The sequence below is a fragment of the Buteo buteo genome, chromosome 21, assembly GCF_964188355.1.
Source record: "Buteo buteo chromosome 21, bButBut1.hap1.1, whole genome shotgun sequence".
Lineage (NCBI taxonomy): Eukaryota > Metazoa > Chordata > Aves > Accipitriformes > Accipitridae > Buteo > Buteo buteo.
This window is the reverse complement of record NC_134191.1, coordinates 8,135,376-8,275,543: the sequence shown is the minus strand read 5'-3', so window position 1 is coordinate 8,275,543 and position 140,168 is coordinate 8,135,376. Positions and strand designations below refer to the sequence as shown.

Here is a 140,168-nt window from a genome sequence, read left to right as displayed (position 1 = left end):
CAGCCCTCCGTCCCCCCTGCCTCCAACATATTCCTGTGTGCTCTCAATATACACACAGCTTGTTAGCAGCTCCGCAGGGTTCCCGGGAGCAGTGAATGAACAGAAACCCGGATTGTATGATCATAACAACCGGCTCAGTTTCTTCTGCCTTCTAAGCTCCCCTCCCTAAGCACGGGAGGAGTGGCTCCTGAGGGAAGGCCATGAATTTTTTATTTCCCTGACCAGAGGGTGATTTTGCCCGGTCAAAGCTATATACATTGTTCCTCGTTACTAAGGCAACAGGTACCTTACAAATGCTGATAATACATAAACTCATACAACTCTGCAGTTTGCTCTTTCTTTCCAGTGCAGCTTAATAACCCGTGTGGATGCTGCTAGCCGCCTCTCTCCCGCTGGGCTAAATGAGCACTTCAGGAAGTATTATCTCCTTTCCAGCGCGGACTCCGTGGTGCCCACACAAAGACGAGGCACTGAACTGGGGAGCTGGGCCACTATCAAAAGGCAGAGGGGTTTCAGAAAGCTCCAGGGAGGAGTGGGAACGGCCGTGGGAGCACCGCACAAATCTGCCGCAGCACCGCTGCCTTCATAAAAACGGTAAAGGATCCTTAACGCTCGCCGTCCGGAGGGAGCGCGTCGCTTTTACGGTCCCGTAAATGAAACCCTGGAGCACAAACTCTTTCGCTCCAAGTTGTGCCCCCCGTCATCAGCATCGAGAACTAACTGGATTAAGGGCTGTTTGTTAAAGTCCGCCTCGCTTCCCCTCTCATATACCAGCCTCTTTGATACACATGCCCGGTTGTTAAGTGAACACGCCAGGTCCCCACCGCTCTTGCGGTGAGAGCAGGGTTAAAATGCTTCGCTGGTCTCCTTAATCCCTCTCACATGATTTAGACAACACCAGTGGGGGAGAAGGACCTGCAGGTTTTGCCTCCATGGCTCCCCTCTCTTCAGAAGTCAGGGAGAAGAGATGAATTCAGTGTTGCACTTGGGCTGGATGCTGCGGGAGCCGTCAAAAAGTCACAGAAACTGCGAACACCAAGTGCACCCAACAGGTACCGGGGGCTGCATCTGCAGAGCTCACGAGCTTGAGACCTGCTCCTGCCCTAGCCTCAAAGCTTGTTTTTTTCCACTACTCGGCACCATTTAAATCTTGAAACAGAAAAGGCAAAGAGAAATTTAAAATACAGGTTTCTGCTCCTGTCCAGAGCTGCTGCAGCATTAGTTCAGGGATGGGAAGATGACGGCTGTGCAATAGCAGAAGGAAAAGCCACCAGGAAAGAGGATCAATTGCACACTACTGTGCTGGATGCGCTCCTCCCTCAGTGTGCCTGGTACACCGATGATCTACTTGCAGAATTTCATTTTCAAGAGCAACTGTTCTTTTAGAGAAACTGAGTAAGTGGCCTTATTTCTGGGGACCGGAGATGCAATAGGCTAATAGGAGCTCAGAAGAAAAAAAGGCAACCCAGAAACCAAAGCAGCTCAAAACTTAACAACTGATCTTCACTTTTTTTTTCCTTTTCCTGTTTTGGGGGTTTGTTTGGTTTTTTGGAAGAAAAATCATAGGGGCATATATTTCAACTTTTTATGCTTGCTACCAGTCAGCCCCTTTGTCCCGATGATCTAACAAGAACACAAATAACTTAAATAATGTATGTTTAACTTCCTTCCAAAAGCAAAACACAGGATGGGTAGTGCGCTCTCTCTCAAAGAGCTTTACAAGCACAAAACTAAGACAGTTTTACAGACCCCATTCTTGTGCTGGATGGCTTGCTGCTGCTGCAAGACAAGGGTCTTTTATTGAAATCCCAGCAGAAAAGTAAACATTTGAAATAAAGCTAAACAAGAGTTTAGTTGTTGAGGAAAAGACAGTCATCTGTCAGCATTTGGCAAACAAGCTCTTCTTAAGAGTAGCCTTCTGCAGCGCCAGACTGGGACTCCAGCACTTGGATTTAACCACTGTAGTCTGAATCCCTTCTATCTAATGAGAGGGCTCCCCGTTGTATCAAATTTGCGTCACTGTTGGCTGCTGGAAGCATTATTCATTTTCCAAATAGATCTTAGGAAAACAAACCTGGGTTCCAAGTCTCAGGAACACCGAAATACGCTACTGGAAGAGATTTCGCCAAGAGAAAACAGTGTGAGATCACCACCTCCCATTGAAAACCATTAGCAAACGGTGCCTGTCCTCTCATTGTGAATTCACTACCTTCCCATTTTATGTCCCCAGACCTTGCCTGCACTATCCTCTAAGCCAAGCCAACCTTTCAGGGGACACATGGAAACGTATGGAACAAACGGGTGGGCTGCCGGGCTCATTGGGTAGTGGTCAGTGACTTGATGCTCAACTGGTGGCTGATCATCAGTGGAGCTCCTCACAGCTTGATACTGGGGCTCACTGTGTTTAGCCACATTAACCTAGCCAACGGGATGGAGTGCACCTTCAGCATGTTCACATAAGATACTAAATTGGTGGGAATGGCTGATGTGCCAGAGGGCAGGGCTCTGTTCAGCTACATCTTGACTGGCACGTGAAATCAACTGACAGAAACCTCAAGAAATTCAACTTCATGAAATTCATGAAGTTCAGTGCAAACTCCTGCACCTGAAGCAATAATCCCCATGTGTGCTGCAGATGATCTAAATAGAAAGCAGCTTTGCAGAAAAGGAGGTGGGGACTAGGTGGACAGGAATTGAGTGTGAGCCAGCAGTGCACCAAAGAAGGTCAACCACCTACCACACTCAACTCGCAAGAACATAGCCAGCAGGTCAGGAGAAGCGATTATTACCCTGTATTTCCATAGCAAGGCTACCTCTGAAGTCCTGCAGTCACGAAAGACATGAATATGCCGTAGCCAAGGCCGACAAGGGCTGGAGCACAGATGACTAAGAATGGTATTTGTTCAGCCTGGAAAAGAACGCTGAGGATAGGTGCAACTAATTGCTTTCTCCAGCTACCTCATGGGTGGCTATGATGAAGACAAAAGGCAGATGGTCTTGCTTTGTGCAGGGCTTGGTCTAGAGGACCTGCAATTTTTCTTTCCAACATCAATTGTTACATGATTCTATGAAACCATTCCAGTGAGAATTGTTTGCAGAACACGACATTTGAAGTAATTGACTCCTGGAGAATATGTAAAGCTCGGTTTCACCATAAACTCAAAGAAAAAAAAAGAAAAAAAGGTCACAGAGCTGCTTCTCATCTACCAAGTCCTTCCCTTTCCTCTGGGTGACTTGCCAACCCAAACACCTGTTTCATATGGGTAGAATGCAACAAATAGCTGACCCATATCTGTAATTAATCTTGAGGGCGTTTTGATTTTTGAGAGGATTAATGCACCCAACATCCTTAATAAAAAACAAGCCAAAACAATCCAACCCTTCTTGAAATCAAGCAAAACGTAAAGCAGATGGGTAGACAACAGTTGCAAAACAAACAAATATTCCATGGTTCAGCTCAACTTCAAATAAGTTCAGCACTGAAAACCTGAGTAAGCAAAGATAGCGTGTTACCTTTGGCAATTTGCATAGCTTCAGCTCTGCAGTATCATTTCTGATCTATGCAGTCTGCTAATCAAAAGTGACTATTCAGATTCTAATCAAAATAAACCTCCAAATTATTTCAGATGTAAACCGTGGTTGAGACTGAAACGTCAAGTATGTGAAAAAGTTCTTTGTCTGTATACCATAGTTCAGTCAACCTCATGCCAACAGATTATGCTTCAGTATTTAGTTACGTGGACCATGTGAAAACTAATAGGAGAGAAGTCCCATTTCCCACTCTACTTTACCAGAATGACAGTGTTTGACCTCAGCAAGAGCAAGGCACAATCCAACATGCCCAGGAAATAGCAAGACCAGGACATTCTTATAATCACATTTTTTCTTCACAAAGCATTTCTCATAAACAACAAAAAAGTCTTAGAGCAGCCAAAATTTGCAACATACAGTGCCTTACTGTCTCTCAGCATGAACCTCCCTCCTCCTCAAGATATACTTTTGACTCACTTGTTCTAAATTTCTTAGTTTAGAAATCATTTATCAAGAAATAATTATTTTCTTCCCCTTCAGATTTTCAGGTGTTACACAGTTTCTCAAACAGACAAACAAGAGTGATAGCATGTCTTAATAGGACAGAAGTTCTCTGGGAACTCCATTGCTGGAATATATGGAAGAGGAGGGGGAGGGAGGGGAGAAAGAGAGCACGAGCACTTTATGCCCTGGATGAGACTGGGATCATTGTACAGACCCTTTACACCACGATTCCTGGAGGTGTTGACAGGCACAGATGATTTTGCCTGGAATGGAGGATGTGGGAGGGAAGGATTAGTTACAGCCCATGTCAGTGCATCTGACCTGCTTCGGATTGAAAAACCTCTTCTGTGGTTGCTATTGGGGTGGGTTCAGGGGAAATCCCCGTTGCCAGATATTCAATTTATCCTTTTTCTCATGCTTTTCCATATCTACCAGCAACATAATGTCTAGCCCACGCAGATGCAGAAGGCGGCAAGTTCCTCTCCACTGTGCCCCAGCCAACATGAGGCCATCTACAGAATTTCTCAAACATTTATCATGTTGCAATTTTTTTAAGTATTTTGGTACCAGCCTCTGGCAGACACAGCTTAAGTTTCAGCTTATTAATCAAACTCCTCCACACCCCATCAACACTGATCTTGGCACATAGCTACTTTTGTCTCAGGGACTCCTTGAACTCTGTCCTGAGCCTACAAAAATTCCCTTATCCCCCAAACCTCAGCAGATGGACAGGGTTATGGTCCTGGTGAGGGGTACTGAGAGTACATCCTCTGAGGAGGAGCGGGCACTGAGAGCTCTTAATTGGTACTATTACTACACTAGAAAGTATGTTAATAGTAGGACAAAGCCTAAACCATGCAACATGAGTAACACTGAAAATGTAAGGATGAGAGATGTCTTAAATGAGTAAGATTTCCCCCCCCCCCCCCCCCCGGCTCATGGTGATGTCTGCAATGGAAAATGAGAAGCAGGGGGAGAAAGTACAGCTTTCCTTTCTCTCTATAGAAGTCAGGATGACTTTCTACAACAAAATATTTCCAACAGTTTCACTATCCCTCAGAGGTCTCTCCAGCTGACTGAAAACTCAGTTTGGAAGAGGAACTGGAAGTATGCTGGCTGCAACAACACGTATTTCACTCCTAACACTGGGTCAGAATGCCCAAGGCCAGAGAGGAGAGTGCTGAAGCCCCATCTGTCCATCCCAACCGCCCCTGGTTTTTCCCCTGGTTGTATTTGCTGCTGCAAGACACTGTTAGACCATTGCATGTAATCAGACCCATTGTACACATCCACACGAATAACAGTTCCTTTGATCTTCAAAGAGTTTTACTTCTTTGATTATGAGTTTATCAGTAGCACATAATCAGGCTGCAGATACACACAGTTTAGTCTTAACCCATTTTAACTGCAGGTACACAGCCAGCAAGTGTCCTTTACGCCGTCTCCAAGTATCTATTGGGATAAACTGCCTTAGCATTTCCAGGAGACAGTTTTTCTTGGCAGGTGTAACTGAGTGAGTTTCTCAAGATATCAAAAGCCATCACAGGTAATAAACTATCTGCACAGGGACTTTTCCTTCAAGATGAACTTTCAAGTACTCCATATCCCATGTCAATCCCAAGAGCAATGTATTAAACATAACAGCATCTTTGCACGTGGTTTGACTGTCTGGCCATGTCTAAGGCAAAGAAGTGTCAGGAAAAAAACCTACAATGCACCAGTAAAATTTAGAATTAGGGATAGGGAAGGATGTTTATGTCTTTTCACTCACATCAAGTTGAAAACAGAAAGGCAGACACACTAACCCGGAAATTTTGCCTCACAGGCAGGTACAGCCCATAAACGAAAAGAAATGCAGTATCTGCAAAGAAAAAGTTGAAAAGTACTGCAGAAGTAATTAATTACTTTGCATCAGTATTTGGTAGTTAATTTGGTTTCTGACCCATATGGAAATGCTGACAGGGCAGCCCAGAACACCTGCTGCCGTTTAGGCAAAAAGCATCAAAACAAGGGCAAAAAAACCCAGTTGGCTATTTTGTGTTTGCAAGCCTACAGCTAATGCTGTGAAATCTGATTGATTTTAATAGCAATCTGCTCAGCTCTTCATTTGTTAGAAATCTGTTAGAGGTGGATGTGATGAAGTTGTGTTATCCAAGTGTGGGGGGGGGAAGAAGGACTTGCTAAGCAGGCTCCTCTGGCCGTGCCCTGCAGTCTGCTCCCCTTCCTGCTCCCTCCATCTCATCATTGCTTTCTCCAGCTTTCTGCTGCTAGTCCAGGCTCATGAGCTCTTTCCGTTTCTTCCCTGTGGGCAGCATCAAACCAAATACAAGGATACTGTCAGAAAATAGGCTTTTCAAAAATATTCAGAATCAGAAAAAACAGGTCAGTTTTTGGTTTGTTTTTTTTTTTTAAGAATAAAAATCCTTTCCGTAGCAGCCAAGAGGGGACCAGATTTTTCAGAAGAGTTCAACATGCTGTTTACCATACCCAAATGTCTCAAAAACCCCTGGTCCTCATTACAGCATTGAACACCTGGAACTGGCCACGCTTGGTTTTGGATGTCTGCTCTTAAACACAACAATAGCTTGTGCTGTTGTGGGTAATTCAGTTTTGGAAGCAGAAGCCTTGATTTATATGAACTCCACGCTAATGGAGAATTACTTCCAGTTTGTTACAGATTTCAGCACTGAAATTAGGTGGGTTTATTGCCAAATTTGGGCCCAATGCGATTCCAATCGAACGAGTTTTTGAAGAGCTCCAGTCCTTTTTATAATGCTGCAGCATGGCTTGCAAACCAGCTTTTACATGTTTGGGGTTACCCAGAACTACAAATTGTTGTTTTATCAGATGCAGCTGACTGAAAAATGAAAAAACACTCCCTCTTTCCTCCCACTCCAAAAGCATTTAGAATGCAACGTTTCCGGGAACCTGGCTGGGTGGAGGGAGTTGGCAGAGTGGATTGTACTGTATAAAATACGGAGGGACAGATGTTCAGCTGATCACTTTAACAGATACAACGGTGACACGAGGATGACAGCTCTATTAGATTTCAAGAGGTGATGTGTCACTTGTGCAGTAGGCTACTCCACATCTTCATAAAAAGCACTTTTTATGGGGTGAGACAAGAAAGATCCAGATAAAAGCGACGGAAGAATGCTAGTCAGCCATAATCATGAACTCGATTAAAGATTTGCTGGAAATCACATTACATAGGAGCTCAGATCTGCAGATCAGCTCTGTGGCATTCCCAGTTGGCAGCAGAGCCTTTCTCCTTGCTCCCTGGTGCATCCTCTCGCCTGGCACTTGCACCCAGAGGTAGACGGTACTCTTTTCAGAGGTAGAGGACTGCCCATTGCCCAGAGCATTGCTACATGACGGACATTTAGAGAAGACCCAGGCTTGAACTAGTAATATCACAACAGCATGGTATCGCTAGTGACAAAACCCAGGCTGGAAGTCCATATGAACCACGAGGCAGGAGCAGCCTCGTCTCCAATGGCATCCGCTCCTCCATGCTATTAGTTTTAGCTACCCCAGTCTTTGCTCTTTGCCTGTGACCTTCTTCCACTTCAGCTTGTATTTCCTTTTTAAATGTCTTTTTCAGCTCTTGAATCCCAGGTGTTTCTCTTTCTTCAGCTGACACTCAGGCTGTGCATCAGGCAACCATCAGAACTTGGCAAAGGTTTGCTGGGTCAGTAGAGGAAGACCCTCGGATCCAGATTTTTGCTATTAGAGTTGTCAGTCATACAAGTCCTTGGAGACTGCAAGAGCATGAAAATTAAATCTACAGATTGAATTATCCTGCTTTTTTTTTTCCCGTCCCTTAAGTGCATGTGTGACATTGTCATCTTGTCATTTTTATCAGTTAGTGACCGTCCTCAACAAAATAGTGAATAAAACCATAAAATTTCTTGTTCCTGCTGCAAGCTGAATACCAAGTATGAACTCCCCAAATTACAACAACTTACTCTGCTTCATCTGTCACGTTGTTATACAGAATGTTTTTGTAGCATTTGTAACCAAAGCAGTTTTGGTTTTTTGTTTGTTTGGGTTTTTTTAATATATAGAAAAAGATAGGGGTTTTTTTCCCACCAGGACAAAACAAGGAAAATTACCAATTTCAGACTCCAGTGATACTATGTTGAGATTCCTAAAAAACTAGACCAGCAACTCAGAGCACACAAGGAGGATTACACCACAGGCAATAAAGTACAAAATGATGCCCTGATATCAACAAGTGGGACTACCTGAAAACATCTGCACCCTGCCTGGCAATCAGTTAAGTTGGAGGAGAAGGTAAAATTAATATAGTGACTCTGAGCTGTAGATCTCAGTCCTTGGCCCATCACACTTGGTGATTAGGAAGCAAAACACCCACAAGAGCCCCTGGAAATCCAGGGCAGAGAGTATACAGTAGACAGCTATGGAAAAAGCGATGCTGTTCATTTTAAAGGCAAAGTTCATTTCTACCAAAAAGTCTAGCCAACTAAGATAAACCTAAATCCATGAAAACTTTTGCTTCACATTCATGAGTATTCTTTAGCAACCTCCTTTTTGCTAGCATTAATGTAGCACTCTATTAAAACAGGCAGAGAATCTTACACAATTTTGGGGGGGGGGGGGGGGGGGAAGACAAAGCAGATAATCACCTGCATGCGAGAGCTACACAAACACATCATGTGGACCCAGAAGTTATGCTGAGAATGACTACAGAAGAGTACAGGCAGAGTTTCACTACCTCTGCTGTAGACATTCATGGCCTGAACAGAAATAAGAAACTGGTGCTATTTTAAATGACTAATCTACAGCCTGGGGTTGCAGGTATGATGAGTAAGTTGCTTACATGATTTTTGGTTGTCTGATTTAAGACTTCTTAAAGGACCTAAGCAGCTGGAGCCCTCCACTCTTGCTGGAAAATCTGCTTCAAGCTGGGCAGTCTTAAATAGTGTAAATAACTCAGAGACACTAACTGAGAAAAAAGTTGATGCGTTACAAGGCTAGGTTTCCTGGGAAACTCTAATAGCAAAGGACAGGATTTTGGAGGGTGAAGTCAGAAAAATCAGCGAGCTGAGGACTACTGTGGTGTTCTTAGGTTGTCTGTCTTCTGTTAAAAGTCAAAGCATGTTCAGTTTGTCTGGTTAAAAATCAACATGAAGAGGGTCTTCACAACTCAGAGCAGCAGATCTGAGCACCCTACATAGGGACACCAGTGGCCAAGAAACACCTCATTAAAAATGTAACAGGTTTCATCTTATTTTCACTGGCTGGCACTTTCACCAGTCTCAAGAAGTAGGACAAACATCTTATGCTGATAAATCACTACATCAAATCAGGCCCAACAGCAAATGCTGTTGTCTCTCTAGAGCTAAGCAATCAATCCAGCATTCTGTGTCAGTAGTAAGTATTCATGAAAAATTGAAAAGGAAATATTTGAAGGAGTTGGGTCTGAGAAGCAAGGTAAGCAGTTCCGCAAGACATTTGCTGTACAACCTCATCCAGTAGAAGCCAACTTCTCCAATACACAGCAGGGCTTAGGACTCATCTCCACACCGAAAGCACCCCTGAATGTGGATTTACCAAGGAAAACGATATATGTAGCTCCCCCAGATGCAACTCTCTAACCACCTTGTGAGTTGAACCAGCTCTCAGCCTCTCCCCTCCTTTCCAGCGTTTGTGGAGCCTTGCTACTGAAAAGTCAAAGCTTTCCAGCAGGCAATGCAGATTTAAGTGTGCCCCATCTATTCTGAAGAAATAACAACTTTAACCCATCATAAAACCTGGTGATAGATCTGTTCTGGCAGGTAGGAGACATCCAGCTCTGCAGCATGGTCACACCTACTCCCTATTGGGGGCCTGGGACAAGTAGAGAGCCGACAGAGGTACCTCAGTTGAGTTTCCCACTTTTGACCCTCTGTGATCAGAAATTTGTTTCCAGGTTTCTAAAGCTTAGACCAGCACACAGTATCAACGCTAATGAAGCGGTAAAGATTTCTGCATACCAACTAAGTCGCTAAACAGTTCTATTCTGCCTCCTGGCACATGTCCAACACTCACATTCATTTGTTTAAATTGTGACCTTTATATAAGAGTTGTACAACTGCAAGGTTGTATTTTACTTGCAGTTTTGTACACTGCCCCACTGGTGCTGGTTTCCTGAAGAATCCAAGAGTGTAAGTATAGGAAATGCCGTCCAAAACGTCAAGGTCATTTTAGTGGTAAGTTTCTTTTCCAGGCTGCATTGCAGGAGAAAGGTAGTCCCATGGGGAAAAAAAAAACCCCAAACATATGTATTCAGTAAATTCTTGATGTGTTTCATGAAAAAGCTTGGCCAGGATACAGCTATGGCTAATAGCCCAAAGTAAAGCTAGTGGGAAAAAGTTTCCCATACGCAAACTAAACAGTTTAAAAGTTGAACTTAAAGCCTTCTCATGAATAGATGTCCAAACCACATTAATTATTTCATGCACCAAGTAGCTAGACAAAGAACTAAGAAAAAAAGTTAGGCTGAAAATCCTGAAAACTCCCCAAACCTCTGTATTAAAATTATAACATTATAAAGGTACCTCACCACTTTCATACTGAGATCCACAGAGCCTGGGGCATCAGCAATAAGGTATGGAAAGGGATGTGTACCTACGCTGTCTGCGTGCTGCTATTCCGAAAAAACCCTTCTCCACCATGCAATAAATGACACTGGAAAAGCTTTGTGGAGATATTTTGGGAGATCATGGAAGCAGCCCCATATACCACCTTTTCCTCAAGGGCAAGATGATTGCTGAGCAAAAGACCTTGCTTGCTGCAGACATTGATAAAAAGTACAGCAAAGCTAGAGATATTAAAAATAAAATATTTTCTTCCTTACAAAGGTCTCACAAAATCCTCAAACACGCCCAAAAACCTCCCAAAGCCCAAATACCTGTCATTTGAAATGAGCCAGAGGAAGAGTTTATGTTCTTCCTATATTGGGTGTCAGTTCAGCCAGGGAGTCTGGCTCCCTGAAGGATTGGAGCAGGAATCCCCCATACTCCCAACAAGGAGCAGTGGCACCATTTTGAATGAAAATGTTTCGGTTGTTAATGAAATGTTACTGTGCTCATAGGAAACAGAAACTTGAGCAAAACAAAAGAATAAACTTTCACTAGAACAGCCCAGTTTTTTATTAAGGAAGCTATTTAAATTGGGCTTTTTACCAGCCACAGCGGAGCATCATTTCTGCCTGTATTCTACTTGTACTTTGACCCTACTTCCATAAGGGAAAAAACCAAACCAAAACACCCCAAACCCATCCAAAGTCTTCTCCTCACAGGACATCTTTGCCATAGCTTTATATCTCAAGGACAGTTTTCTGTGACAAAAGAAGGGAGAACAGCTATACTCATTTAGAGCAAATGAGATTTGGCCCTCAGACATTCAGAAATCACAAACACACAGCAGATGCAATTTAGTCTCACAGCAGAAATAAATATTCAACTTACTACAGGAATGTCCCAATGGACAACTTTTCTAGAAATAAATTTCAACCCGAATTCATTTAGTTTTGCAACAGATGCTTTGAATTTGAGTCTGCTTGTTCTCAAAAGCATGAGACAACAGCTGACCATAAGCCATATTTTCCTATCACCCCCATTCGCATATCAATTTATAAGCTGCTGAATGAAGTTAAGAATAGAATCGATGTCATGTTTAGGATTTACAAACCATTTGGAAGAGTTCAGCCTGCCCTGACTGTATTTTGTTCTCGTCACTAAGACACATTCATTAACTACCGTTAAAGAATCCCTGAGCAGTTTCTAGGGATCGTAACACAGCTATTAAAAGCCTTTTGGATCCAAACAGTAGTTATTCGACACCAATCTATCTTTCCAACTCTTGACAGGCACCACATAGGCAGACATCAAAAAGAGCTGAATATTTGATGACATTTTTACCGAACAATCTGCAAGCAGCAGAAAGGTTACATACCTCCAGCGTCTGTGCAGGGTTTAACTTGGGGGGCACAAGCTGGAGGTGCCTCTGATGCACCACCACGAGATTATCATTCAGTATCTTTAATTATTCCCTGCAGTATTTGAAACACGAACAAATCTAAAGCTTCTCAAATGAACATTGTTATCTTGGGCAGAAAACAATGTGGGAGTTAATATGCATGTAGAATACAATTTTAAAACTCCCTATTTTCCCTGTTTCTGTGAAAGGGTCCAAATGAAAATAGCACTGTTCTCTGCTCCGAGTTATCTGTCAAAGGGAAATGTTTCTGTGAATGCCACCAGCTGCTTTATATCCTAATTAGGGGATTGGTTTGTTATTGGTACTTGCAGAAAAATGTATTTTACTGATAACTGCAGAGTAAATATTTATGCCTATTAGTTACAGCTAAAGAGAAATAGTTCAGAAACAGCTTTAATCAGTTGTTACTCTACCTGCTAATAGTGTAACTACTTGAAGTATCCTGAATATTAAATAGAAAGTCAATGATGAGCGCAAGTGAGTCTTCATACATGCTCTCTCCCCAAAGACAAAAAGATCCTAGCCTAGCTTTTATTGTGCCTTGTGATTTATTTTTTTTTTTTAATCACAAATGGCTTGAAATAAAAACGCTTTTGGTGAAAACTGGATGGCTGCTGTCTATAGTATCTTGTGTGCTTTTATTCTACCCTGCAAAAAGTTTGCTTCAGTTTTGCTGCTCTGCAAGGATAGTTTGTTAGTAAATGTCTCTGCTAGGAATTTCACACAAACAACATGTTTTAAGCAAATATTGGAGCATACTATTGAGAGACAATGTTTACATTTACAAAATATGTTCTTGAAACCAAAGTCCAGATGCCACAGCCACTTATCCAAGGTTAACTTTATGTGCGCGAGAGATTTCACAGACCTCAGGACTGCTGTGGTGCTTGAATAAAGTGACTCACATGCGACCCTTCAGAAAACAATAGCAGCATGAACTTACAGTTGTTTATATCCGAGAAAAACACTTGCTTACACCCTTAGTTTTAAGCACGTATTTAGGCCTTAATAAAGTATGTTTAAATTCTTAACTGCTCGGGAGTGAAATCTGATTCAGAGACCCCACAAGATAAGGAAAATGTAACGAGAAATGATTCACTCATAATTGGAAAGTTGTTAAACTAGCGACACACAAAATTGCTGAGTAAAACCATGGCCTGTTGAACTTATATTATTTCCTCATAAAAAAAAAACAGAAGGCAAAATTCAACCAAAATCTAGTGACATATAGGGGTTATTCAAAGCATGAGTGAAAATACATACTTGGAAGATTTCTGAAAGTAGAAGTTGTGTGTGGGGAGAAATAAGAAATCTTTAAAGTAGCTCTGAAGATTTTCTGTAGAGTAATTATTTTTCCCCCTCTGCAGATATTCACACACTGAGGACACGTTTCTCTCAGCCCCACCAGCTCCACTTTTTGATTGACTAAAAATACAGAGAAATAAAGAAAATGAATGGGAATGAGTTTTGTTTAAGAATGATAACTTGCTCTTACTGTTCCCTGTCAACCACAGTACAGCTCAGCCCGATAAGCCTGCAAACCAAAATGGTCACAGAACACAACATGCCTTAGAAACAATTCTTGAGCCAATACTTGCAGACTGAGATCACTTCAGTACCTATGTTCTGGTAAAGCTTCTGCAATTACATTACTCATTATACAGCGGTGCCCATGTAGTGCACATGTTTAAGTACCCTAAAGGATCAATACTGTTGGAAAAACAGCTTATACTCACCAGCCGTGCATTTGTGAACACAAAAACTTAACATAAGGATGAACTATTCTGTGCTGGAGATGATGCTAATATGATGCATTCAAAAACATCCCTTTGTGAGCCCCCCCAAAAGATGTATGCTGTTTTGAGAGCTGTAGGATATGCTCTAATGCTGGCAAACACACAGAGGCAGATTTCCCATTGATGCCAATGATGGCAGTGGAAATTGGATTTGAGTAGGAAATGGCAAAACTGAGTAGGAATCTGGTCTCAAAATTCCTGTCCAGGAAAAGCACCTTGGTAGCCAATTAACTTGCGATTGCACCATGTGCTTGAACCAAGGATAAATCTTGCAGGTCTGATCAGAGAGCTGATTGAGCCTGAGTAACTAATCAGAAAAGATATGCTGTCCAGAGAGTCATCCCACAGACCTGACTCTGAGAACAAATAGAAGACCTGCTTGGGAGTCCCATACCTTCAAAAATAAAGAATTATTTTTAGCCAAAACAATTACATTGCCATTGGGAGCTTCCTTGGATGGAGTCTGAGGGCTGTGGCAACCCCAGCTGGGGCAAGGCTGAGCACTGGCAGGACAAGATACCGCTCTGACAAGGTGTTATGGGAACCACCAAAGCAGCTGGTTCAGCTTGGACCACTTCTGTACCTACACCAAGTCAGACAACTACTGTGCAATAGAAACATCTGCATTCAGGTAGCGCAGGCAAAAGCAATGAACCTGCGTGCCCCATTAAGCCACTGCTGGGAGTTTGTCCCAAGGCAAACTGGTTGGCAGTGGACACGCTTGAAGGCTGTGCTGGCTCCTGGGGTGGTGAACACAAATCCTCTGAACAGATTTCCATTTTTTTCCATGTGTTATGACTACCTGAAATCCTACTATTATTTTCACCCATCCCAAATCCTACATGTCTGCAAAGAGCATGACACTGGTGAGTGAAGATGTGATTGCTTTGCTCTGCTGGAAAAACAACTAAGCAGTTTTAACAACAACAACAACAGAAGTGCAGCCTCCTGACTGCCATTGAATAACAATCACCACCCAAAGCTTTTTCCGAGTATATTCCCATCCCCACAAGTCAAAATCAGGGCTTTCAAATAACACCTCAGGGCAAGCCTTTGTTTTTCTTGGAAGCTTTCACTCAGAAACCTAGACTAATAGATTTGGGCCATGAAACAGTCCAAGCTTTTGGATTCTGGGAGGAAAAGATTTCCAACCAACTCTCAGTGAACAGATATCTACTGTCTGTCATCACTTCCCTGCTCTGTGAAGCAATGGGAGAGGATTATCCTTTTTATTTTCCCAAAGAACCTGGTTGTGCTAGGTATCAGAAGATATCAGACAAGTTTGTGCCAGGTATCTCCAGCCCCACGTGTGGACGATCTCACCCTTTCTTTACAGATAAGGAGCGTGCTGTGCACGAGGCCGTGGCACAGCCACAAGACGAATTCCCTCTCCTCCAAGCTCCTCTCCGTGCCTCCTGACTCTCCCCTTCCACTGCTGTGTTCCCTTCCCCAGTGCACTACAGCGGCAGTGCTGAATGCCAACACTGACCCCCCCCACCCCGGTCTGATGGCTACTTCAGTACTAAACCTCCAACTGAGGTTTTCAGGTTGCCAAATTAATTTGGTTCCACAGAGTGCTTTGGGGATGCCGAATGCATTAAGCAGGGACGGTACACGGTCACGTAACACTGGTATTCTGCACTGCCAGTGAGCCATCTTTCACAAGAATTATTCATCTATTTGTCCTATCCGTAAGAAATGCATGACAAATGTTTCCTATTCTAATTTGAGTCAGTTTTCATTAAACCCTTTGTTTCTACCATCTGAAGCAGCAAGCTTTGAAGAGGGTATTGTAAATTAAGAACAGTTTACCTTCACTCCTCACAGAAAAAACTGCTGACTTCATTTAAAAAAAATTTTTTAAAAATTAAGTCAGAAAATGATGCTATTAAAGAGTTCCGTATCATTGTAATTTGAAGTCATTTTCTAAATGGATCAAGAAAGCATAACAGACAAGTGGCTGAATAATACCTCAGATGACTGTCTAAACAAGAAATATTTTTCTCATTTTCATCTGTGTGATGCATACACAGACAATGGTAATGATAGCAAGGAAATAATTTCTTTAATTACTGTGTGATAGAGTATAATAGAATAAAATGGCTATTGTTGGCTGGGATTAGGATCAGATGGATGCCTCAGAAGGAAACCCCCGAGATGTGGCTGGACAAACACCAGGCACAAATACATGCAGAAATTCCATGAAGCACTTTATTAGTGGGGCCATTCATTGAATGGCAGCTGATAAGGTTTTCAATAACATGGACACTGCTAGTTGTATAATGCTCTGTAATCTAAACATAATTAAAAGTGTTAACAATTTTGTAGCCTTTATCTGAACACATTTTTCCCACATGCTTTAGGTGACCGGGTCATAATCCAAAGACAAGCAGCTCTCTTGTTTTATACTATTAGTCTAGCGAGTGGCAATTTTTTTCCTGTGCACAAAGGTCATTGTACCCCAGGCAACGTCTCTTGTCGGTATCTTCCACAAATCCAGGATGCACCAAAACAAACACAGATGGATTACATGTTGTCTATTAACTCAGCATTTCTCTTCCTTTCCTCAGATGCCAAAAAATAATTAAAGAGCATTTGTGTGAGAGTGGTGGTAATGCATTCATATAATTTGGCAATTATCTTGTCAGCTACCTTTATTAGATTCTCAGTACTGTAAATTGCTTTAAAGTATGTGCTATATGGCTCTACTATGCTTACTGCATCAGCTTCTGCAATTGCCAGCTCAGAGATAAGTTTTAACGGTAAATGAGTTTTGGTGATGTTCAGGCTGTATTTATATTAAAGCTTTCTATTTTTTCTGTTTAAAGTCAAGGAGGTAAATCTTTCCTGGGAGGCTCAGTGGGATTTTTTGGCTTTGTTTTTTCAAAATGAACTCAGTTCCCTTCTAGACACATATGCAAATAAAGCAGTTTTGAAAGATGCACAGTGTCCTAAAAGGTCCCCTTTAAGCATCAATAGGCACGACAGATTTTTCAGTGGATTTTAAAATCTAGCCAAAAGAATATCACCTCAAATCGGGGGAGTAGGAAAGGAGGTGTAGATGTCTGACTCTGTGAGGGCCCAACTTAAGAGAAGCCTTCAACTCAAACCAGAAAGCAGGGGTAGAAGACCTGCGCCATCGGCAGGGAGGGGTAGAGGGACACCAAAGCCAGGATCCCCCACCTTGGTAAAATGCCAAAACTGGAGACGCACAGGAGTAGAAAAGTAAGATTTTTGTCAAGAACAGCATTATTTAATACATCAGAACTAACTGATGGACTACAATGTAATTATGATCTTAATGTACCCCCAAATACCTTTTTTCTTTCTTTTTTTTTTTTCCTCCTTCTCTAACCCAGTGAACGTGAAAAGTTATAATAACAGCTTACAAAGTGCTCGACTGGCTCTGTTTCTCTCGTGCTAGCTACATATTTTAAGGAAAGATTTATCTGTCTCCAGTTTCCAATACTTACCGACACACTGAGATAGACCATAACAACAGCAAAGCCAAACTCGTGCTGTCATGCTGAGAGGCATACAGTGCATATGAGCCATTAAAGCCTACTTCAGTGCTACTTGGAGCACTGACGGATACTTGGAGGGTAATTACTAGCTCACTTTAATTTGCAAAAATTTCTCATGAGCCAGGATAATTGAATGCACAATAAAACTATCTGAATTGTTTGAACACTACATTCATACTGTAATGTGCACCTAACATGCAGGTGCTTTTTAGGGTGTATATTCCCCTACCTTCTTCCTAACATCTAGAAACATGCAAGATTTTTCTGCTCTGTAGCTTTTTTTGGTTTTGTTTTTTTAGTTATAGGTGAGACCAAACATCCCCATGGAAAAGCTTCCTTCCTGGATTACATACAACCACATAGTCTGGATGCAAGAAAAACACAGATGTGTGAAGGGTAAGAGAAGATTCTGGGAAGTGCCCATAAAGCCAGGCAATTTCAAATGTACTGGTGAGTGCCTTTTCCATCACAACACAAAGCATGCATGTGGGCACATTATGCTTGATTTCACAATGAGGCACAATTACAGCACTCAATTTGCAAGGCTTGATTTCACAACGCTGGCAAAATCATACATAGCAGAGGCTAACACCCTCCTCGCTCAACCGTGTCTCCATCAGCTCTCTGCCTGCGTGAAGTTAGAGACGCAAGGACCGCTTCGGAGTCTGGCTGAGGCAACTTTGCACTTGGAATAACGTGCCTGAGCACAGGACCTTGAGTCTCCAGCAAACCTGGATGCTGGAGTGGGTGCTTGGGTCCCTGACATCAGGCGGTGACAACCGCTGACCAGACTGGATGGGGCACACAGGCAACATACAGACACTTGGGATCACCAAACACATGGGAAAGTGTTATATTATCCCTGTCTAGTGCAAAGTGGTAAAGGCAGCAGAAATTCCAGTCACGATCACCAGTGCAGTGGGAAGCCAGAGCTGAAAGTCCCTGAAGTTGGGCATATCTGAGTATGACTCTTGGAGGAGTAGACCAGCTGTGAGGGTAACGGGGCTAAATTGGATGCCAGATCTCTCCAAAATTCAACTTGTGGATTTAAATATAGTCCCTTCTCTAAATATTATGGCCATCAGAGAAACTTAAGATGGGAAAATTCATGGCAGAAAGACATTGAAGTTACGTAAACATACAGACAACCTATTTTCAAAGTTTGTCGCTAAATAAGGTTGAAAACAAAGTTAACAAGAGTTCATTTCAGATATGAAGAAACAGCATTGTTTGAATATTTAATGGATATTCATGGAAATTTTGTAACAATACCACAGAGTTTCTCAATTTACAAACTATGTGATATAAAATTTTTTTTAGATGGGCTAAATTATCTTTATGTGAATTTTACTACTGACTTCTATGGATTGCCTGTATCTGGAAGATTTAAATAGGAAAAAAAGAACAAACTATTTTCAAATTGGACAAAGGGTTTCCTTTCTTCCCCTTCCCTCTCCCTTTGTCAAATGTTTGTCTGTCTTCCCCTTCACCTTTCTCCATTGGAAATGAAACACACCCCTGCAGAGACAGTCTCCCAGTTAGAATATTCGCTTGAAATTTAGGAACTTTTGCTTTGAATTCCTGCCCTATTCCAGGATGAGTGACATTAAAGTGACTTACAAGTAAGATGCCCAGGAGTCTAAAGTCTGCTTTCATAAATGGCTTAGGAACACAAACTGTAAAAAGCTTTTTGTTATCTAAAAATGGCAACACATACCTGGTGTTTCTGCTGTCCTGGATACTTTAAAAACAACTCACTAGGACCACAGCAAATTTAGATAGATAAACATCTATTTAGATAGCTAAACGTACCAAAGTACTTGGGTACCTTGCCATCACAGCAGGATCTGACAACCTTAACCCAGGTATTTATTCTGTATTTAAACAATACCATGTAATTTTCCAGGGCCTGCATCCCAGTATCTCCACCTCCAGGTGAGTGTCCTAACCAGTACGCTCCAGGCTCCAAACGGTTTGGGAACATGCAACGGGAACCCGAGCCTGCTGTGGGCAGGAGGGAACTGTTCAGTGTGGACCCATCAACCAGAGAGAGGACCTCCCCAGTCCCAGTGGGTTTAAGAGGACCTGGCTCAAGGTTCCCTTCTCTGCCAACTTCACAGAGAAATCCAGCCATAGATTATTTTCCCTACAGCGTTTTGACCAGCCAAAAATATAGATAGAATCATTCTTGTACTGCATTGAGTGTTGCTAATCCCAGAGGCACTGCTTCCTCTGTTTGTAAGGGGAGGAAATTTTGTAAGCAAAACAGTTCAGCTTTTTCCTTGGCATTACTTGTTTGTGTAAGCAACCCTCATTTAGCATTGCAGAGTCAATCCCTTATTTGATGCTCCAACAATATCAGATATTTCACAACTAGAACTGATCTCTGCCAGCTTGCTCCCAGATTTTTATTGAGTTCAAACTTGAGCCATATTGCGTCTAATCCTTGAAGTGTCATTAGTAGTTATGAGTCTATTAATACAGCACTTAAGCCATTGCATTCTGGCTACAACCTAGCAGATCCCCTCACAAGGTCGATGCCACTTACACTAGCTAAACAAATTGGCCAAAATACCCTGCCTCGGAATAAATTGTACCCTAGCATGACTGTCCTCTGTCCTGCTGAGATAGTTCAGGTGGTAAACTTTGTCTTAGCGATACCACTGCTTAGAAATAGGATTAAGGGGAAAGAAACCACAATTGCAGAGCCTCTGCTAGAGGTCAGCTCACACATGCTTCCCTGTATGCATCTGGCAGCCTCAGAGAGGCAAAGACGTAATCACAGCGGTATGCAATCTGTATGGTAAGTTCAGACTAGATACAATTACAGCATCAGGAAGCAAATAATCAGCACTCATTTGCAAAAAGCTGCATTAGGAGGGGACAGTCCTATACCTCCCCAATGATTTATAAGCTACAATTCTAATTACCTCTTTGAAATAGCACAGAGGATGGCCTCTCACCAAATGCGCATACAACGCCCAGACATCACTTCTACCCTCTTCTCAGAAGACAAAAAAAACCCCAAACAAATGAAGTTCATTATTTCATTCTAGCAACAAAGATCTTGCACAGAGGGAAAATGATTCACATTAAATAATTTCCAAGTGGTGAGTGGTTCTAGAGGTAATAGCCCTGCCTTTGAACCCGAGGGGAAAAAAACCTAGGATCCTGTCCAGACAAAAATATCTGCCTCAGTGCCAAAGGCGTCTCAAGGTAGGCATGACTAGCAGCTCCTTGTCCAGATAGTTGAAGCCTTTGAAGATGAAGGCATTAGCCGAGGTCTGACCTGGAGTTGTACCACTTTCAACTCTTTATTTATGTTTGTACATGAAGAATAGATGAACAGTAGCCAGGAGACTGAAGAAGAGGAGGCGGCAGAATCGGTTAAAATGTACTCAGAAAATTGCCAAAGAGAACAAAACAAGGTAGTGAAGTACAGATGGGGCAGAGGTGACGGTCAAGATGAGCTACATGGTGCAAAACCCGGGCAGCGGAAGCAAAGCCGACTGTACACCACCCGTGCATAACGCGGCTCCCCAGGCGGAGAGGATCTGTACACCGCGAGCTGATCCTGCCACGTACATGGCACCCCCCTAAAATTCCCCTTTCCCTTGAAGGAAAGGAGGGGACTGGAGCAGAGCCAGCCAAGAGGCCGGCCGGCTTCTTCTGGCCGTTGCGCTCCAGCTAGCAGCTTCAGCGCTCCACAGCGCCGGAGGGCGGCTTGCCCTAGGGCCAGCGACTGCCTTCACCAAACAATTTTACTCCCCAATTTATTCAAGATATTCCAATGGAGAATGTTTCATTGCCATATTCCCAAGAGAAACAGCGAAATACCAACAGTTGTCAAATATCGGACTCAACAGTTGAGAGTATGTTGCAGGACATCCCTTGGTCTTATGATGCATTTTCATTGGGTTTGTGTTATTCATCCTCACTTAAGATAATAGCAAGGAAGGAAATCATACCCAAGATCTCTGTTTTAAAACAAACTTTTACTACCACTACTTCCCCGCATCCCTGTCTGACTTGGGAGCAAACAGACATTGCTTCCCCAAGCCACCCACTGTGTGTTCCAGTATCATAACAAGAACTTTTCTTTCAGGCAGTGAAACAATGTGGGAGCTGGAACTAGTTGAGCAAAAAAAGGGGGGAAAGAAAAGGCTCAGCTGCAAGTCACTTCACATCCTCATCCTGAGGGCTTGCTGGACTTCTGCATGTTTAAATTCAGACCCACCTTTATTAGATAGAGTTAAGAAAGGATATGGCCCCTGCCTGAGGGACCAGCTTCCCTCTTCTGCCACCTCCCAGGTCAGCCACTTAACAGCCAAAATCCGATATCCTGACATGCCACAAGAATCAGCTGCATCATAAGATCTACACGAACGTCCCCAGAATTCATGCAGTGTCAGTGCAAGAAAAGGGACTGACATAAGGATCCTAGTGTTGGATCAAGGCATAACGTAGCAATCATATTCCAAGCAACATATGGTGAGAAATTCTTCTTTCCAAGAAACAGAGATGAGAAGGAGATGGTAATGAATGGGTGGAATGAGCCATGGATAAGAAATAAGGTTGGCAATACTTAATTCTAGTCTAAAAGGACACAAAATAGGAGATATTTCTCTGTTCTGCAATATTTCAGAGGCATTTAAGCGGAACAAGCTGGTGGGAAGGATATCTACCAGGCCTTTGCCGGGGAATAGATCTGGTGTCATCTGAAGACCAGGGGACAGAGCTAACACCAAGGCACAAATAAAGACTGTGACATGTACAGTACCAAAAGCAGAGCTACTGCCCATGGCAGACAGTGAGGATGGAACAGCATGTTTTGTGAGTCCCTGTGTACCAAATCCATAGCGGAGAACCAAACTTGGCTTCTGGCTAGGCATGTTTGATAAAAAGGGGGAGTTTTCCTTAAACAGAGACCCGGAATTTTTTCAGCACAGAGAAAAGTGTAACCTTCATCACTCACAAATTTGGCGCAGCACCATCTCTAGATGGACGAAGAATCAAAATGAAGGGAAACAACATGGAAAAAAGAAGATGGATCTCCACAGCACACTGAAAAGAAGAAAACCCCTCACAAGTGCCAGAATGGGAAGTCTCAGTCCTGAGCCCACACCAAAAGCCACAAACAAATATTTCTGTCCAGAACCCTTTTTTTTCCAGGCACAGAACATCTTCCCCCATTCTCTGCAGCAGCAGTTTCCCCATCCCAGCTGTTCCAGCTGCTTCAGCATGGTTGCTCGTTAGGCAGTGGGAAGGCTGAGCTGACACAGCAAGCAGAGGCTGCATTTTCAGCACGGTTCACCCGAACACAGCACCCTCTTGCAGAGGTGATGGTGTGTACACAGACTCTGTACCCTCACTTCTTTTGCTAGCCATGAATCAGGGGGCAATATGGCATCCCTTGGTTTTAATTAAAACAAAAGTTCAAGCAAAACCCAGGAAGATGTCGGGAAAGGCTCAAAACAGCAAAGCTATTAGCAAATGCAACTGAATTAGTACTTGTTTCCTCAAAGACCACACAATAAGGTTCTTGGAGGATTTTTTTTTTTTTTTTAATAAAAACTGCTTCACTTATGTCACTCATGCTGATTCAGAGCCCACGGCCAGTGACTTCAGCTAGTGACGGGTTGCGATGCACATTAACAGAAACTTCTATTCCTAACTTGCCTGAAGTTATATCATTTTCTACAGACACACCATCAAATATGTCCTGCTTATGGGCAGCTTCATAGATGGCTGTTTGGGAGTAGTCTCAAAAAAACCCCATCCCTGACACCTTTCTTTGACAGAGCATTGTAGGGTGCAGAAAGCAGATTCCTCCCAGGCTCTGAATCAGAGCCCTCCTCTCCATCTGCTGACTGTACTCGGAGCAGGAGGAGACCCCCGTTAGCTGTGCCATCTCTGGTCCTTGTAGGTCAGATGTCACCCACATGCCAAAAAATACCTTGTCTTCAACAGGACAAAAAATGACCAGTAAAAGCAGGGCGACTGCTCTAGCTCTGGTGTCCTGCCTGCCTTTCTGTCCCTAGTAGCCTGGGAAACTAGCCTGAAGTTAGATAGAAGAATTCATAGTTCTCCACAGATATTTCATCTTGCTTGTGTGTGTGCAGGAGTCAAGCTTTGGAAGCTCACTGCAAGGCACTGTAAATACTACTCAGGGGTGCTATTGAATAAAGTCATATAAAAATGCACAGAGCTTACAGCTTACAGCTGGACTGCAGCTTGTTTCTCCTAGCCCTTGCAAATCAGAAACAAACCCCCTGTGCAATTAGAAAGAAAGAAAAAAAATAAAATCTCAGAGATTTATACTGGCACCCGGAGGCTTGTGGACATAGTTCAAGAATATGAAAAATTATGTGCAAAATTCACATGGGGGCATAAGGGACTTCAACTTAACCATAAAAAATGTCCATGCAATTCCACAACTGCAATGTATACAGAGCGAGCAGGATGAAGGGGACCTTCTGGGGCAGGGAAATGAAAGAGGCCACCAGGACTGAGGAGAAGGGTGGGTGGGGATTGGCTTCAGGAAGCATCTAAAATTAATTCAGCTGATGAGAGAGGAATCTTCAGCACTTTCCTTTGTCTGCTTATCCATCTTGCCTCTCCTCAGCTATGCAGGGACACTCAGCAAAATCACTCCAAGTTCACAGTGGATGAGTTAAGACTACATCAGACCTCTGGGCAGACACCTTTATCCAGAGCTGAAGCTGTCTTACTGTAACTACAAGGCAGTGAAGCCTAATACCCTTTTAAATTCACACTTTAATTACCCTGGATTACGTCGCCTGAATGCCCTCATGCAGGCAAACCTTTAGACTTGTAGACAGATCCACCAGATGTGAGGATTTTCACAGTAACCATCACTCTCACAGGGCTTTGTGGCACAGGAAAGGCATTCCCCCCCCACACACACTTCAACATAATCACAGGCAAAGAAGAAGAGTATCTCATTGCCAGCATCCAAAAGGAGGTGAGCCACTTATTCACTATTCTCTGCCTTGCTGGGAAGTCACAGAAAACCCCTGAACTTGTCCCTCGTCAGTGATCTGCTCGGCAGGAAGGCTGCTCGCTGTCTGGGAACTATTGAATTCAGTAATCAGGTCCCAAGGCAGCTGCCAGCCTGGCCTGGGCAAGGGATAAATAAGGTAAAATAAGCTCAAAGCAAGAATCCATGACTGCATGACATTTCCAGACTGACCGCTAATGTATGCGTCTCCAAAAAGGTGCAAATGAGTGAATGGCCCATTCGTTGCTACATTTTAAGTGCTCCTGCCTTTGAAGACAAGTACTAGCTGGAGACAGTGGACTGCATTATCTATTGCTTATTTAAGATGGATGTTACAAAAGACTTTTGGAAATTCTTTTCTTTCAAACAGGAAAAATATGTTTTTGATATAAAGCAACTCTTCCAAACCAAAATTTTACCCTGGACAGAGCTAATTCAAGTGCTTTCCGGCCATGAATTCACAGTGGGAGAGAGAAAACTGTTGAGTGTAAAACTGCAAGCACTATTTAGCTGGGATCTCTTTAGATAGCTAAGAAGTGAGTCATAGAGACAACACCACTAAGCTGGTCATTCATCAAAACCAATCTGGCCACAGACACCACAAGTCCTGTTATCTCACTGCCAGACACTACATTTTCCCATATCAGTCTGCCTTGCAGCCTGGTCTCCTCACAGTCTCACAGTCTTCATCGTTTTGGTCTTCTATGAATTTCTTTCCTTCTTGCAAACATTTTCACTTTATCCACCAGGTAACAAGGAGAGGAGAATCCTCAGACAGACCACATCCACATTTGTTAAAACTAACTTGCTGGCTCTTGGAAAAGCAAAGTAATGTTTCCCCAGCTATCTTCAGGGGGTAAAGAAAAGAATAATCTGCATAGAAGCATTGACCATTTTAATTTTACTGACTTTCCTCCCCATCCATGGAAAAAAAGTTCTCAGAGAAGTAAGGCATTTTTAACCAGGTCTCTTTTCTGCAAGAGACAGAACAGCAAACAAATTTCAGGGAGAGAAAACCTCCCTAAATTCAAAATAGTAAACAGATATTTGTCCCTAGATGAGAAACACATAGGGTCTGTATTAGCCACATTACTTAGTGCATGATTAGCGAGCTGTTCAATATTACAGCAATGAGACAACTGCAATAGCATATGCAGAACCACCAAGAAAGAAGATTTTTCCTAATACAGACGTAAATTATACAAGTAGCTCTCGAAAGAGGGCTCTCTGCACCTCTGTGGAGCATCCTGGAGTTTTAGACGGTCAGTGACATGTGGGCAAGCCATTATTTGCTTGCACAGTGCAAAATCAGACATCCTGAACAGCAGCTCTTTGTTTCTTCCTTTTCTGACTTGGGAACCAAATTTGCAGTTGCTTCTTGTATACAGCAAAGCCAGAGTTACTCTGTGCACAGATCAGACAATGAGTCATCCAAGATGGCTCAACATGCACATCTCCGAATTACCCCGCAACGCACCACGTCTTTCTTTGCAAGAGGGTCTGGGTAAGCAGAAGACAATAGGCTGCTTGCATTCAAGCCTCTCGCTTGGAATGATTTCCACCCAGAACAGCTTCCAAATATTGCTTTTGCTGACTGCAAGGGAAATGAAATAACCCCCAAAACATTTGTACCAGTGTTCCTGCTTGGTCTGTTTCAAGTATGTGAGCAACGGTAACACCAATACGCCATCTTCAGCTGGGGAAAGTGGATATGGGTCCAGTGACCAGCCCTGCGCTTAAACCAGCTTACACCCACTGACCCCCAGATTCAATGTATTTTCCATCACATTACAGCAACTGATACAACTTCCGTTCCCCTCTATAGTGTCTGTGCATATCTGATTAATTCTTCTTTTTCGCAGGAAGTCCAGCAGCCATAGACTACCATTTTATTAGGTAGAGTATATCCAGATGATTCCAATAAAGCACTTTAAAAAAAAAAAAAAGGACTAGTTTCCTGGTATTACAATAAAAAAAAAAAAATCTACTCAGAATAATTTCGGATGATAAATCTGCTGCCATTCACCAACATTTGTATAGCTGATTAGAAACAGTGCATTGTCACAAGCATGTCCCCTCCGACTCCCCACTGGGAACACTCCCAGCAGTACAGATATGAAACATCCCCCCCCACAAAGATACTAATATTGGTGATAAATTGGTAACATTTAACAGCTATTGTGCTACATTTCTTGACAGATTGCACATATCTTTTTATACACATTTTTGTAATATTTAGGTCCAAATACATTGGGCATTCTCCTACCATCCTGAACTTTTTATTTAAACTATCAAGTCTGAAGAAATTGGAACAATCCACTCTCAACATCAAAACCATCAAAAGCTAAAGGAGTGCATTGACAACACGGCAGTAGCATTACGGATGCACTCAACGGAATCCAACTACATCCATTATATTTAACAACTTTTTCTTGCATGGGTCTAACACTGGATTTTCATCATGCAGCACGCTAGCAACTCATTGCAGCAGTACACAGGAAAGCACACAGGCAATGGAGAGAAGAGCACAAGAAAAAATAAAAATCACCTGCGAGCATTACGATTGCATTTGAAATGAGTTTGTTCCAGCCAGACTTTTCCACCAGTTTACTGCATCAGTGCTTGCGGTAAGAATTTTAAGCTTGTCAGCTCAAGCATTGCCCCTAGAAGTCCTTCAGAGGATGGAGCACTGTGGCTCTCACGGTACAAGATACTGCTCCCAAAGCCACCCAGGATTCAAAAGGGGAATTAAATGAACACCACAAAGGTGGGACACACATTTTCGTGGGAGGACTGTGCAAACACACGCAATCATTTTGCAGCAAGAGGAAAGCCAAACTGTGCTGGCCCTTAAAGGAATGGGTTTGGTTTGGGGTTTTTTTTGTTTTGCGTTTTTTTTGGTGGTTTTTCGTGCATTTTACTGAATATAGACATACACAATTTCTCTTATTTCTCATGCAACGCTGCCCTACAAATCTCCATGTGTAGTTTCCTACTTCAACCCCTTTACAATACAGCCGACTTCTGTAACACTGCGCATTCAAATCCCAGACCTGAAATATGAATCTAGCTGATGAGAACCGGTTGATTTAAACTCCACGTTAAGACTGAGCGTACAACATGTGGAGTCAGGAGTCTGTGATTAAGTCCAAATATCCTTTAAAATAATTTTTGCAAAAGTTTATTTGTATGACAAGAGGAAGACATCCTCCCTGCTCACAGATACTCCAAGAACAGAAAGCATAATAAATTGTGAAATAGGAGTATCTGTCTAGCTAATAAAATAATGGTTAAATTCACGGACAAACAAGTGACATATGTTAGCTCTCTTTATCCAAAAATCTGTAACTCTTTAAAGAGCGCCCAGATATCGCAGCTTATTGCATGCAGGCAGACTGCAATAAATGCTTCTCTTTCTGGGTGGGTGCCTGGCCCCAAATCTTACTTTAACATCAATAACCACAGCTAAAAATCAGAATCCCAGTACAGCACCAATTTTCTGTCATCTCTTGGAAAGCACTGCTTTAATTAAAGAATGGAGTTAGATCGTTGTGTTTGTGTAGGTTGCTGCTCCAGGCCATCCCCGTAGCGTTGGATGTTTGTGGTCTACTCAACTTCCTGCTGTTCCGTCACTTCTTGCTTGGTGCCTGCCATGAGATATGTAGACTACAACATCTGTGCATGTAACATCAAAGATTTACTTTAGTTTACATTCTGGTGAGATGAAGTAAATGCAAGTTGTTTGGGTCTTTTTTAAATTTATTTTTCCTCCTCTTCTTTTTGCTCTTTAGAAAAAGCCATGCCACTGATGGGTCTCAGTTCAGTGCCAGATTAGCATAACAAAGCGTGTTGGTTGTCTACAAAGGTTGTTGCATGTTCTCCCCATGGGAGGAAAGAAAAAAATAGCAAAAAAAATTTTCAGATGCTCAGGTGTAGGGGGTCTTTCCAGGAAAAGATAATCTATTCAAACTCAGAAATGAAAGCTAGCCTAGCAGTAGTGCTTTTCTTATTCCTCCTTCTACTTTCATAACTACAGATGACACAAGTTTACTGGGGCAACAAATTTATTTAGATAAATGTCTGCATTAAGGAAGAGGAACCTCATTGCAACACCTACGGAATGAGACAATCACTTATGAAATGTTTTAGAGACAGAAATCTGGCCTGGCAGGTAGTCTCAGATTTAAACTGCTGTATTCATCGTCCTGCCCTTAATTAGGCACTGAAATATTTTGATGAATCTGTATGCAACTCCCACTGCTTTAATGCCACACTGTTAGAATGAAGACAGTAGTATTTCTCTACCTTATGCATTAGGAGAATAACTATATCAAAGCCACAGATGCTCAGATATTGTGGTGACAGGAGACACGATGGCACCAGCAAGCTCTACGTGGCGCAGTATCTGTCCTCTATTTTTGCAAGCCCAACAAGAAGCTCATATTAAAGCTACCTGTTTTCAGTCTCTCTCCAGAAGTTCTTACCAGTACAAGGCTCTTTGGGATATCAATTATCAGTGGAGGGACCAGGAGAAAAAAGGCTTTAACACACGACCTACGTGCAGTGGTTCAGAGGAGCAGGAAAACTTCTGCTTCACGCAGAGGAAATGCGGAGCCGCTCCTGGTGCTCCCAGTCCATCCCACAGAACAAGCAGTGTGAATCCTGCCGGCAGCCATTCACAGGTACAGACGCTCCCAAATGCATCGTTAACTTCTACCCTCTGGAAAGCGTGCCTGGATTAAGAGAGTTCTGCATTTCTCCCTTCATCCATAGCCACGTATACATAGCAAAAATGTTGGTATTGGGTCAGTGGGTTTAAGGGCAACTTCTGGCTATTTTCATCTTACCGGGTCCTATAAATAAATTGCAATCGCTCAGCTGCGTAAGACCCATATCCATTTGGGCAAAGCACTTGTGGCTTTTTTTTTTTAATGAAACAATGACCCTAATGTCTAGTTTCTGCTCTTTGAGAGAAATTTACATTTTTTCAATGTAAATTCTGTACTTCTTCCTCATGTGTGTGTGTATATATATATATCCATGCATTTATTTCTATGTCCAATTATAACCATATTGTCTCTGAAACTCTCTTTTGAAACTTATAGCAGGAAAAAGCCAGATTCAATGGAGAATATTGACAGTTTTTTCTTACTGGCCTGGATATCTGCCCAAACAAAGAGCTGGTTAAAGACAAAATACAAAGAACCCTTTTGTGAGGGGCTAAGTTCACCTGGGAGAAGTATTAATGAAGTCCCACAGGGGTGGGGACTCAAACTCGCCTACTTTCAATGATAAAAAGAAGCCAGGCTGCGAACACCAAGTACCCTGCCTTCCTCACCCCTTTCTCTTTAAACTGAGAGAAGGAGTGCTAACGTAATTGAGAATTAGGGACCTTTCTGCCATTAATCTATAGGGTCTGTGAAGAAAGAAGCTAGATTTTCAGATGGCACGCCAGCTGCTGCATGGCAACTGAGAGTCTAAAACAAAGTTTATAAGTAGGTCAATACCACAGGGCTGTTAACCCTGACTGAAATACCTTTAAAGAAATCAATACCATAAGCAATAATTACATGTGATAGCAATACAAATGGCTGAACTCGGAATATGTATGTTCTAGTGAGTATTAAGCCATTTGATCAATTTTCTTGCTACTGCAGAAGACAAGGAACAAGAGCATTGCTCTACCAGGAGATTAACGTCCATTCTAGTCAAATACCATCCCTGGCATTACTGTGTAAATTATAACACTCCTAATTGATAATTATTTGCCAGCTGTGCTGGGGAACATTTTTCTCTGACCTCATATGTTCGATCGTTAGTTTATAGCCTAAAGTTGAAATATTCAATTATCTTTATTTGGTTTTGTTCATTTTTTACTTTTCTTTGACTCCTACTGAGCTCTTTACCTTAACTGTTAGATCAAAGCATGCTCCTGACTTGAATTGTGCATTATGGAATATATATTTAATTTCAGCGCTTTTCACACATCGAAAAACAAGACAGTAGATCGCTCCTTGTTTGTGCACTCTCAAGAAAGCTTAAAAGGGTGATGCACCTGAACAAGGGGCAGTGAAGACGAACAACGTGTCCCCTCCAGGGCCAGGCAGGTGAGGGAGCAGAAGAGCAGCCCGGGGAAGAGCATCAGCCAAGGGATGGGACACGTCTGTCCACCTTTGCCGATGCCACAGCCTTGGCGAGCCAGGCTTTCGGCTGCTTGCCTGTCTCTAGGAAGAAGCGATCACTTCAAAAGAGAAGAAAAGGGCTACCCCCACCCACACCATTGCCACCCCAGTAATTGCAGGAGAGGTGAACCCGAGGAGGCAGGCTAATAACTTCTTCCTTAGGACTAAGGAATTGTGCAGTGCCTGAACTACTGAAAAACTTTGAACTAGCTTCACCTGCTCGTGGGACAACTGTGCTGCCCGCCGCAGTATGAACGCAGCCCTGCTTTCCTCAAGAGTCCCCTTTCCAAGGGCTTTTTGTGTCCCCTCTTTTGCAGCGCAAGTTCTGCTGCTGCTTTAGCGGGAGCATCAAAACCTCTCCCTGCGGTGCTTTTCCTGTGCAAAGCACAAAGAAATCCACACAAGCTGTGGGGATTCAGCTGCTTTTGCAGCGGTCACAACTTTAACGAGAAGGGCATATTTCCAGATCATCTCATCTAGTTTGAAGTCCACCTCTTCAAACTGCCCCACAAATCTCCTTCTCCACTGCACGCTCACTTCCAGTAACACAGTACCTCATCACAGCTTGCTGAGGAGGGCTATGAAACAGCCCTGGGTTTGTGAATCATGGCTACTGCAAAAGTTACACACGTATACATCTCTGCTGAGTACAGGCTACTGAAACAACTGCACACCTCTCTCTCTTGTGAAGGCTAAAAATCACAACTGAATGTTATTAAAAGCACATATTTTGAATGAATAATTCAAAGCTAGAAACAATTAAGACGGGCTGCCAAAGCAGAAAGATTTATGGCATTCAGGAAACCACTATTTTGCAGGAGACTTTCTTCAGACTTGCATGAAAAAAAAAAAAGTAAAATGGTTTTGAAGAGCCAATTTCCTTTTCCCCTTTCAAACTTCCCCAACATACACACACTGCCTAGGTTTTCTATTACTTTATTTCCAAAAAAAACTTAGAAATGCTGAGAGCATACCAGCTTTTGACATTGATGCTCTGTCATTTCAAGTAATACTCATCATTCAATAGAAATACTACAACAATAAGCTTGTAATATGCTTTTAAGCAGGGGTCTCATAGAACAAGCACTGTAAAGGCATTTAGGCTGGACTTTAAAAAGTGAAAATTTCATAGCTGGTCAAATGCTTTTGCTCTGTGTAGCTTAGTTCTTTTTGATTGTAGAACTAAATCAAAATGAGTCTGGCTAGTGTTCTTAGATAAATTATTCTGTCATTTGAAAAACAAGTCTCTGTAGACATAATTGAAGGTTACTACTTTCTGAAACTTGATAGAGGGTGTAAGGACTCCATTCTAGCTACACTTAACAGGCAGTCTGTTATGGTAAGTCAATATAACATTAAACAGGATATATTATACTGCTTTTGTTATGAAAAGCCTATAGCAAAAGAACAGAAACACACTTTTGCAGGAAGTATAACCCAAGAATTTCTGCAAAGACTCCTTAGAAGAACAAAACAGGGCAGAGTCTTCCAATTCCATCAACATTTTAGGTTAAAATACATACACAAATTCATTACCTGCAATAGAACACACATATGCAGACCTTCTGTCTTCACGTAAGAAAGGGCATAAGGTAGCCTAGGTGCTGAGCATTCTCCTGGGAACACAGGAGTACCTCTTTCACCCCAGCCTCACGTACCACAGGCCACCTTCCAAACAAAAGAAGCCACCCCAACCATCGGCTAGTTTCCTTAATCTCTCCTCTCAGAGGAAACAGCTGGACTCATGCTAATCACAGAATGAAAGCACCTTGATCTTCCTTTCAATCTGAACCGATCCCACTTGCTCTGTTAGAGCTGGTTTGCAAACGGCCACCGAGGGGCTACAGGTGGGCAGCATTGCCTCCTGCCTGCTGGCCATGCTACACCCTCCTCATCACACCTGCAAGCATGACCTCAAGAGAAATCATGAGCAGGGGGAGTGTCATTTTGAGCTGTAAGCCTGTTGAGTCAGCCTATATGTGTATATATATATATACATATATAAAAAAAATAAAAAAAATAAAAGGTCTGAATCCAGCGTGACTGTAAGCAACTGCTTCAGCCTGTGCATATTCTGCCAGGTACAAAAGCACAGCAGTAAACTCAAGCACATGTTGGAGTCACTTTGGCTGAAATGTTTAAATGACTCATGGAATAGTAATCACCTCACCTGCCAGACATAATACTATTTTATAATTCTTACAAAACATACCTGTGTACATATGCATACATATATAAAAATATAAACTGACCCCCTTTCTGGCCAGATTGGAGACATGTGAGTAAGAAGCTCTAAACATCCCAAGTTTAATAGGCATCTTGCTTATACTATGTAACAAGATTTGCCTCATGACCTCTTTATTAAAATTTCAGTGCATAACTGTTAAAATAATAAAGCTTAGCTTTTTTGGTTTAACCCGAAGACTGATGGATATTCTCCCAACTGTTGCTGAAAGATTTTATTTTATTAGGTCACATTACAGAACTGTTTTCCTGAAGAATGAAATAAATTCATCTCCTTGGTGATAGCATGCTTGACTGACATGATGCACTCACCAACATCTTGTAGACAGCTGTGAACATTTGCAGTGGTGCCAATTAATCTACGATAGCATCAATGGAGACAGAGAAACAAAGAAGCCACCACAAAAAGCTCTATTGAATAACATAATAAATGAGTGATGCAGGTGTTCTGTGACTTGGTTTAATTTTTTCAACCTTGTAGAAAGGTAACGCTTGAGTCCACAGTAGTCAAGGTGCATCCAAGTCATTCCCTCTTTGCTGCCTCCTCTCAAATGGCAATGCACGGCCTGCACTGTGAGTTTTACTCACGAGTATAAAGCTTGTGCATATAAATACTCGCTTTTTCAAGGTATGGCTGGATGTTTTCTAAAATGGCCTTCAATGCTCTGACTTTGATATTTTCAGGATTTTTTTGTGGCATCAGAAAAGGTACCATTTAAAATAACCACTAGAAACAGCTGCAATGTCCAATGAACACAATGGCAAAAGTCAAAATGATGAGCCTAAAACTCACTGAATTTAATGGAATGTAAGCATGTGCTAGTTGCTTTGCTGAATGGGGGGCCCTTGCAGTCTTAGCTTAATGAGTTGCTTTGTAAGCTCTTAGCTAAATGGAGCTTGGAATCTTTAATGACCAATCTGTGTAAACAGCAGCTACTAAATAACATTTTAATGCCCTGATGATCTTTTAATTCAATAGACAAATGATGAGGCAATTTTAGCTAGCATCATAGCGTTAATGCAGCAGGGAATGCACACTGGAAAGAGCAAACAGAGTAAGTAAGCAAGGATACAAAGGATGAGCAGTATCTGGTACAACTCGGATGCTCAGCTCTGCTTCCCAGACGCGAGATATCCAACACTTGTCCCAGTTCAGAATGTACCTATTTTAGCAGAATAGCGGTAAGGTGGTACTCTAATCATGATGTATACTGGGCCAGCGTTTTAGAGCCATGTTTCCGCTAATGTTAAAGGATACAACGTGATTAAAGCACAGTATTGAAAAACCATCTTGGCACGCTCACAGTGAAAATTGAGATGTGAAGTCCCAGCCTGGTAATATCACAGCTGTCTCAGGAAGGGCTGTGCAAATGAGGAGTAATGGAGCAAGGTCGTTGTGATTGGTACAGTCAGTTACAACTTGCACTCCCTCTGCCACAAAGATTGGGTTAGATGTCAGTCAAGTAGTGAAATAAACTCTTTATGAAAAAGATGTGGTTGAAGGCATGATGAAAGCAAGGCTATATACTTACAACACATTGCAATGTCTTTAAAGAAGTGCCGACCATTTGCCTGGAAGTGCGCGAGCCAAGAGTACACCTAAGGTCTACATTTAATCTGCTTATGTGCTTACAGCGACTGCATGTGTAATATAGCAGACTGCAGGTGCAAGCGCTCCGTGAACCCACGCTTCTGAAACTTGGCCACGGCTCTTTTCTCTTTAAATGACATTACCACTGGATCCTACTAAAGATGCCAACTGCCTATAGGGTCACTCAGTTTGGATCAGGCACGTAAAAACTTTTCCCATATGTGTCGAGCTCTCCCCAAAGCTCTCCTGTTACCCACTATGCACTGAAGCCTTTCCGTTCAGGCTGCTCCTTTCCTTCCTCCCAGCCCTGTACCTTCACTACTTGCCTCTTTTTCCCCCTCCCCAAACTCTTTGTTCCCTATCAGACTCCTTGGTGCCTGGCAGTGCTCTTTCATGGGGTGATGCCGCACTTGGCAGGCTCGGCAGGTCTGGCGTTTTCTCTTCTGGGGCTTGACCAAGTGCTGCTTCCAAGCCTCATGGTGTCTAGGGCTTCTCTGAATAAGCTGTATCTCAAAATACATCACCAATTTCCTTGGGCTGAGGGCAATTCATGAACTTGGGAGGTCCAAAGACAATGTCCGCTTTCTTACTCAGATGGAGCTCAGGAGAGAGGTGAAGTCGCTGGTGGGTTTGTATAGGCACTTTCAGATACGCAAAGGGGTTGTGTTCAGTCCTGTCTGAACCCTGGGATGGAGTCAGTTCCCATTTCCTTTCTCATCAGGTTCTTCCTTTCTCAGGGAACACATGTGCAGTTTTCCTAAAAAAAATCCATGAGTCATATCTATAACTTTTCTCACCTGGAAATGAAGCTGCAGCCCATGCCATGCTTTTGTAGGTCTCTACCACAAAGACATCAGTTTTTGGATTGGCTGACAACTGAGACAGGTTGTACCATCACACCGGGGATAAAAACTGTTGCTTACTTATTGGAGGGCAGGTGCAGAACTGTTTTTTTTCTCCAGTTGCATTTGGAGGCAGCATGAGAGAAAAGGGGGCTGTTCAAAAGTGTAGATGTCATGACTCAGTCTGAAGCAGGCAGGAACAAAGGGACCTGAAGAGATGCATTTCATATTCCTCAGAATTGGCAGGCTCTTCTTGAGTGGCTGTTGAAGCAACCTGGCTGAGCAGAATATGTGGGATGTGTCTGCACCTTCAATGGACCTGCGGGAGATACCTGGATCCCGGAGGGAGGCTAGGAGACACAGAGGCGGCCGGGGCGAGGGCAAGTACATGACGGAATCGGAGCAGAATTAATCTTTGAATTGTCAGTGCGGTAGTCTGTGTTACACACAGCAGCTCCCTGCTTTGATCCATTTTGATTTGTTATTGGCTTAATACCCTAAGATATTTTATGTATCTTTCAGCCTCTCTTCATTTGAGGCTGATTTATACCATCTATCCCAAGAATTAAAGCAGGAAACCAAAGGACAGTTCTGAATCTGTGGAAAATTTATCTTCAGGCTTTTGGGCACAGCTCTTCCCTGCTCATCTTTCAGAAAGCCAGCTCCCCCGAACTGGCCAGTGACGCTGCTCCTGTCTGGCTCAGGGTGCGCAAGAGCTGGCCTGTCGCAAAGCGCTGATAGTGGTGAGAAACTTCTTTTCAGTGTTCAGCTAAGTGGTTCCTCCACTTAGATAAGCAGTTCTTTACTTTTCCTGGAGGTTTTTTCTTTCCTTTATGTGGCTGCTGATCCAGTCTATGTTGGTTTTTATGGGTGCATTAATGCCTCTTCTTTGAAGGTTTGCCAGTTCATTATATAACGGCTCCATCAAGACTAAACAAAATTCTCCCTGAATCCATCCACCTTTGCAGAATAAGGCCTGGCAAAGCCTTGTGCCCCAGATAAGGTGTAGAGGGACAGTCGTTCTGCGCTTAAGCTGAGCGTATTGCAGCGTTGCGCTGCAGCCACGTCCGTGCCTCCACCTGCACTGCTGGAGGTGACGCTCCTCTGTGCCAGCATCTTCCATAAAGCCCAAGCGGTAACTTCGCCTGTTCTGGAGGTTTCTTATCACCAGCCTGTGTTTCCCCACTGCCCTCAGACTGGTTTTATTATATTTCTGCAGCCTGATTTTTTTCTGCTTATCAGATGACAGTCCAGCTGGCAGGGAAGACGTTGTTGATTCAATAATGTAAGTGTGAATGCGGCCGAATGGTTGGCAGTCCTCTCCTGCCTCATGGATGTATTGAGTCTGGCTGGATCCGACAAATTCACACAGCAAGCCTCTCCCTTTGCCCTGTTTTCTTCTTCTTCTTTTAGTTCTTGCAGTCACTGAACCTTTGGAACAAGGCAAAGCTCCTCTCCTCACCCTTTGCAGCATAGCTCAGAGATGGAACATTTTTCCACGGCTTCTCCACAGGACTTACTGTGGCCCAGGATGCTCACGCCTCCAGACAGCTTCTGTCTGCCATTTGCTTCCTCTGTTTGACTCATGTTTTTCCTTTCTTGGGATCTCTCTCTGCTTATCTCCCAGGCTGCTGGCTCTCAGGAGTCATTTCTCCAGGGTTAGAGCTGCTTGTCTCGCCACTGGCTCCTGTAAGATGGAGCCCCACACTTCATAAATAACCTGATCTGTAATTAGCAAGATTTTCTGTCTCCAGACTTGCAGTTCTAGTTCTGCACACTCCAGTGAATCTCTCCTCATTTCTTCTTCGCTGGAGCTGAAAACATCACTCACCTCCTCTTTGAGATTGATGTTCTTGTGTGATCCCTGGGCAGCAGATCCAGAAAATGGGGCTCTCCTCCTGAAAATAACAGCTTGCTCACCTTGTCCTTATCTCCTCGCTATGAGATAGAAAGAAGATGTTGTTTCATCTTTATCTCCCCCAACCCCGTTGCCAGTTCTGAATGTGGACTTGCCTCTTACTACAAAGTTTGTGTAAGGCTTTTTATCCAGTTGTCCTGGGAGGCTGAATCCCTTCAGGCTGCTCCTCTTTCCTTCCCATCCTGCCTTTTCCATTTTCCAGCCCTCCAGATGCTGCTTTGTGTTCCGACAATTGCATTTCTCTCTGTGTGTGGAGGGCTTCAGGACTGTTAACCTAAACCAGCCCTTCACAAAGGAAACCACCTACTGGTTTGCTTCAACCACCATTCAGCACCCAGCCGGGCCAGCCACGGGCTGAATCCTGCAACCAAGGTCTCCCCACCACCTTCCCTGCAGATTTGTTGCCCCCTCATAATTTGTAAGCACAAGGTGAATGATACCATAGTCACGCAAAGGCTTCGGAGAGCTGTGCTGTCCAAAGCAGTGTGCAGAATTGCATAGAAGAAGCATCGTTTCACCGATAGTCTCCAACTCTGATGGGCAACGTCAACAACTTTCTCTGATTTTTTTTTTTTTTTCCTCTGCCATATTAATCCACATGTGTACAAATGTGTTATTACTTACATCCTGGCCTCTGGAAAGATTTGCTTCCTAAAGCTATTCAGTCTGCCAAAAATCCTTCCCAAATTTAAGTGCTGCTGCTTAAATTGTTTTGTTATTCTTCAAATGCTACTTATGACAGCATAGGATAGACGAAAATTATGCTCTATGTTCAAATTATTTTATAAAACCCTCAGTAAAACATCACTTGGATGTTTTTAAAACTGCTGACAGATTCCATGAGAACAGCTGTTTATAAACAAATTCGCCACCAGAAGAGCGATGACTGGGGGCTACCACATCATGTGCCCTCTGTGAATCCTGATACTGTCAGGAAAGGTGACTTCAAACATTAAATTTCAGATTTAAACAGCACCTAAGCATTAGAAATGTTCAAAATCCAAACTAAACTTGGATGAGGACTTTGCAGGTGCCTCTTCCAGCCTCCAGAGATGAAGAAGGCATCTGTGGATTTAGACAAATATTTCCATCTGACCTCTCCAGCCTATCTATCTCAGGGGTCCACAACACCAGAATACCACCCCTGTAAGGGTGGCCCTGGGTCTGTGACTTGTGTCTGTACAGAAACCAGCACAGCAGAAGGGGAACCCTTCCAGCACGTGGCAGAGTTATAAATACACTTAAAATACAAAAAAAACATGCCAAAAGGACTTAAGCTCCTTTTACCTGGCCATAGCCACACATAACCAGTATGCACAAGCAGAACCAATTACTGGCAATGGTGGTAGGCCAATGCCACAACTTTATTTTGTCAGAGGCTGTCTGGTCTGCTGATTGCAATACAGAGAACTGGGAGCTTTCCAGGGCTTTGCATGTAACAGAATTATCAAAAGGCAGACAAGCACTGAAAGGGAAATACTCAAGGAGACTGGCCAAACCAAAGGCAAAATTAGCAGCTGTCTCTTTCACTGCCATCAGTAGCTGAACTGAAGATTTAATTAGGGGATGCTTTAAATATTTTCAAACAAATATAGCAATACTTCACATATCTTCATTTCACAAATATATACAAGATTTATGAACTACAGCAATATTTTTATGGCTCTGTAAATATCTTCAGTCAGAAATCTTAGGGTATAACCAGAAATTAGTATATTAGGTCAATGTGCACCAACAAGGATGGTAGAGAAGGTCAACTTACTATAAAGGACTAAAGATTTTTTTGTGCAAAACCCTGAGGTCTTTCCATTCCTACTGAAACCCATGGCAGCTAGGGATGCGGGACCTGGCCTTACATACATATGATAGGGATACTGAGCATCACAGCTCCCTCTGCAGCATCTCCCCAAGTCCAAGTGTCTCCTGGGAACAGAAGCAGAAGCAGCAGGCTCCCTTGCTCCACCGAGGTGGGTTCATCTCTGATGTTACAGTAGCTAGTCAGAGAAAAAGCACACTTTTATTTTTAATGGCTGTACATGGCCAGGGATTTTTTATTTTGGAACTTGGTTCTCATTTTCCAGAAAGCCATATGGTTTTTTTTGCACTCTAAGCAGCTTTATTTAATATGGAAAGTAGAATATCTTTTAAAACAGAAACCAGCTGCGTAGTTTATGGGTATCATCATATGGCTCTGCTTTTTGTTTCCTTACTTAACTGGAGTTTGGGGTTTCCAAGTTGCCAAGCTGCTAACACTAGTAAATGGAGTTTATTAGAGACAGTGTTTGTTGAACAATAACATTTTATATAGTCTGTCACTGTCTAGTACCTTAGATGAGTTACACATTTCTGTTCTCTATTTTTGCCCTGATTTTTTTGGCACTTTAGATCCCATTTTCAGCTGTGGACACCAAAGAGCAAAATCAAAGACATGATCTTGTGCTTGCTTATGCCTAAAATCTGCAAAACTGTTCCTGACCAAAGTCACAGAATCAGGCCTGCAAGGGTTAACCCCGCAGTGCTTTTGACTGAGCTTAGCCAGCAGGAAGGGATCTGATGGCAGATGAAATACCTCCCCAGGAGACCTCTTCCAGGAGAGAGGCCCCTTTACCCAGTTGTAAAAGATAACGTGTCCATCAAAAGGCTGTCCTACAACGGTAATGGAGACTGGGGTGGGTGCGAAGACCGGGAGGGGTGCCGACCCTCCTGCAGTGATGCTCTCCCCTCCCAAAGGCCCTGCTCAGCCTCTCCCTGGAGCTTTGGAGCATCGCAGCATGAGGAACAAACAAGGCTTGCAGTCTAGGATGCCTCTAGAAGTTGCTCTCAGAGGGCTGCTTGCATTTGGCTCCTACGGGCATCAAATTCAAACCCAGCTGGACGGCCAGAAGAGAGCACAGCTTCTGCTTGGCCCTTCAGTGGTTAAACCGCACGTGTGAAGCACAGGCGTGACTCAAAGCAATTGAAATGTTAGAGGGCAGATGAAGCGAGGGTCTTTCATAGCAGCGCAGTTCCCCATTTCTTCTTTGTGCTCTGCAAATATCGTGAGTCAGCTCTGGTAGATATCTTTATCTTGCTATCTGTTGCTCTTCTTCCTCTAATCACAAAAGATTCATGCACTGCCAACTTTAAACAGCAGGCTTGCTTTTAATAGCACGTTAGTAACTTCAGATGTCATTAGTGTGCCCTTTCACCAGGATTCCCCTAGGTATTGGAGGAACTAAGCTTTTAAACAAACGCTCAGCGGGCGCAGCATACGGCTGGCATGCAGAACAGGGGTTACATCGAGTTCCTTCCCGGCTCAGGAATTATGGCTTCTTTGACTACTGCTAACTCAGCTCTGAAGAAGGTGATTTATCTTCATGGTTCATAAAAATACTTCTTGAGAAATTTCCCTTTTCCTCTTGCCCTTTGGAATAACCAGATTGCAGCATGTCTCGGATTTAAAAACAAATATGGCCTGGAAAATAATATCTTTGGATTTCCCCCACTCATATCTTCTACTATGCACAATGGCTTCACTCCCAGCTTTAAATTAGATGAGTGCTATGTTAGCAATATACTTCACATACAGACTGAGAGCAAGGCACAAATAATTCCAGCAAATGGGCTCAGTAGATGTTTGTTTGCCAAGTATTAGCTGTTGCTAGAAGGTAATTTTGATTCCCAGTTTTAAGAGGCCCTTGCCAATAGAAAAGGTTTTGGTGCTTTATTTTCTTCAAATTATCTTTAAAAATTAGAAAAATTGCTTGCACCGTGAGGAACTTGTGAAATTTGTTAATGTTTATCAAATTTTTCAGGGTATGCATTTCAGTGTAACAATGATGCACAACTCCTGTGCAGTGAGCAGTGTCCCTCGTCTAAAGGAGCTCTTAAACTATATCTTTGTGCGGGAGGGTAGAGTGTGTCCCTGGGCGCTCTATTGCCTTTGTATACAGCTATTTTGTAGTTGTTCCTTAAATAAATGCAGTACACATGTACAGGATTCATGGCTGAGGAATCCACAACTCGGCACTCTAGGGACACAGAACAGAAGAATTGCATCTGTCCCAAAGTTACGACAGGTTTGGGTATTTTGGTTTTTGTTTGTTTGGGTTTTTTTTTCTTTTTGAAAAGGTCAGAATAAGGTTCTGATCCTTCCAAAAAAACCTATATGCCTAACACAATATTGTGAATGGTCCAACAAAGTCAATAAAGACAGTAACCATCCAAAATTGGAACATATGAATGCACTTTTGCAAGTCTGAGGAATGAGGAAAAGCAAACGTATCCCCTTGGGTTTTAGCAATCAGATAGCACACGTATTAATAACGTGCAATACCCAGCGCAGTACGTGGAAAGCCATAAAAATGTGAACCATTGGAGACGGGTTCCTATATACAGAATTCCCTTGCTCTCAGAGGTATATCCATTGATATCTGCACACAAATCAACCGTAACAATAAGAATTTGTCTGGCGCAAGCTTCCAGCAGCTAATGGATAACACAGACCAAAAATGCTTCTCTTGCCTTTTGTTAACTCCGGAATGCTGTTCGTCACTGGAGACATCCACAGCAGAAACATACCCTGGGGCTAAACTGGGAGGGTAGCTAGAGCTAACCCATCTTTGTCTACAAAAACCTCCTAGCCACATAAATGTGTTTTACAGATGTCCAGTGGTAATTTACTCAGCCCAGAAGAATACACTTAATAGCGCGGAGAGGGGTGCTGGGTTTAATGCACAGCCAGGGAGCTGCTTGTCACCACCACCTGCAGCTAGAGCAGACACTGGAGAGCATTTTACAGCCAAGGGGCCTCATCCCCTCTTGCTGGCACGAGGTGGTTCCAGCTCCACCTTCCCCGTGGAGCCCAGCGTTGGCCAGCACGAAGGACTGATCCTGTCTTTGGGGTCGGGATGCAAGCGCTGCTGCAGGAGCTGCGGCCCCTCGCGTTCTGCTTCTGGAGCAAATGGGGCCTGGGAATATCATGCTTTAAGCAAAGAATATGGCAAAAATTTAGCTAGAACTCCACCAGGAACTAGGGAAAGAGAAACTTGCTGCCCTGTGTGCCTGTCTCACGGTGCAGCTCTAGCTGACAGACAAGTTTGAGCCTTGCTCTTCTTCCAGCACAGGCATTTGTGTCCTGCCAGAATCTGGCACTCAGCTTGGAAAGGGAAATTACTAGTCCTTTCCTGAAAGTCAATTACTGCTGGTTCAATCCCAGATAAACTGGAGAAGGCCTGCCAAGAGGCCGTGAGTATGTTCAAGGCCAATTTCTACAGGTGTCCATGCAGTTACACCCGACTCCGAGTTGCCACACCGTATACAGAGTCGAGGAACACGTGCACCAGCTAGAGGCAGTAAAAAAGCAGCATTAAGGAAGCTATTAAATTCACGTCCATTTCCTAAAAACATGGAGTGCAATTTGTGAAAATATCCTTGATATCAGTCGGAGCAAAAGAGGTGCTTCAGATACATGCTGAGAAGTTGGATGAGTGTCTTAACTTCCTTCCCCCCAGCTTCTGGAGCGATTTGCAACATCCTTCCAGCAAAGGATCCAGAGTCATTTGGAGGGGGAAAAAAGACTCACTGGAAGATTAAAAAAATCACTGAGCTTGCCAAAGCTAACAAATGGACTCCAAGCTCAGCTACTCCTCACTGGAAGGAAAGATCAGACTTCTGGTTAGCAGGAGGGTTGGTACCAGTTCGTGCAGGACCTTATGACAGCAAAAAGCAAAAAGGTCCCAGGTTCTGCTTAATAAAGGAATTGACTTACAAACCCACCCTTCGCCAGCTGAGCCAAAGTCCACGGGCCTCTGCAGGAAGGCGATACTAACAAACAATAATTTAGAAAGGAAAAAGGAACAGTTCAATGGGGAAAACTTGCTCTGCCAGGGCACGACCCTGCTTCTCGCCCACGGAGAGGTCTGCCATTGTCCCCAGTGGGGCAGGTCCCTTGCTCACAGTCCCAGGGTGACACACCAATGATCGTAACCTTAACGGCTCGTAAGAATATCCCAGCATTGGCAACTCGTATTTCCTCTGCCTGTGCCTATTCAAAGCATTGCTGAGTGAGGTTTTCCACCCTTAGGTTCTCTTGCATTGTCCCTGAAGAATATGCTCAAAATTAGTAGCTGCTTTTCAGCCTGAAGATTTTTTTCTGCATCCCCAGTCTAATGCTCTGCACTTTTGTCTCCATATTAATCATTCCGTTATCAAACTGTGCAGCAATTAAATGGGAGATTTCCAGTGTCTGGGCTTTCTCTTGGTGAACTGTATTTGCAATAATACTTCCCTTTCTATTTTCCATGCTAATAACATTAAGCCTAATTTTAAACAATATGGCTTTTAATATAGTACATGTTTCTTTTTGATACAAAGGTGATACATGTAATGCAACCCGGTCACTGTTAGTCTTTCACAACAGGCAGGCATTTAGGATCAACTGATTTTCTTAAAAAAAATAAACATCAAGAGAATGAACAAAATATATCAGGGATTTTTCTATTTAGCTTTTTGGATATACAGCCTTGAAGGTCATGTTTAAACCCAAGATGAATCCAACCATGAAGATTAAAAATTGCATGTTGACAAAGACAAGCTGAAGTTTTTAGGCAAGCATGACCACTTTAAGAAGCTTGAAGTTAAGGGCAGAACAGCAATAAAGTGGCATGTTAACAACACTGTTCTGATAACACTGCAGGAATCATTAGTTTATAATAGAGTTTATTCCAACCTTATTTGAAAAGGTTCAGTGACAGAATACCTATAGCTATGCATTTCTGAAGAGCTGCAGGAGTTTCTCCAAGAAACTTATCTACAAGTGAGTTTCCCCTGTTTAGCTGTTACCAGGCTAAATAAATTTATCTGGTGTACTGTGCATGGAACAGAGGCTGAGGTGAATGAGGGTATTCGAGCAATCAGAGGGTTTCTGTCCGGATGCATCTCTCAATTAGCTACAAACCTCAATGCACTGCAGTTGGTAGCTGTAGGTGATGGAAAGCTTGAGCAGTCTAGCAGGAAACTGCTGTATTGCTTTACAGGATGATACCGTGAAAGAACCATTAAAGTCTGAGAGACAATATTAGAATATTTGTTTGAACATCTTTCATCAAAGTTGGTGTTTATACTGCTGCTAAGCCTGTTAGAGTATTGTATTTAGAAGAGGCTGGGACTCTGCCAGTGAAACATCTATGCTGCAAGATGTCAGCTCATCAAAAGACTTTGTGAAAATGTATTGATGCTGATGAGACTTTCATCAGGAAAGGTTTCTCAGCTCCCGGCCAGTATTCCTCAACAAAGGCCGAGAGAGACTCACTGCAGAGTAAGAGATTGCCTACTTCTCGGGCAGCTCGTCAGGAACGTGGGAGAATCAAATTCAAGAGCCTGCACCGTGACTCAGAGCAAGCTGCACCTCCCAAAGCCCACGCAACTGGCCCTGCCCTCGTGCTCGCTATTATTCCTGAATAGGCCTCTTTCAATCTTTTTTCTGCAGAACTTTTTGGAAGGCCTTGAGTTTGTGTTGATGCAGAACAGAAAAATCTCTGAAATCTAGAAGATCTTTGGGCACGGGAAGCCTGTTTCTCTCCCAACTCTTCATATCGGTTTCTTTTACCTGAAGGCGTTGATTCAACAAGAATTGGAAATACCAGAGGAAAAGACTGCAAAGAACATCATTGCTGAACCCTCTTCTTCACAATTCACTTGAGAACACCATTCAGTGCCAGTATCCCAACTAGATCAAAGCATTGGAGCTACTGCTCTGCTCTCAGCTGTGTGGTTACCCACCATTAATATCAGATTAGTTTGTCTTCCAGTTTAGTCTAAAGGAATGACTCAAAATTGCTCAGAAAATGCTGCTTCTTGCCTTCAGTCCCCTCATTAGCACTGGACCTGTCAGTCTGCACATTTGCAGCCCCTGACTTGGTACACTTTCAGTAGCTAATAGCTTGGCGCAGGGACCCGATGAGCCTCCTTCTGTATCTTGGCAACAACAGCTATAAACATTTCAGACATGCCTGGCTTCTTCTCCGTGGAGCAGGGCATGACCAGGCGTTGCAGACATAGAAAGAGACAGGCGTGGGGGAGGCAGGAGAGGGCTTGTTGCATGTCAATGGAGGGGAAAAAACCCTTTGTAATTCACTAAAAATCTCTTTGGAAGGCTACGTTCAGATTCAGATGATTTCCCTTGGCACAAAACCTGTCATTTCTCACCAGTTGAAGAGATCATGGAAGGATAAAGTGTTACAGGAAGTGGAATCAGATGCAAGCAACGTTGCCATCTTTCACTTGATTTTCCACTTGAAGTTCAACAATAAAATAACAGCGTTTGCAGGAAATGTACCTTCCCAGCTGCAGTGTCTGCACGTATGTGATGCCTAGACCTGTAAAGGCATCTCAGGCTTGTGGATTTTGATGGGAGCTGAAGCAGTACAGAGCCTCCACGGCTTTGCCCCAGCTTTAAAAAAGGCCATGGTTGTTTTACAAAGCTCAGCCCTAGGACAAAAAAATAGACTGACTTTGTTAATTGTTTTTCCCTCGGCAAGATGCTCTCAAGTGGATTCTGAGCTCTAGAAGGGTTTATCCAATTTCAGAGGATCTTTCAGCTCAAGTCCTTGGCTACATTCATGCTTCAATGGCACGTGCAATTGCAGCACTCGCAAACATGATTGATTGAGCTTTCCGCGAGCTCACTCCCACGTGGAGAGGCTGTCTCAGTGTTAGAACAGGTATTAGCACAGATACTCAAACCGTGTGCTTACCACCTAAATCTGGTGCTTCATGGCCATTTGGATGCTATTTCAGGATGATATTTTTGGCTCCATGCCACTGTACTTGCTCCAGCTCAATTCCTTATCCCCCGCCCCAACTTTTAGATCTACTGAGATTTACTCCAGCATGGCTCTCGGGCCAGAGGGATGGCAGCATCAAACCCACCTCGGTGGTACACAGCCCCCTTCCCTCCTCTCACCCCATGCCTGCTTCCAACTCACTGTCCATCGCGGTCCCATATGATGGGGAGGGAATCACATGCTTTGTGCCTTCTGCGAGGAATGATTTATGCGGATGGGTAAAAACCAGCCTCAGTTGAGACCAGAGGTGCCTGATGTCTAACCAGAGCATGGGCAGAGCACCCGCAGCTACGTCCATCCGTGGAGCATTTCACAGCAAGGGCCAATCCAAGCAACTTGTGACCACTGTGCTGATGGATAGGACCCTGCTTTGCACAGCTCACCTTACACACAGGCATGAAAGCTCCCTTATTCTGCAAGTTTTTGTTTCTATAAATGCCACGAGAGCATTTTTGTTCCACAATGCGAAGCCCAGTGCTTCTCCTCTAGAAGCCACAAAAACTTCCTTGGTAACTCCCTGTGTCTCTACATCAATTTTATTGCATTCCTCCTGGCATGGGGAAGGAATGAAAATGGGTGATGGTAAGATATCTGCATGTTTTCTCCTCGCTGCTTTTGCTGACTCAGAAATTTGAGAACAACAAGCAGCAGCAGACAGCATAACCTAACCTTATCATGCTGGAATCCAATTGTGTGGCTTGCACGGAGCATTTCCAAGGCAGGCGATCGCTCTTACTGTTTATGTTGCATCACAGAAAACAGCTGGAAAAACTGTAAACTCCTTAATTTTGCTAACTGTATAGAAAGTTAATTGTTCCACTCGAGAACATTATACAACAGTGGCACAGACTTTCTTTTTTTAAGCTTCCAAAAAAAAAAGAGAGGGGGGAAAAAACCCTCTTTTTTGTTGAGGCTGCTGCAAAGGTTCAGACTTGTTTAAAAAAAAAAAAAAAAAAAAGAAACCCTGATGACTGCCAACTTTAATTGCCAAAAATGTGCTTTCAGTTATTAAAGTCCTAATGAGGTAAGTAGGGGAAAGGACAGTTTCTTATTTCTTGCTCATGACAAAGAGAGAGAGAGGAAGAAAAGCAACGAATGGACTAGCTGGTGCTGTGGGGTGCAGATAATGTAATGACCTACTGGTCAAAGCTTTAGAGCCACCAGTACTGGAGTACGAGCCTTGCCATTTTTTTGCTGAGGAAATAAATTTACTTGCTAATAACAGTAGCGAGATATTACCCAGTCTCCAGAGAGAGCAGAGCACATACAGAAATGCTTTCCTGAGGCCGCTGAGTGCCTCCTGAGGTGCTAGGAGAAACTGGAGCGTGGAGGGTGGAAAGCAATGAAAATGCAGGTGAGGGACAGCCACATTTTCTCATTTCCTGGCCACAGTCTATTCCCAGCAGTTCCAATGAAATATGCTACCTCCTCTCCTGTGTGACTAACACAGCCACAACTCAAATCAAAAGGCACCTGGACTACACAGCAAATCCTAAATCTTTACCCAGCCAAGGCATTCCTATGGGGGAATAGGATGGAGCCCTCCCCTCAGCATTTACAGTACTTGTGTAACATCTCAGGAGTAGGGGTGAGAAACTCTGCTGCAGGTTTTTGTGTGGGAATGACATGGCTTTGGAGACCCTGTTGATTTTTAAGAGTCAACAAGGGCCGAGGGGTTTTGGAGAGGTGGGAGCAGAGGTGGCTCTGGAAGAAGTGGAGATAAGAGGGCAGAAAGGAGCGGGGCTACTTCGTTTTTTGTTAGAAGCCACGCTAGATGGAAAATACAGCAAATATCACATTGTGCATTAACTCCAACAGCAGGGAGACTGCTCTGGCCTCATTAGCTGTTGCAGATTTGTACACTACAAGTCTGACCTTCTGCTTGAGGTATTTTTGCCCCTCTGGGTGGCCCAACCAGTGGACACACATCTGCTGAGCCAGGAGGCAAGGAGAGCCCTCGCTACAGACGCACCCTCCTTTCACCAACACATGAACACTTCAAGCAGCTTTTTAAGTGGCATGTTATTGGCTCTGGTTATGCATGGAGAGAGAAAGGCCAAGTTATAGTCCCCCCAACCTCTGCTGTCTAACCATCCACTTCCTTGCTTAGCCAGGCTGCACTTACTTTGTCCATGTCCAGCAAACAGCAGCTTAGTATTTTGTTTCAAGGCCATTCCTAGAATTAGGAAGTGAAACTGGCCCAGGCTATTCAAACATCTTTTTACTATGACTCAAATAAATGCTTTAAAAAACAGAGTTTTCTAGGGTGGCTTCAGGTTTGGTTACTTATTCCTACTTTTGCTTTGGCATTCGCTAGCGTTCGTGGGAGTATGCGTGTGTCTGAGCTCACATGCTGATCTTTGCTTGGGGATTCGTCCCCATAAAATGGGGCAGAAGGACTGATTTCCCATATGTTTTGTAGCAGGCAAGACGAAGAGTTGCTAACGACAGAGCAGACAGTCTCCAGAGTCGGCGCGGGGTCTGAGCCCAGCAGCACCTGGAAGCAGACCCATAATGGGAGGAAAAGGAGAAGATGGGCAGCAGGTCCTTCCCACCCCGGGCAGCCTCTCATATTCCTGCCCATAGGGGATACAGTGGAAGGGGCAGAGGAAATGCTGACAAGAGAATAAGCAGTTAGATATAAATTAACCCTGGAACTAGCTCAAGTCCCATACTGTTCATAATTACCTATCATTTCCCCGGTCCAAACATTCACTCCTCTGAAAAACCCTAATCCATTACCTGCCATGTACTGCCCCTTTCTAATTTCCTCATCTGCGCTGCAATGCTTTGCTAAGCTTTGATGTTCTGGCAAGACCAGGGAGGCTCTGAAATTTGGGATTAGCAAACATCCGCAGGCACGATGTAGGCTCTCCAGCATTAGCACATGTTCCGGCATCTGAATCTAATAACGGCATGCCAAAATTTGCAAAAGGCAGCAAGGTGATTCCTCGCTCTTTCGGGTGCCAAAGCCTGGGCCGGGAGAGCTGTTTGAAGCCAGGGCAGGCTGGAAACACATGTCATGTCAGCTACAGCTGCTCTGCTAAAGGGAGGTTACATACCCTGCTGTCCAGGCATCTCTGTCCTAAGGACAGTCAGCCCGGTTAATACAGAAATTCATTCTGGGGAGAAAGACATTAACCCTTGAGCAATGCTGCCCCAAAGAGGCATCATTCTGGGTGTGTGTCTGCATGCCTTTTTTTTTTTTTTTTGGTAATTCTTGCAACATGATGGGCTTTAAAACTCAGCTGCTCCCCCTGATGTGTTTGCAATCCTGTCTGTTGATTCCTAGGTGTACATGCAGTAATTACAGCAGGAGTTGAGTCCTGTTTGCATAAATCTGGTTTGAACAACAGTATCAAAGACATGAAAACACACAAATCACACAAATCCTTTAACCAAAGAGTTCAGCATCCCTTGCATTAAAGGAAAATCCTTGAGGTCCAGAGTAAGAATTATAAACTTGACTATTTCTCTCTGAGCAGAGAAGGTGCCTTTGCTGAGCTCTGGGCTGACACTGAATGTATGTTGCCTCAGACTGGAGAAATGTCTGTTTATAAGGTTCAGATGGAGGGGGTGTAAGCAGCTCTCCAATTTTGGGACAAACAGCTGCAAACAAAACACAAGAAAAACCAGTTTTGTTTTGGTTTTGACTAATTTGTATTTGCTGAGAGCATGGGGTTTGTTCCTGTTGTTGCAGCTGTAAATTTCAAGGCGGCTGCAAGGTAAAAACTGAAATTGTACAAGCAATTAGCCCATGGTAATGTCTAATCACTGTTGGCATCTAAAAAAACATGAAACAGCAGGGATGTTTAACTTTGAAAACCAACTACTGCACAGATGCAGGAACTATGTTTGTTGAGGAAGTTTTCCTTGGCATATTGATGTGAATTTTAAAAATTGGGTCAAAACACGGCGACAATAAAGACCACAGAACTGTAGAAAGTAGTATTATGGTTCATCACATCAACATTTGAGTGTAATTCCTAGGAAACTTATTCACACAGATCAAATGGTTTCTAAGGGCCAGTCTCCACCAGATCAGTTAGAAAGTGATTATTTTCATCTGCCCTTAGGATGCCTCAAGTTCATGCTCTTAGCCATGAAGATTGCAGGTGCGATCCTGCATCCTTTGCACAGGCTCTGTGTGTGAGCAGGGGCCACCCCAGCCAAAAAAAGGTCACAGCGCAGCCCAGTCCAGCAATCTGCACCAAACTAAGCAGCACACAAAAGCCTCGAGGGGGTGTGTGTGCCAAAACCTACAGCGAGAAGCTGAAATGCATTAAAAATAAGAGTCATGTCTGCAGTTGGGGTTCAGCTTGCTGGGGAGGTGCTGGGACCCCCCCGCAGCCAGGGAGCTGGAGCCTCTCCTGACTGCCCAGCTCTGACCCGCAGGGTAGGGCAAAACACCGATTCATTTTCACGCATTTGGTGCTTCGTAACTGATGTGTAATCTCCTATCGAGCGGCGGGGTTGGTGCCGACCTCACCACATGAAAGAGCTCTCCCTGATGTATGATGCTGCTGCTATTGTTTTTCCTTGCAAAATTACGGCTGTGGTATATTGCTGTCTCCAGAAATGTGTCTCTTGGAGAGATGTGTTCTGGGATCCAGAGGTACAGCAGTTGATTCCACATTTCTCAAAATTAGCTCTTAGCTTGACTGCTGGAAAATATTGGAAGAACTCAGGATTTTCTAACTACAGACCCAGACAGTCATGCATTAGTATTCGGGGGGTGCATAACACACAAGCATACATGTAGAGCACAAGGGACATCTGTGTCACCATGGCAGTGGCACAAGAACCAACTTTAAGAGAGGGACCTGTCAGTCCTTTCCACTTCTGATCCAACCCAATGCCAGCACTGGTCTGTGTCAGAGCATGTCACCTTGTGTGGCATGCTAAATCCATTCTAGCCCCCCCCCCCCCCCTTATTTTTTTAAAAAAGAAAATCCTGTATTGATTTAAATCAGTGTAGGTTAATCAAATCAGTGGGGGTATAACAAAGTGTGCCTGCACCAACTGCTAGCCCTATATTTTAAGATAAAGCAAGAAAAGGATGGCACAGAGACAACTGGCTAAAATTGTATTAGGAAATAGAAGAGGAGTTAAATACAGTCCGCAAACCTCCTAGCCTCTTACTGTTTGCCCTGAGCGGTGTCAGTAGAAAGGCACAGTAATGCATGTCCAGAAGCGACGAGTACAGCCACCCTTGGTCTGAGAGGGTGAAAGCAAACCATCTGCACGAAGGACAGCCAGCACATACCCATGCTGACAGTGGGGAAACAATCAGTACAACTCAAAGTTTACCTCCTTCCTCTTCCTCCTTATGAGGGACCACGAGGGTTCCTACCTACCTGCCAGACTCCCTGCAGAACACCTACAAAGAGAGGACTACACGACAGCATCTCCGCAGCCCACGCCGCCTCCAAGGAGCCTCCTCAACCAGCAAACAGCAAAGGCTGAGTATCAGTGCTTTTAAAGAGCTTTGCATGGTCAGCTCATCCTCCTAATGCCCCACCACAGGTGGGTAAGCTGCAGGCGGCTCCCCTGCAGTAATGCTCATTAAGTGCTGGAGGACATCTTTTGGGCAGGTGAAACACCTCAGTAATGGGGTTCAGCTTGGATTAGTATCTGTAGGGAGTGGTCTAGACTAGTCTTTTCTAGTGAACGAACAAGGTAACATCCCAGTGCCGCTCCAGGATCCTGAGGGGGACATGTTTCCAAACGTGCCTTTGGAGACCTTCCAGCTCCATCAGACGCAAGAGATGGATGGGGCGAGGAGCTGCCCTGTCCCTTCTGCGCCCCAGGTGAGCAGGGTTGGCCACGTGCGCTCTTCCCAGCCTCTGCAGCAGGTGCAGGTGGATATTGGTTTGCAAATCCACTCGTGCACCAAATAAATGCATGTCCCAGGAGAAAAGTATGGACGTGTGTAAAACGTTCCCAGGTGGGAACTGGCCTGCGGCTGGGACATGAGCTGCTCTCAGAGCAAACAAGCAGTCAAGCAAGTGGATGGGTAAGATCCATCCACAGTCACTAGCGGTCTGGGGAAAATAAAAAGTGCCTGGGTTGTCACAGATTGCTTCTTCATAATCAGTATGGGTCATTTCTTGAGCTTATTACAAAATTTAATTAAAATAGTTTGAAACCTTTTTTTTTTTTTCCATTTTACGGCTTTCATTTCTGCCTTCTGGGATTTTTTTGGCTCAGTCTTTTTTTCTGTTTTGGTTATTTTAATCATGTATTTCTGTCCTTCTCCATCAACTATCATAATTTTTTATGATTCAGTAAAGCTGAAAGTGGGCTTCCACCCATATAAGTTAAGCCTTTGTTAGCAAAATAGAACTGGAAAAGCATCTTGCAAAACATTGTATAAAGGGCCACTGTGTATATAGTATTGACTTTCTTAAATCCATAGCTGGGCACTTTTTCAAGGCCGAGAAAAAGAGATGCAGACTTAAGTACTTTTAACATAATCCTCCAACATCACGTAAATCACAGAAGAAAAAGCTAGCTCCCACAAACACCAGCCTGAAAATGTACGTAGGTAAATCTGGTGGTTCTACAAATCTGATGAGGTTTTGCTGAGCAAGGCAGATATGCAGGTTCAAGGTTGGCTGAGCATCAGTATTATGTTCCAGTCTACCTCTACTGTCATATATTTAATCTCCAGTAATTAAACTTCTAAATGAATCCATTTCACAAAAGCCACAGTGCATAGAGTGAATCGGTGAGTAAATTTTCGTAACCTCAGAACCAACCCCAGATCGGGGTGGAGCTGCTCTCCGTGCCTATGGAGCAGATAGAGATGCAACTGTCAAAATAAAGACAAAATTAAAAGAAAAAATGCAAAGAACTCCTTTGGCTCAATGTTTTCAAGTTCTGTCCTGTTACTAAAAAATATTTTCTAAACACACAGCATATTGTTTTGCTGCAGCCCCCGATTACGAAAAAAAAAAATATGAGGAAGCTGATTAGAAACTTCTGATTAGAGGTAAAAAATATCAATGATAATATCTGGATGCAAACGGAGAATTCGCAGCATGGTAGAAACGGAGAGAGCAGTCTGTCACCTGGCTTGCTGGCTTTGGTGAGATAAAATGAGTTTTACCATCGCCAGATCCAACACAGAGAGCTAGCAGCAGGGACTGGACGTCCTGCACCTCCAGAGGGATGCCACGGCAAAAAGGGGTTTGCGTGGTCCCAAGATGCATTGCTGGGAGGGCACAGCCTTTCCTGGGTATGCAGGAGTGGGGAGGACAGTGCTGCAACACCACGGACAATACTGGTGGTTGATTTCTGAAGGACATAGAGAGGCAGGAGGTGTTTTACTGGAGAGGAGGGCACAGTGACCTGAGCACTAGGGAAACGCTTGCTCGGCATGCACTTACTGAGCTTGTTCTTTTGAAGGAGATTTAGAACTGCTTGGACTATAGGGCAGAAGAAACTTTGGGGTGAAAATATCAGGCACGTAAAGGCTATTTAATAATGAGGGAAGACAGCAAGAATGACTGGGTAGGGACTGAAGCCAGACAAATTCAGATGAGAAATAAGGCATTGCATTTTCAGAGTGAGGAGGATTAACCTTTGAAACGAACTACCCAATGAAGTGATGGATCATCTGTCTCCTGGTATCTTTAAATCCAGACTGGATGCCTTCCTGGAAGACATGTGCAAGCCAAATACAAGTTTCTTGTTTCACACAGGGATGGATGGGTGAGGTTAAACAGCCTGAGGTGCGAGGGGGGTACTATGGATGATCTAACAGTCCCCTCTAGTCTTTAAACTCTGAATGTGTGACTCAATGAAACATAATAGAACACGGAAATGTCCCAAGGTCTCTGGACTACTGCTTGTTACAGGTCGTTTTGAATCGTCCCATGCCCAAGAGGCAGTCCCACTGACAGCCCGGCACTGCCTGCGTAAGAAGCTGCTGTGCCACATGGACAAGCATGACTCCATCTGGGCATAAATGATCATAAAATGACTCGATTTCCTTCTCTGCAGGACAGAAAGAGTTAGTGCATCGCATCACTCATCACAACTACGAGCCAATGGGTCCTCAGCTTCCACTGCTGCCAGACTCAGAAATACACAGAGCAGAACATTAATAAGCTTTTCAGTGTTTTAAACACATTACTTTAAAAGAGAAAAGTTTCTTTCCCCTTTCCCTTATAGAGCATGTCCTGGACCGATCAGACACCTGTGCCCCCCGCAGATAGCCCTCCCTCCTACATAGGTGCTAACTCTCTTTGGCCCTCCCTATTAAAAAGAAAATTCATCCAGATCAAAACTGGTAAGAACTTCCAGTAAATTCAAGCAAAATTTAATCTTCAGTAGAAGAATAACAGAAGACAGTAGGAAAAATCCTAAAAGTCCCACCAACTTTATGAAGCCCAACCCATGCATGCTCCAAAGGGCTGACCCATCTCCAGTGAGGCTGGCAGTGTGCCCAAAAAGTCAGACCTCTAGGTTGGCTCTGGAGCAGAAAGGGTAGTACTTCCATCAGTGATGCAGAACAACAAACCCGAAAATTTTCCCTCAAATGTCCAGAAAATCAGCAACACGTGGCAAGCAAGGCCACATAGTGCTAGCCCTCTATGTTTCACTTCAATTTTTATCCATTCCATGTGTTGCTTTCTTGCCATTTAGAAACTTAGTTCTCATTTATCAGCGTTTTCACATTTCACTTCTGGACACTGCTATCCATACATTATCCATCCTTTTTATCTTGCTGTTTGAACTGTGTTCTGTAGCTCTGGTTCAGTTTTACCATTCATTCATCAGCATGAAGTTAAACAATTCCTAAACAACTTGGGTAGCTGGCAAGCAGTGAGGAAGCAAGATCCATTTCTGCCCAGAGGGAAGAAAGGTTTTATACAATAGCATGGGCTTTGTTTTGCATCTCATGGGTGATGCTATTGATGTGAAGGTTATATCACATTATGTGCCAAACCACTTGAGCTAGTTTCAGATTGCAGTTCCCCTTGGGGTATTTCCACTCAATATATAAGATAACCAGATCTGCTCTCTGTCCACTGCTAGCCTGGACCGTGCTTAGTCAGCTCCCCAAATCTTGGCAAGCTGAAGCGAGAAAGTGGAGCTGCACTCTTCCCTAGTTATTACCATTTTATCAATGATCACTCCTCTTAATACTATGGAGCACATGACAGAACAATGAGCAAATTGCGTGTTTTCCTGCGGTGAGCAGAAAGCAGTTAAGTGACTGTAAAACATAGTGCCCCATACGTGTCAATATATTCTGCTTGCATCTGCAGAATGGTAGTACTTTGTTTTGGCTTTAATTCATGACCACAAAACTGCTGATTATATTGCTGCAAAGAAATGGACTTTGGGTTCATGACAGAGATGTAGTTCTGCTTCCCAAACATCAGGAACATCAGGATTCAGGGATCTGACCTGGGTCATGTTTTATCATTTTGTTTTTAGCATTATCTCAGCATTTCCCACTACTAGGAAATACAGTACAAATAACAGTGATCTTAGCGTTGCTTTGTAGACCTTGATGTTCCCCCTCACCAAGATTTATTTTATATTGTAATTGTTATTTTGCTTATAACCTGTATTTCATGATCTGGCCTCCCAGTTTTCTTGCATTGTGCTAACATGAAATATCAAAGAGAGCTTTTTGCAGAACTTAATACCTAGTGGAAGGACTACTGCTGGGCAACTTGGACTGAGCCATAACACCAGAAACCAAGTGTGGGAAGAGGCCAGTCTGCTAAGAGCCGCTCCATGGGCACGTCCGAGGAGTCACAGCTCAGAAAGCAGGATGTGTGATCTGGCATGGGGATGCTGTCCAGACCTCGTGCTTCCGAGGAGATGGGAACGGGTCTGCGGGGAGGAGTTTAGGATTTTGTTGTTTTAACCCTCTCAAGCTGTTTAAAAACAACATTTCCTGTGCTTAAAACATATCTCTGCTATTCCAGTGTCCCATGGTTTTTTATCATATTTTTTTCTTTTTCTGGGTTAATGAGCTCTCACAAAATGACTGGAGGCATGCAACTACTCTAGCATGAAGTTTGGAGTTTAAGGAACCGGACCTTGGGGCCCTTCTGCCCAGAAAAAATGCCAGATACAGGATTTTGCTCTGAAGGGTACCCAGGGGATCCAGAGATGGTTACAGGATCAGTAATCAGACTGGGTTTCTCCAGCACAAGGTGCTGGAGAGGCTGAGCACTGCTGGAGACAGCCAGCTTTTCAGATGGGGATCTTGTCGCAGGGTATTAATGTCAAACAAATGTCACGTGCACTAGGGCAACAGAGTCCGTGAAGATTTTATTCTAGCACCCTGAGTCTGGAAATTTAGGAGGTGAGAAGGAAAATGCCTTAAATTTTGAGGCTATTACTAAAAGGCTGAATCAAAATTCCCCGTAAAGAGCCTGAAAGCACTGAGAAATCCATCACCTGAACTCTATGGGCTGGGCTTATTAATGGTCAAAATCAAAACTGTCCTTTTCATTTAAAAAGTACGCACGCAGTACTCATCTCAGTGCAGGAGGCTCAGGTTCAAGTCCTTTTCTGCTCATTACAGGTTTTTTTTTGCCTCCCTCCTGCTGAACTGCTTAATTTGTATAAACAGCGAAGCATTCACCAGATTAGAGCTCCTGCCACTATAATCTGGTCATCAGGATGACAGCCGGGAGATGGAAACCCTCTTGCAGGTCTCCAAACCAGGTGTGACCAGTAAAGTGTCACAGCTCTGGGCGCCCATGCCCTGCGTCACCCCTCTGCCACTCACTCTGCCTTTCTAAGCCAAAACTCCATCCCCAGGAACCTCTTCCCATCACAGCGTTACTGAATCTGGCACGTTTCCGTCGGTCAGTGTTGCTCAGTGAAGCGCTGGTACCGGGGGATGTTTCTCACCAGCTTTAGTCAAAACGAGCAGAAAAGGGATCGTAATTTCATCCCGTTTTATGTGCAAGTTCAAAGGCGTCTTGGACTTAGAATGTCTGCTAAAAGTAGATGTGTCCAACATTTGTTAGTAGTTAGACTGTGCTGCTTATCAGAAAATGCAAAAAATAGGCTTATTCTGTTTTCTTGCCTAATCTAATATATTTCTATTGTTTATTTTGATTTTAGAAAAGAAACAATGGAGGAAAGTTCACCAACTGAAACGTCTGCCAATGTTTTCACAGAAATATTTGCCACTGGAGGTCAGCTCCACATTTCCAACAGTAATTTAATAACCCAAATCTATCATATTGGAAATCCCCCTGGACTCTTAACAAACTAGAGAGACATTCATAGGTCATTTTAAAACCATCAGCATACACTTTGAAGATGACTCCAGAACCCCCTCTGTGCTATATGTTCTTGTTGGACAAATTGTCCCTGAATCTATTTATTTTTTTTGTATATATATATATATATATATATTTTGCAGCATTGTGAGAAAACATTGGTTTATCTAGCTAAAAGTGCCTAGCTGTAGTCACACAACTGCATGATGTTTTGCAGACCATAGCAATACTGATTGAGAAAACAAAGGAATAAACTGGAAGCTACCAAAGAAAGATTTCTTTACTCAAAATTGTTTAGTATAACTATACAATTTAATACCACTCAAAAATCAAAACAGATGCTATCAATGATTTAACTCAGTCCCACTGCTCAGCCTGCCTGAAATGATGATCTGTGCATTTCTTGAACGTCTTGCATCTTCCAATGCATACATTTTTCTTTTCTTTCAAATGAGAAAAGGAAACTTCACCCAGGTATTCTCAAAAAACTGACATAAACTTTAGACAAAACCCTCTTCAAGTCAATGTAGGCTGGATTCATCAACCTACAGATTTCACTGGCCAGGAGGCAGGCAGAAACTGAGTGGGTACACAGAGTCCTCCCTGGAAATGCTCAAGGCCAAGTGTTTTTTTTGGCCAGTCCAGGCTCCCTCGGCTCCTGGCAAAGTGGGGCCAAGGCTGGGACTGGGCACAGTGCGATGCCCTCCGCTGTCGGTGCCACCGCCTGCCCTGCTGCTGTGGAGCAGCACCGCTGGCTGGGCACTCAGGGCAGCTTCACCTTACAACCTGCTTCAGCAAAACCACGCTCAACCCACGCAGCGGTGGAGATTGGAGGTTTCAGGTCAGGCTGGAAGTGCTGCATCAACTGAGTACTGCAACTGATGCGTGCTGCACAGGGAGCAAAGCAGGGCTTTGGGCAATCGAGGCGCATCCTTCCTTCCAGGCATCGGCTGCATGCCTGAAGGCACAAGCAATCTGTCTGGGACAATAGAAAGAGCAAATTCAAGCAAGCAGATGAATCATATCTTTTTAAGCAGGACTCAGTGTTTGCTTTGTGATCGGGTTTTCGGCAAACAGCCCTACGCCGTGGGACTTTTCCTTTCCTGCTGGCTGGGCAGACTGTCCCCAGCTTGCTGAGCAGCACAGGGCAGCAGAACTTCCACCTCCATCCTTGATGCTGCAGTGGAGAGACCAGGGCTGCAGGCCAGCTCTTACTGAGTGACCTGGAAAGAGCACAAGTGAGGAAAACCCTGACCTAACCCTTTTTGTTGTTCAACCAGAGTATCCGGGCAGGAGTCAGCTGCTGTCCATCCTCCCTCCTACCTGCAGCATGAGTAAGAGTCACAGTTAATTTTCTTGCCTGTTCTTAGAGCAACACACACGCTCATGCACATCTAATATATATTCCTCCTAGATCAGAGGAGGCTAACGTTTTATTCTTGCTTTAAGAAACGAGTATTAAGAAAGTTCTAAAAAAGCTGCTTGCAGTCCTCCGGCTATACGCAGCTGATTTGGGAGGAGATGCCTGCAGACTCTGGCTGGAATAACACTAACAAAACAAGAGGCCAGGAATCCTTCAGCTGCCTCTGGAAACGTGTCCTGCAGTCAGAGGAAAACCCACCACCTTCAGATGCTCCCCGATGGGTGCAGGGTGGTCTGTTCCTCCCACGCCAGGAGAGCTGGGCAAGCTCTACCACGTCTACCCTGTCATCCAGGCAAAGTTGTCTTTGCTGCTTTGCTTCTCAGTGAGGCGAGGACAAGGCGAGTTTCTCCGGGGGAAGAATGGAAAGTGTTTGTGTCCCTGGATAGTCTCTGGAAGCGCGTGGGTGTTTCTGCATGCTTTGAGGGCCTGGCTCCACAAAATACTTAGGCACATGTGTAACCAGAAGTGACGTCCAACAGAGTCCTGCAGAGACAGACACTTCCAGCCTTTCAGCTCCGGCAGGAGCCAAACAGTTTTCTACAGATTTTCAATTTTTTTTTTGTTTTTGTTCAAGTCACTAAAATAGCCTTCACTCTGACAAGTGCCTGCCCATGTAGCAGCTGCATTAAACTCGCGCTGAAGTATAGCAGGTCCTACCCCTCACGAGGAGAAATACCCATAATACAAGGTAAGAGATCTTGCACTGCTGAATACTACCTGGTTATTAATGTGAAAAACAGAATTAATTCAATGCCAAAAAGTTGTGACAAAGTTTGAGCAAAAGCAACACCAATTATAGGGACCGTCTCACAGCACAGCTATTACAGCAATTCCACTTTACATTCCTTGGCCAGAACAGCTTATTGAATAATTAAATAGCCAGATGACACACAATCAGATTAAAAAGCCTTGAATGTGAATGAATATCAGTTTCCCAATTCTGAAAGGAATTTAATCATGGAAACTTCCACCTACTGTCCAGTTTACTGTATTCTGGAGAAAGCTGAAAAGCAGTGATATCCATGAGATCATCTTCATGGTGCTTTTTCCAGTACAGAAGGAAACCTGAGCTATTGCTTCGCAGAGGAACTTGGTTACAGGACACAGCTCCTGAAGATTTGGGAGGAGAAACAACCTCTTCTCATCTCCATGTAAAGTAGCTTTTTCTGACTGGGATTCACATGTCATTAAAACAGACACATCATTAAACCAGACACTTCATTAAAATTGGAAACACATTTAAAACTGAGAGTGTGGGATAACTTACTAGAACTATACAGAGAAGAAATCAATGATGATTGTAGTAAAAGAAATATTTTTTCACCTCATGGTATCCAATATGCATTGCATTGTAAACAGTGCTTTGTGTTATATAAAGACACTGTATTGCTCAGCATATAAACCATTTAATTGCAATAGTAACTCACATTTCAGCTGCATAGCTTGACATGTATTTTTTCTGAATGTGTCAAATAGACAAGACACCAACTAGTCTTGGTGTATTTAGAAGAATGTGCTTAAACCACACGTCAAAGTAAACAGGAAAGCTAAACTATGGGTTCAGGGGGTGGTTTTGTCTGGTTTTTTGTTTGTTTCTTTAAGCATCCCGATGTTTGCTTGGAGCCCTAATACATATTAAAATGAAAGTATATGAAAAAGTGTTAATGATTCATCTATAGAATGAACTTACCCACCATCTGAAAAGATGCTGGAAATTTTGAAGAGTGTCAAAGTGTGACTTTGCTCACATACATTTTCCTTCTCCTGTTTTTAAATCCAGACTGTGACAGATTTAATTAGACAAGTTTTAAGATAAAACTACAAAAGATCCTCCATTTGGTACTGAAAGCCATCGTACAGAGGAGCTGTGCAGAGGCAGCTTGTGATCTGCAGTAACTCAAACTTTGTGTCAAGTGGGCTCCATGCAGATGGACAGTCAATACAAAATATGGAGGCACTCCACTTCCCAGCCAAGAAAAAAAATCACTATCTGCAAAATCGCAGAACCAGCTAAACTGACACTTTCCTTGCTAAATTTGCATTTTCTACATGTAGAAGACCATTCACTTTATTCACTCAACTATATCACATCTGATAAACGTACTTTTCCATCACACCTTCTGAGACTTCTTTAAAGAACCTACAGAATTAAAGCCCAAACCCAGGAATTGTAGAGGCAGTGTGAGGGAGATGGTGGGAAGAGGATCACCCCCTTACAGCAGCCCAGGCTTGTGCCAGATTAGTGACTGCATTACCATGGCCTGATGTAAACAGAAAAGAAATTTCCTGTCTTGGATTACATGGCAGGGGATGGGGGATTTGACGTGTAAATGAGGGGAGGATAAAAGGGTAAAGGCCCTAAGTACACACAACAGCCAGTCTGAGAGTAATGAGTCCAAGTTAGAAATGTTCCTGGAGACCCACACTTCCGACGAATTGCTTTAAAAAGACTGATTTGCATAATTGTTGTAAGTACACCCTGGGATTGCCCTATGAAACAGAAATATCTTGTCTTCCAGCTATTCCAGGGAATAAACACACAGGGCTTCAGATGGGTGTTAGCCAGTGATGGATCTGCGCCCACCTACCAGCTGCATCTCTTTACAGGGGATCTGCTCGTGTTAAACGCGGCGCGGTGATGCTGCCGTCATGTGCCATGGGCCAGCAAAGCTGGTGTGAGGCTTTCCTGCCTCCCCATCGCCCATCCCTGGAAGAGCAGTCTGCGTTAGAAGATCTGTTAGCCCAATTGGTGCCTATTAACCTACTGCCCCAAATACAGAGGCAGGGTAATCCTTGCAAGGAATCTTAACACGCTTTGGGTAAGGCTGTTACGATCAGCACTATACAAAGCACCTGGGAGGAGGTCTGTGAAGATAACATCCAGATTTTTGGCTGAGAGATGGGCTCACAGAGAGGCACCAAGGGAGAGAAGGGAGGTCAAGACCTTCCCACCAACATTTCAGCACGAGGAGGCAGGAGTACAAGACAACGTGTTCGAAACCCAGCTGCATTAGGATACATGGGAATCACTGCTACAGACAGCACCAACATTCCCTGGTCTGAACTGTACAATGTGAGATTCTTCATTGCTGGGATCTTGTCTGAAGCCTGCTCTTAGGCTTCTGGCTGTCAGATTCCACTTAAAAACTGGGTTTCTTTCTCACTTTGTAGATGCAGCATCTGTCTTGCTTGTTATATCGGGGGGAGGGAGAGAGATGTGTAATTAAGTGCAAATAGGGTTCTCATGATGCAATACAGACTCATATAATACTTCCCAGGTGCCACTGTCTCAAACAACTTGGCAGGAGTTTCCCAGTTGCGAGGCTAGGATTTAAGAATAGCAGTAAACTTGTGTGGTCCTGCAGAAGCGCTCCTTACGTGTGGTGCTCCGATCCTGCCTTCGGGAACAGCTGTGCAAGTCCACGCTTATGGCTGGGCTGGTATTTTGAAGGGAAGCTTGGTTTGGTTTTTGTGTTTTTCCCCCTCTTCCCTTAAGACAGCCTTCCCTTTAAAACCAAGTTCTCTAAGTTTATCACAGGGTGATAGTGCTGTCAAGCCACTGCAAGCAGCTGGTTTGTGTTGTGTTCGAGAGACACAGCAAAGGACTAAAAAAACCCCTTAAGTAATCCCTACAGAAAGCAAAGTGTAGAGGAGTACAGTAAATTGCGTCAAAATACAGGATGGCCATTTAAGAGCAGCTGACTGGTTTGCCAGTTGCGGTTGTGCTGGAAGACGGAGAACGAACTGTCACCAAAGCCGTGAGATGAGAGATGTGGCTCTTGAGTATGCAAAGAGATCAAGAACGGGCAATGCTGCAATTTCCATCTCTCCCAGCCCTGACATTTCCCCTCTGCCATGACCGTATTGGGTAGGATAGGCTTATTTTTCTAGCAAACGTTCAGCTGATGAATTTCAGCTGGTTATCACAATTTTTGCCTTTTGGCTGGACCCCAAAAGCATTTTAGCTTTTGGCAAAGGAAATTGGGATAGGTGCTATTTTATTTTTTTATTTTAATAAGTAAAAGTACAAACCAGTAATTTCCCTCCAAAACGATTGCTGATCCCAGACTAAGTTCTTGCTACTGCTGCTCCTGGCTCAGGCTTGGCAGGTGTCCCGATAAATTGATAATATGCTGCACAATCTGACAAGGAGCTTTATCAATCAAAACAAGCCCTGCTGTTCGGCTCAACAGGAAAGTTCAATCACTCTTCTCTAGTGGAATCAGTCTACATGTAATGCTTTCATCCCAAGATAATGTTAGACTGCAGATTTGGATCTGTTCTCACTGCTCCAGGGCTATTTATATCTTCATACCTTGAGGGTTTACTAATTAGCAGCCTTCTTCCACACCCTTTGATATCATTAAAGTAATCTCAGTATAAGCGACTACTTTCTGATGATATCTCTGAGGGGAGTGGAGAACAGCTGGATATGATAGAACAGTTCTCCAAGAGCAGTGATTGAAAGATGGCAATAGTTTTGCCTACGCAAGCAAAGCCAGCAAAGCACCCGGGCTGCTTCAGGATGCCTGTGGCTGATGGGATATGAAAGACATTTACTCTCAGCTGAGTCCAGAATCGATAGATAGCAGGGGGTTAGTCTGGGCTTGGTCTAGTCATTACAAACGTCACATTATCAGGTGAGCACCTTTCAATCGGTTTTTGTTCCTCCTCATGCCCACCCCCCCATTTGCCTTGTCTTGTTCAGCCTGTGGGGTCTTGCGTAGTCAAAAGACCCTCAGCATGTTGGGGGCAAAGTAACAACAAAACTAGGACCCAAATACGAGGGCTTTGTGAGGACTCCGAGAAAGCAGCCGAGAGCTCAGTACTCCCTGCCTGGAATTACTCAGTGTTTCCCACACTTTGCAAACTCTCTGATTCCCAGTTTCTCACACAGGAGAGCTGGGATAACTTGTTTGGAAGATGAATTTAACACTGCTGAAATCACTTCTCAGGTAGTTTCTAATAACACGGTGGGTGAGGTTTATTTAAATCATAATTGTTTGCATATTTTTTCCACGTTACTCACTTCACTGCTCCACAACAAGAGTCAATTTAAAGGCCTGTCATTAACTTAGCAACTCATTCCGAAAAGTTCAAAACTGGAGATGGGAAAAAGTTTTCTCCATGTTAAAAATGCACTTCACACCAGAGCGACTCTGATGCGATCCGATGGCAGCTCCTACTCAAAAGATGAGCCCTTGTAGGAAAACATGCAGTTTCCAACAGCCACTTTGATACCTGCCATTAATTGCCTGTTCTTGCTTGCGTGGTCTCATAGCAGCCTCCTGCCCTTTGCTCTTTTTCGGTTTTGTTCCTGTTTGAGCACTTCCTTTTGTTGCCAGTTTCTTGCTCCGCTTCAGGACCGTTTTAGAGAGATAATAAAATCCTTGTGCAGATAGAAAGAACCAGATACAAATGGCTATGCGAGTGTATTTATGTTTATAGCATGAAGCCAGAGAACAGGCTGTCCTGAGTTCTGGTTTTCAACTGCAGCATAAATCCATCAGTGTATATGTTACAATCCCAGAGAATAAAGCAGAAAAGTACCAGCAGACTCTGCAGGACATCCACCAGAGCTGTGTCTCAGAGGACTCTCTCTCTCTTAATTCTCCAGAAGTGTGAAAGATGGAGGCTTTCACCCCAAATTAAATGAGCTGTCATTTCACTTTGTTGGTGGGGACTGCAGAAAGGAAGCAGGGAGACAATATCAGATAAGGAGCATTAAATACCTGGTTACATGCTTGAGGTCTTCCTCAGCTCAGGAAGCACCAGGGCACTTTGGAGCAGTGTCCTGGGCCATGTGCTGTGCTGTTGTCCCTCAACTGGCCACACAGGTGGCATTACTGGGACTCCATCCTCTGGTCTCCCTTCCTTAAAACAGCTACTAGTTGAATAATATCATCCTCTCTCAGCCATTCAGGGAGAAGCATCTAATTAGCGAACATAGAACAAACTTCCCTTTGCCAAGCTTGATGCGTATTGCACTTACTGAACTACAGCCCTATCTCAGGCTGATAACAATTTCCTTTGCCCGACAGCAGTCTCTAAAGGGAAAGCTGGCACAGGTGGATTCTCAGAACAAAGGAAAAGACATAATAAGATATTTTTTTTCCTTTTTTTCCTTTGAATGTTTGGTACACAGGGCCATGCTCAGTACAAACCAGATGACAAGCTAAGAAGATCATTTTGGCTGATGCAGGAGTCCATCTCTGTTCTGGTGGAAAGAGATTACAGCAACATGTGCAAGAAAGCCTGGCTGAACCGAAGCCTTAATGCGAGCTGTTCACATCTCAATAGACTTTGAGATAAATGGTCTTTTCTTGTCTTCCATATGGTTTTGCTTTCCATATAGCAAGTGAATCATAACATTGGCTGAAGGAGAGGAGCTATCCGACTGTGCTCACTGCGCCAAGATGGGAGAGAAGGGAAGAGAGGAAAACTTAGAGGGCAGAGAGAGACCATCTCTGGAGAAGCCATTGTGCTGATGGGGAATGACAAGAGGAAAATGATGCAAGAAGTAATGAGCGGCACAGGAGGCTGAAGAGAGCCTGCCCAGCAGTTAGGGTGAAAGACCGTTAATCTGGATGAGAAGTGACCGTCTCCCCAGTATTCTTCACTCTCTTAACTGGGTTTGCACCAAATACCCTCACTAGTCAGTGTGCTTCAGGCCAAGCACATGCTTAAGCACGTAGCTGGCTTGGGGTGTTGGAGGAATAGTTTAAAGGGAGGTTATTTAGTCACAACTGATATTAGTGGGAGTTTTGCTGAGGATGTCACTGGGACCGTGATCTCAGCGATGCTCTTGAGAAGAGTTAGAAACAAAGCACGAATGGGGTCTACTCCAGCATCATGTTTACGCTACTAAGACTGCACTCGCAGAGTAAGTTAGGAGCTGCAAATGCAATCTTTCACCCTAGCAATATTTTATACCTTAACATATCAGTTGTCAAGGTTAAAGAGATATGAAATACATATTAAAAGCCAAAGCAAATGCACTCAATGAGAGGGCAGATCCACATTTCAAGAAGTCTTTGGTTTTATAAACCAATTTAGCCCAGGTCTATTAAGAGCTTTTCCTGGTGAAAGAGTGAGAGTATTTTCTCTGCTATAATCATATCAGCCTGTATTCTGGGTTAATGGAGATGAATATTACTGCCAGATTTTGTTCTTTCCCTGCATGTAATCTAATGCCAGATGGTTCTGAATGGGTATTAAATCCCCCATGTGCATGACCTCCCCGAGGTTTTTATCATTAGAACCTTAAAATAATTCAAGGAAAGCTTTCCCAAAGCCTGATCATAAACCTCCTAATGAGGGACTGAAGTCACAAAGAAAATCCTCTTGTTAATTTCTGTTTGGTGTTTTTCCCCCTTTATGACAAATAAGCAAGAATTCACAGTAACAGAGATGCTTTTAAACTGTTTCAGTGGAAAACACATAAAAAATGAGTGTTCAGGTTAACAGTTCAGGTTCCCAGCAGGGTCCAGAGATGTAGAAACTGATCGGCCATCTTCAGCCTCTAATACAGGGCCCAGTAATGTCACCATCCCTCAAGGCAAGTAGAAGTTACTCTGTCAGTAAGTGACTGTCTTATTCACGGTGCAACATAAGACCTAGTGTCAGACGAGTGGCTGAAATGGGACCTTATCTATGCAAAAGTACATGAACATCATCTTTACACTAACAGGAGTTCAGCAACAGCAGCTAAATTCCCAAAGATTTTCCCAAGAGTTTTCTGCCCCTCATTTGTACAGAGTGGAGGGTACTTTTCAATGATTTTTATGTTTTGGTTTTCTACTTGCTGTTTACTGCATTGCACCATGCCTTACTTGCTGCCTGTTACTTGAGCACATAAGACAAAATTGTTCATAGCCTCATGGGTTTTCTGGACTTCTCATTATTGGATCATCCAAAAGCAACGGAAGTATTCCTGCAGCTAAATCACATGTTGTGAGAATAGGGAGGGGTAGGAAATAATCTGAATAAAAGTAAAAAATTTTACTAATTTTGGGGTGTCCAAACTGTCCAGAAAACTTGTTTCTCAGAGCCCTTTACACTGTGCTTGCAAAACTCAACTCATCAGTATCTATTGCAACTGGGAATATGCAACATCTGCAAAAACCAATCCTTGGCCAAAACCACAGCAGTAGTCATCTTGAAAGAGTTTAGTTCGGGTAACCGAGGAAACTGAAGCCAGTTCATCAGGACAGCATTCAAACATACGAGATCTTAATCATGCGACCATCCTGCCTTGCCCTGAAGTCCCAGACTCACCTCCCATCATATAGGAAGAGGAATTCGACAGATAACATCCTTCTTCCAGGATCTGGCACTAGAGCAGAGCCACCCAGGGTGGCAGGAGACCTATAGAAATAGATCAACAACAACAGCAACAGACAAAGCCCACCTCGACACCCATCAGTACCCTGTCACGTCACCAAGGATCGTATCACTGTGCAGCAGGTAATTTCCCTAAACCAGAGACGCTGTCTCACGCTTGGCATCACACCTGCAGCCACACAGACGGTGTGTGTACAAGCATCTCCCCCACATGCTGACAGAGATGCAGATGGTCTCTGGAAAGTTTAGGGAGAGACAGGGACCCTTTGCCAGAGCTCAGAGCTGAACCAGGAGCACTAAGCTCCAACCAGGCACTGGACAAAGCAACATCCTGATAGGCAACAAGTCAGTTCATTAGAATTGTGAATGTAAGTCTGCCCCTTCTTATCTGCAATGCCAAATATCCTACCCTCATCCCAGCCTCACCACTTATCCAACCTTATCTTCTTCACCCTAATTCCATCCCTGCCTCATATTCACTGTTCAGGTCCTCATGCACTTCCACATTCTATCTCCAACCACCTCTCCTGCTTATTGATTACTTTATTTACTTCCACATGTTCCCTATCAGCCTCGTTAGCAGCTCATTAGCTCCCAGCACCTCCCTGACTCCCCTGCTGCAATGTAAACCCCTTTTACCTTGCTCTGCTCCCTGCCCACCCACTCCTCATCCTCCCTTTATGCACTGCCTTCCTCGTGCATCTCCACTGAGGGCACCTTGATGCCAGTCATCCCCACCCCAAGCTATCATCTGACCTGGAGGAGATATCTGGACAAGTAAATCGTTTATGTGGTAGAATACCGGCAAAGACTTAGGGCCAAAGCCCTTTCTGAAATCGGAAGACATCAGAACTGGGAATAGAGCACAAGCAAACTCAGTAGCATATTATGGTACTTGCCCCCATCACCACTTCATGTTATTTTCCTTCCTAGCACCCTGGTTGTGCCCCAGCAGCAGCAGCGTGGGCTGCTCAGGGCTGGCACAGAAAAGGCAAAACCGGCTGCGGAAGAAATTAATGACACTGTGCAGGGGTTTTTCATCCTGCAGCCAGCAAAGTCCTGCCCTGAGTGTGGTGTTTTCCAGTTGCATGCAAGTTATTTGTTATCCCAGGCCAAAAAAAAAAAAGAAAGAGTTGATGGTTTCTGTTCATTCCTTAGATGTCATATTTAAAAAGAACAAAGGAGCAATGCTGCCACCAGCCCTCATCGGAGAGGGACCTGATGGGGCAGGGAGGACAGGCTGCTCTTTCTGGGTAAACCTGAGGCTGGGCTGGGTCTTGGGCCGGGGTATGGGCTGTGGGGCCCTGGGATACTGCAATAAGGAGTTTTTTGGCACGTCAGCCTGGCACTGCCACCGCGCTGAGCGCAAGGAGGGAGGCAGCGGGGGCGAGCGGGCTTTGCTCTGCAGCACTTTCGAGGCAAAGCGATTTTACTAAAAAAGGAACTTGGAGCATTTCAGTCCATCAAGGGCTGCAGAGGCCGTGCTGGCTCTGTCTGCGTCCCCACTATAGTCCCTGGTACCCAAGAGGAGGAGGAGGCAGCTGGAAGAAAACGGCAACAGGCACCCTGCTCCTCAATAGCGGCTCGGCAGCCCCCCTGAAGGGCTCGGGGCCAGCCACGAGCCACCCCGGGGATGTCAGTCAGGGTCAAGAGAAGCAAACGTGAGGCTAAACCCGGGGTTTGGTGGCTGGTCCCACCGCGGAGCAGCAGGCAGCTGCGGGAAATTGGTTCCTCTGCTTTGCCCCCCTTCCCCCTCTCGCTGCCCATCGGCGCCGCACGCTCTCCAGGGTACGAACCGACTCTTGCTACGCGTCCGCAACCCACCCACGCCGCAGGACCGGGTGCTCGCCGGGGACCCCCCCGCTGCGTGGGGACTGCCGTGGGTAACAGCACTCTCAAAAATAAAGTTCTGGCTGCATGGAAAATATTAGCAAATTATGACATTGCCCTTTATAGCTGTGCTGCAGACGGCGTTTCCAGATCACCGTAAAGCTTGCTTTCTTTTTCTTTCCGTCCCTCGGTGCAACTTGACATGTTTTGTCGTTTTTTTCTTAATATGTGGGTTTATTTTATGTCACTGAGCACTGGCAAGGACAGAGAGGCTTTTAAATTGCAGTAATCTGAATTCTAGAAATAACAAGCTACAAAGGTCCGTGATTAAATGTGGGGCCTGCGATATCTGCAAAAACAAGTACTCTGTGTTCTTTAAAAGATCGTTTGGATAACAGTGACATAACCTGAGTACCCGGTCGCGGTCCAATTTAATCAGCAAGTACGCCTCTGGAGCAGAACCATCTAACTTAGAAAAGGAACAGTACAGTCATCACCAGTAGGAGAAATTAATGCATTCCACTTAGACAAAGATTAATTATTATGAATCACTCCAAAAATACATTTGCCCCAAGTGGGAGTCTGCGCTATTCTATTCATCAAGTTGCTTTCAAATAATCATTAAACATCTTAAGACAGAAGACAATTTTGTTCACCCAAAATAAACACTGCTAAAAGTTACAAAATGAGGACCACCTTTTTTTAAGGTCTGGAGCATTTTGACCGAGAGCTGCCCAAAAGTGGGACAGGCAGAACATCTGCTAGAAGAAATGTGTACAGATGCAGAGGACTCTGCTAATTCCGGTATAATTTTTTATGTTAGAATTTTCCTGTCAGTGTTGATTTTTCCATATCATTTTTATCCTAAGTTCATCAAATTAAATTTATATTTGCTACTAATTTTGTCCTGTTAAGGGCCTCAGCTGTAATCTCAATGGTATCTCAAGGGGTCATAAAGCAGATTTAAAGCCAAAAGTCACTGCAGTTGCATGTTTTGGGGAGAAATGAACATGGTGGTTAGAGGAAGGGCATGAGTAGGTGTCTTAGTAAGGTCTCCCTTTGCACAGGGGTTTTCCTACTAAAAATGTTTCAGAAGGATGTCTTTTTTTTTGTTGTTTTGGTGGGACCAATGCTGAAACAGACTGGTTTATTAACAGCAGGCTTAGCTCCCTTGCATCACCGGTCACTTACATTTGATTTTCCATTTGTCTCTGGGTAGCCCCTGGTAGACGTGTCCTGGTGGCTTTGGGTAAGGCAATGTGCAAGAATGAGAACTTAAAAAAAAAAAAAAAGACTTTGTCATGTACAAGGAAAGAAAATACAAAATTAAAGGACAGCAGGAAGCAACTATGTTACCAACTAGAGAATATTATTTTTTTATTAAATTCATGTATACAGAAAGTTTCTCCCGTGAAACATTCCCTGGACCATCACTCCATGTTCATGGCTCAGCACTCCTGGTGGGATAGGAATGAGAAACTTCTTCCTATTCGCTTTGCACGGCCAGGGTGAGGTGCAAAGCAGGCAAATGTCTATTATTTAATCAGCAGAATTCCAGATGTTGTTGATGTTGTCTTCACAGCTTCCTTTAGCCGGGAGACCAAGAGATGGCCTTCTAGTTACAACATGTTTAGCAGTCTTCCTTTTCTCCAGTATTAAAGACTCTTATAATTTAAGTCTCAGTCCTTGTCCAGTCCAAGCAGTGCTGATAGGCAGTTCTTCCACTAACACTTTTTCCATTACAAAATGATGCTCTACCCAAACATACTTTGTTTGACACCACTAAATCAGGGCAGCTCTTTTAATCATATCTGAGACTGAACTAGGCTAATTTTTTTTTAAGCTTATAAAATCTGGTGACTTTTCAAAGAAAACTTTTTTTTTTTTTTTTTTTTTTTAAGTGGCACAGTCCAGCACTCCCTGTTCCTGGCAGCAGCTCAGAAGTGCTCTGAGAAATGCATCTCTTGTGGAAGTTCTGACCCACATGAAATCAAGAAACCTTGGAAATCTCACAGGAGATGGATTTTTGTGAGTTTTCCAATTTAAACAGGTGGAGATAAACTAAGATAAGTGTCTGAGACAGATCTGCAACATGTAGAAGGTTCATCTATTACTAGAAATGTCTGCCTTTATTTTTATGGCTTTACCCTTTTCTTGAGATATGCCTACAGGCACTTGATTAACAGTGGAGGGAGTTACGTAAATGAATGAATGGGGAAAATAGATGTAGTAGAAGGAAGCCTTCATTCTTAACTCTGACAAATGCTAGTTTCTAAAGGAGAGGTTATTTTAATTGGCCAGCTAGTGTCTCAGGATGGGTTTGAAATGACAGGGAGAGGATCTTCAAAAGCCCAGCAATTCTGATGCTTTTCCCAGGCAGCAGCAAGGATTAAAAAAAAAAAAACCACCACCAAACCCATAATTCTTGTTTCTGTTACTTAGATATTTCAAACGTGTTGCTTCAAATCAGCTCTTAAGTTCTCCTACCATATTCACATGGCAAAAAGAAATAGACACCTTCATCTTCAGAACAACTTTCTCAAGTAACACCACAGTTTATTTTATGACTACAATATACTCTGTATTTCTTTTACACCATTTCTTCATTACCACCCCAACATTAGCAAGTGTTGCTAAGTAACATTCTGCAGGCCCCTATAATTTTGCTTCATGACTGCACTATAACCACGCGTTAATACTTCACAAAGGCAGTAACTATCAGCAATAACCGCTATATTACTTTAAAGGAAACCACACTACTTTCTCATTATGGCTGTACATGCTTCCGAATTGCACCAGTCACCAGGGTAATTCACCATTGCTGGAGGCTGAGATGAATAAATTCCCTGGTGGATTTACAGAAATATTGACGCTTCTCTCACGTAATGGATGTGTGCAACGAGTTTAGCGGCAACTCATTTTCGTTGCATATTAAACAGCGAGTGCATCGGTTGGCGCTCCCTTTGGCTGAATGCTTGTTGTGGGCATTACGCGTTCACCGTCGTCGTTGTACGGACAATATTTGGAGGGCACCCACCGAATCGGCAGTGCGGCACTGAGCCAGCCATCAGTCACTGGGTCGTAGGCAGCGATGTGACAGCAGGATGGGGGAGATCTCTGGTCAGTCATAGGGGCTCTTGTAAACTGCTGCTCCGTGGATGATGCCAAGACGTCACCACACAGGGTGGTTGGGAAGATGATGATCTTGGGAGGTTTGGCCCCTCGGTGCTTCGGTCATGGGTCAGCCCCTTGGGCGTAGATGGAAAAGAGGTTGGTGAGGGCGAGAAGTCCTGGAGAAGGTCACCTACAGAAACTTGCTATCCTAGAACGTTCAACAGCAATAGGAAGCCACTTACCTGAAGACAGGTGGCACGAAAAGACATACACCGAGAAATATTTTACTTTAACTTCTACCTGAAATGATTCACTGGTCTTAACCAGCAAGGACAGGATGAAAATCCACATCTCAAACAAGAGGTGGTGATGATGCTGGAGTGGGATAAAGCAAGACGCTTACAAGCTGGGTCCCAACACACAAGTTCAGAGGGTGTTTTTTGTCGGCATAAAATTTGAGAAGTCAGACATATAATTACTGTGAAAAAAAGAATCATTTTTCATGCTTTTCATTCTGTAGCAGAAAAAATTAAAGGAAAAACAAATACCTTTAATAATTTCAAAACGTTGCACTTTGTCATCAATCTTAATTTGCCATAAAGAGCCTTGCAGGAAGTTCAAAAGCTGCAGTGGGACAACAATGAGCTTCAGGGATGTTGAGCATTTCAGAAATGTGGTTCAAATTGTGCAAGATAATGTCTGTCTCAGCCTCAGTGATACTTTATTATTAAGCCTATTCTAAAGCAGAGAGTGTATGCATGCATGAGCACGTGTATATTTATACATACACAGGTATATAGAGACACTACACATGTGTGTATGCTGGTGTATGCATGTTCATGTACACGCACAAATGTATCTGATGTCAAAGGGAACAGAGTCCTTCAATAGCTATATAAAGGTTTAATCTCATATCTAGTGTTTTCCCTGTTTTGCTTGGTTGAAGGCCTAGTATTTACATGTTTCATTATATAAGGTTTCCTCTCTCTCAAGGAACAGACTGATTTGCCATGTTCAATAAAGTAATGAAACACAGAATAAATCTTTCTAGTGGAATAACTACATGATACTAAACCCATGTTTTATCTTATCCTCACCATGTACTTCAGTTGCTTTAAATGTACCTTTGTAGCAACCAAACTAGCCATAAATTGGTCATGATGATATTACAGCTGAATTTAATTTCAAAGTCTCTCAGCAAGTTGTTAAGGATTTCTTGCCTAGGTCACTCCTGAGGAAATTTGAAAACTCTGGTATGATTTATGAATATTGCTATATTACTAGAGTATAAAAGGCTATGGGGAATACAAGCACATAAACTTCTGTTTAATTCTGTTCCAATAAAAATTTCATTTCTTATAGCAAAATAAACACGTAAATCAACGCTTAATGATTCTGTTGTTTTATTACGTAACTTATAATTTGCCTTTAAATATCCAAGCCAAGTAAAATCTGGGACCCTGCTCATTTTTGTTGAAACATAATTAGTTAGCAATTAGACCTATTCTGCAGAGGTTGCTTCCTTGAATGGCATTCATAATGCAATGTAAGAGAAGAAAGGCAAAGAATAAAAGGCCTGGCTTCTGCTTTCCCCTGGGTACAGATACATTATTAGCCAATTTTTCAATGTAAACATTCTTTTTTTCTGAAATTTACTCAACTGTCTAAGGGATAATTAGTTTCCTAAAATTATTATACCGTCAGTGTTCAATTTCAGAGATGCTGTTACCACAAGACTTATTGTTGTACAAGTCACATGGACATAAAACTTTGTCTGTTCCTCATCATGTAGCCTATCCCCATATTTGGGAAATAGTCTCATCAGTATTAATGCCTTTCAGCTAATGGAATGGCAAATGGCCAATAGTGAGGAGAAGAGGTTAAAAGAGTTAAAACTTTGGGCATTTTCACCAAATCACAAGCTTATCACAACTCTAGACTTGTGTTAATCACCTGCTGAAGATCCAGCTCTCCTTTAAGAAACTGAAGTCCATGGGACTTGCACAAGTAGGAACATGGTGACATTTTGCAGGATCTGGCCATTGCTGTCCGTAAGCACCATGGCCTGCTGACTTTTGCAATACCATGCAATGAAAATGTCCCTCACGCTGGTGAATGAGCAACCTCCTAAGCTAGTATCATTTCTAATTTATCGTAGATCTACATACATTAGTTTCTCAGAAATAATTGCACACATTTCTTGATCACTGGGAGGCAGTAATCCCCAAGCTTAACTAGGTTTTCTCTTGGACGTATTGCTTGACCTTAGGTGAGTCACTTAATCTTTCTTTCTCCTCTGTTTTGCTGTCTATAAAAGTAGGATAATATTGGCTCACATCACCTGCTGAATAAGGCAATATTCAACACAAATAGCTGATGTGAGATTAATATTTCTAAAGTACTTTGTTGCTGAAAAATGCTGTCAGTTCAAAGTATATGCTACTATAATGATGGTGTACAATAGAAATCAGGCAGCTAGACATATATTCTTGTGCCAGTCTTTATCCCTGCTACCTGACTTCATGTGTACATGTCCAATGGGAAAGAGATTTGAAAATTAAATTGTCCTTGAAACTAGACTAGAAACTTTCAACCAATGGGGAATGTCCATCAGTGCCTGTCTGGGGCTACTACCAGTTTCTTCCAGCTGGCTATGTCTGATTTTGTTGCTTCATGTGCCAAACTCCACCATTCTGGCTTGCGAAGGATAAAGAGACAGCTTTGAGAAAGTTGGAAGAGACCCTTCAGGGTTTTGACTCATGATGTCTGCCAAAGCCGCACACCTGATGATGGTAGAGCACGAGGTGACAACAACCCTGCCACCTCCGCACACCCATCAACCTGTGCCCAGCAAGGGGACCCAATGATCCGCACTGTGGCCCACTTGCCAATGAATTAAAATACATAACTATTCTGTTTGGCTGGAAATTCCCAGAAAAAGGGTGACTGTCTTACCTTTTTTCCATCCTCAGAGAAAATATTAATCTGATTTTCAGAGGTGAGCACTACATACCTCATGTCAAAGCCTTCTACAAATCTTAATGCAGTATCTTCTGCCACAGAGCAGGAGAAACAAGGAGCTTTTCACTACTCCTAAGAGAGCAGAAAAATATTTTTTCTTTTAAACTATGAAGTCATCAACAAAGAGCTGAAATTTTAGAATGAATGAGATTGCACTTAAACTAAATACCTGCTGCCTTGAATATCCTCACTCTCTCTTCTGTGTCTCTTTAGCTCTAACTTCCTTCCACCTGAAAAATGCCCTGAACATTTTGGGCAGTATCAGGAACATGAAACAGCCCTTGTGCTGTTCAGTCACAGCTGGTCCAAGGCATTTCTGAAAAATAAGTCACTTTGTTCTCATTGTTGGGCACAAAGTGGAACAGTAGGTGAAGCAGGCATATTATTATTTTTTTTCTCAACTCCACATTTCCACAGGGAATTCCTCCAGATTTTTCAGCATCCACCCAAGCAATGTCATGGTGCAGCTGTACTGTATCATACCAACTGAACATGTGTCCCCACTGCCCTCCAGGTTTGTACACCTTTGAGTAGAGGACAGTGTTACACAGCTGCTTTGACTAAAGCGTGGGTCAATTTGATTGCATGCTATTTAATTATGTAGATGAAAAAACACAGGCTGTTAGCTTTCTATAAAATGAACAAGAAAAAAAAAACAAAACACCACAGCACAACAGCCTCGAGATAAAAAGCCCTAAAGTTCCAGAAAATGTCAACTCCAAGAAATGTGGTGGGTGTAAAAACCACAAATTAAGCTTTACATTCATATACAGCATCTACGTTTGTTCCGAACAATGCTCAATGGTGAGAGCCAGGATCCCTGTGAGTGCTGCCTCCCACTGCGGACATGCCTCCCATTCCCGGGGCCGGGCAGGAGCCACCCCTTCCCATGGATGTCCCTTCCCACGGACATCCCCGCAAAGCCACTGTCTGTTCTGCGTGGCACCAGGAGGAGTTTTTCTTCCTCTTTGGAAAGCCCTTTCCAGCAGGATGGAAGTGGTCCTGGCTCCAATAGCTGGGGGTATATGTCTAGGTAATGTGTGAACAAGTACTAGACCAGGTCATTGGATACGGTGCTACCTTTTGTGCTGCAGAAATTTGTGGGGAGCTGTGGAAGCCACTGTCTTGCTCAAGATCTAGTTAAGGATTGAGGTTGGCTCATTAGCCTCAGCCCGTAGTACACAGGATTCACCCAATACAAGGGGTGAGGCAATAATTAATCCTTGTTTCCCATAGTAAGTCAGGAGAGGAGGGAAAACGTCAGCTACGTTGCTAATATTTGCATAATACCATTCATTAAATAACCACTGAAATTTGACTTAATTTCCAGATTAAAAAAGAAATCAAATTAGAGATTTTTCAGCAAACCTTCTCCAAAATTTGACCAATATTGATTTATTTTTTTTTTCCTGAGCGCAAAGACTTTTTTGACAAACTTAAGGAACAAAATACAAAACCTGTTTAGCTTGAACATCCTCAGTTCTGCAAGATCTCTGTCGCAGCCGAAGGTATTAATGCACAGAGTGCATTAATATAATTATTATAATTAATTATAAGAGGTTATAATGCATAGAGTGCTTTAGGGGGAGAAGTGCTTTTGAACAGGCTGTGTTTTAATACATGCAGTCAAAGCAGTAGAAACTTTTAAAGGAAAACCTTTATAAATATTTGTTTTTATGCAATTGGTGTCACTGAATCAGTGAGTGGAAGTAAAAATTATTACATAAACCTACTTTTTCTGTGTCCTATGCTGTTTTGGAAGTTAATCTAGACGCTGTCACATCTTGCAGAGATGACAACTGTGTACTAGGATTTAAAATCTTCAATCCTTTCAGAAGACGTTATAAAACTCACTTGCACCATGATATTTGTGAAAACTATACGTTTGCCCACATTCACAACTATCTCAGAGAGGCTGCATGGCAAGTGTGCTTAAATCTTTCGACTGAGATTCAAGCAGTTCGAAGGAACTACTGAATTGTTGGCAACATGAGCTAACGTTGAACTAATATGAACTTCATGCAAATTTTTGCGTTTGCCAGAATTGCTGGTTGGGGCGAACTTGTAGTAACAGGCTTGTCGGAGACCTGCCAGGGGAGTCTCTCTGGCAGGCTGTGAGCTGCAGCTGGAGCTGCCTTTTCTTGAGTTTGCTCTGAAGTTAGGACACGCTTGCACAGCTCAGCTATAAACTTTCAGCTGGAGAGGAGACAGAGAGGAACCCAACAGCCCCGAAGCAGCTGAATGTCAGGATAATCCCAGAGCAAAGTCAAACCCTCAGTGAAACTGCAAAAGTGAAAAGTTTATTGAGGCTCAGACTGGGTCTAAGCCCATCTCATCTGAGCTGAGGAAGCTGTGGACTCAGGAGGGATGAAAGCATGCAGTTTGCTCGTTTTAATGACTGCCTGGGCTGCCCATAGTCAGAAGGGCATCTCCACCCCTGGATGAGAAGACCCACCATCTCCATGGAGCCACACATGTGGAGCTCAGCTCCCACCACACAGCAGCTCTGTCCGTCCCTCCTTCACTGCCTACTTGACCACTGTCACAGCAGTGAGGCAAGTTTTACAGGGAGAAATGACACCTTAAACCCTTTAAAGACCAAAGAAAAGCCCAACTGGACAAGCTACACCAGTTACACAACTGAGTCCAACACTGCACATAACAGTCCTCTCAAACTTTGTCTCGATAAAGACAATATTCGGGCTTGTCTTGTTTTCAGCTCTCCCAAGTAAAGAAGCTGTTGTTATTCCCTTAAGAAAGCTCTTCCCAGTTCACTGTCAGGAAGATTTCCCTGATATTTCGCCAAGAGTTGGATAACAAATGGCCGATGAAACAAATAACAAGATCAGGCCAAAAAGAAGAGAGGAAATATTTAAAAGGAGGAAAGGGACAAATGAGTCTTCAGAGAATACGAGCTACAGGGAATGTGCTGAGTTTATGTCTGGTACATTTTGCTTCATTTCCAGTATGTCATGCTCTGTATGATTTCTAGAATCAGATAGATCAAAAATTTATAAAAAACCCCACCAGTGGAGCCATTGCAGCCAACAAAAAAATGGATCCAAGATGAGTGGGGAGAAGAAGACAAGATTTTTAAGTTTTGACAGTCAAAAGAGACCGTCACTGGGCCAACACGTAGAATTTTCCCTTTCTAACTTGGGCTGAAAAAACCAAATAGGATCATTTCTTCTGTCCCTGATCCCTCTGCCCAGAGGATTCCCTCCACCACAGCTACCCTGCACTGGATGGTCCACAGACCTCAGCCAGCACCTTTGCGTCAAAGTCCGCATTTCCTTTAGGAGATGAACAACATTTAGTGCATGGACAGAACTAGCCAAACCTCCAAAGACAAAGTCACCCAGCAGATGCTCTGAAGGCAGCAAGCTTTTCAGTGTGCCCATCGCAAGGTCTCCCAGCGGTGCCAGCGTTACTGTCAGGCTCTCAGAGAGAGACAGTGAGCGTACTGCTGGCAGAGACCAGACATTCCAGACTTGACACTGGAGAGGACTTTGGAGGAATTCAGAAACAGAAAATCTAGTAGGAGACGGGAAAAAAAAAGACAAAGAGGAGACAAAGAGAAAATTATGAAAGAGAGAGAATGACAAAACAGCTATGCTGGGTAAAATTTGCATATAAAGAATAATAAAATAATGCTCATTTACAGAAACATTATAAACGAGCAGTAGCTGCTTACTAGCAGCTTCTTCCTAGGAGCATTTCCCACATCTGTGTTTTCCATTAAGACCGAGTAACAGCCTTTGGAGCACACACTGTTCTGTGTTCATCTACCCAGTGACTGTGAAAATCAAAACTGTCTGTTACATAAATATTGGGAAATAATTCTCTAGATAAGCTGTGCGTGTATTCACAAGTAAAATATGCAGCCATACCAGTCTGCATGCACAAACCATCCAATTTGTGCAAAATAGGAGCTTGAGGCAGGTCAGTACTTTAGAGGAGACCAAGCTCTGAACTGGCAACACTAATCCATCGGAACTGTCACTGCCAAACGACAGCATAACAACAGCCATCCAAGAAAAGCCACATCTTAATTTCTGCTTGAACTGGTTTCACCAACGTTCCGCAAGTCCCTCATCCATGCATCCAGAATACAACTCAGATAAGAATGCTCTTATTCTGACCGTCTAATGCATCATTCAGGGAAGCTCAGGTATTTTTAAGCCCTATAAATTATCACATTTCTACCCCCTTCTGACAAAAGTCACCAGAAAGTTAAAAACTGTATCAGTAGCAGAGAGTTATTTCCCTAATAAAGTTTTCATGGGATTGACATTTTTCTTGCAATTTTGGTACAAAGGGAAAGACTCAATCTCACACATACAAATGGAAATTTCAAGTCATAAATGCCAGCTGATTACCAGCGGTATTCTTCAACAGCACAAGCTGACAGCAAAGAATGGCAAAATTTCTAGTTGTTGCAAATAGGCATTATAGCTTATTAAACCAGTTCACTGTTAGCTCAGCAATTCTCTGTTTCTCTACAGTGATTTTTATTTTCCTGGGTTAACAATATCCATACCAATTTTATGGGCGTGGTTCAGGTCAAGAACATGTGCTGCTAGCTGGAAAATTGCATTTCACCTCTGATTTTCCTTCTCTCTTTTCAGGTTTTGTTTTCTTTTAAGTTTAAAGACACTTTCATTAAAGAAATTATTTCCTTTCTTTGGGAGGCTGAATCAAAAGCTGCTAAAATCAGTGAGAATCTTTCCATTAATTTAGTGGAGCTTTACATTAGACTTTCAATTAGAAACAGTAAGTGTAGAAGGATAAAGAAACTAAAGATAAAGGAGAGGGGAGCAGGAGGTGGAAATGTTCCATGAACATTTACAAACCTCTACGGTTTCATTTGGTTTTATGTTAAGTTTAGGTCAAAGGTTTGGGTCAGCTTTTGTTCTCTTCAGTCCCCATTTGCTCTGATCTTCTTTTCCAGAGCGGGAATCTTGACAGATGCACTGTGAAAAGGAAAAATTGGTCTGAAAAGCTGGACTCGAGACCTGCTAGAAGCAGAATGATGAGGCAACCGCTTTGCAGTTTGTTTTCATGTCACAGAGATTGCAATTCCCTCAGATAAAATGACGCAGGGTTTGAGTGAACCCTGCAGATATTTTAGGGAACCGTAATTAGAGGTCCACTTTACAATTAATGTTCTTGCTTGGCATCTCCTGCAACTCACCTCAATGGTGACAAACGGCGAAACTGAGTTTTAGGACAGCACCATGCCCTGAGGCGGAAGCATTGGCTGGGTTTGCCACGTGTAAAACTATTCACTTAGGGACAGTATTTCATTGACCAGCGGCAAAACGCAAAGTCTCCCACAGGGAGATGGATCACTTGTCCTTCAAAGGTCACAGGGCTCCGGGGTGGCAAAACCGCCGTCCCCGCCAGCCTTTGCTTCACGTTGACGGGAGAGGGGTGAGGCAGCGAGAAGAGGTTTTTGGCACTCGTGACGCAGAGATACAAATAAGGAAACTCCATAAGGAGAGATAGTATCTTCAGGTTAATTTATTATTGTTTTTTTTTAATTTCTAGGTGATATAGCGGGAAAATCAGAGCAGCTTCCTAGCATGTCTTCTAGCTAACTTCAAAGGTAAGTACAAGTTGAAAACAACTACTGAATTTAACTGAAGGATGTTAATCAATTGGACGATCTGAGAGGGGGAAAATAAAAGGGTAGCTGGTACCTGGAGAGGAAAGAACGATGTTAGCAAGCAGAGGTGATAAAATCACTAGCCCTGGGGAACAGCAGCAGAAACAGGCAGCTCTCAGCCCTGGAGCACTAAACGTGCGCTCACATCGCAATTCCTTCTGCTTCATTCCCAGCTCCCTGCTTCTGCCTTACGTCCCCGTTCATCCCCACCTCAGCCACACCAGCATGAGCGTTTGCAAGGCCGCTCTAACCCAGACCGCCAAGAGCGGAGAGACCACCAAACGCTTCTGCACCGCTAGGACGCAGGCTTCCTAGACGGCACGTTACACATGCTTTGGCTCAGATTCGTCCTGTGAAGTTTGGGCACTTAACCACAGACGAAGTCCCTAATTCCTTTAAAATCCCTCTCCGGCAAGCAGAGGGAGATGGGCAGCCCCAGGGGCAATCCCTGCTGCTGGAGACATCGTTTTTCTCTCTTGCCGCTGACTGTAGAGGGACCCCCGGGACAGGTCACCCCGCTCAGCCCGGGGTTTTGCAGGACAGGTCTGGTCTCCCAGCCTCCGTTCAGAGGTTTTCCCATCTCCGCATGGGGGTAGGGACCGCGCTGTGGCCACAGAAGAACAGAGACAAAAATAGGTTTCTGACCTACTTCTTGGCAGTAGGCAACAGGGAGAGCGGCTGCCGGAGCCGAGGGGGAATAGATCGTAACCACGCGAACTGCACGGACGGGTTGGTGAGCTGGGAATGACATTGCTTCTCCAAGCTGGCTTTTCCAGCTTTCTTTTTTAAGCCTTTTCTCTCTCTTTTTCTCCATCCTTGACACACAGACATGGAGATTTCCCCCCCCTTTCATTTCTGTTGATGTCACATTTTCTTCTGTGTTTATGTGAAACCACATTATTTGCCGTGGTTTTGAAATCAGCTCAGGACATAGTTGCCGTCTCGCGACATCCATTTTGGAAACAGCATTTAGGAAATATTTTCAGCCATGAATATTTGAAGATTATTATATTCAAGTCACTTTCAAATATGAGATTTTTTGCACCTCAAGGGAATTGTACTGTAATGTTGTAATCCTTTATATTAAATGTTTTCCCTTTCTGATTTGCATTCAGACATACCGTGGATTTATATTATTACTTTTCATCAATAGCAAGTACTTTCTATGCTAGCAGGCTATCAGTGATGTCTGCACTGAACAAGAGAAAATACCTATTCCTTGATGAGTTTTCTCTAGATGTCCTTTTAATTTTTTATTTCTACACTATGTTTTTAATCATCAGTATTCTCTAGTGTTTCATCTTCCACAGAAACTTCTAACATTTTTAGGACATGTTCTTTTCAGACACCCAAATTATTTCCTCGTGGAGGCTAAGCTGGCTCCATGCGACAGGAAGCCCTAAATACCTGATAGCTTTTACTCTTGTTTTCTCCCATGGGATTGTTTATACCAGCTTGGCTGAAGCCCTGGTCTGAGCAGAGGAACTGGATGCTGTACACTGCACACATCCAAGCAGTCCCATTGTAGTCAATTAGTAAGATGAGATAATTTAAAAGAAAATATTTCCTTTGTCCCATACAAATAACATTTTCATTACTCATTTCAATTGGCTAAACAGCAAAACCAAAACTTTTTCTTAATAAAACATGTATGGTCTTAGAGCAAACACCACCAAAAGTAAAGATGCTGGAAATTTTCTTTCTGGGAAGGGGCGCAACAGAACTGACGGGGAGTTTTATCTTTAGGTCACAGATAGCTAGGGCCAACTTGGGAAATCTGAAAACATTAAAAGTCCCCTGAGAAAAATATGTTATCCCTGCTGACTGACTCCAAAGAAGAAAAACATCTGCAATTTTACCCAACATGTCCTGTTTGGTCCCCATTCATGCCTGGGAAGGTGCATTTCCCTCAGAGTGAGCCGGCTGCTGCCGCATCCTCCCGTCTCAGTCGAGCTGAACCCCAAGAGGTTTCTCTCTGCTGTGTTGCCTGGATGCTCCTTACGCCCCTTCTGTAAACAAACAGGACAAGTCTCAGCAAACTCGGCAAGATTCTTTAAGCTCCATTGGCACAGAGCAATCTTTTTCCATTACAGGAAATCAAGGAAAGAGGATTCAGCCCTCCCTTTGCTTGAGAATCACAATTCTTGGGCATCCTATAGACGTGGCTGTTCAGTGTAAAAAGACCCCAGTACATCCTCAAAACAGTTCCTGAGCTTGCTTAGCTTTAAAAAGCATGGATGTTGCTACCACTGCCAATGCCATTTGGGCTTGGATTTATGAAAAATAATCTTTTTTTTCCCCTTTTCAATTAAATAAGCACATACCTGTACATATACTCACACTTCTTCAGAGGTTTGGGGGAATTAGATGCAAATGGCTGTTGATGAAACTCAAATGTAATGTGCTGGTGCTGGAATTCAGAGCCAGCTTTCCGGGATTAGATGTCCCTGGCTAACCTCAGCTGTTAGGAATTATTTTGGAGCTTAGCAGGTAAGGGGGAACCATGAGGAGGAGAACAAAAGGGTTTCTCTCTCTTTTGTCCCTGCTTCCTCTCTTCGCAGTATTGGGCAAATGTGGTTTTAATTCAGAAATACAAAAGTCATCTTCAAAGTCACTCTGGGGAGGAAGGGGTGGGGAGAGGAGAGTTGAAAAAAATGATCAGTTGGATTGCAATTTATCAAGATTTTTTTACTGTGAAATTGAAGTGGAAATTCTTAACATCCAAGTGATGAGCAAGTGGAGGAGCTGGAGTGGGGTGGGGGTCCTGGAGCTAGTCCACAATGCAAAGGACTTCCCTGCTGTCCCAAACAGCCTCTAATATTTTGTTTTCTTCAAGGCCAGCCCTTTTCTGATGTAAATAAACCTGTGATCGCCTGTCGCCAGGAGCCTAGGGAAAACAGCTCTACTTTACATGCCGTTCTTGGAGCGCTTAGAGCAAGGCAAAAGGTGTCACTGAAAGCTGTTTGGGACCACTAAGCGGTAAAGAACCATTTTTTCCCTATGTTAGCCCCCACCTTGTTCTCTGGAAAGTCTCCAGGATGGGAGCTATTTTTGTTTCCTCCAGGTTATGACACCCACAATGCAACGGCTGTGTACGTGCTACCGCTCTGACAGCAGACGTGAATAATGGAAAAGGGCTATGAACACAAGAAGTCACTCCAAGCGCTCGCTGTACTTTCTTAATGTATGTGACATTGACATAATACGCCCTGGGGCATTTTGGATCAGATGGCATTTGCCTGTTCCACGTGTTGGTTTTAGGAACAGCAATCAAGTTGTGAAACACATGTAGGCAGCGTGTGTGGCGGGTGGCTTTCCATCCTGTGCATGGGTGGGAAGCACACAGCCATGGTGAAGGCGACACTCCCAAGAAAAAAAACATTTTGCCGTCAGAGGAGAGGGCTCCTGCTCCCTGGCAGGGCTCGGGGTGGGCTGCCTGGATGCTGCTGCAAGGTGATGGTGTTATACTGTCATTTTTTCTGACTGTATAACACACACGGCACCTAGAAACAGCTTTCATGATACACAGAAGCTCAACCAGATACATTGCGCAGGAGCTGACGTGCGAGTTGGATATGATCCTCATCAATATAAGAAATTAAAGCCTTATTTCCCAAGCACACAGGCTGGATAGGAGTGTCACAGCTCAGTAGAGGGTCAGCCCAAGCCCCTCTTCCTTAGGCTGCGAGGCAGCAACCCACCGATCAGATAAACAGTCCACAGAGCTGCATTAGTAAATCACCAGCACTGAGAAACACGTCTCCTCCTCCCACAGCCCCCGTTCTTCAGAAGGAAAAGTCCATTTCTGTAGGGACAGGAAACAGGATTAATCTCTCTCTGATTTCCTCCTTTAACTCCTTCTCCCTGACACCCCATTCCAGCTTTCATCCTCCTATCTGGGCTATTTAGTCTAGAGCAGGGAAGACGGAGAGGAAACATGATAAAAGTCTTCAATTATGTAAACGACTTATGCAAAGAGGAAAGCAATAAATTGTTATCCACATCCACAGGGAGAGCACAAAAAGTAATGGGTTTAAATGCGGCAAGGGAGAGCTAAGTTCGGCACTAGAATAACTTCCCCGCTCCAAGGGTCATTAGACACTGGAGGAGATTGCCTGGGAAGCCTGGGGGATCTCCGCTGCTGGTGGGGTTAAAGAAACACATTAAACAAACATGTGTCAGGAGTGGTTTGCGTGGGGTTGGATGAGATGACCTCCTCAAGGTCCCTTCTTAGCCCTATTTTCTTCTATACCGTGGTGATAACTGTCCCAGCGTTGCTCTTTGGCAGGCAGCCGTGGCAGAACTCCACTTCACCTGTGTTTTTCAGTATAGGATGGCAATCCCATGGCAGCAACACACTTGGCTCAAGGAACCGATGAAGCCAGAAGACAGGATCATCTCTCCAGTCGTCACACAGCGAGCACAGCTGTCAGGTCCTGCAGGACCCGGAGGATTACTCTGCCCACTCCTAAATAATTTCATTGTCTCGTAAACAATCAGCAAAAGAAACTCGAGCATCCCGAGATCTCACTGCCTCTGCAGAGGACAAGGGCTCACACTCAGAAACCCACACGATTACTCTAAAACAGGGGCACTTCAACGGCCTCCCCCAAAGCCTTGGGGTGTCCCCACAAGCAATGCACTTGAAGAGAGTTACTTTGCCCAGTGCAAGAACACCAGACACCTTGGACTGAGCCTGCATTTGCAACCGGTACAGCCTGGTCTTGCACAGCCCTTGCAAGAAGCAGCACGCCTTGAGATGCTCTACTCTGAAAGGCACTTCTCGCCAAATCACACCGAAAATGGGACTGATCATATGTTTACATAAGGATAACCTTAAGTGCTTTGCTGGATTGGGGCCTTACACAGCTACATTTCAGGCTTTTGGAGGTCAGTAGGGATTGATTAGCCTCTCTGCATGACTTGGGCACTGAAAGCCTACATGTGTCAAAATGAGGATATTTTACTGAATGTAATTTTTGTCTCTGTGTTTTAGATATCCTAGGCAGAAAAGATGGTCAGTAACAACAAAATCAGAAAACAGTCCCCCTTTCTAACCAGCAAAAAGATGCGAGTGAACCCTAACAGATGTAATTTGTATCATTACTGCTGATGAAAAGTTAGTAACCTTTAGCAAGGAGATATGGATCAATAGCTACTTGAGAAGATGCAGCTGCAGATACCTAAATGGCCATGAACTAGGAAACGAGGTGTAAAATATAATAGCAGAATATTTAAACCAGATGAAAGCTATAAGGTAGGTTAGTGACCTTGAAAGAACCAGATAAGTAAAAAAGTAGAGAAGGGCAACAATGATTTATATACTTGCCCTGCACAAATATTACAATGCTTATTGAAGGGTGTAGTAAATTATGAACAAAGTAGAGCTTTATTAGATTAATGATGGGAGAATTTATATAGGAAGGTTAGCGTCTTTGGAAACTAGGTAAGAGAAATCAGTTTTATATTAACTCTTTTGTTTCCAGGCTTGAACATTTCCTTTTCTGCCATGGAGTAATCTGACTTATGCTTGGTAATGACACATCTGTTTCCAGATCCTTGTGACACCAGCAGAACTTAATGGGGCACCAGGAAGGGGTACCTGTGGAGATGGAAATGCTGAGTGCTAAAAGCTGGCCGTTCACCAAGGAACTGTTTCTGCCACTGCAGAAACAGGTGGGAGTTTTGGGATTGACCAAGAGGCTCCCAAACCCTTATTGTGATTACTGTGATGTCCAGACTCCCTGGTCTTGGATCATACCATGCTGGTGTCTGTAATAAAAGACAAAAGATGGCAACCACCTCCCACAAGTTTTAAATCTAGCAAAGCAGGGCAAAGCTTGGTAGGACAACAAAGGGCCACAGCACGAAGTGGTTCACAGATGGTTGCACAAAGAAGCGGGCCAGGACCTCCAAACCCCATTTCCCACCCGAGTGGCTAATCTAGACTAAAGGGAAGGACATTCTGTCTGCAAAAGCAAACTTTTTGAACTGGCTTAAAGGATTCTGTTAAGAAAAAAAAAAAAGGTGGAGAAATAATGTCCACCTTAAATAGTTTTCAATATATGCAGTTCTGTTTGCAAAATACATGTATTATTGCAGCCTGTTTATATCAGTGAGAGGGACAAATCAGCCATCACAGTACTCATAATTACACATGGAAATATATTTGTAAGCATATCAAGTCTCAGCAGTGACTCTTAACAACTTCTTGGACCATTGCCATCCATAAAAGAGCTAACTCTACAGAGAAAATGTTCTGGGGCACAGTTTGCACCAGTTAATCAGGGCATGGTCAACTGCATTACTGGGGCAAACCAGCCTGCTAATCATTAAGGTCTGTGATTGCCTTTTGCTGCAGGAGGAGTCAGTGGCAACGCTCTCCTCCAGCCCTGAGGCTGCACTTAGTGAAATCAGTGGCTGAATTCTTACCTCCATCATCAAGGTAAGGCCCAAGGAGCTGGCACCATGCTCATTATTCACCGCTTGCCATGTACAGGTGACCTGAAAACCTGACCCACAGCCGAGTGAGGCCCCTTTGGATTTCCCTGTGCTTCAGCTCAAGCCTCAAGAGGACAATTAGAATGAACAAGCTCAAATAAAAATGAATTTTTGTGAGTGTATTTCTTATCACTTTTGCATGCTGCTTTTTTGCTCCCTGTAAGAGCCCTTGCCCAGGTGTAATGCAGCCAAAGAAAGTTTTAGCAAAGAGAATATTGCAGGTTAATATCCACACTCAAATGAGCTGCTTACAGGGGAAAAACAGGATGGCTAAGAAATCAAAAATATTCAGCAACATCACCACAGAGAATAAATTTCGCAGGTAGGGTAGTGCAAATACAGCTATTATGGAAACATGAATCTTCAGCTCCTTTACGTTATTACGTTTTTCCTTCCTTCCTTCCTTGTAAGATTTGTTGAAAGAGTGGAGTATGCTAATAATGTTCTCTAATTTGTCCCCCTTGAAGCTTTGTGCGAGCAGAGTAACACATTCTGTTTGAACTCCATAATTCCTATGTAATTATTTTTATTTATGTTCTCTTTAACCCTCTATGGACAGCTAATGAATTTAAGAAAATACAGAGTCTCCTTGAATTACCTAGTGTAATTTCTCACTAGCGTTAGCTTGAATTTAGTTGGCAGCTACACTCTTTTAAAAAACATCATTAAAACTCTTCCCAGTCCGTGTGTGGTCTGGACAAAGATTTTTCTCCCATGTCCTCCTGCCTCTGTGTTACTCAACATCTCATCCTACATCATTCAAGTCTCTAGTACCTAAAGACTGAAGTATTTCAGCTCTTCCATCTGCAAGAAGCAAAGGATAAATATGTATTTATTGGTCCACAACAGCTGCCATCCTGTGATGAGCTAACTATGCATATGCAGGGAATGTAGTCCCATGGGACTTTGGGTGGACAACTTGAATCAGGCTGGAAAGGCAAAAGTTGGGATGGGGTCTGCTGCTTCTGCACAGCAGTGACTCTGCCTGCAAACAAACTTTTTTGCCATGAGAAAGTGCGAAAAGGAGGCAGGAGAAAAAGGAGGACAACACCCTTCACCCCATACTCTGTCCTTCCCCCGCTTCACCTTCATGAGAAATGGAAACCGGCGGCCGCCCAGCTTCACCCTCACACCTGCAAACTCTTCCAGTGGCCTCATTTCCTCTCTCCTCCACATCCTCCCACAGACACGGGTCTATCTGTTAAACAGAAGTAACGAGACTGACTTTGTTTGGTGAAATGTTTTAAGATGGTCTGTGTCTATATATGAAAACGGGGGATTTGTTTTCCTAATCAATCTGCATTTTCTGAAGATTACAGGAAACTATTTTTTAAAGGAAATTCATAATTCTTTGGGGAAATTTTTGCCCTTACAGTCTCTTCTTCCTTGCAGGTAAGCCTCATCCAGATTTCTTCATGGTACATTGAATATGTGCTTTCATTTTCTGATTTAAATAAGAAAAAGAACCAAACCTCGTAGATGTTAATAGAAACTAAAGCTTTTTGTCCTGATGGTGCAAAAAACTGTCACAATGACACAACAGTGAAACACAGAGCTAAAAAACCCACCAATATGGGAAAAAATCATCATTTGAATCCATCACAGTGAAATAAAATAGTCAATACCACCTTAACACAAAACATTAAAAATATCAAAGTAACACCTGCCTGTGAAATGCTTGATTTTTATGAAATTGTTCCCTACAAAAAATGGTCCCACAGAACATTTTAACTCTACTTAATCAGTGTAAAGAAATCAAAGAAGATGATTCTCATTTCCTTTTCTAAATGAAAAATGTCCATTTCATGAGGGAAAGGTCAGCTGTTGGGCAGAGTGCTGGTGCACTTTAGAGAACTTAAAATCTGCACCTGGACTTCCTCACATCCTAAATATTCCCCTCCCTCAGCCCAGCTGAGAACTGCTGTTTAAAACGGCATTTTTGTTCTTTGTCTCTCCATTACTCTGATGATTGTGTCCTTCTCTCTTAGAATTTGCTCTTCCTGTAACATTTTCTGGGTTATATACAATAAATACTATTTTATGTCATAATCCCAGCTAGACAGCTATAGAAGTGTTAAATAGCCACTGTGACATGTCTAATAAATAGCCATCTAACCACATTATAAATAACCTCAAATTCAGTCCAATAAATATTGTAATAAATTTGTGTTTGCCAGTACATCTGTATAAATATCAGTAATAAGATAGACCAAAAAGTCTAACTATACTAAGGAGCTTTGATTTTGGAAAAAGTCCATGTGCAATACTTCATTCCCCTTAGGGGGAGAAAAAAAAAAAAAGAAGAAAAAATTATTCAGCAAATAACATAGCATGGGGAAAGGGAGAGATTCTTGAAGAAACTGCAGTTTATTTAGACAAGAGAAAATGAGGCATGCAAAGCGGGGCATGTTTAACTGAATGTCTATGGAAGTTGCGCAATATTTGCATGCATTTAAAAGCAATAACTTTCCATCTATTAATTAGCTCCTATTGCCAATACTCTTACGAGCAGCTAGAAACACCTACTAAACAAGACAGCTAGACAGGAACCTTTTTCTTCCAGACCGCAATCCTGTATTGTCTGCCAAAACTGCTGAAAAATATGCCAAGTATTTGGCTGACTATTCAGTAGCCTGATCGATACTAGCCGCATCAGCTTTTCTTCACCCACTTTTTGCCATCCTTTGGATGACAGAAGCCAAGAGCATCTCAGCTGGAAGTGGTCTGTCTCCAATTCCCACGCCCGATGCCGTACCCGTGCGTGCACCACGCGGCCGACCGCCAAGCCTCAACTAGTGCCATCGGCAACCCGTGCCACGGTACCAGGAGTTAGGTTGTTCATCTGTGCTCTGCCACGTAGTAAAGCATTTTACATTTCCACTGCTCAAGTTTGGACACCTTTAAAGATCCTCCCTGGCTTTGTTTTCCCATTAACCAAAATACCATTCACTCGCTGGTTTAGTTTTATTTCTGTTTATAAACTTAGAAAAAAAAAAAAAAAGCATTCTGTTTAGAGGAAGCTTTCAATACCACTGTTCGTTCCCTATTTATATCTTCCTGGAGCCGTGAGATCAGGAGATAATACTACCAGTTTCCCCCCTGTGTCAGTCCACTCATAGAAAAAAAAGACAAGTTATACAATAGCTCTACTGTTACACAAAGGATGTGCATAAGCATCTGCATAATCTAATGTTTTCCACAGGGTCAGACTAATGGGCCGTGTACTCCACATTGGTTTCTAACTACCCAATTCTGGTAAGGCCTGTGGAGGTACACAGTATGAGAGAAAGGGAATATTCTGCATTCAACTTCAGTCATCAGCAATGCACATTGAAGGTACTAAAGGTTGCTCATAGGAATTGAAATTTTGGGCAAAGCACTGTAGATGTGAACACGGTGATTTTCTGGGAGCCTATGGGCCGTGGCAGAAACACATCATACGTGCTTACACTGAAAGCACAGTTACCTTGTCTCCAGTTCCTTGGGACAGCACCACACAGTGAGCTTGGAGTCCTCATCAGCTACATCGATTGACAAGAACTTTCCATGAGCTGACGTACCTGCAAGAGAAAAGGCCAAAACGGTTTGCTCTAATAGGTGATACCATTGCTCTTTCCATTCTGTCCATGGCTGTCCAGCCTTAGACTGCCCCACTCTTTCCCCATAGACCCCTCTGCAGGGGTCTCAACATTTTCTTGCATTTGACAGGGTCTCTCATCTCTGTAGATGTCTGGGCATGGAAGGAACAGTCTTGGACCTCCTCAGATTTTACATGGTGCCATCAAAATCCACTCCATCTTCTCCAGTTATGACTACTTTTCTGCCCAAGGAGAGCATGGCACATTCATAGGTGCTGATCACATATGGTTGTTTTCTCCAGGTGGGGTCTAGCTCTTAATTTTATAAATAAATACAATACAGACCATATTGACACGCTGTCTGTTCTATCCATGTGGTATCCCAAAGACGGACAGCTTTTAGGAAAAGCCCAAGTTGCCTCTTGACTGAGCATTGAAAAGTTCTCAGCAAAGTATGGGAGAGGCAGAGTTGAAGCAGAAAATCGTATGGGTACAGAAGATCCTTTTGCCATTGACTGCTTTAAAGCACAGTCTCGGTAAATGTGGAGGATAGATGTAGGGAAGCATAAGCCTCAATTAATAGGTCAGAGTCTGCACATATCTGATTATAAACCCATTTGTCCCTAGCCTAAACATCCTCATCTTAGTCCCAAAATATACAAGTCTGCCTAGAGCAACGCAAAGCAACGATAGCCCATGCAGCAACTTGCCACCCTCAAACTGTCTACGTTGTTCTTTCAGTTATCACAGTTTATTTCTTGGACATTGAGACTCCAGAGGCTACTTGCTGCAGAGCACTAAAGCACCATGGAGGATATAGCGATTTGTGACAAAGCACTTCAAGGAGGAGGGGAACCTTTTCAGTGATTTCACTGTCTGTCTGACTCTGCATGATGTACTGCAAAGGTTAATTTGTTTTGAAATCTCCATTTTTAATTTGCATTACTGATCAACCTAGCAATTATAAATGTTAATCTATTCTTCAGTGGCCTTAAATTCAGAGATCGAGACTGTTGAACTAAATAAAAATTCCATCCCTTGCTGTGATTTATTAAGACTTGAATGATACAGAGAACCCACTGACTCAAAGCACTGATATAAGCATGGTTTCAAGGCACATCCTTAATTAGTTTTAAAGCAAGACAGACTAATTTATATCGCTTTGATTTAAATCAGTTTTGTTAATTATGGTTTAAATCAGAACCAGGAAATCACAATTTAAGTAACTCTATTTGCATTTCAGTTGTGCCTTCTAACAGGTATTCACAAGAAAAAGTTATTCTCAGAGACTGACAACTAATAGAAATGTTTAATTGCAAAGAAGGGTAGCTTTGAGGTTGTATTTAGTATTTGTTTTTGTTAACTAAGAGAATACATTAAAACCATACTTACGTCACTATATACCTCAGCATTTATTTTGGTTTTTGATTTTTACATTTGATTTGTGAGAAAACAGGACATGGCCTTTTTAGTTACCCGATTAACTTTTTAATGTGTGCTTTGTGTCATGCTGCTTCTGAACAAAAATATCCAGAAGAACATAATTGTTTAAATAGAACTACATTGTGTCCTGCATATTTCAGGAAATAGTATCAAAATATTCATTGCATTTCAAGGCAGTTGTTGTACCTAACAGTGCAAATATTATCAGCAATTAACCAGCTGAGCTATTTCGTCCTTGCTTCCATGCTCTCCAAGATCAGAATTAGTCCATCTCAGACTCCCACACACACCTTTTACTCATAAGGTGGGAGAGGATAAACAAATTTTCCTGTTCTTTCAACTCCCAGTTGTTTTCCCAACTTGGAATATTCTAGTCATTAATTGATGTAAAGCAGATAAAAAGAAGAAAATGTTCTTTTTGCACCTGCAAAAGAGGCTACAGCTGTCAAAAGCTAGTTCATTACTCAAGAAGCTCCAATTCCAGGTGTCTAGCTAGTAATTTCTCCCGTTTAGTGATTTGACATTCTTCAGAATTTTGGCACTGAACATATACTCAACTGTTATTTTTATGTAAGGTTTTATTAATAAGAAAATATAATTTTATTTCAGGCACTTGTAATAAATTCAGGCTGTCATCATTCCAGAATACATGTCTTCAAGTTTAATTTTAAAAAGAGAAAAATATTAATTTAAAAATTAAAAGGTGCGTGGATGTGTGTTGTAAAAATACACACAGGGTTCTCATCACTAAGGAACAACTGACAAAAGGACGAGAACCTGAATGGATGAATTCACATCTATTTTAGAAGGAAACACAACAAAAACACTCTAGATTTTTTTTGTCCAGAGGATTTTCCTCTCACCCTAAGCTAATAACGGAGTCTGTCCCGGCCTGAGACATCATCTCCATCACAGAAGCACTTTGCTGGTGTATGTGATGCCTTCTACCACAACCTGAATTTAGCAGGAGAGGCTGTACACGGGACACCATTGTCTTGCCAATAGAAAGGAGAATTAGAGAAGCTCATGTATTTGTTGCATGATAAAGCATGATTTGTACCAGTTACACCTGATAGAGATCTTTCCCTTGTGGTTATTTATACCAGCCTGGCAATGAACTCTCTTCTCCACTTGCCATCATTCTCAGACAACATGGCAGAAAAGGCACAACTCTAAAATCAAAGTGTTCTTTATTAATCCAAATACTTATTCTAAATTCTATCTAAACTTCTACCTGATAAGAAATTAGTTAGCTAATATGACTGCTGGGTAAGTAAGAGAGCTTTCCCACTCAATTATTTGGCACAAGTCTAGACCATAGTTTCTTACCACAGTGACTTGTTCTGATCGTTGCCATCCCCGTTGGCAGCAGCAGGAGCAGGGCATCAGCACTGCCTGCTCAGGGAGGCTGGCAGGAGGGCAGGACTGGGATGTACACAACTCCAACTCTGGGCAATGGCACCGTAACAGCTCAAAATGGGCTTTGGAGCTGGGTACTAATTTTTCCCCAAGGTATTCTCAACATTTGGCACAAGGAAATCCTGTTTTGTGGGCTAAAAATCTGTGGTGTGAGAGAAGTCAGGCAAGGGAGCTCCCGTCTTCACTGAGGGTTCACACTAGATGTCCTTCATGTTGTAGTCAACCCCCAGAACTTGTAGCATTATGCTCATTTTCAAACAGTTTTCTGTAATAAGAGACATTTGTTTTAATTTCTTCATTGAAGTGCTGAAGATGATGTTGAAGATGCCACCTGGTACTTAGCTACCAGTGCTAACTGATACCAGTAAAAATTGTATGTAGGTCCTTAGCTCTTGGAAAAGGATTCATTCCCCAGGAGGGTAAGAATTTGAAACTAAATTAAACAAGCAAGGAAGTTAGCTTTTCACCAGTTCTGAGTTTGCAGCACAGGAATATGCTCATCAAAAAGGTCCAGGAGCACTGGGACCAGGCAGGCACGTACCTGGGAGGGAGCAGAGCAAAACATCCAGCTAACCTTTCTGTAAGGCCCTGCAGAAGTACTTCCTAATTAAATGAAAAGTTCAGTACAAAAAATTCAAATGAAAACTTCGTAAGTACACAAAAATTTTACGAAAGGTTAAAAACGTTTCTGTGGAATAATTTTTTTGCTTATTCTAACCTTCGGAACAGGCATAGACTAAAGAGAGGTGCCAGAAGCAGTAACTGAAGAGCTCTCACCATGCTGCAGGAAAGGACGTACATCCACGAGTTTCCCTTAGCAACATCTCCTTTTCTGCTGAAAACCACTATAGTTTATACAATTCCTCTAGACAAGTGTCAGCCTACCTGGAAATGACAACTTAAATGTGCAGAATAGACAAAAGGGATCAGTAAATATCTCAGTCCTGTACTTGCAGAACTGCACTATACATTCAAGACCAATTAAATACTTCAAAACCTTAGCAAATACCTAACAAGGGTTATGTCTGCTAAAGCCATCAAGCCTGTAATACTGCCATAGAAGCATCATAGAAAAATTTTGCAAGGGGAGGGCTCTTGACACACTGATGTAATTTTTAATGTTTTGGAAAGCACAGGACATTCCAGCAATCATTGAATCAAGTTTGAATGTCTTTCTTAAAGATATGCGTTAGTCAAATATAAACCATTAAGTAAATACATGGAAAATGTAATGTCCTGGAAGAAACAAACAAGCGATATATACCACATCAGACTAAACAAACTAGCTGTTCTTTCTTGGCCTTAACACTATCGTTGAAATCATTGGAAAGCAATCATAAAGAAAAGTTTGAAAGATTAAATAAAATTGAAGAAATGGTTCTTTCTCCCTACCACTCCGGTCTGAACCAGTGCAGAGCAGCCTAGAGCCTAACATATCACCTTCCTTTAATCCCTTCATGCTGACAGTGACAAATGCTATACAAAAGCCCACTATATCTGGTCATCAGGAAATTGCCTCTCTGGACAAAGATTCCTCAGTTGCACAAAGCTAAGGAAATCGGGCTGCCTCCCCAGCCAGCACTCGCTGAGGCAGACGGGGGGTTGCCCAAGGAAGCACCACACTCCCCCCGATCCTGGCAGCCAGGTGGATCCCTGATTTTGGAAAAGCTTGGCATGCACCGAAGCAGCCAATACTCAAATGACACCGAATGTGGTAGGTTTCATCCCAACCTGATCTGGAATTCAGGTCAGCTCTCCTGACAGCTGCCTTGTTAAGAAATCAGCTCGATGGTGGAGATAATCAAGATGCCTGTGCTAGGTAGATACTTCACCTCCTGTGTGGGGAGGGAAAACAAAACTAGCTGACATCAGGAAAATTGGGAAGCTGTAATTCATACAGAATTGGCCCAGAAATAATGATTCCTAACTCTTCATTTGTTCCTGGACCAGATCCATTCCGACCAGATAAACTCCTCCTCAGTACAATACACAGCTCTGCACATTGATGTAATGAAGCAGTGGGTCATGCTGGTGCTATCGTATCCAGGATTTATGAGGGGACATCATCACCTGCAATCGGGAATTGGAGGGGGCAGAGATATTTCAGTTCAACCCTGCAAAAAGTCTGTAAGGCATGTTGAAATGGGTGGGACGAAATCAATCAAACTAAGGTGCTGTGCATGGGTGTATCTCCACTGACCTCAGACGGATTCCAGCGTTCATCGGTACAGGATCTGACTGGTTAGGATTTAATGCATAAATGGGTACATCTATTAGAAAAAGCAGGCACACCTCCTACAGGTAATTCAGCATATTTCCCCTCCTTTCCTGAAAATAACACGCTCAGTGCAGATACAAAAGCTGCCTTCCCCGTTGATCACCTCTTGTCTCTGCTTGGCATGTTACTTGCATTTTTCATTCAGCAGCAGCTGTGCATAGTTGGTCAAACACTCCAAGTTGTTTGTCAAAGTTTTCCTAAGGCTTTTCATCTCCCTGCTTTCCTGTGAGGTGCCCAAACATAAGTCATCTCTGTTGGTTTTTTGGAGCAGATTAATTCAGAGCACAGCTTCAGAACTGACAGGTAATCAGTTAGCTGGAGTTTAAAGCGGAGCATTTTTCCCTAACAAGGGCAACAAAAAGATGGGAAAGGTTTTTCTGAATTAGCACTTTTTAATTCAGGTAATGTATTTCCTAGAGGCACACCTCTAATGCCAACTCGTGGGCAATTCTTTCACTAGATGTGATCTGAAAAGCCACTGGGGCTGGAGGAAAGGCTAGTTCAAAACAGGGGGTATGATTTATCACTTCTCAAACGCGTGGGGGGATATCAAATTGTAGCCTCAAACTTTTGGGCCCTGAAGCACACTGCACCACCCTGGATCCACGGTGATAAAAGGAGAAAACCTCCTACTAACATCACTCCCCCTTGTCCTCAACCTGTTGGAGATGTTACTGTAAGGGGTCAGCGCCAAGGAGGAACCATGGGCCACCAAAAGTCAGGGCCAGGAACGCAGGGGCTCTTGGCAGAATTCCTCAGCTAACTGGCAGTGTAATACGGGGAAAAAAGGGTTTGGTGATGTGACCACACACAGCTTTTGCCACACAGTGAAGAGGGAAACGGATCATACCTGCAGCATCTTGGAGCCCTGATCCATAGCCAGCTAACTGGTAATAGAAGTCTTCTGTAAAGACGCTTTCCATGGAATTTTTTAACATGAATATGTCTCAAATGATTTATTTTATTTTAAGCTATCTCCTAGGAAACAGTCCATTACTGTCAGCACAAAGAGTAGGATGCCATGCACAGATAGGAACGCCTGTTAACCTCCACCCTCAGAATGCTCATCCCTACGAGACAGAAGGGGAGAGGGCAGCGTGGGACCTGATCTCAACTGACAGTCAGTGGGAGCCTGGCTCCTGTGTGCGCTTCAAGAGTTCTCATACCAAATTTATGCCCAAGTTGTATCACGTGGTATTGGGCCAAAGAGATGCACAGGTAGCTGAGTGAGGTCAGGGATTAATTTGACACATCATGGCTTCCAATCCCAAAATGATTTATGGACATGAAAAACTTCCTTACCTTACTCAGCAGGAATATTCCTGTGCATGAGATTAGATGGGTAAGATCAGGATCAGTCTCCAGAGAAACAAAATGATGTAAGGGCAGTTATTTATCATGACTACTTTGTTTTTCTGGGAGGGGAAAAAAAAAGAAATATTTGAATTATAGCTATTTGATGGGTAACATTGCAGTAGAGAGGTTAGTCTTTGTAATCCACTGGCACCATCAGCAGAGGACTAAATCAAATGTGGTTTTTATTCTTCTTGTATATCCATTAACACAATCCATTGCAATAGTTATTCAATATTTATGTTGTCTGCATGAATTACTGCATATTTCATTCTCTTTTGAAAACTAGGATGGTTGAAATTGTACAGCATTCCTTTTTATCTGACAGAGCTTTAATCTTTTGCTTATCGTGGTTTTACCTGGTTGTTTGAAAAAAATAAATAAATGAGGTTTTTGCAAGATAAGGAGTTCCAATATTAAAATTCTGTTGGTCATGGTATCATGATACACCTGACACTCCTTATAAATAATAAGTGTGTGAAGATCTGTTTTTTTCACTGCCTGTATTATTTTGAAGAAATAACATCTACCACACTGAACAACATTTAAAAGTGCTCATCCTATAGCCAAAGTAGTCAAATTCCACCCTTTAGGAAGCAAGATAATCACTTGCAGAGGTCAGGAAAGACTTTCTACTCTACTTACAGGAATAAACATAGTTTGTGGCTCTTCTCTCTTCTCAGCTAGTCATATACATCATGGCATTCTCAATTTGGTACAAAATATCCCAGAGAGAAAGAGATCAGATTTCTCTAAATCATTAGAATATGCCTGCTTCTGCCATCCAGCTTTTTGTCATTTGACTCACGCCGAGATTCACAACTCAGCGTCTTGTTCTACTTGGCAATGAAGAACCAGCTGAAAGTTAGATCGAAGTAGAAAACCTGCAAACATAGACCATGAGAGAAAATCACCTGCCACCTTCTAGGTACCCACCACCTCCGGGGTGTGGGTGAAAGAAGGTTTGCAACTACTTTGACTGAAAAACCTTGCTCCTTGACCTTGCTCTGAACCTCGTCATATATTTGTTAAGTCTGGTTCCAGGTCCAGGAGGACAAAAGAGACATCAAGAAGACATCAGGAAAGTCCAGGAAGACATCAGCATGATCCACATTGCAGGTTTCAGAATCAGTCGGCATTTTGCGTTGCTCTTATTTCATATGGGAGGATTCAAATGAAGAACTTCAAACGACCTTAAAAACTGAAAAAAAGAAACAGGAGACAGCTCTTAATGCCACTGTGCCATAATCCATACTACCCCAAACCATCCTCCGAGGCAAGAAACTGAAAAACCCCATCAAGGAAACAGCTCCATAAAACAGAAAAATAAAGTATAAACAGAAAAATAAAACCAGACGCCAATGTGTACCCAAAGGAACTATTAAAAGCAAAATGTTTGTCAGTATAGGATGCTCCACTGCACACATCTGGTGCTCTCAGCAATACAGAACATTTCTTTAATTGCTACACCTGAGACCAAGAGCAAGAAATAAATCTAGGGACTGATCTCAATGTATTTTGAGACAGGTGGGGATGAGTAGCAGCATGAGGATTTCATTGTCAATAATCAAGCAGTTATACATTACTGCGTTAAACAGATACTTTCAGGATACAGCTATGTGTCTATAATTTGATGTCTGTTTTTTAATTCCTTCTGGTGCCAGACTTTGTAGAGATAACTGTGATAAGCCTCCCATTTGGTATATATCATCCAGTACTTTTTGCACGATCCAAGATGTCAGTACAGCAATATCCAGTGGAAAAGGCAATGGACTAGAAGTCAGAGCAGCTGGGCCGACTCCAGACTGCCGCTTCTTCTCACGGGGTCGTTGCGTGTCACTGAACTTTTCTGTTCCTGTTTTATTTACTCAGACTGTAAGTATTGGCTACATGTTTAGACAGCACCTTGCATAATGGATCCTCATTCTCTCCTGCACCCTTAGAAACGTGCAAGATAGTACTGTCCGCTCAAATTCACGACTTAGACCTTTCCGTACAACAAACATAGTGAAGCCAATGCATCTGTTGAGAGAAAAGGATTCAAAGTTAGGCACAATGCAACAAAGGAGATAACTACCACTACTCTGAGAAGCTGTTCAATGTTTATAAACTGGAAAATGAACTACTGGTTCTCTTGCTCGGCATCTCTACTGCCTTCACCTCACAAAAGGATGGTGAGAGGTTCCTCAAAACTTTTTAAAGTGGTGTGAGTCCATACAAAGAGTACTCTAAATATTGATGTTAAAGTGTTCACATCCTTATTAGAAGTGATGTTTTGCTCTGAACCCAAGCTGAATATTCTGAAATGGGTCTTAATAATTTCTTTCAGAGTAACACCAAGGTTTGCCTTTTCATGATTCAATTTGCTATAGCTTGTCCTTTTGTGAACAATGGCATGTCAACTCTCACTGCCAGCTGTTATTATCACCTATCCATTTTTTAGCTGTATTTCATGTAAACCTGGTGACCCGGTACTCCATTTACCCCAAATTTTGAGTTCTCATGCCTGTCAATATCCAAATCAAGAATGACATCTGTTGAACTACAATGACTGCCTTAGAATATTCTCATCCTTTGCAAAATGAAAATTTAGTCTTTCATTGCCTTACAGCACATCTAAGGTCTGGAAAAGATATTAGGTTCCCAAGTCTCATTCTTCAGGTTGGTACTCAGATACGTGCTCAAAAATAATCACATTCTTAGGACATACCAATACTAAGCACACAATACAAAAGTGTCCTTAAAAGAGTCACCAGGTTTGAGCAAATCCGAGGCAGTTCAAATAGTGTTTTTTCTACCCAATTTGCCCTGCTTTGACACAATTCATTAAAAAGAAGAAATACTTGAACTAAAAAGGAGACTGGACAATTTTTTTTATTTTTTTTATTTTAAAATGACGGAAAGTTTCTCAGGTACAGCAGCCCATTGCTCTGATTAATCGGAGTGGAGCCAGAGGAGAGGACTGTGCGAAGCGTTCAGCAATCAAAGCCATCAGTCCTGCCTGTCATGATCAGACTGCAATTTTTGGCAAGTGTGGGCATCTGTTTCCCGATTTCATCTTTTATAGAGCACAAGCAGAATAGGACATCAACAACTCCTTCCTGGAGACCAGTAGCTCATTTTATCTGCATCTGCTGGATGTCTGTCCCTTTGGACCAACACTCTGCAGGCCTTACAGGTTTGTATAGGCAATGTGAAAAAAATGTTACCTTAAAATTGTCAAATCAGGACCAAGCCCGAGACTTACTGATCACTCCTTTTGATGTTTGGGAGAGCTGAACACATTTTGAATGTCTGATTGGGTTTGCAAGGAATGTAATGCTTTTTTAACCAAGCCTGAATTTTCACCCTGAAAAAAACCACATTAAGCATCTTGAAATGTGCTCTCGTGCTGATTCAGAAGAAAAAAAAAATAGATCAAGTCTATACCAGAATTGGAAAAAAAAACCCCCACAACCCACAAAAACCCAAACCCCAGCTATGCTGGTCCCAAAATACTTTCTTGTGGTCCAGTTGTTACAGTGCAATATATTTTCATGCTATATTATAGATACATAAATAAAATATTGAACATACATATACTATGCAATTAAAGTAAAAATTAATAAGGAATGCATATATATTGATACTACCAAAAATATCTAAATGAAACATTTCCTCTTTTCCCCATCTTTCAGAAAATTCTGAATCCATGGACTTCCAGACTACATTTCTCTTTCTCCCTAAGGAAAGATTCCCCTATACAAAGTTTTGTAACTAGTTCAATGACATGATAATTATTTCTTTCCTGTTTAGAAATATCCTAAATAGCATGAAGTTGAATTTCAGGCTGCAAATACCCCTTCATTGTGCAACTGCCTTTTCCGCAGAGTTATGTTAAACTTATTTAAGGCTTTTATTTCAATTTAATTTAAAATAGATTTCCTGAAGCTGAAAAACCTTTGAGTTTTCTTTTGTCCTTCTCTTCACTACTACTTCCTATGTAACGATGCCACAATGATTCACTATTTGATGTTCTCCAGCTTCAGACTTATTTATTGTAATTGCCTAATTTCTTATGAGAAATGCAGGCAAGGAAATATTTCAAGAGGCTTGTAAATAACTGACAAGGACCACAAGACTGCAGTTATTTTTAATTTATATCCAAACTGTTTTGCTGTCCTAGCCAAAATAATGCATTTGTATAGTTTTTCAGTGCAGTTTGTATCATTCACTCAGTAACCAGCATGAACTGTGCATTGTGTTTTAAAACCTCAAGGTACTTTTCTGGTTAGTGTTACTGCGATATATTGTATTCTTCTGGAGAACCTGCAACAGAGTAATAAATTGCCTGACTTTGACTAAAAGACTCTCCTTTTGATTTGATTCTAGCCAGTCTTACCAACAAGAAGAAAATGGTTCCAGTCCTGCACATTTGCACGGCTGCTTGGCTTCCCTGTGCAACGAAAGCCAGAGTTCAGTGTTCTCCAGATTTCAGCCGCCCAAGAGTTTCATTTAAGGGGTTTTTTTTTAAGTTATTTTTTATCGTACTCCTGCAAAATAGTTGAGGAAAAAACCCAACCCTGCCCTGAAAGCATGAACTTGTAATATTTTTCCATCCTGCCATCTAGGTCTAAAAGGGAATATGGGTTAGCTAATATACACAGCTCCCAGCACCATGCTGCTAACATGATGAATGTTATAGGTGGCAGTGCTTATGATAATAAGGAAGTTAATGAGAAAAGCCAGGCTGGTTCATGTTTTGTAAGAAACAGAATAAAACCCTACATTTGTCAATGGGGAGAGACAAACATTAGAAAGGAAAGAAAAGGTACAGTCCAAAAAAAAAGGTATTCAAAAAAGGAGAACAAAACTACCGTAGCTAGAAATATCACTGAAAAGTGTCATACATTGGCCTTGTGTAATGATGCCTTGTTTACATGGTTTGTATTAATATTGTTAGTTGCTTCCTGAACAAAGACTGAAGTAAGGATTTATGAGGATATTTAAAAATAGGGTGAGGAGGTTGAGAGAGGAAAGACCAGAAATACAGAATAAGTTCTGTTGAGTTTAGATGGGTGTCTACAGACTGCTAGCTTGTTCATTGGCTAAAGCTTCAGACTTTGTGAAAGGAATTAAATGTCAAAAAAACCACCAAGATTTTAGTCACAGCAGCTGGGTAAATCTGGATGAAGTATCACAGAAGTGGCAAGACTTGGGATTTTAGATTCAGTCCAGTCTCTCTTTACTTCTGCATCTGCAGAGCTGTGCTTTGCAAACAGTGATAACCATGCAAAAACGAGGGACATTCTCTCCAATTACCTACACGTACATCTTTGCAGAGGTGAAATGGTGTGCACCTTTTCCAGCAGAACCCAATGGAAAATATGGCTCTGGGAGGGTCCCCTTTCCCTCCCCCTCCCCACAGAAAGAGGTATATCCTACACATCCTTTAACTGGAGCTATCTTTAAAATCCACCCCAGCACTGCAAAGACAGATTTTGTTCTGATAAATGTGGTGGTGTGCTATTTATTCTCTCTCTAAAACTAATTTTTGTTAAGCCCTCAACATTCCTTTCTGAGAGAACCACTGGTTTGGCAAAAGTTCAGTGAAAGATAAAGAACCACGTCCCAGAAGCTATTCTAACCTGAAAAAAGAGGATGAGTGAGCAGGTTGAAACATATGGATTAATTGGTGCTAAAATGAATTAGCATATGTAGAGTAGAATAAGAGGAGGAGTTTCTAAACATGGATAGACCTTGAATTGCTCTAAGAACAGATCTTGCACACATTCCTTTGTTTTCTACTTAATCATTAAGTACTGCTGGTGTTTTGCAGATACAGGCATGCCTACACCTTATAACGCAGAGGTGTGCTGGACAACCCCAAGCCAGACCTATGAGGAAACCAGCACATCTACACAGTGCGATGCTGCGCCACAGAGAAGAACCGGTTCAGATCCAGAAACAGTGTCACCTCATAGGAACATCTCACTTGGGTACAGCACCGGACCCAGACCCACAGCACCCAGCCAGGACCTAGATCAGCGCTCTTCTCACGGAGCAGCAAGGTATGGGATGGAGACATAGTAATGGCTGAACGGACGAGCGCAAGCACAACACGTTTCTTCAAAGCGGAGAAAAAAACCAGCTATTCCATTAGGCCACCTTGATGTTTCCAGCACTGATTTACAAAGGAAGACTCTCGGAAATCAGATTTGCAGTGTCTAGGATGGACAATTTAGTGCTGGTTCACAGTCTGGGAGCATCTCAAATCCTACTCATGAGAGGAGTTACCCCATGGAGGAAGTGTCACTGGTCCATAGACGGACCTTAGATTCACATTTCTCAATTACACAAAACGTACAGTAAAAGAAATGTCAGAACGCATGGTCACAAAGGGAGAGTGAGACAGGTTTACAGTATATAACACTGAAGATGTCAGCAAAAGTCCAGATCAAACTATGCCATCGTGCCGCCTCCCAGCCCGAGAGCCTCACTGCTCACCAGGACCGCACAGGTAACAGTCACTGGATGCAGGTGAGGACAAGACAGGCTCAGCAGAGCCAGGACCTGGTTTTTTGTTCAGTAACAACTTCCACTGCCCTCCTTGGGAACGTGGCAGAAGGAGGATCAGATAACGTCAGGAGTTCTGCCATGCTGCCCCATAGTTTGGTCCATGTGTCTCTCATGAATAGCCTTGCCTTTAGAGCCTGGTGCTGAGCGAGGATACCAGGATGTGGTCCCCAGGGGAGGGTCCCTGGGGCTGCTCGTACTGCACCGCAGCCTTCAGGGACCTCTAAAGGACACGAAGTCCATGAGAAAAAGGAACAGAGCTCATTGCCTTTCCCACTTAAAAATAAATCAGTTAAATGAGAGGAAGCGGGGCAGGTGGCTCGTTTCCCGAGCGCCGCGCGGTTGATTGCAGGGCGAGTCCGAGCACTGATTCACCAGCCGGGTCGAGGCCATTGTCCCAGTCCGCCCACGCTCGGAAGGACAGACTGGTCCCAGCCGCCCCGACGGACACCGCCCCGGCACACCGCTGCAGCCTGGCACGGAGCGGGGCACCCGAAACCTCGGTCGGGACTTACAGATGGAAGTACGAAGCAAAGTAGCTTTTCCCCACCTTGCGAACCTCTCCTGAGGTTTGACCGCCTGCATGCTACGCTCGCAGAGCGCTGTGCTGCTGCTTTAAACCGACCCCAAATACTCACAGGAAACAAAATATAAGTAATCGTAACGTGTACTTAGTACACATATGAGAAATCATTGATATTTTCCTCTTCCTTGGTTCTGGTTAAAAGAGCAAGTATCAAACCGGGGAGACAAATCACTTCCCATCCCGGCTTTTCTATTTAGGGATGTGCTTATCTAGAAAGACGTGCCAGGGGACACTGAGCAGGAAAGCGCTCATTTACAAGTAAGCCCCTCCTCCCAATTTAAGAGACATTTTATGACCTCCTGGGTGTTTCTTTGAAAGAGCCTTCCCTTTCCATCAGTCTTCCTCCCTGCTCTCTGTGGCAGTGGCCGATAAATGAAGATGATGACATGGGTTGATGAGACTGAATCTCCTCCCAGCCCCGCTTGCCTCTCTGCTTGATACTGCGACGAAGCTACTGCCCCACTTCTGGCACCCCAGTATGAGGCCAAGGAGCAGTCTGTTGTCATAAATCCAGGCTTTCCCAGCAAGATCAAGAAGGAGGAGGGCTGCGGGAGGCCTCCACGGAGGCAGGGGAAGCTGTAACAAACGTGTGAAAATGAGCTGGGTCCGTGTTTACATTTGATATGTCTACACATATGGGCACAGGCAGCCACGCGCTCACTTGGGTCCCACCAGATGGGAGCTGCGTGCAGCTGGGAAGTCCCCTTTTAATTGCGTCATCGAGCCCGAGTTGAGCTGCCTCGGCGTATAAAACGCGGCTGCGCAGCTCCCAGCCCGGACGGCCTCACATCCAGATGGAGACGATAAAGTAAATGTTTGCACCTGTTTGGACGGACGTATATATTCAGAGATTTTGCTGACCGTGTCAAAAATAAAGCCTCTAACACACGGATTCAATGAAAAAACAGGATGGGCAAAGCTCTGCCCCCACATGCTTGTAAGGCTCAGTAGGAATGCGATGTGTTCATCCTGTCGGTTCAGGATGTCACACATCGCTTTCTAGTAGCTGGTCCAAACGTGGGATGAGCACTTCTTGCTCCTGCCTAATAGCATTACCTCCTCCGCCTGCTGGGAAAGGCTTATCCCTTTTGTGCTGAGCACCAAAGCACCAGGGAAAGGCTCGCCGCAGACGCACCTTCGCTCCTTCTTCAGAGGGGAAGCACCAGCATTACCACTGCCAGAAAACACAGTTTCAGAACGAGTCCTCCACTGCAAAAGTCACATTTGTCAAATCAGTAATTAGCTCACAACCTGAGGCCGAGGATTGCAATTTCTCTCAGCTCTCTGGTGCTCAGTCTGACTATGCCGATTTAAGACACCAGCAGAATAGGACTCCTTTCCACTGTTTCTGGCTGAGGATTGAGACTAGATTAATTTAAGCAACTACTTTAAACTTGGAGCTTATGAGTGAAAACTGAGCATAGTAAAATAGAGAAATGTGGTTTTTCCCCTTAATATTTTTCATAATATTTCCCAGGAAAATGTCTAAACTGATGACAGCACAATCTACTTCCTTTTTTAGTTATGGCCTTACACTTATTATTTTCTGTAAATGCAAAATGGGAGGGAAAAGTTCAGATTTGTTTAATATTCTTCAAATTTAAATGCATCACCGTGCAGCCATATACAGAAACAGTCCCAAGCTTTCATCAGTTTCTCTTTCTCTTCTGAAGGATTAATAATCTCTCACATAGGAGTTATTGCCTTTTTAGCATCACCTTATTAGGAAAAAATCAAAACATTTAACTTCTGCACTGGGTGCTAATTCTTTCACAGTTCAGGCAGTGTGCAGAGCTTTTTGTCCATTTTTAAATAGTGGGTATTCACCCTACATTCAGGGAAAAAAAAATCCTTACCTGGAAATCACCTTCCGTGCAATTACCTGATAACACATCAAATGAAGCAAGGCTTCATTACTTCTTTGGAGAAGATTTTAATGTGAAAATAGCTCTCCTCACAGGAGGTTGCCAACTTTGTTATTAATGGCTATTCCCTCACATTCTTTTTTTTTTTTTTTTTTTAATATTGCACAATTACCACTATAGTTGAGCAGGTCTTGCCCAAGGGAGAAGAGCTAGTGGATTGGAGGGGGTGGCCAGAGTAGCGGTGGTGCGGAGTCAGCTCATCTGTTACCCACCAGGTCTACCCAAGAACAATAACAGCAGAACTTGCAGAATGTAATCAAGTGCATTCTTCTCCAGGGTGATTAAAGAAATATTCAATTTGATGCAACTGAGGTACAAAAGCTCTCTGTATCCTTCTTCTGCCAAGCATGGAAGAATGTCGTGCTTTAAATGATTTACAAAAAACTCCTGTATGCCAAAGATGTATCATTTACATGGAATCCAGGCAGCTTCATGCAATCACTGCTTACACATAATTGTACCAAAAGTAAGGGGGGGGGGGGGGGGGCAGGGCAGAATCTAAATGGAGTAAGTCAGCTTATCAGTGTTCAAGGTTTATTTTACTTCTCCCAAAGGAAACCTATGGAGGTTTGCTAAGAATCCTTTTTTCTCTAATAATGGGACAAATCTGAAATTAAGAATAAAGAAAAAGTATTTCTTAATTCTGGTTTTGTAACTGCACCCAGTTTAAAATCTGCAAATAATATAAAATTGATATAAAGCCACCTCTAATTAAACAAGACAAGGTGGAAGTGTCATTGGGTGTAAAATTCAAGCAAGCTGTGAGTTTGTTTTCCTTTCCTTGTTTCTGAGTCTTCTGCTCCCCAAAATCTCTAGCAATGGTGTAAAACACATCTCTGTTTCTTCAAAGCACTGTTAAATGTCCGACAGGAGAAAATGACATTGTACATCACTTAACAGCAGTTGTGCCCTAACATATTCAAAATCAATTATGTTTCACATCATGCAGTCTCAACTTCTAGCAGTTATTTGTGGTGCTAATTTCAGTTGTCCTGGGTAATTAGAGGATCTGTATCTCCATCATTATAAAATATTACTTTTGCTAGGATTTGCACAGAGGTACTAACGGCATTACAATCACAATGATTTTAGTAAAGGCCAGATTGTGTCTAGCTCTAATACTCCAAATCTTTAATGAATTTATCCCACAGTATCCACAGAAGATAATTAAGCACCTTTATCCCCATTTGCTATCAGTGGGGAACTGAAGCTCAGCAGCAACAGCCTAGATGCTCAGAGACATAAACACCTCGCTCACCTCCACTTCTAACACACACATTGGGAAAAAAACAACACAGCCACATGGATGGTGACAGACAAAAGAACTCAGACTCTTCCTGGAGAGGGCCTGAGCTTCGGACACCAATATACCAGCAAGCCAGTCTCTATCTTAACGGACTGCAATGTTTCTAGGGCCAGCCTGGCTTTATCAGGGAGGATTCACAGACACAAGCCTTAAATAAGCTATAAAAGATGGTGATGGGGAAAAATAAAGAGACTACTGGAGATTTGCCCACAGCAGGGGAAGGAACTTGCCTGAGGACGGTTATTGTTTCAGAAGCATTTGATGAAAAATAATAAACAAAATACTGCACTCCTAATAATTTCTGTAGACCCATGTTGCCTTGCAATGCAGAGGAGGACGCGTACTCCCTGCCCAGAAAGGACTTCCTGCATAGTTTCAGTCTGAAGAAACATGCACCCGTTTGTCAATGACAAAAAGCTAGAAAGCAATTTCTTAGTCTTAGTGCTTTCTCCCGAGCAGAAATAGTCCCATCAATGTTTAAGGTGTGTAAGGAGATTCAAATGGTTTTAACGCTCAGGCTTCTTTCCTAAATTGAATTAAAACTGCTCTGAACCAATATTGCAAAGGACAAAGGTCAAGGCTTTATTTATATAATACAAGGATGTAATGCAATAACCGGCTGTTGGAGACACGTAAGTAAAAGATCAGGGACAAAGCTGCAGACAGGATGTCAGCAGTGCACAGGGAATTAGCCATGCAACTCCCTCCTATTAATTACAGATACGCACATCCGAATCACCATAGATCATTATGAAAATGTACCAAGCGAGAGCTATGATTCATACTTTACCATTAACAATGCAGCGAAAGGTGAAAGAGGATGGTGCTCTTCCGGCACCATTAGGTAACCACGGGCGCGTGTTCTTCCTATGTCCAATCTGAAATGAAACAGCAGCCATGGAACAACATGGTAGGAAGGAATTTTCATAACCTCCTGAAAGCGCCATTTTTTTATGATGTTACTATATAAGGAATAAGTATTCCCATACCAATTGTCGGGCACCAATATAATATTTTTCTACAAAACCGTAACAAAAAGTAAACATTGTTACACCTCACAAGATCTCCAAAAGCACATTCTGTATCATCACACCGGTCAGAGACAAGAAGAGATTTACAAGCTCAGAAAGACCTTGAAAAGTTCAATTCCTAAATCCTGCCTTTGTGCAAAATAGGTTACTTGCTTAACAAGGGGCGTACCTTGCAACTCCACTCCCAGTCAAGTACATCTACAACTTCTTGGAGCCCACCATATATGTTTTGGGCACAAGAGTACATCTTAGCTTTGTGCCAAACGTTCTCTTGCTATGCTTTTGTCCCCCCAAAATAAAGACACAGTTTCAGCAACAATAATGCAGAGAAAAGAAAAACATTTTACTTCCCCTACATATTAGCAATATATATAAAGGGCAAATTACTTATCAGAATCATTGGCACTCTTAAATATTCTTGTGCAATTGTTATTGTCATCAGTAGAGGAGGTGTGCACAAAAGGCTGAACTTCACCACTAAAAACCCAAGTGACTGGATTCAGTCACAGAGCAAGGAACTATTTCCAAGAGTTGACACTTCTTGCAACAAAGCTCCTTGTGTGTACGAGGTCTGCTTAATACTGGTTCTCACAGTAAAAGTGAGATGTTCGTGACGTAACAAAAAGTTACTCAAAGCATGGAGAAAGAGCACACACCGCATTTGAAATCATACACATTTGATTGAAATGTCTCTAGGAACAAAGAAATTTAATTAGTTTGGTTGGGTCTTCTGTAGATGCTGCTTTTTCATATATATAATTTTTTTAATGGGAATATCACATCATATTCAAATGTTGACTTTCTGGTTTGTGCAAGACTGCCACAAAGACAAAAATCCATCTTCTTGTAACAGAATGTACCTAAGGCTTTACTGCATTATTCTAAGAGCCTGTTGACATTTGGCTTTGTCCTCATGACATCTGTAACTAATGCAAAATTGGAGCCCTTATCAAGGGCTTTAAAATAAAGTTTACCAGCATTAACTGCCAGGTAGACTTTTTCAAATGCTTTCCATACACTTTCTGCACTAGATTTGGAAAATGCAACTCTTCGTGTAGTCTCTAGCTGATGGAAAAGACCCATCAAAGCTCTTCTGGTAACCAGGTGTACCCTATTTTCCCAGGAGCAGTGCTCTGCTGGCAGAGAACAATGACTGATGTTCTTTACCTCAAGTGAACTGTACCCCGTAGGCTAGGAGAAAACCGAGCCAAGAATCTGCTCTTCAGCTGAGCTGTTTTACAGGTGAAATCACCAATTATGGCTCGTGTTCACCCATGGAGTCTTGAAGGAGGCTGTGCTTGGAATAGAAACTCTGACTGCTCCTTGTCATCACTAGTCTCCAGAAAGGTACAGTCAAATATATGCTATCTGTAGGCTTTGCCCAATTCTCAGGGCAAGAGGGTCCCTCTCTCACACAGGACAGCACAGGACCCCTCTCCCAATATCTGAAAGTGCCACAGTGCCTGTAGTCACCTCACCGATGCTTCACAGCTAGTAACAATGAAACGGGGGAAAGCTTTCTGCTCCATTTCCTTGCCCTCATAGCCAAAAATCAGACAACGTTAAGGACATCATTCAGTCATGCGAATATAGCATAGTATTCAATATATAAATTTCAATATATAAATTTGGATAAAATACTTCAAAGCAAGTCTTGGGATTAAACACAAAACTGATATCTTAAGGAATGGAAGGTGATGCTTTACCTTCTATGCTTTATCAGTTTTTTCTAAGCTGACAACACATCTCCAAATTACCAAATGAACTATAATAAAGTTTTCAGTCACTGCTACTGTTTCATTATAGTCACCCCAATACAGCTTTGAGATGTAAAGGCCTTAAATTATGATACAGAAAATTATTAACATAAGAGTTGCAAAATTTCTGTGTTAAGGATAATGGTTTTTTTTACATTACAATTCCAGTTCCTCAGGATGGGAACATGCTCAGCTTCCTGAGTTTTTGGCAGCTGCAGCTGCAGAGTGTGCAATAGAGGCTGACTAGCACCCAATTAGTGCTGTCCTTTAATTTTTATGATCTCCTGTCAGCCTGCTGAGGACAGTCTCTCAAAGACTAAAGTCTTCCATTAAGTTACTATCTTTCACTCTCTGCTCATGTGGACTAAAGTTCTGCAGTATGAAATATTTCTTATTTAAGTCTCTGCTGAGCATTAAGCAGCTTTTTGTAGAGGTAAAACTCATGAGTCCAAACCATTCTTTGGTCAGCTTTTCCAGACCTCTGGATCTTCAGGCTGCCCTGAATCCTGCAGTGCATTAACCCACGCTCAAGAAAAGCGCCCCACAGCCTAGGTCAACGTAAAAGGCGAAAAAATATCCAAATGAAGAGGACACACTGCTCTAAGTTTGGTTCCTCTAAACAAAATAGGGAGGTAAAGCACAGGTTTCTGACCGTGCTTTGAAAGGCGTTTCAGCCAGTTTTCCATCTGGTTATCTCAATGCGAGCAATCGCACAGATTTTAAACAAGCAGTCTTTAATGAGCTTGGTGACATTGCTACACACATAAATGATCACTCAACATGAAAACAAAAAAGTGTAATGGCTGGTTTGGGACTGATGGATTTGCAGTGAGCCTGTGCATAACCAAAAAAGAGAGAGGTGAGAAGAAAGTGAATGCATGGAAACACACAGCCTCAGAGAGAAGGGGATATAAAATGAAAAAGTAAAATGAAAGGTTCCTTATCATTGCTCAACATCAAAATAGTCAAACTTTTCACATATGATAAAGATTTAAACACAACATGAATAGAGGAAATTATTATTCCAGCTCTACAGAAAGAAACCCAGTCACAAAATACGACTGCTTAAGAAGTGGGGAAACCCCCAGTGACTGGACATTCCCTAACTCAATGCCTGTCTTGTGCACTTTGATGTTTCATGGGGTAGGACTTCTGCCTGCACAATGACAAGCACAAAGGTCCTTGTGTTTGCTTTGGGCCTCCGGCTGCTATTGTAATACACAATAACATAAATTTTGCTCACATTCTTTCAGTAATACACAGCAAATCTAGCAAATGAACTGCAGCAATCTGGACTGAGGGTCCAGTGTGTCCTAACCAACAATTTCCCCATCCTCCTTGAACAGCCCTTACACAGGAAGAAGAAACAGAAGCGGGAGCAGAAGGCAATGGCAGAAGGAAGAAGGGAACAGACAGAATGTCACATAGACCCGTCTCCGCAGGAAACCTTCTGCTGCCCCCAGGCACCAAACCGCTAGAATAGAAGGAAGGTCATAAAAACCAACCAGCCAACAAGACGAATCACTGCATCGAGAAGCTTACTTCTGGAGAATATGGATGGATGCAGCACAACAGAGTAGAAAAAGAGACACCAGCATCTTGCTTAAATAAACACATCAGCTGAATTATTTTTTTTTTTCTTACAATAAAAGAAAATCTAATTAAATGCAATGTGTAGAATAACTCAAGAGAGGAGAAAAAGCTACTACATTCTAGGGGTGTTTTATTACCACCTGCTTTTCAATTGCAAACCAGTGAGCTCAAGTGTATTTAGAGCAAGACCATGTAAGAGGCATTCATGCTATCCAATACCTTAGAAGAACAGGGAAGACTCCTGAAATGTCTCTGTGACTACATCTTAGGAAGCTGCTACAAGCAGACACACAGTTGCTTGGAGGCCATCAGAAATGGGATTAACATCTCCATGCTGAGACAGTTCATAGCCAGGTACCCCAAAGCTGCATTTGCATTCTGCAACTTTTAATTGACAGATACATGCAAGTAAAGGTTTCTCCTGCAAGTATGGGCTGTGCAATCATACTCTCCCTCAGTAACCATTTATGAAATGAACAGTCTGCTCTTAAGGAGGGCAAAATCCTGTCTGAAATCAGATGCATAAATCCTATTGACTTTTAGATGTCTCCAATTTCAGGAAGTAACACGTAATCCTACAGCACAAAAATCATAGCTGTGTAGATATGCTGCACGAAGAGAAGAGAGATGTTTTGAGTACTGCCGTTCTCTGTAGGACATGCTAACCTTTGTAGAACTGGAGATTTTTGAAGTTGTGGTAAGTTAGACTTTTCTAGCTCCTTCTTCCAGCTCCTCTGAGACCTATTTAGCCATGATTTTGGTTAGAGTAATGGTAAGTACTAGAGAGTTGTTCTTTCTCCTGGGGATGGAAGATCACCCCAGCTCTCCTCCAAACAACGTGATTTTTGTCCTCCCCTTCCAACTTCCCACTTTTCCACATCCCTTGTTTGCTTGCTTATGTATCCATCCCTCAGCCAATCCACCAAACTTCAGATTTCTTCTAACTTGAACAAACGCAAGCTGTACTATAGTGCCCACAAGGCTTTTGTGCAGGTACAATATAAACTTCAGATTTCTTCTAACCTGAACAAACACACGCTATAACTATAGTACCCACAAGGCTTTTGTGCAAGTACGATATAAAATCAAAAACGGATTGCTTCTTCATGCTGTAGTCATGTTAGAGGTTACAATTTCATCTGGCTTGAAGCTGCCCAAGGACTGGATCTGTCTTGGACCACTCTTTTATACAACGCTGCTCCCTGTAAAGCAAAGATACATACGAGGATTAAGAAGCAGATGGGTGCCAGTGGGGCCATCCAGAGGGTCTTCAACCTCCTCTCAGGAAGACAATCTCTGCGTGCACGCAGGTCGCAGCCGTAGGGGAGACGCAGAGCCGTCGCTCCGCAGAAGCGAGCCAGGTTAGCCGTGTCGGGGAGCAGCCACCGCGGACAGGCAGCGAGGTGGCCTAATGAGGCGGTCGGCTCCTTCCCCGCCGCAGCAGACGGGTGTCCGACCTCACGCAAAACCGTCACGGCAATTGGAAGTAATTGGAGGTCTTTTCGCCAGGCTCAGCAGGGAGAGCAAGGAGCGAAAAGGGCATGGGTGAGCGACTGCCGGGGCTTGGCCGTGGTCCCCCTCGGGGTCGGGGCGTGCTGGTGGTGGGGTGCGGAGGTTGGCAATCCCACTGCCCACTCCGGGCTACCCCTCCAAGGCAGGGTGCGAGCCCGGCCGTTGCCAATCAGCCGTAACTACTAAGAGCCATTAAAATAAACCCCATTAAAAGCACTGCTGACGTCCCAGATTATATAAAGGGCCAGTTGTAGGCAGCAGCGTTGCCTCTGTGTTGTTATAGACTTCCCTTCCACCCTTCTTACTCCATTTCTCATCAGGGGCAGTGGCTCAGGTCTCATAATAGAAAGTCCCATGCTTGTCCTGGTCTCACCACACACAGAGCAGGAATTTGGAGCAGCGTTGTTTGGGGAACTTCAGGACTCAATGTTCTCCCGAAGTGGTTTTTGTTTCTTTTAAAAGCATTATTATTTAACAGTTTGATTAAAAATAATACTGAAGTGTGAGAAGGGGCACTTGTGACACACCAACCTGACCTACTAATTTAAATTCCCAAATGCTCTACCACAGAGCCCCTGAAATGGAGGACATTTAATAACTGTGTTTGCTAAGGGCATGTGGAGGGATATTCTTCTTGGACCAAATCCTTTCTTTTTTTGATATAGATGAGACTCTCCAAAACACCCTCTTATCCCCAAGCTGCTGCATAGCTAAGGTGCAAACCTCATCAGCTCCCAAAACCCGCAGATTAAGGCTGCTCTGAGACCTTGCAGACAACAGACTGGCAATCGCAGTCCAAGGCCCATCACGCAGGGCACAGGTGAGTCTCTTGAGCACGCTACCGCTTCCCCTGCGAGCAAGGAAGGGCAGAGAGGGCTGAGCTGAGCCAGAACTGAAGCTTTTGGACAGGGCTATTGTCTGCACGGAAATAATGAAACCACCATTCCAGACATTTTCCCAGGCTCAAGACAGCCAGCACTCTCCAAGATCAGTGCATTTGCTCTGAGCATACAGAGTGTTTTCCTGCTATGGGCATCTAGCACTCCACAACGTTAAAGCAAACCCAAAAAGCCCTTCCTGACTTTTCTGTAATGGAAGATTACTTAACAACCAATACACTGCAAAACTGATGCACAGCCACTTTCTTAAATGCTTACGTATTTCACCAGCTGAATATAACAGCCTTTTCACTGGGGGACAGTACGACCTCATTGTTGAGAATTTGGCTTAGAAATCATCAAAATGAGAGGGGAAGCTGCAGTCTCCCAGACTGACCCTTCTTCCTTCAGTAATTGTTAATGCAATTGATGCTCTGAGACGTTTAAGTTCTCTATGTCATTTTGCTCCCCGACTCAGAATTTTCTCTTAACCATAAGAGCTAACTGTATTTTGGGTTTGCTCCAGGGTGGAGGGAGCTGTTGGACAGCCTTGGTGACGGCAATGAGACAGCAGGAGTCCCAATATAGGACAGGGAGGTGACAAAGAGGAGCGTGCAGTTCAGAAGTAGGGACTGAGAATTGAGCACAGACGGGTTCCACCATGTCCCAGGATTATTAAAAGGACAGAAACAATTACCAAAGAGAAAACAGCATCTAAATTGGCCTTTGGGAAAAAAATGGTGTTAAGGAAGTTTCTCTAAACACTGGAAGAAGAGACAAAGCAACCACTTTACAGTGTATGCATGGTCGAGGCAACTGAACCCTCAAGACAAAAGGACTAGCACAGAAAAGCAGAGACTGTGGTCTGGAGAAAGGACATGCAACAGAAAATCTGATTAATCTTGAGGGTAGAATGACTGAAATTTAGTCCTTGGGGAGTTTGGAATAAAATTTTCATCATTCTGTTTTGGAGAAAGGATTGGAAATTACAGCATCTTTACAGGCAGGAAATAAGAAAAAAGCATCAAAACAATATTAAGTTTTTCCAAATTAGACAACAGCTGAGATTCCCATTTCTTGGTCCCTCGAGCTGCCAGGCACTCATCTTTCTTTTCCAGTAACCTGAGAGGGAGCCAGGTGTCCCCAAGCCCGTTCCCAGGCTGTCAGGAGGTTGCCAGGCTGCTGGCTTCTCCACAAGGAAACCATGGAGCTGGGCACCCTCAACCCGGGCAGCCGCTGGGACACATCTATGCTAAACCTGCAGACACCGGAGCCAGGAGCAGCTTGAATGGCTGGGAGGCACCGAGCCAGCAGACCCTAGAAACCCAAACTCCCCGAGAGCTTGCCAAGCAGCTTGGCAGCAACCAGGCAAAGGGCCAGCGCTTCAGCACAAGTCAGTAGGAACCTCTTCTCTGCTTTGGTATTAGCTAGTTGGTCTTCTCCTGAAGATAATCCTTACCATTCCCACCATGAAGCTGCACGTGTGGTCACTGGGGTGGTCCCACACCCCACTTTCCAGCAGCCCTTGCAGCTGGGTGCAGCAGACAGTTGTCTAGATGTGACCCCAGTGCAGCCAGCGCATCTCCTTGGGTCGTACTTAGTCATACTTGACACTTATTTCCCCTTTCCCTCCAGAGCTATACTTCACACAGATTAAAGCAATTCTAATCCATTCTTCCTGCCCTATGTTCTTCACTAGAGACTGCTTTGCCTCCATCCTTAGACAACACATAATTTTATTAGGGACGTTTTATAACAGATAGCTTTCCAGTTATGAATGACCATTTACTGCTGTAGGATGTAGTTTCTTCATACCCACACAACATCCTCAGGCAAAATGTTCTGGTAAAACTAAACATTCTGGAAGGCTTTATGGGATCTATGATCCCAAACTAGTCTTTGAATAGGTTTTATTGATTTGTTTTGGCTGTATGTGAACAAAGAATTGAGGATCTATCCTGCAGCATAGCTTTAACTTAGGCTGGTGCTGCATTACAGAAAGGGGGACTTTTGCCCCAGTCAGAACTGGGCCTTCAGTCCTAAAGCCAACAACAACAGATGACTCAAATATGACCTTTACATGAAACAGTCATATGAAAAATGAGCTATGCTAAAACCCAACCTTGCAGCTCCTCTTACAAGGCACACATGCTCCCACTCACTTTCAGGAGCTCTGCTCCTACCTTGTTCCTGGAAACTCAAAAAAGAAAAGACAACAGGAGAGCTTCCACTGATTTTTCATGATACCCTGCTTGCTTTTTTTTTTTTAAATCACAATGAATTTTCTTTTCCACAGATTTCTCTAATCTTTTGCCTGCAGTGTGTCCATTTCAGCCAGCCTCCACTCTTCCCTCTAGTGCCCAACACTGCTTTCTTTGTCAGGGAAGGTGCAGGGAGTTCAGGTTTTCCCCTCTCCATTTCTCTTTGGACCTGACACTGCTTCTGACCCCTGCTTAGCCTTTGCTTTGAAGTGCTTTTTCTGCTCTCTGCTTTCCCACTGGATCGTGTTAACCCTCCTCCTTTCCCCACTCCATCAGTTGGCTTCAATAAGTGAGAGGAGCTCACTGGAACCTCCTCTTTTGTCTTATCAGCGTGCTTTCACTTCTCATAAACCCCTACCCACCTTCCACATAAAACAGTTTGGCAAAAGGCGACCGCTGCAAAGGTCTGGAAACACTGCTAAACACAACACAGGGAACTGCACGAGACAAGCCGGTCGAAAAGCTCTTGCGTTTGACCCATGCAACTTCACAGTGGTGTCTAAAAACAAGAAGCCACATGCTTCCCGCTCCCCGAGATGACTGCATTTAAGTCCTTTTTGCAATGTGCTGTGAACAGCATTAGTCTTGTGGAGCTCTGCACCTTTGCTCCTGCTCTATTGCGATTTTAATAGAAAAAAACACCCCACAAATTTAGCTTAAGTATAGATGACTGATTTGATTCAGTCTCCTTGGTGCTACAGCTCCTAGCTGATGGATGTTCAGGTCAAAGCAAGAAATGGCATCAGCACAAAGAGAATGGTTTGGCTCTCACTTATTAAAGACTCCTGAAAGCTTTCCAGATCTATAAATATTCACATTATTCCCACAGAGGGGCAGAAAGAGAATGATTTGTATCCGTCTAGCTTGTTCTGTTAACACATTCCCATTTTTCAGTGTTTCCCAGTTGGATAAATACCATGACAAACAGAGGAAACCCCTGTGAGAGAAAATACATATTAAAGTAAATTGCAGTGATGTGTAGTTTATAAATATTTGCAATGGTACAGGGAAATCTCTATTCATCACATTAACATATGCTGAATGCAAAGATGACCAGTCTCCTTTTTTTTTTTTTATGATATTGTTACAGATGGGATAGGGGGGGATGTACTGCCACAAATATGAATAGAATTTCCACTATAGGAAAAAAATCTAAAGACTTGTGTATGCTATATAAACACACACACACAAACATACAGACAAAACCACTTTAAAGTCGAAAATGTTATTTTAATTACAATAGTAAATCTTGATTTATTTTCTATACCTCTTTTGCCAGAAAGTTAAACATCTCACAAAATCCAAGTCATATTGCCTGAGGATCAAAAACAGAGAAAATTGAAAGCTCGGTAAACGTTATAACCTCTTAACCACTCCATTAGTGAGAACTGATGATAACATTTAAATAAAAATGCACAAACATTATTTTGCTCAAAAATTACATTGAAAGATAAAATGTTAGAGCTTGGGAATACCCTGGTTAACACAGCAGGCTGAAGGACTTGTACAGATCTCTCCTCCAATCTCCTAAGCATTTTTCATTATTGCTTACTAGATTATTAATTACTTTTTAAAGGATTATCATAGTTACAAATTCCAACTCAGGCTTCTTCACTCACCACTTGAGAATACTGCAGCAAACGAGCGCATTTCAGCACACGTACATGATCTGTATACGCACGTGGCTTCGCAGGACATGGCAGCAGCATGTGGATGCTGAGCCACGGCATTCAAACACACCTCCACGGGTAAGGCTGGGTTTAAGTGATCCCCTCCCTAACATCTCTGGGCAGGTTAATTCCTCTGTGCCATACTGATGCAGCTCCAGAGGTAATAACCACCTTTCCCTGCTCCCACCTTTTTACTACCTTGGGCATTTCAAGAGTTTAAGGCAAGCGCTACCTTCTTCGCCTACAAACATCTTTCACCTAACGCAATGGCTGTTTCTCACAGTTGCTCATTTTCTAGCTTCCATCATCATCATGCAATTAAAGGATATCTGGCATGAGTCATTAAAAACCCACCCCATGAAGCTGTCCAAAACACAAACCAGTCAAGAAAAGGCACTGGGAACTGCGCATGTGGAGCATATAGCCCTTCACTTCACAGCTACCACCCTGCTTACGTGCAGTGACGACTTCTCACCTTTAAAAATTAAAATAATAACAATACACACAGAACACTCCTTCAGCTGGCTGGCAAACAGCTCAACCAAATGGAAAACAGGTTGGGGAAAACCTACTTCCATCTACCCATAATCCCTGTGAAAAATCAAGGTGGCCAAGGTCACTTGTGGCTTTCGACACGTTCCCAGCACTGCTCCTCTGCTTGAGGGCTGCAGGAGCCCCAGGTGGCCCTCAGCAGAGCCTTCTCCTTCCAGGTATCTCAAAGATTTTAGCAAGGTGAATGCTCATGGTTATGGAGCTGGCTAACAGCCATCGCTCATTTTACACTGGCCATTAAGCAGCCTGCAGGCAACCTGCATGGATCCGAAGCTGTTGCATATGTTTACCTTGCCTGGGGGAAAACAAGGTAAGCAAAAGAAATGCTGGCAGAAGCCATGTCTTGACTCTGTACACAAGTATCATCCTGCACTTTCTCATTCTGGCTTCTTATTTTCATTGCATTATGTCCTCGAGGTCTCAGCCTCGTTGCGCTGGACAGTGCAGAAGATGAATCAGCATCTCCCCCATGCAGCCCGCTGGGCAGAAGCAACCATGTCCTTACTGGTAAGTTCAGGGCACCAGATGAAGGCAGAAAACCTGTGGCCCCGCCAACACCAAAGGGAGCTGTAACGGGCTGTACTCTAAGCCCTTCCACCCCAGCATGAGAGAAATGGCTTTCAAAAACAACAAAGAGTATGTACATTTTGTACCATATTAAAGAGGGAAAATAGCAACAAGGACAAGAAAGGCTTGGGTTGTGAAGGATGTTCCAGCAGAGGTGATTAATGGTGTTGAAAGAAACCCCAACTGTTTTTTTAAATTTCTTTCCAATTAGCCACAAAGTTACTCCCTCCTTTTTCCTTTTGTTTTATTTTTTTTTTCCCTTTCTTCCTTTTACCTGTGTTTGATTTAGAATCAAGGTTGGTGATTTGTGTTATGACAGCAAAAATAAAGGATCTGTGTACTGTATGCATGGGGATTTAAAGCATTGCCTTTGATGGCTCATTAGCTGCATGTGGCTACATGCAACACCGCTCGACTGAGATATATTGCCCAGGATTTAATTCCAGAATAATTTCAAAGGCATTAAATCGAATGCTTGCCCTTTTCACCATGGTATTTAAATGGTACTTTGTATGCCAAGCTTAAAAAAAAAAAGGCAGAGGAAACACAGATGCAGTACTGCTGGAGCGTGTACTGAACTTTGTTAAAATGTTAAACATTTATTAGAATTATTATTTTTTTTTTAAAACAAGATAGTGTTAAACCAGTTGTTACTTCAATTAACTTTCTTTGCTACAAGGGAGAAAGGAGGTTGGTGGTTTTTTTTTAAACTAACAAACAGCTCTCAGAACTAGTGAACAATATCTCATTTGTTCAGTAAGACTTAAAGATGAGAATGGTCTCAGGCTGGAAAAATAGATGCGCACATTTCTGTGCTGACTGAGCAAAATAAACCAGACAAAGCTTCTCCCACAGTAGAGAGGAGATCAAACCTCAGAGCTGAGCTGAGCTGAAGGTCACAAGTCTCGCAGCAATCCAGGCACAGCCCCAATGCAGCTACTCCTGCTGGAAGGCTGCTCCGGTACCCGCCGGACGAGCAGTCGTGAGCTCTCAGCTTACAGCCTGGCAGGGAAGTCCAGGGGTGGGAGCCTGCCTCTGATGCACAAAAACAACCCTCCGAAACAGGCTACACTCATTTACCACTGATCTACAAACTCTGTTCGGACAGAAAGCCATGTATTTTCTCATTTTCCCTCCGTTTGTCTTGTCTCTGCAGTTTCAGGGATGCTTACTGGGAAAACAAGAGAAAGTTCACTTTATCCGGTTTACAGCCAAACTTTCATTCTGAAACGAAGCAATCCCCAAAGCACAATTTTGCTTGAACATGCAGCAGGGACATGTCTCTGCCTAATTCCCCTTGCCTGCAATGGGTCACGCTTTGGTGCAGTCAGTTGGGCAGGGGCAGCTGCCCAACACTGTGCCCGCCTGCCTCGTCCCTTTGCCATCCTGCCAGCCATTATCAGCATCCCCGCATCACAAACACAGAAAAATTTCAACATTTGGTACAAGACTTTATAAACAGCATAGCTACTTGCACCATTTTATTTTACGTGTGGTTACAGTTGGCTGGAGATTGTGGTTCAGCTAGAGCCTAAAGGACAGCGGGTGTTACTGGAATTGGCATCCAGATTTGCAATTTAACGCCATTTGGGAAATGTGTGCGATTGCCTAGAAATGTGTTTCCATGCATCAAAACTTTGGAATCTAGGGTGGCAATACACTGCAATTCAGGTTCAGCTGGAAGCCACATTTTACTGCCTCAGACACGGGACTTTTGAGCAGCCACTATCAGAAAAAGACACAAGAGGCAGAAGAATTTGTTTGCATTTTTGTGCCCATTTCAGAGCTCATCATCTTAAATCCTCTAAAAAAAATCCAGCATTAACAAAGGCACCGAATTCCTTCACGTGCCTGAAAATGCACATGTGCACGCACAGAGATTCTCCGTTTCTGCCCTGCCTACCAAAGGAAGTGCAAAGGAGCAAATGTATCTGAACACATGGGCTGCATCTGGCTTCGGGTCTCTGCGGGGCTGAGCAGTGGGGGACACTGCAGGGGGGGCAGGGGAAAGGTTGCCCAAAGTGCTCCTTCTGGCTGACTTCCAGCACACATATAATTTAATTGGGAATGTTGCATTACCTGTAACCACTGTATAGCAACAGTTATCTCAGCTCTTTAGTAACTAATGAGAGGTTTTTTCAATTAAACCATTTTATCATGTACAAGGGTCTGAAAAAAAGACCTTGCATTGCACAGGAAGGTCCCAGCTTGTCACAAATGTGCAGAACTGAGGCTGGTCCCTAGAGGACAGAGCTTGCTTTGGTTTTCTGTGGAGATTCAAGCTAAGCATAACATGTGCCCAAATTTTGGTGTATCCCGAACGCCATATCAAAGGTTTTTCCCCCCTTTCACCCCAACCATGGGATGTTTTGACTGGAACACCACATTCAGGTACATCCTGTGGTACGTAATGGCCCTGCAGAGTTTTCCCAAGATCTACTATCTTATGCACTTAAGTAAGGCTTCAGCTTCAAATATGCAGGGTGTAAAGTCCTGCTTTTACATGATTTCATGCCACGTTGAGGAGCACAGTACTAGTGTTTGGGGCACGTGATTTAATGACATGGGGTTATCCAGAGGTTTAATTTGTCATGCATTTCTCCCACTTGCTTTGTTTCCCTCTTTTCTTTCTTTCTTCAAAGGCAGCATGCTGCACACCACTGGCAGCAAAAAGGCCTCCCTTTGCACAGCAGCAATTCATTTTACTCAGCTTCTCTCCAGCTAGATATCGGTGATTCCTCAGGACCTGCAAAGCCTCTTTAAGACCCTGTCAGAAATATGGAAGCCTCCTTTTTCCTACTGCTCAGTTAAGCACAGCCTCTGCATTCAGATTCCCCAGGCTGATTTGTGCATCAATTTCATTCCTTCCCTGTTGATAAAATATTGGGTGTCAGCGTTTTTTAATCCAACGATCTGCCAGCCACAGTCCCATTTGTCTGCTAGGACAGCAGCAGCCCCCGACGAGCAGGCTTAAAGTGATGCCTGATCCATCGATACCTTTACTTTTGGAAGCTAGATTATTCCAGTGCTTAAAAACCAAGTCCTGACCTATACCTCACACCAGATATCACAGCTGGGAGTGGAAGAGACACCCAATAGATTTGGAGCTGAAGCGAGACCTCTAAAGGGTTTTGTTTTCACAGCAAACCGATCAATTTTAAAGCACTTTGTCCAATCCTGGATCTTTCTAGGGCTGTGCAAATACTTGACTGCCAGGAGATGGATTTTATCATAGCAGCATCCAGGAGGACAGTCAGTTCTGACATTTCCACCTTTACTTGGGCTCACTCATTCCTGTAGCTTGGCAACTTGCATCATGATGTCTCAATCCACGATGTAAACCATCACACATCTTCTGCCTCGGTACAAGTACAAAGCTTACACCTACTCTCCCACAAATACTGGTCATCAGGCAGGGGTGTTTTTAAAGAGTTAACGTTCCCCCAGACAAGTCTTTTGCTCAAAGATGCTACTGGATCACAACCTGTGAGTGACAAGCAGCTCCAGTTGTTGCTCTTAACAGTTATTTCTGATCATGCAGAGCCTCCTGTCTCCCACAGCAGCTACTCTGCATTTCATGTAAGTCATTGAAAAAATGGAAATTCACAGGAAACAACTGCAGGCAGAAATGACTACTTATTTATTTTACAAGGATATGCTAGCAGTTAGGACAAACTATCACGTTAGAAATATGCACTTGCATGCAGTAATGTGAACCATAAAAGAGATTAATTAGTGATGCAAACCTAAAATAGATTAATTAAAGTACACTAAACCAGGCATCATTTCCTCCACAACCTGCTTGATTTTAACCTGACTCGCTCTATAAAAGTGTTTTTCTTTGGGTTTATAGTTTGCCCTTTTGTGTCCTCCTCCAAAAGATACTTGCACAGACCAGCCTGAGCAGCACTGTCTATACCAGCAAGGACTGGGTCCTTCATGGCAATTTTTATTTAAAAAGGGAGAATAGCTGCATAATTATTGATTTCGAGATGGGCTTTCAAAACACACAGAGGGGATTAGTACTCCGCTCATCCTAACGCCTGAACTCATGTAGCTTCTTCAATTAACCTGCAGCAGTAATTTAATGATGTGTTCAATGAATCCCAAAAGTAAACGGTGGGCACTTGCAATGCGCTCAGACAAGATTACGCCAACAGAACACGTGCAGGCAGACGCCGGTGGCCAAACCCAAGAGAAAACATCTACTGAGCCCTGAATCTTTTGCCCATTTGCCTGCGATGATTATGATAATGTCACAGTAACACCTCAAAGTCCCGGCTGAGATGCAGAGCTGACATGTTAAATACCATAAAGGTACAGAAAAACCAAGACTGCCTGGATGCCAAAGTGCTTGCTGCTCTCTGGGGAGAGGGGACAAATCGGAAGCAAGCACTCCATTCTTTCAAACTGGAGGCGATGGTTGGGAAGGTAAAGGACCAAACCTGCTCTGTGGCCTGTAGCCAGGGCTTTGCTCTCAACTTCAGCACAAGTTGGAGCAAAGTCCAAGGTGAGAGAGGGAATCTGAACGTGAGGGAGAAATAAAAATTGCTCTCTGAAGCTGCAGTCTGCAAATCTGGGGATATACCATATTTCTCAGATGTGGGGCATGACTACCTTTCACAAGCTGCTGTCACTCTGGGTGCTCTTTTGGCCTGTATCAATTACCTTGGGATGCCCTTTGTTGCCTTGTATGCCCACAGGCCATTGTATGGATAAGGAGGCAGTTAAATTGTTTCCACACTTTTTATTAGAGAGAGACTTTCTCTGCATTCATCCGCACTTTATAACCTATGGCCCTCTGCCACAGATTTGTGATAAGCGTAGAAGCAGCTCTTCCTTACAGTTTAGCTTCTTTAATGTGAAATAGGGATACAACAGTCCACTTCAGTTCCAAATTCAGCCAGAACATTTTTCTTTCAAAAGCAGTAAAGCAATTTTAAGATATTTCCTTGGGGCAGTAGAAATGTGAAATACAGCAGTCTCCAACTTTAAAGTAGACTTTGTTTTATTTTTTTACTGTGAGTGGTGTGACATATACCAGCCACAATTATAGACTAATAAAAGGGAAACTCAATTTTCTGTCACAATGAAGATGACCAATAAAATTTTAAACATGGACAACACCCATACAATTCTATAAAACCTGAGTGGATTCATAAAGCTCCCTTTAAGAGCACACAGACCCTCACAGAGAATGTTCTATAGGGGTATAAATTATCCGATTTTACTGTAGAAGGGATATGCTGCACATCATGACATGCTCTTCAACATTGCCTCAACTACCTCTCTTAAAAGGTTAGGGATTGCTCTTCAGTACCATCGGGTTGTTTCGCAATAGCAACCTGCCTAGCAACACAAAATCTTCAGAGCAGAACACAACACATGAAGAGAACAGGAACAGTTAATTACATTAAAGCAAATATTACTCCACATTGCGCAGAAGCCCGTAGGGCTTAGCTGAAATCATGATCCTTTCTGAAAAGACAGAGCGTCTCTGCCCTACAGTGTCGGTAGAGAAGACAGAGATGGAGGTGGGGGAAAACATTGGTGAGAGGCAGAGGCAATACGGCAACTGCTTGCAAATGCCAGGAGTCCTGTGCATCCTTTCTGAGATTCATTTCTTGAGTGTGAATGGATGCAAGTCTTAGGAGCAAATAAGCTAGAGAAGGAGACCAGGGAAAAGGATGGGCAGACAGATGGTGAAGCAGGGCAGAGGCGTGGGAAGGTCACAGCCATGGGCAGAAAGAGGCTAAATACGCTTGGCACTTGTTTGCCTGCAGCGAGAAATAACGGCACCACATGAAGTCCACTAGAAACTAGCCTGGCACCAAATAAGAAGGGAGGTCCTGCAAAACAGGAGAGGAGTCGCTATCGCCTGGTACAGCTGTAGGAGGATGATGGGCACCAAACTTTGGGTGGCAAAACAGCAAATCAACTTTCTGAAGAAGCTTTGCAGTGGCATGAAAACTAAAGCAAATAGCCAGGAAGAATATAGGTCTTTGGCTTGGGAGAGAAGAGAAGGTAGGCGGCTGCATGGGTATATGCAAGGTGCTGCCAGTTCGTAGCAGGCAGGAGGACGTGGAGAGCCCTGGCGAGCACCCCCACATTTTGGGGGGGCAGTGGGGCACAGCTGCATGTCAGGTTCTCACCCCGGAGCACTCTCAGCAGTGTGAGCAGCAGCTCCTGAGCCCTACCGAAAGGTCTGTCCTGACCGTACCTACACATCAGACCTGCTTTCTTGCCAGCATACTTAGAGAAAAAGAGCCAAAATGCTTTCAAGCACTGATAAGAGAGGGTTTTGCGAGGCATGCCAAGGAGGCAAAAAAAATACCATGTTTTGCTTCTGTCTGGAAATGTGGAAACACTGTCCAAACCAGGGAGGAAAGGCCTCTGGGAGTATTTGAATTAGAATCCGAAGACTTGGTCAAGGAAAACGTTTTAACATGCTTAAAAAGCTTTGCTGCATTAAGGCCCAAATCAAGCAAGGTACAGATGTAAGGTAATTAGAGAAAGAGGATTAAAGGGTCAGATTCTTTTGTCATTTAGGAAAAAGGATGCACAGGATTTATCGTTTTGAGGGGCATGCAGAAGATAGAGGCCATTAGCCTGGGCAACCCAAGGATTTCTCTTCCCAGTTTTCCTCCTCCCTGCTGTGTGGGGCTATCAGGGCTCTCCTCTGCCAGATGCCTTGAGGTCCACACCAGATCAAGACACATTTGCCTGACAGCACAAGCAGCATTTACTCTTGTGTTAATATTAGAGTATTATGCCATGGTTATACTGCAATCATCAGAAAACAAAAGTGCTATTTTTTTACCCACAGGCCACTGCAGTTGGAATTAAAGGAAATAAAACTGCAACAAACAAGAAAATGATTTCACGTAACAAAAGCAACACCACGATTTAGGGTAGTCCATTCTCAAACTCGTGATCTTTCCAATAGGTAACACAATGGTTCTCTTCTGGTGATGAGAAGAATTTGATAGAAAAGAAATCAGTACTTTGACCATTTTTTGAGCTATTTTTAGATTTTTTTCCTTTTTTTTTTTTTTTTTTTTTTGAGGATTGGATGTATCAAACAAATGCCTTTCTAAAAGCCTACTAGACTACAGGGCACACACACTGTTCCCCTTCAACACCAGTCAGGGCAGTCCTTGCTGAGAGCAGCAGCAGTGCAGGCTGTCTGCTCCGCATCTGCCTGCATCCTCCGGCCTCAACAGGAACAAGCAGGAGGACAGCAGGGCCATGGGCAAAGCTTCACGCAGCAGCGTGGCTAACGTTATAGTGCTGTCTGTAGTGAGCATTTTTCTGCATTACAGAACAGGATTGGCATTAACAGTGCTTAAAGGACTTGCACAAAGTGTCAGTCTGGTTCTCAGGGCAGCAAAAGGCAGGGGCAGGCAGAACTGAAGAGGTTTTCAGCCCAGCCTTAGTCTGACACAAGCAGCACTTTCCATTTTTCTCTGCTGATGTGACTGAAATGCTGCTATCTGCGTGGTACCATACTTCCACTCCGATTGACTCGGACACAATCCTTGCAATAACAGAGCAAAATTGCATCACTGGCAGGATGCTGATTCATTTGAAATGGTAAATGATGGAATGGAGAATAACGAAATCTGGGAAGATCTGAAATTCTTATCTTCCATGCATCAAGCAATCAAGAACTGTTAATTCTAATCCTACCTACTCTTTTCCTTTAATGTCATCTTTTCTTGTCAGGGAAGATAAAACAGATGTGAATTCAGGGATTTGTGCTTAAAGTCACTATTGAAACATTCAAGTTCACTTACTTTGCATCTGTAGGCATGGAATTTTCAGCAATAGGCCTGGCACTGGATAAAACTAAAAATTAATGATGGAAAAATATTCAAGAACATGTGCAAGAGGCTAGCACTTGCATCAGAAATAGATTTACAAGAGGAAGGCTTAATCAGAGAAGCAGATTAGGATACAACAAGTGTATCTAGAAACGACATCTCCAAATACGCAAGGATGACATAGGCACGTGGTTTGCTGAACGCAGCTGCCCTTGGTACTTCTCCAAGCTGCAGATGTGAGGTGGCAGGATGCTAAAGTTGCCCAACTTAAGGACTCCTCTGGAAGTAATATGTGTCATTGCTGAAACAGGTTATGGTTACAAGGCCAGCTCTGTCAGTACCAAAGGGATGCCAGCACCTAGGTTACCCAAACCAATATATTGATACAAAACAGTCTCACCAGCAGGATGCAGCAAGTGGTCAGAAGCAGTAGCAACCATTGGTAAAAGATTCTGATAAGGGAAAAATAAGGAAAAGCCCTTTTTATAGGTATTTGTACATCATTAGGAGAAAAGGAAAATAAAATTCCAAAGTTTGCTGATAATTTAAAAACTGAAGATTAAACGTTTACTTTATCTGTGGCTGTTACACTAGAGTACCATAAAGAAAAATCCTGCTGAGAATTGCAAATATGTCTTTTAAAGAGAATAAAAAATAAAAATGCAAGCCTGATATAAAGTATTTTCAAGAAGTATTTGCAAGCAAAGAAAAACAAAAAAACCCCAAGATGCAAACCTCCCAAACTGGAAACAACACAGGCCCCCTGGAATCCCCTCCTGAGAAGCTTTATTGGTTATAGCTCTCATGAAGTCCTTACAATTTCCCACTGTACATATGAATGCAAATAGGTCCAGAGGGTGCATTAACAAAGGACATCATACCAGCTCGAGTGATGCCATTGCTTTACACGGCACGGATGACGTGTGTGTGCCGATCCAACTGCCTTCCTTAGGAAGGCCGTTATTGTATGAAAACAAGAATTCTCAGCGTGGGCTTCGAAAGCCAGAATCGAGAAGCTGCGTCTTTCCTTTACTGCTCAGGACAAAGTACTCTTGGTAAAGCACAGCTGAAATGGGAGGAAGTTTCAATCAAAGCATGGGAAAGAAGAGCTTTGCTGTGCAAGAGGCTGGGATGCATTGAATAGAAAAGGCAGGGGAATAATGAACAGCTAAACCAGCAGAAACAAGAGGATGAATTCAGCTCCTACAGACAGTGTTTCACCAGTGAGATAAGGCAAAATGACTGGGGTTTATTTTAACTTATTTGGTGTCCGACCAGAGAACTATAAATCTAAAACCCTGGCCAACATGAAATAAGTTGGTGTTACCTAGTTTATTGACCCTCTCACTAAAATAATGAAAACACCAAGAGAGAGCCAGGCACTTGAGCAGAACTCCTCATGAAAATGAATACAGTGTTCAGCACAGAGGGTAAGTTGCCAAGGAAGGTTATCAAAACCAATGGATAAAGACAATTTTAAAGACACATCTGGACACTGTTATGACAAGAGCAGTTTGCAGAACATACGGATAAAGTTTTAATGAAATATTCTTAACAAGACAAACTTGCTATGCCTAGTCAGTAGAGAAAAGGCCACAATTCCTTATCTTTGCAAGTAATACATCACTGAAGCCAAAAGCTCCCCCATAGAAAACACTGGGCTAAGGAGGTGCTGGCAGAGAATCAGGCAGTGACCGCCTGCTGCTATTGCAAGCACACCCCTTTGGCATCAGGGAGAGTAAAATATTTTTTCCCTTTATTAGAGAGGTATTTATTCACTCCAAGGGGTCTGTTTCTCTCAGACAAGGCTTTAGCACCAACTGTGCTGGCAGGAGGGAGACAGAGTAAGAGGCGCCTATACATTTTTATTCTGACACCAACTCACACACCAAGGGAAGGGGATTAAGTGGAAAGAGAAAGAGAGATCTTATCAGAAATTCGAGATGAAGGAAACTACTGAACAACGACAACAAAATATCAATGCGCAACAGCTCTTCCCAACCTCAGCCAGCGTCCAGAATCCCCAAACCATTTGATCTGGCAGTTAGAAGCAAAGCAATCCCCAGAGCACTCATGGAAATAAGAAAACATCTGATTTTACCCAAATGCAGGAGGAGATGCATCCTGAAGTCACAGTACATAATGCATTCAGAGCACTCAAGCGTTACGGGCCAGCTCTTCCACTGGTTTTGTCTGACCTAAGCAAGAGCTGCAGCTTCCACAAGCAAAGGCTGGACTGAACCACGACTGCTCAGAGCACAGACACTGTGATCCACGTCTGAATTTCACAGGTGCTTGGTGGGGAGGGGAAAGCAAGGTGGGGGGAAGCCCCACAGCCTGCTTAGACCTTTTAGGAGGGTGCGTAAAGGGTTGCAGCTTTTCCCAAGGGGTCTTGTACTGCTTATGGTGTGCCTCTGCCAAATTTTGCAGAGCAAAGCCATCTCTTCCAAATCTTCCCACAAGTACTTGCAACTTAAGATTTTGGGCATGGCGGAGATGACCTCGAATCTATCAGGCAGCTTGAGCCTCCCCCTGCACCTTTTTTTTTTTTTTTTTCCTTAAATGAGCACTTGGGAAATCATTGTTGTTGGCAGAACACCATTATAAATCATGTATTACCATTTTTCACAGAGAACCACTATAAATTAAACCCTTTTTCAGAGGCAAAGAGCAGAGCAGCACTCCAAACTACACAAAAAGGCCGTAGATCCCAATATACCTATGAACTTCAGAAGAAAATTTATGTTCACCAGGAACATTTTTCACTCAGGGCAGTGAGAAATCCATATGCCCTTTCCGTGGGTGTCCTGGGGAACAGGATGTGCGAGTACAGAAGCCGGACTATTCTCTGGGAGAAATTCTAGAGGGCATTTCTCATTAAAGAGACATTCCTGTAAATAAAGGAGACTACTGTATATCATCTCTCACCCAAGGCAGATGCTTTAACGCAAGCCCGAGAGGCAGGACTGCTCAGGCTCAGAGCGTGAGTTAAGTCCTGGGAAGGGATCTGGAAAATGCCACCGCTGACAGGGGAGGGGAGCAGGGGGAAGCGGAGGAAGCTGATTTTAAATCACAGAAACAACAGACTACACGTAGACCACATCATGCCATGGCAGAAGAAAGCGAGGGGCACTGGTGTTTAATCTTCATCATTGTTAAATACTGGTTTACCTCTCAAATGCATGGTGCCCTGAGCAGGGCTTAGCTCAACTTCTACCATCAGCTGCACACACAGAAGTTCGGAGTCAGTTACAGGGCACTTATAGTCCTATTTACTGCACATTTATTCTAGGTAACAGTCCTTTCCCTCCACTTCAGGGCACCATTCGCCTTCCACAGACAGAGATCATCTAGCTGGAAGGTGACCTCAGTAGGCTCAGCTGGAGTTACCTGGTCTTAAAAAGAGAACATTATCTTATTAAAATCACCAGAAGTTTATCCCTGTGGCTTTCAATAATCAGTCCAGAAGACACTTTAGGCCCTACTGCTACTCTTAGTAATCCTGTTGAACAGCATTCTTCCTTTGCAATTGAAATCCTTCCACACAGGAGCAGCAGAGCCAGAGACGAATCCCCCCACCTTCAGCCACCTAAATGCAAGGCGTTTAGTGTAAAATGGCAATCTGTGCTCCTGCTCCAGTCAGGCACCGCAGAGAGAGAGAAATCTTGCGTACGTGAGTTCATGAAAGACAAGGAATCCCACTACAGAAACACTTCTTTCTTGCCACTGCTTACAGAAGATGCTAGCCGCTTATCGTTGCAGTACTGTAATACATAGTAAAGCACCCAGAAAGCCTATTTCCTCATCTACCAAAGTTCAGCACACACTCAGTTGCTTTGTTAATCTGAAGTCCTGAAAACAAAAATGTAAATCACTTCACCAGCACAAGCCCCAAAGGTCAAGTGACTCCAGTTTATTCCAGAAGAACAGTTTGTACAAATCTAATTAGATAATTTACAAGTTTTACAGCAAAGCCCTGAGTCATCTGTAACACAAATTCAGACTAGTGTCATCAAGAAAGTTGCAAAAGTTTTTGAATAAGGAGAACATAACCACAGTATCGGGGAACAAATTTCTCATTTGACTCACAAACCAGACTCCTTTTCATTAACTCCCATAAGGTGACCAGTAGAATCAGTTTGACCTCAAGAATTGAAGTTTGCCATGCAGATGTAAGTTAGTAAAAAAAAAAAGTCACCAAAGGAAGCATTGAGAACAGACATCCACAAAGCATTAGCAGCAGTATAAAAACCACATGCTGCCAAGAAAAAATATGATATATGAGTGACACAAAAAGCAATCCACACAAAAAGAGAAAGCCTAGAGAATCCTGATACGTTTCAAGCTGAGACTGCTCCATGCATGTCAGGAGGTCTGTACAGAGAAAGATGATCATTTTAAAGAAAGTAAGGAACTCCAGTTTCCCAATACTTCCTCTAGCAACTCCACAGAGAGAGTTACTCAACCCTTTGCATTATTTCATTCACACACAGGAGCCTAGAAAATACTATTGTAATAAGAGTTAGCTTTCTGTCTGCAGCTGGGGCAGGAAGGGAGGAACTTCACTCTTAGATGCTCCAGTTGCCCAAAGATTTAATAGCTTCCATTTGCAACATGATTGCTTAAGTTAAAAAAGAATTAAAAAAAAAAAAAAAGAAAAAAGAATTTGAGTAGTATCAGAGGTTTCAGATGGGGAATTTAAATACATGGTTACTGTGGGTGTTCCCTTTCCTAAGAGAAGATTTACATAGCCAAAGTCTGGCATGTCTCCAAAATGTTTGCTTCTCTAAGAACACAGCGTTACTAGAACAGCCTGTGGTGTGCCCCTACAGCATTTAATGCATTCCTCCAGAGCAGGGAGTTAGGCTCAGCCTAGCTTCTGCCTGGCCAGCCTAGGTCCAAAGAAAAGGCATGAAGTCATGCCCCACAAACCCTCTTCTAGGTAAGCTGTTGGGCTTTGCCTCCCTGCTCAGCTCCAGACTGTCTCAGCTACACTGCCTTCAGCATCTGAACCAGCAACCTTTTTTTCCACTGCTTTCTATTTATATTGTCATACTTATGTAATTCCTCTAAAATTAAACATGCACTATTTATTTTCTGCAGTACCTACAGCATTACTTAGGAGTTGTTACAAGTAGCAGTGAAAAAAAATTATGCCTGAGATACCCTATGGAGAAAGCTTAGGTATGGCCTTCTGTTTAATCACTCTCACTAGGAACTAACTAAAAATGAAGCTGCAGTGAAGCAAATTTAAAATGCCTAACAGGAGGTAATTTAGGTAATGCACTACCATCAAGTATTTTGGGGGTTTGGGTTTTAAGTTTAAAACAACATCAAGCATGGATTAGCATTAAAGTATTTCCAAAATAACAATATGAGATAATGTTTATTCCTAACATGTCTCAGACTAAGTTTTTGTTTGCTTAACACAGCAGCTGCTTGCAAGGATGTCTGCAGGTGCTCCCTACCAGCACCAGTCCATAACCTCAAATATTAAGGTATCAAAACTCAGACTGTTTTTCCCCCAGTTTGGATCCCATTTGTGAGCTCCAGCTGTCAGCACTGTCCCCTTTCCAGGGCATTCATCCCCACTGCATGCCATCAGCCCCATCGGGCTGGAAACCCCCTTCCCTCCAGTGGGCGTCCACACTGCTCTACAGGACAAATCTGGACATTTGCTTCTGCTTAACGCTACGTATAAGTCAACATTTCTATTTCTATTGACTCGCGTTTGGTTTTGTTCCCTTTATAGTTGGGAATCAGAGTTTTTAGATACAGTCTTGTTTATTAGGATTCCTGCGGATGGGTTTGTGGTAAATACGTGTTCTTGTAGATACTCAGCCATTAGGCTTATATTACGTTGGAGTAGTCCCAGCCTGCTCATGATCTAACCACCCTTCCGCAATTAGAAGTAAGGTTTTAATGAATGAAAAGGAAGGCGAGACTATGTCCCTTCTATTTAAACGCACTAAGAATGGGCAGGCATTAAAAACAGCTACATAACACAACAATTTCTAGCAGAAATAGTTCTCTTACAAAGGTAGCAGATGCTTATCTGACAGCAAGCAAATCATATTCTCAAAACCACTAAATAACTGCACTTCTCTCCCCTGTAAGTGTGCGATTACCAACTTTTACAGATCTTACAGCACCCACCCAGTTAAACTAAAACATAAGCACGCATGACTGCTCCAGAACAATAACCAGCACGGGTTGGGTACAATTACAGGGCGTTTCCTAAGAGCACAGTTCACCTCAGGATAGAGCATTCAACCCAGCCCTACATCGTGCTTAAGCCTTTTAAAACAGACAAAGGAAAATTTAATCTCAGAAGAGCAGAGACTCTCTGCAGCCTTAATAGCAGGTTACATGGAGATAATCACGTACTGGAGATATCCCACATTGACTTAGTGCAATATCAGAACAAGGACCTCCAGTCCATCCCAGCTGTGAAGATTTTAGAGTTGTGTACTTTCGGATGGTTCACAAATATCTGTCCTGATTTTTCTTTCTTTCTTTTTTTTTTTTCAGATCAGTGGAGAAGGCTAGACTCGTTCTCAGCTGCTTTTCCTACCCTGCCACAGTACTCTGCTTGTGTTTCATGTCCTTAGCGTATTTAGCACTAACAAAGCCATTCAGATACCCTTCTGTTCAGCAGATAGAACAAGTTTTCTATCTGACTTCAGTGGTTATTACCTTGCCTTCCAGGGATGTCACATCATCTGCATTCCCCAGGGAACTGAGGACATATTAGGTACCTAATCCACACTTGCAGAAAGAAGCATTGCAAATACCTTTCACTCATTGCAAAAATTTAGTACGTAGCAGCTAATTTAATACACAGCATAGTAACTGCTTAGAAACAGTTCCCCAGCCCCACCTCTTCACTGCTAGGAGCACTCCAAATAAATGGAAGTCCTACTCCTGACAGAGCTGGAACAGGAGGCAAGGGTCAATAAACCTCAGTCAGGGATTTCATATAAGATAATAGGCATAAAACAACATAGCTTTGGCTGATAAGACCTTGCTACAAGGTCATACGGCAGAAAAAGTGCAATAGATTCTAATCACAGTAGAGGAGATAGATTTATTTCTGTGGGATCTCGTGAAGTGTGGTCACGAACAAAGCATATCAGGTTGGCCAAGTTGTTAGAATGAGCATCCACAACAAAATAATTGAGATTTTACTTCAAAACTGCTGTTTTGAAGCAAATATAGCAAAAAGTTCACACTTTTGAGTGAGAACCAGATGAAAGAGAAATAAAATATTTGTGTTGAAAGCTTTGGGTGCAATACTGCAACAGAAATAAAAGTATTTAAATTTTATATTACAAACACCTTAATTCTGGGGATGAAAGGGAGAAAGAAGCTAATTTTCAAAGAACACCACAACTGATGACTGAAGTCTCCATTGCAGAGTGTCATAAAACTCCAGCATGCACTTGGCTACAAGTGCCCAGCCATGCTCGTTTCTATTTGTCAAATATAGTCTGGATTTAACTGTGGTTCTCAAGTTTCTGCCAAGGTTTATACAAAACCTGAACCTCAAATGTAATGAAAGAAGGTTGAAAGAAGAGATCTGGCAACAACCTTTCAGGTTTTATTCAAGTAGGGCTTTAATTATGGAGCAAAGTGGACCTGGACATCCGTCAGCACTTTAATATAGCGTCTTCAAGTGTGACCACATTGTTTAACTCCTTCACATCAAATTGAAATGTTTATTTTGTAGTATCACGCAAAAGATTTAAACATAATTGGGTTTTTGGGGCATATCAAGGAACAGATCAATCAGAAACAAAACCTAATCCAAACCAACTCAAGCTCAATCCCCTCTTGAAATTTTGGGTTCTTTTAAACAGAGAAATTGAGATCTTCCCTTAACAGCTCTTCTCTCTTCCTAAGTGCCTTTCTCTCTTCTGTCCCTATAGACCTTTCCCAGGTCCCACTATTTAGAAACTTGCCCTTTTAAAGCACTTTGGAGTTAATATCTTACAGATACTTGGAACAAATGTAGTAGAACATTTCTACTTGAGCTGGAGTCACTAGCTTAATGCTGTATATGCTAAACTGCCTTGCACAAGACAAGCTCTTAAATTATACAGAGGCACAATGACTCTACAGACGTTAGGAGAAAGCCTTCCAAAGCCTTCACTCTCTGAATGCAGGAGAAAATTATGGAAGATTGGCAGGGGAAGAAATAGAGCCTGTAGCTATTACCATTCCTTTTCCCATACTCAAACACAAAAATGATTAGCTACTGTAACCTGGAAAACAAGCAATTGCAACTAAATTTCACTAAATTTGTTGTTTAGAAAAGAGCTTAGGTGAGCAGCAGAACTCTTCCTCTTGGACAGATGTTTCATATCGCAGTGATGGCATCTTAAGCCACCTCACCAGTGCCTGCTCTTAGTGTCTTGACTGAGACCTGAGCGGTTCTCTAATGAATCTAACCTAGGCTTTCTTCTCCTGAATTATATGCCTTCCTGAAGACATTTCCATGCACCTTTGGTGTCCATGCTCTTAAGTATCCTCCTATTCTTCAGCTCTCCTGGCTTCATGACTGGCATGTCTTTAGTCCTATATATGTTCTTCCCATCTCCCATTGAACTGGTCAGCCAATCTACGTCTGAGGATAGCTGTGCCTTCATTATTTCATTTTTAATTGTTTCTTTTCTATAAAATTAATACCTTGTTTTTCTCTGATCCATTCTCCTCCTCCTTTGGGGGGGGGGGGCAGGGAGAGAGAGAAAATTTGAAGGCAAATCCCCAGTGGAACTAATTTTCATCACCCTTGGCACTTCTATAATTGATTGCAGCTCTCACTCCATTGCTTTAATGAGAGGAGCGAGAGCTCTTTTGCCAGCGGATGGGTTATGAGACCCTCAGGTTTCCCGATAATACACTTTATTAGCAGGACTGTGCAAATGAGGAACGGAGTCCCTCTTGCTCATCTAATAATACCCAGGACATTCAAATTAGTTTCTTTTCCCCTCTAGCGCTTGCTCCCATAGGTTTTGGATAAGCCATCCTTGCAAGATTGGAGAGTACTGAGCATCCCCGAGCCATGCAATCACATATCCTCTTTCTGCTGCCGGAAAAATGGCCATGATCCTCTGGGCATGGCCCAGGCCATACCCTGGATGCAGAAAGAACAGCAATGCCACAGAGCTGAGCTCCTTCATGCCCCACAGTTGTCCTGCTGCCTGGTCCCTGCTTTTCTCCCACCACATGGGAGCCGTGATAATGGAAAATGGGGGCAGGGAAGAGCCTGTTTTCACCCCCAGGCAGGCTCAAATGATGCCGTTTCCATGGTTATTTCTCACCATAGTTTTTGTATGAAATATGTTGTGTTTTGTCTCATTGACACCTCAGGGGGACACTCCAGCCAGTAATGTACCCTCCAACTTTTAATTATCAAAGTCAGTTACACAAAGCTTCACCTGTTTATTCTTGGCAAAACAAATCATATGCTTGATTAGAGCAACAAATCCAAGGAATGCTGCAGCTCCTCATTCATCTAAGATTCAGCATGCTTTTTTAAACCAATAAGCAAAGTTGAAGATACATTCATGACATCGCACTCTTGATGTCATCAAACTCTGAACTTGGCCTTCAAATGAGACAACTGGTTGTCACGACACTCAAAACAACTAGACTCACCGTTTTATTGTCATCCTGTGCTAATTTTCCCAAGCTATCAGCATTTTATTCATTAAAAATGCTGAAACATAGGCAACCACTGCATGAAGAGCTTGTTCAGCTGTCAGAGAACCAGCCTCGGACATGGATGATCTCAGAGGAGGTTAGGAGTGTGGGTACTTTGTGTTTAATGGGGAGATGCAACTGCCCTAAGGGTTTCTCCATCCCAAACTCCGGACAATAACTACTGGTCACATCTTCCAGCTAGAGCACATCAACACAGGGCTGCTGCTTTGAAGAAGAGCAGGAGAGCACACCATCAGAGAACCCACAGCAGATTCTTCTCAAATATGGAATCAGAGCAGTTGAGTACAAAATCTTCATTTTTATGCTGTCATTTCTAACCATGACCATATTTCTTGTCATATGTTTCACTTTAAGCAGATTGCATTTGTAACCTGGTCAAGTTAGTGTTTTTCTGGAGCAATGCAGACTGACGTCCAAGTGCCATTCTGGGGGATGTGCAAAGTTGTGTGATCGATGACACTTCAGTACAGTTTATTGTCTGAAGAGTCCTATCTCATGCATGTGTTTCAAATATACAACATTTAACAGTTGTACCTGACACCTGACTTCTGTAGAACCTTTGTTCCTTAATTAACTTTACAGACTATCACTAAGTGGTCTTTTAACACTAGTGTCAGGGAAGAAAGTGACTCAGAGACAATAACTCTATGGGAAAGTCAAAAGATTTGTTGCAAGCAAAAAGAAAATAAGTGCCCAGCCTGGGACTGAAAACCCTGAGGCTCATGCCCTCTTAACGAATGATATGCATCTGTACATGATTTATTGGAACATTTCGTAAAATATTATAGAACATCAAGTTACTTTGAGATGTATGCATTTCATTACTCATCATGTGTGTTTCAGTCTATGACAAATAGTTTTAGTTTCCACTGCACAGTCTATAAATATACAAGTTGTTATAATCAGAAAAAGATAGCATTTTCTATATGCTTGCTTGCTTTCTTCTCAAAGTAAAAAAAAAAAGTCCCTATGTTCAGCACTATCCCCAGCTTGATCTCTACTGTCACCATCAAACCTGCAAACTGACTTTGGCACTACATTGTGCTGATCAGTGCTTTACTTTTAATGCACCGATATGTTACACTCGAAACATTTTTTTCAAGCAGTTCAAGAGACTTACATCTACATTAAAAGTAATCACAGGCAACATTTTACACTGATTGATGAAATAGCAAGATCATTTTGTGTACTTCACTTAAGTATCTGAAAGTCTCCAAAAGCATATCTTGCATCATGAAATGCACTTGGAATCACTACCTTATCTGTACAAATCACCAGGAAAATATTAATGCATCTGCTCTCAGAGGAAGGAAAAAAAAAAAACGGACTCAAATGCTCACTCTGCTCTAAATAATTAAGCATAACCAGCAGAATTGAGAGACTGGCAGTGCAGATGTTTCTCTGTGTTGTTAGTGCAGCCAATGGGCTGCAGATTTCCCAGCTCCCCTGGTTCTTCAGCTGCTTTCAGCAGCTTCACATTCACATTCCATTAACGGGGGACAGTTAATTCTGTCAACTGTGCTGCTTTGAAAATCGCTGCAAATAAAAAAACAACTTCTAACTGAATGTCTTTCCCTGTGTGAATATAACAACTTTTCCCAGTGACAGAAATTCTGCAGTGAGTAGTGGCAAGCCTTGCTTTGCTGAAACCTCCTGCAAACCCACACAGCAAAGCCAAAGCCTGATGTTAGTAAGTCATCTCTTTGCTGAAATCACTAGAGTTGAACCCGAGAACAAAATAAGGTGAAATTTAATTAGATATACATTTTCTTTTTACTTGGACAAATCCTGCTTAAATTTATACCAGCACAACCGAGCAACTGCAACAACAGAAGTGTATGACTCTACTGGCATATGTACTGAGATTTATGCATAAAGCTATCCATAACTGAACAGGCTTATCACCGTAGAAGAACAAAAATAACGTACATAAGTTCTACAGTACACGTAACCATTACATTTCAATTTGTTTTCTGAAGAGACACATATTCTCTATGGGATAATCCAGTCCTGCAATTTAATTCTTTTAAAAACACATGCAAGGCACATTTAGGAGGGCTTCAGCTCCTTACATGTCAAAAAGGATCACATCACTTTCTCAACCAGAGTATAGCATGCACACACGCTACTAGAATTTTACCATTAAATTACTTGCACCATGTCCAACGGCTCCACCTAAAAGCCATTGCTAGAGGCTACAAAAAATCTCCGTAGTACTCACAGGCCAGGAAGTACTCCAGGTTCATGGTTATTCTGCTGCAGCAATGTCAGAGCCATTGACTACTGTGCACTGCGCTCTCCTGGGATGAATCCTGTCTAGGAAAGGCAAGCCCTTGTCACCAGTCCTGTTGGCTTTACTTCATTACTCTGAAAAACAGGTTTTCTGGCAGCCAGCAATCCTTATCTGTGTGGACTGTTAACAGTAAAGAGCCTTTTCCTCCTTGCAACATAGCTGTATATCTGTCTAGAAGCGTAAACCAACTTCAGGGACCCAGTAAGAGCTTGTAGGAGGACCCAGAGTCTCTCTGAGCTTGCTAGAGTGACAGCACATTTTCCTCTTCCCCAGTAGCTGGCTGTTCTGCATCTACTTCTATTGCAAAACACTGGAAAGGAGAGAACTAGACCAGACCCCAGCTTCAGACCTCTCTGTGAGACCAAGATGAATTCTACAACTTCTTCTGAACTGAAGAACTCCTCTCATTCTTCAGTCTCGATAACACAAAGAGGGACTGATATTTTTAGCTTAAGAAGTGAGGTCTTCTAAAGCTCGTGCTTAAATACAAAAGGATCAGAACAAAAATACCAACACATTATCGTATATAAACATTGAATTCCTAGATCGTATCCTGTTAAGCACAACCCTGGGTAGAGTTACATAAATTGTGTTTACCAAATTAACACAGCACAAGTCAAAGCAGCCATTACAATTTCACTGCCACTTGTCCATCCTAAGGCAGAGTGGTAAATATAACTGTTGCATTAGCAAATCTGAGGCAGCAAGAACCTCAGTCTGATTGGGAAGACTAAATTTGTTTTGCTCTGGCTGAAAAAGCATTATTCTGGATGTCTGTCCTGCCTTGAAGAGCAGCTCTTCATCCATCCAAACCCAACGTTAGAAAGATAGAGGGGAGAAGTTGTGTGGGAAAGTCATGATGAGAGACACTTGTCTCATGGCTTAGCCAGGGCCCTTCTGAGAAGGCAAGGAC

At 43.0% G+C, this 140,168-nt stretch overlaps 2 long non-coding RNA genes across 6 annotated transcripts; both read right to left on the bottom strand.

Annotated features, from left to right (window-relative positions):
- Positions 1–70,753: 70,753 nt before the first annotated feature.
- On the bottom strand, positions 70,754–88,348 carry LOC142042695 (uncharacterized). Of its 4 annotated transcripts, none has more exons than XR_012653829.1 (6): positions 88,236–88,348; positions 82,508–82,657; positions 79,834–79,953; positions 75,150–75,296; positions 74,973–75,052; positions 70,754–72,437 (listed from the first exon to the last, which is right to left on the bottom strand). It is a non-coding gene; the product is annotated as an uncharacterized LOC142042695 (long non-coding RNA). The 4 variants fall into 4 exon arrangements; XR_012653827.1 differs by lacking the exon at positions 88,236–88,348 and adding an exon at positions 84,963–85,082 and having other exon boundaries at positions 82,508–84,453; XR_012653828.1 differs by lacking the exon at positions 88,236–88,348 and having other exon boundaries at positions 70,754–72,583; positions 82,508–85,105.
- Positions 88,349–90,615: 2,267 nt separating this feature from the next.
- LOC142042696 (uncharacterized) lies at positions 90,616–139,463 on the bottom strand. 2 transcript variants are annotated; one of them, XR_012653831.1, is made up of 6 exons: positions 139,184–139,463; positions 100,468–100,569; positions 99,126–99,242; positions 97,866–98,421; positions 97,170–97,282; positions 90,616–90,709 (listed from the first exon to the last, which is right to left on the bottom strand). It is a non-coding gene; the product is annotated as an uncharacterized LOC142042696 (long non-coding RNA). The 2 variants fall into 2 exon arrangements; XR_012653830.1 differs by having other exon boundaries at positions 97,170–98,421.
- Positions 139,464–140,168: the final 705 nt, after the last annotated feature.